We start from the raw sequence: 134025 nt of genomic DNA on the forward strand, positions 1-134025 counted from the left end.
AATCCTGCCATATAATTTTCATAGGTGGATCACGAGTGCGTTGAAATTGCCTTCTCCTCACGTTTTTAAGACGGATCATGAGTTTAAGATCATCGTATATAATCAAGGTTTCAAATTTAGCTTCACATATCAGTGGATACTTTCTGGTGAGTGATTCTTCTAATAATCGTTTTTCTGATTATAGATTTTTGGACGACCGCAGCTGAGTTCATTGCCGAGTGCAGCGATTCCCGTAGCGCTGGGTTGCCTGCTAAAATATCCCAAAATATGATCACAAACATGTTGAAGCTTTATTTTTTTTTTTTTGTTAAAATATGAAATAAATGTAATTTGTATCTTACTTAGTTTTTAGTTGCCTTTCTTCATTAAATGGAACTTTTTAAATCCAAAACTTTTACCATAACCTCAATTTGCTGTAGCGCTCTCAAAATAATGGGGTTTTATTACCCATGTTCATATCGGAGGTCAAGAGTGAAAAATACCCATTATTTGAAGTTCGATGCGAATACTCTTTAATGAGTACATCGACTTTACTCTTTTAATGAGTTAATCCACTTTTCGTCGAAATGGGTATTATTTTACCTATTAATGGGTACTTTCATGTTAGCGTGTAACGTAATCGCAAGAAAATATGCAACAGGAGTTTCTTCCTCAAGTGAAAGCTATATCGAAGCCATGCGACATCTATTGCTAAAGAATGAAATCATTTGCTGAAAAACTGCTTTACCGTTGATGGCATTGACAGTTTAAATTGGAAGTTGACATAGCGTTTTGAAACCATGTTGGGCATAGACTAATCCATGGTCTTCTTTTATTGTCGATTTTCTTTTTCTTTTCCGCTATAAATGCGGGCCGTGTTTACATAAAATGACATCCGGATAAACCACCAGTGAAGGAATGTCCATCGGATGACCATAGATCAATGCACGAGTTCACTAATTTGACGTTTGAGCGGTGCCGAATTCACTGGTTTCCATGGCCACATAAATAACACGGCACCGCTAAAACGTCAAATAGTGAACTCGTGCATTAGTCCATTGAGTGGATGAATGTGTAGCGAAATCGTTAATTTTCTGTAAACACGGCCCGCAGTAAAAGTTTTCTTTCCGCTGGAAATTGCAGCGTGACGTTATCGTAGATTAGTTCATCAGTGCATTCATTATTCACGCAAAGAAAACGAAAACAATAAATAAAGATGTAAAGAGATAAAGTCCATTAGAATTTTACATTGTTCCTCCTATCGTTTTAACAATCCATGATTGATGCAATATAATTTATCATTGAAACAAACAGGAATATTTTTGAATCAAAAATATCTCATAGTGTTGACAAATATGACCTTTCGACTTTTGACAATATTCTTGTAGTCTCAAAAAGAGGTTTTTTCAATTTAAATTATATTCATGTTGGAAAAAATTTTGTTGTTATTTTGTACTTTTTTATTGTTGTTTATACTGGAAAACAAATCCAATAACAATTCGTAGTTAATTTAAGATATAACATAAGTTTTGAACATACTTAACCTAACTTAACCTAAACATATAAGGCAATAATCGTGGCAATAGAAGATTGTAACGAATTTTGCCTGAAATTATTGATTATTTTATTTGACATTTGTTCCAATGTTTCAACATTGGATATTCTATGTAACTCATTGGTACTATACCAGGGAGGAAGCTTCAGAATCATTTTCAAAACTTTATTTTGAATTCTCTGCAGAGCTTTCTTCCTGGTATTACAACAGCTAGTCCATATTGTTACAGCATACAACATGGCTGGCCTGAAAATTCGTTTGAATATCAAAAGCTTGTTCTTAAAACAAAGTTTTGATTTTCTATTGATAAGGGGATAGATACATTTTACATATTTGTTACATTTGGCTTGAATGCCCTCAATGTGATTTTTGAATGTTAAATTCTTATCTAGCATGAGCCCTAGATACTTAACTTCATCTGACCAATTTATTGGAATCCCTCGTGACAACATGTTTACTTGAAGGTTTCAAATAAAGAGATTTTGGTTTATGTGGGAATATTATTCGTTGAGTTTTGGAAGCATTAGGAGAAATCTTCCATTTTTGCAAGTAGGAAAAAAAATATCCAAACTTTTTTGCAATCGACTACAGATGACACGCAGACTTCGTCCTTTGACGGAGAGGCCTGTGTCATCCGCAAATAAGGATTTTTGACATTCCTGAGGTAACTCAGGTAAGTCAGATGTGAAAATATTGTATAATATTGGTCCCAAAATGCTGCCTTGAGGAACACCAGCTCTTACAGAAAGTCTTTCAGATCTGGAGTTCTGATAATTAACCTGAAGTGTACGATTTGACAGATAACTTTGAATTATTCTAACAATGTATGTCGGAAAATTAAAGTTTTTTAATTGTACGGTCAAACCTTCATGCCAAACACTGTCGAATGCTTTTTCTATGTCTAGAAGAGCAAGACCAGTAGAGTAGCCTTCAGATTTTGACGGAACGGATCAAATTTGTTACACGTTAAAGTTGATGAGTGGTCGAATGTCCATGGCGGAATCCGAATTGTTCATTGGCAAAAAATGAATTTTCGTTGATGTGGGCCATCATTCTGTTCAAAATAACCTTTTCAAAAAGTTTACTGATGGACGAAAGCAAACTGATTGGACGATAGCTAGAAGCTTCTGCAGGATTTTTGTCTGGTTTTAAAATTGGAACAACCTTAGCATTTTTTTCCATTTGTCAGGAAAATATGCTAATTGGAAACAATTGTTAAATATATCAACTAAAAATGATAAACTACTTTCTGGAAGTTTCTTGATGAGGATGTAGAAAATTCCATCATCGCCAGGAGTTTTCATATATTTGAATTTTTTAATAATAATTCTCACTTCTTCCAAATCAGTCTCACAGGCATTTTCGAAAACGTTCTCTTGATTGAGAATATTTTCGAAGTCCTGAGTAACTTGATTTTCAATTGGACTGGTAAGTCCTAAATTAAAAATGTGCGCGCTTTCAAACTTCATAGCAAGTTTTTAAGCTTTTTCGCAATAAGTTAGTAATAATTTGTTTTCCTCTTTTAATGCCGGTATTGGCTTCTGAGGCTTTTTAAAAATTTTAGATAATTTCCAAAAGGGCTTAGAGCCAGGGTCCAATTAAGAAATCTTATTTTCAAAATTTTTGTTTCTTAATTGTGCAAAACGTTTCTTGATTTCTTTCTGCAAATCCTGCCATATAATTTTCATAGGTGGATCACGAGTGCGTTGAAATTGCCTTCTCCTCACGTTTTTAAGACGGATCATGAGTTTAAGATCATCGTATATAATCAAGGTTTCAAATTTAGCTTCACATTTTGGAATTGCAATGCTCCTGGCTTCAACAATGGAATTTGTTAAAGTTTCAAGAGCATTGTCAATATCATGTTTTATTTTTCTTCTTTTATTTAGTGGCTTACACAATTGTTTACTCATTTACTTGCGTATTTACAGAAATCGTGTTTTTTTTAGCAATAGCACACTAAAAAAAATTCCGTCATTATGCGCCTAATCCAGCTTATTAAAGTAAAAAAAAAAAAACAAGTCAGATTCCACAAAAATGTCAACATCATGTTGGCCACGGTTCACATAGTGGTTGACAAGCTTAAGGGGCCCGTGGTAGAATCATCCGCCGACAAGAGACAAGTCTCAAGTCAAGTGGTAAGTAGTCGAAATTTAGTGACAAAGTCAACTATTTTAAGTAACCAAAATGGTTCAGAAAAATTGAAAATGTTTACGCTGGTAAATTTGGTTGGATCCCGTACAAGCGAATTTTCATTCATCAGCACAATTGAGTTTACCTCTTGTATGAAAACAAACTAAATAACAATAATTTTGTCACACATTTTTCGATTACTTCCATTGAGATGTTTCTATTCACGAAAAATGCTTAATAAGAGACATTAGACTGATGCAAATTTTGAAGATTTTGCTCCCCTATGCTTAAACGATGTCAATTATGATGGAAATGATCCTCCCAAAATTTGAAGTGATTCGGAAGAAATTTGGTTGTGCACACGCTATTTGAAGTTTATATGGAAATTACTGTGGAAAAGGCAAATCGAAGAGATAGAGGGCTATGGAAGAGGCAAACGAAGAGGTAAGAGGGCTGAACACAAAAGATTGACATTTTCCATAGTAATCTCCATATAAACTTCAAATGGCTTGTGCACAGTCAAATTTCTTCAGGATCACTTCTAACTTTGGGAGGATGCTATTTACCATAATTGAAATCGTTTAAGCATAGGGGAGCAAAAATTTCAAAATTTGCATCACTCTAAAGGGACATGCCCATGTAGAATGAAGTTATTGTATTGAAGTATTGATTTTAAGAAAAAAAAATCAAAATCCTGTTGAGCAGAGGGATAAGCATGGGAAACTGGAAAAGCCAGTCTACAATTTTATTGACTAAGTCAGTAATATCCAACAATCAAAACATATTTTGTTTTACTGTTTTTTTTTCGGTAATCGTAAATATTACCGAGAAGTCCGTAGTTCAAAAACCCAGTTGCAATAGAGTCGTTGATCTAAACTGGCTATGATATGATTTTTTACTATTAAATTTTACTGTTTTCAGGACTTACAATTTGTGGTAGAAGTTGACGATTTATAATATTTAATAATTTACACAATTCTATAAATACGATTTTACTATCTTATTTCACTGCTGTTCACAAAACCATTTTTCTTTCAGGGTTGTTTTATTCGGAACATCTTCATCTGGTAGATAATAACAAACTACTTTAAGCTGACTATTAAAGTATAACAGGGGTAGTTCTACCAGGTCCGTCTCACTTGGGTTCAGATTGGGTACCACTTCTAGTACTACATTTGGTCCCTTGGTACTGCAAAAGGTACTCAACTGTGACAGATCGCAGTACACTTTTCACGGAATCCTAGATTTTGTTCTATACCTTATGTGCCATAAAGTTTTGTGCAATTACAAGGGACATGGAGGTCTTTGTTTCATCTATGGTTTTTCAGCTTAATTTGATCTGAAACTTCCCCACCAAGCCAGTATTCGGAAAAAATCCAAAATCAATGGAATTGAATCGAAAATAGAAACTAATTCATATAACTCATCTACGTTGGTTAGATTTTTTGCAGCTGCGGATGTTTAGCTGCAAAGTTTTAATTTGAGTAAGATTTACCATTTCAATCAGAGTTGGGAAAAGTTCTGAAATTCACACTACAGTAGGCAAAAGCGCAGCAAATCACAGTCAGTGGAGACAGTGAAACTCACGTCTATTGCTGCTATAGGCAAAATGCCTTGAAAATAGCAAAACACCAGTTGCTAAGGGCAACCCAAAACTACTGTAGAAAAATGTTCTATTTCCCACTGCATTTCCCGTATATACAGTCTTCAATGACACTACTGATTTAGAAATAGTAGTTTACGGAACAAGTTGCAGAATGATGATTTTTACAGCACGAGTGGTAAATTTATCCTAAGAGGCTTGCCGAGTAGGATAATTACGACGAGTGCTGTAAAAATCGAGTTCTGAAACGAGTTACGTACAACATTTTTTGCAATTTCGTTGAAGACTACTTGAAGGCATCAGAAATCATTTCGGAATACATTCACCATTACTTTACAATATCTGAAAAATTGTTGTATAATAATTCATTACGCAACTCAAAACAGTTGCGTAATGAGAAAGCGTTGCGTAATGAATCATTACAGCACTGATTTCAGTTGCGTAATGACTATTTCCGCACTGCATACTTCAGTGCTGGAAAGTAGGCCATTTCATGACAGATTGACGTGATGAAAAACAGCCTATTACGATGAGAAATTGCAAAAATATATGTACCCAACTTAGGCTACTTGATGAGATTCACAATATTGAGCTACTGTATTAGAAGAGCCACGTGATTTTCGCAAAAACTCAAGCCTACTTCTATTACTAATCCCAACTCTGATTTCAATTATACTATGACTCTAGTTTGAGCATGAGAGGCTCCATAAGCACCGCAGTTTTTAATTGAAAGTCACACATTCATTCTTAGGCATCATAAACTTTAGCGCACATGCCAGTTGGATCTCTTATGATCTCTTTTATTTTATAATACATATGTTCTATATTATAATGTTCAATTGCTTTATATTTATATTATATTATATACTGATTTTATATTGTTTCAACTTTGAGCATCAAGAAGTCTACATATCGAAAATACTAACTTAATCATTGCTATTCATCTTTCAACACGTTGTTCATCTCTACCCCTCATTATATTTACTTCATTGCATAATATGTTGGAAATTGATAGAGTGCATCATATAAGTTGCAGTTGGTCTCATTATTCTATTTGTTGGATTATACCTTGGAAAGAAGATTCTTTTTTCCCGCGGGTTTTGCGTAAGTGTCTCTGATTAAGGGTCCGCCATCCTCCTTTTGGCCCTTCATACAATGGTATTATGAAAACAAATAATAATAAAAACAAGCCTTGCTATCCAGCGGAACCGCATGCAGATCACGACTCACAGTGGGATGGAATAAAAAAAAGTGGGACATGTGTGTTTGTGCTAAAACTATAAGCGTGTTAACGTTTAGATTGTGATTGTTCAGTTGAGGATGGATTACCAACTGGTGAGCTCGTTTCATACTTGTAATTACATATTTAATAATACTGTGTTTTATTATTGATATGCCTGATAACATTCGATACACTTGAAAAAATCCAGTAATTTTCACGTAAACGACAACTTTTCCTCTATAGCCAAGTCTAATTGAAACTTAAACAGTAAACATTATAAATTTGATCTTCAGAAAATGGGTCAAGAGTTAAATATCATAACAAAATATAAAAAAAATAACAGATAGAAATAACAATAATTTGAGGACACACTAAGCTCATTTTACCGGGAATCGATTAATTTTACCGTAATCTCAACAGCTGAACAGTTCGGTGGAATAAAATACTGTAAGTTCGTCGGAATTTTACAGATTCCGGTGGTTTTTTACCAATACTGTAAAAATTTACCGTACTCCGTTAATTTATTCCACCGAACTGTTCAGCTGCTGAGATTTCACAGGAATTCGTAAAATAATGTAAGTGTGAATGAAAAACATATTTTTATTTACAGGAAATTAAATTTTCAACTAAACAAACTGCTATGGACCCCGCAATTATTTGTAAATATATTAAAAGGGTATAGGTTGAGAAACAGCATGATGCTAAAATTAGCTGCTGCCACTTGCAACTTTTCAAGATATCAGAAAATCGTTCGTAAATCTTCATAATGAAGAACTAGCGCTTCAGTGTCTTCGGAAAAAATGTGTATTTTTACATCACCTTAAACATTGTAGAACAGTGTAACTTCGTAAGTGAGAGGTAGAGCTTTTCCGTCTTCAACACACTTTCATGAAATGATGTCGCCTACAATACATCCTCAGACAGTTTTCAGTTTTGACAATAAAAAAAAAGTTATTTTATTTTCTCAGTGCATATCACCTTAAGTGACATTTTTTTCAGTGTTCAACCCAAGTAACAATTCAACAGCAATTTGGCTTTCGAGTGGATTTATTGATGTTTTATGACAGTTACGTGAATGCTGGAATAGTTTAAGGCAACATTTAACGTTGCCAAAAGGTGAAATTTTGTAATTCGACTCTTGGCTGTTTTCAGAACCTTTTAAAGGCAAAACGTAAAGTCACAATTTTGTGGCTACAAATCCAGCTTTATTGCAGCATACAATACCTTATTGAAATGCGTTATCTTGGCTGAATGACTCTTATTTGTTACGGCTATGATAAAAGTCTCATATAATACACATTGTCGTCATAAAAGCTGCTTTTAAACTTATTGACTTCCACTTGTCTTTTGATAACTTACCTTATTTACACATCCTAAATCTTTTTTTGGGCTCCTAAGTTGCGATAACATCATTAGTATTGCAAATTTATTATTCAGCACACCATCTAAATTACTACACAACGTTTATTCCTAATGAGAAAATACGAAAGTAATAACCGTTTTCATTGATTTTGGGTATATTTTTCGTAACAGCACGGCCAACCTGTCAAACTTGGTTGAATGCTGCTTGGTTACCATAAAAAGCGAAAAAAAGCTGAATCATCTTCAATCAGCCTTTATTAAAGCAAGTTTACAACCACAAATGCCGAATCATAAAAGTGTGCCCTTATTTGTGTATTTATAATGACAAAACAGCATTTGTCTAACAATTATGGTACCGCCATATTAATTTCACTACGGTTGCAACAATTTCACTATTTCCAACTCAAATTCACTTCATTAACCCGCACATAAAATGTTATAGTGTGATGGTTAAACTGACTAAATATGATCAAAAGCACATTTACTGCCCAAACAAACCAAGAACGGCTGAATATGTTTATTCATCACCTGGCGGTTTTTATAAGTAAATACTGAATTACTAGAAATATACCACTTTCAGAAAGGGCACGCACAATTTTGCTTCTTTCTCATCACATTTCACAATAAATCTCACTCGGCATCAAAGATTGGAGCACTATATCCAAATAAATCACGTCAAATAATAAGCACTACGAAATAAATTATCACAGACGTGTTTTAAATCTTATTTTGTTTTGTTTACTTTGGAATAAATCCGTCAAGATCGAAGTTATGATAAAATCATTTTCAAGATGAAGCGACATTCATCTAGATCAGGCGGCCTCAAAATAGTTACCAAAAATGCTATTTTGCTTTATTTGTGTGACATAAATATACACTTCATAGCCTCTTTTAGAGTGGGCCAACTAGTCACATTCTAGTCTACAAGGGGTTTTGGGGGATGTGATGACGGCAAAAATACCTTGACCATGGTTTTATGGGCGTTTATTTATAGCACACTGGAAGTAATTCATAAAACTAAAATTGTTACTTGGGAAATGAAGTACTTAATAAATGATGAAACTTTCTAGAACATGTCAAAACGCTAAACCCAATAGTTTTAGCAGAAACACACATGTCCCATTTTTTTTTATTTCGTCCCACTGTGCGGCTCAAGCTAGGACGGTGGCTATCTAGTTACATACATACAAAACCTTTTATGGAATATAGGTAATTTCTGGATTGGTTACTTGTCAAACTTGTGACAGATTCCTTGATTTTTTTTTTTCAATACGGGAGAAATACCTAAATACCATCCTAGGAAAAGGACCAACAACAATGGAGTGCGCATTAACTTTCTAAGAAACGCCACTTCCAACGATTTTGCCTATCTCCCTAAATGGAACGGTTTGTACGGTTGTCCCCGTTTCTTCCCTCACAATATTTCAAAATTATCTGTCTACCATGTTATTCATTCGTGAATAATCTGATCGCCGGAAATTTTTGAATTACCTCAAGTCTGCACAGTGGGCATGGTCATTTTAATATTTATATCAAATCATTCATATGCTGCAAATATTAATGTTGACAAGAAAATACTGGAAGAAATTTCAGTATTTGCTTTTCAATATTGGCTGTGCAAGCACTTAGAATAGAATATAATAGAGATACCTGAAGAAGTTCTAATGTTATATCCGAGATAAATGCTGGTTGAATATGACATAAAACTAATGGAAAAACTGCCGTAAATACTTCTTCAATACTAAAGTCGTGACTGGCACCCATCGTGACCTTGATTCTTTAACTTTAATATCTGTAGTCTCTGGGATCAATGTTAATCGAATCTTTAGATTTTTTCCAATCAAAGCCGTCAAATGGACCTGCTTCTCAGCCGAGAGTTAGAAACAACACGTGTCTCACTTTGCCCATTGCGTAAGAAAAAGGAGGGCAAATTATCTTTATATTTATCTCCCTAAAAGTCCTGGCCATATTATCCCATCGAGATTCACCTGCGAAAACAACTTCAGTATTAAAAAATCCATCCCTTTGTAGAAATGGTAGCTCTTAATCACAATTTAATTTCACTAAAATCAAATATTATTAGAGAAAAAACACTTATTTTCGCCCCATCTTTCATTTTTGACTTTCTTTTCAGATCCGAAAGTTGACACAAGTTTCTTGTACTTCGAAAATTAATATATGTAATGTATGAGCAATCGTAGAATGATTTCAGCTCCGCTATTCACAGTTGCGTTCGAGCAGCTCTCCAAATAAATGCAATATAACGGAGCTCCATTGAACTTAACGTAATCTTTCTAGCTTTGCTTGAATTCTGTAAGTTACAACTTATTTTGCAAACGAGTAAACTACGTGACCGTTATCAGATAAACACACTAAGATCAGCAGGAAATCTCGAACACTAGGGCAAGTGTACCATTAGTGGCGCACCTAAGGGAAAACTGCTAAAACACGGTGTTAAGATCATGAAATATATTATTTTAACGTATCATTCGATAGATCTCAAATCCTTCTATCATTCAAATGTATAAAAATCACGATTCATTTGAAATTTCCCTGCAAAAGGTCTTGCACCAATAATAGGAACACTGTTCCTTTAGTGGAGGTATATTTTAAGGATGGTTCCTTTAGTGCCGCAAACCATTGATTTCTTATGGGACCCTCCGCTATGGGTACTGATGCACCACTATAGGTGCAAAGGAGCAAAAAAATTAAGCAAAATAATTGTTTTAAATAGTTTGACGGTTAAATATCATGAATATTATTCGATTACTTGTATCATTTTCGTATCGTACATAATACAAAAATATCACATAATCATTTATTAGCGCGAAACCTGCCAAAACACACTACCTCCACTATTGGAGCTACCTCCACTAAGGGAGCGTTTGCCCTAACTATGATTGCAAATATATTTCATCACCCTTCGCCGACTCACCGCTAACCACCTTCAACTGAAGCAATTCAATATGTAAGCGCACATACCCACCTAGGGTAAAAGCACCGGATTTGGCCAGTCTAAAAGATATTTTGAAATGTGGAACTCCAAAAATGAAACTGCATGCATGCAAACTTGAAGCTCTTAATCCATATTGTGTACGAAAAATATTATTGGAAATAAGTATAGCCCTTATTTTCTGCATTGCAAATCGCAATGGTCATTGTACGTCACCAGAACCAGTTCTAGTCATATTCTCAACTTCACTTTCTTAATTGACCAATAACATCAATTTTTATGAGAGGGGCTAAATTTGATCAAGTATATTTTTAATCTTTTTTTTAATCAATTTAGACGAATTCAACCGTGTTTTACTAAACACAAAATGTTTCATGCTGATTTGTTGAGTAAAATCGCGTATCGACCACTTTGGCTTCAACTGGCGCATGAACAAAACCGGCGCTACTACTCTAGTAGTATCGATTGAAGGAACATCGTCCACCCAACGTCGCGGCCCAACTGCATCAGCATTATGAAATTCACACGTCGCGCCTTATTCACGTTATTGTTCACGTCATAGTTTCATATGGATACCGCAAGAAAGCGTCGGTGGTAAAATTATTCATCGTAGGAGACTGTAGATTCACAACCACGTGCAGCATCTAGGGTCACCTTGTGCTTTGCTGCTCGCATATTGACTGGAGACATGGAAATGCAACAGGTCGTTGAATTTGCACTTGATTCAGAATGGAATAAAAATCGCAGAAAAATCCCACATGCAACGGTACCATCCAGTTAGTTTTCTTTTAGTTTGTATTATGGTTCTGCTATTGCCTTACAGTTAATCGAAATCTGCGCGGATTCCGGTTTGTGAAGTTTGTACCTAGTGGTTCACAAATCAGCATCTAATGTTTTACTTCAGGGCTGCACGAATGCAACCTGCGGAGCAATGCAGTGGCTCCTCAACGTAAAATCGCCAATTCTGTTTTAGTCTGGAAACACATTTTTCGTCTATTCGATGCCAATCTACACACCTTTATAAAAATGGACTTCGAGGGCGAGAATCTCGTTTACGAAACATAAATTCCACTTACGTAACGATTCTATTTACATAAAATTTTCTTTATGTGCTTCCAACACAACGTAAATGGAGGTCTCAGTATAATTTTTTAAAACGAAGTTTGTCTGGTCAATTTCTTTAAATGCAGCACTGACACTCGTAGGGAAACACTGGTATGGGCAAATTGAATAGAAGCACCACAACGTGACATCATTGCAAGAACTTCTTTTTGCATATGTCTCCAGCTTCTCAGTGCAGATTGTGTAGACACAAATTCGAATAAAAACCGGTTCATCGATAGAAGACGTCGACTTGACGATTGGCGCCCCAATTCACCACCGGTTTGCCTTTTTAAATCTGTCAAACTTGGCAGCAACCATTACATAAATATTAACATAATAATTTTGTGTCATGACCACATGTCAAGAAACGTTTCCAAAGTAATTCTTATTCGTAAGGTGTCATAAATCTAGGCCTGATACGAACATGAACCAAAACAATCTTGACTGCATCGACCCAGCTAAGTAAGAATCCATCAACCGGCGGTTTATCAGCAAAGATAACAACTCGCATACTACTAAGCCAAAAAAAACGCGGTTATAAATCTCATGTCAACTGAACACACAAACTCCAACAACAATCCAACGCCCAAACACATTTCTGCTTCAAACAAACAAAAAACCTGTTTGGTACATATTTGCTACTCTGTATGCGCTCCATATAAATATCTCTCTTCAGTTCACTGATATTACAGTGGCAAGGATGTAGCCCAAAACATTCCAACACATACAAAATGCTTCAAGCCGGTAAGCAGAGTCTGGCCGCGACGGCTTGCTCCAGCTAATAATCCCACAATAAAATGTTTTATAGGCGGACAGGTATTGTCATGTGGAGCAAACCCACTTACCGATTCCAATCACGACCATCAGCGCATCGATCGAGCGCATTTGGATGACCGGGGCTTTAGCCGGCTAACGCAAACATTTGAGAGAAAACGTGACTCTCTCACAGTCTGGTAACGCACGAGCAAACACAACATACACCGGTGCGCATGTTGAGCATAATTATGCTGACATGCTTTATGTGAAGATCAAAACATAGTGACTGTTATGATGGATGTGAGCGTGGTTGGTGTTAATGAGCAAAGCGATTATATTCTTCTTGATTTTTAGTATTGCTAGACGCACGCACTTTGGTTTTGAAATAACGATATGAAGGGAAATGGGTGCATTGATATTTTATGAATGTAAATCATTTAGGGTGTATCTTTGAATAAAAAAATCTTTCACTGCCCATATGTAAAAGTAACTTCAAGCCAGGATCTGTGCCTACATTGTACCTTGATGGCTACATCATAGCGTCATGTCATGCCGGGCGTATTGTAGAGCTCCATATTACTCGGTCTTGGGCGAAAATTCCATAGTATGCAAACTCTTCACGAACTTCAAACACTACCTCAGCATCAACATCACTAGGCCTACTTCTATCTCTACCTTCAACCATGTACCGTTTTGATTCATATTACGGACAGCTTCGAATTCCGTACACTCTCGTTTATATGGGAAACATTTCACACGAAATGTTTCAATTTTCGCCGTCCAAAAGTTCTCATTTTTGAGGCTTGTTTTATTAGGTTTATTCCATAAATATCATTGCAAATTTATAATACCCAACTACCTTAGACGTCTCTTAAGTGGTTGAACGATTTCAATTGATGATTTGACTGTTCCATTAATGATTATCATGAGCTGTCCGTAATTCGAATCAAAGCTTTCCGACGCTCGATAACGCTAAGAAATCATACAGAATGATTTATTTTGTATGGTCCAAGCTGGGTTATACTTCACTGAGGCCTTAAGTGTCCGTAATATGAATCAAAACGGTACTTCGTTTTGGTAGAAATAATGGTCATGCCTATCCTTGCAGTCTGCCTCTTCAGAGGCACGGAAGCCTCCTACACTGACCTGCGTTCGTTTCCAATATGGCCGATATTGTCCGCAAAGCCAAGTGGCATGTGCGACCCTGTGATGATAGTGCCGTTTCTTTGCACGCCAGATCTCGTAATAGCACCCTCGAGTGCAATGTTGAGCAGTAAACTCGAAAGTGCGTCTCTCTCCCAGCTTCAATCCGTCTAAGGTCACAAACGAAGTTGACACCTCGTCTGCCATCCGAACACTTGATTCCGAACCATCCAGCGTAGCACGAACCAGCCTAACTAGTTTCGCCGGAAAACCATGTTCAGACATTATCCACCACAGTTCATTTCTTTTCACTGAGTCATACGCCGCCTTGAAATCAATCAACTGATGGTGAGACAGCTGGTTATACACTCGGAATTTATCTAGGATCATTTGCAAGGTAAACATCTGATCCGTTGTCGAGTACCCCTCACGAAAACCAGCTTGGTATTCGCCGAGAAAAGACTCTTCAAGCGGTTTCAGACTGTGTAACAGGATTCACGACAGAACATTGTACGCCTAATTCAGCAGCGTAATTCCTCTGTAATTGGCACGCTCCAGTCTGTGTCCTTTCTTGTAGATTGGGCGTATGAGGCCATCCAACCAGCCGATGGGCTGATTCCATACCTTCATAAGTACTCGGTGGATTGGGATCTCGTCCTTCCCAGCAGTCTTACAGTTCTTCAGCTCGCTGATAGCCTTTTTAACCTCTCCTATGGCCCACAGCTTGATCGTTATCATCTATGTTCATCCTGTTCCTCGCTACATTTCCATTTTTACTGTTCAACAATTGCTCTAAGTGCTCCTTCCACCTGGCAGCCACCGCCTTTTTATCAGTTAGCAAATTCCTTTCTCGATCATCATATCGTTCCGGGTCATGCTATCTTGCGCTTCAGGTACCGTGATGAATCAAAACCCGGACGGGACCAATATCCGGACACTCAAATAATATTTATTGATTTATCGATGAAATTTAACAATAATCTTGTAATATTTCCTCGTATCTTAAGATTTAAACTTATTTTATCATTTCACGATAATTTTCCATCTAGTAAGCTTTGCCATAAAAATATTAAAAATAAAAACAAATTCGCAACGTCAGTTTTGCCTTTTTCCTGCGTCGTTCAAGTTCATACTGTAAAGTTTCCAATTGACTTATCAGAATTGATTCACTCGCGAATGTGTGAATAGATATTATTTTTACTGCTTGTTTGGTTCAGAAAAGTGAATGTGATGATAAATTATAGAAAAACAGTGATTTGGTGTGAAAATTAACTAAATCAAGAGCAAAAAGACGCTGTCCGGGTTTGTGAGCCATTGTTTCTCTAGCCGGACACAAAACGATATCGCAATATATTTGCAGTGAAAAGTACTATTTTTGAAGAACATATGAAAAAAAAGGAAAGGTGGGAAAGTAGTGTAAACAATGATAACACAATTATTTTGCGCTGAAAAACTGCTTAAAACGCGATTGTTTCTGTGGCGCTGCAGCTCATGTTTAGCATCGAACTACAAAAATGAATGCAGGTAAAAAATGTTCTTATTAAACATAATGTTGTTAATTATATTTTATTGTACAGTAAATGTATGTTTTACGTTACCGTAAAAATCATTAACTTGTTGATTTCAATGAATTTTGTATAGATATAGTCAATGTATTTAACGTTGTCCGGATTTTGATTCATGAGTGTCCGGCATATTGATTCACGTGTCCGGATTTAAGGACAAGCATTGTTTCATTATTTTAACAATTTACATGTTATTTTTGCTATTTTCCATGAAATTTTCTTCGTTTTTGTGGAGATGTATTCGTAAGCTAATTGTATGAATATCACACCTTAATCATGTGAGAAATTAAGGTCGTGCAAATTGAGCTAGAACATTTCGTGCCTCTTCAGCGTCCGGATATTGATGCACCACGGTACCACACTTTCTTTGTTCTGCCTTTTCTTTCTGTAGTGGATTCGCTTTCTGCGGTGGTAGCGCTCTCTGTTTTGTCGGGTACCGGTCATATGCATACGGCTTCTGGTGACATTCTTCATGTATGTCATTCACTGGCACTCTTCATTGAACCAGTCGTTTCGTCTTCGTCGTTGACCAGAGCCAATCACTTTCTGCGCCGTTGTTGTCACAGATTCGTGGATAGGGTCCCACAGCCTGTCGACATCTCCAGAAACGTTGAGCAGTTGGGAAGAGCTCGTCAAGCTGCAGCTACCTCATCAGTCGATATTGAAGCGTTGGATATTGAAGCGCAGCGTTCTGTTAGTTCTGGAACTCGTGACGCTGGATATCCGTGCCCGAAATTTAGCTACAACGATATTAGGGCCTCGAACATCTATGACATCTGAGAAATGTCACCCATAAACCAGTAGGCAGGCATTGCATTTCATCCCATCTTTCGATCTTCTGAGCATGATATGGATCGAATTGTGAGAGATCATCTTAGAACTCTGTGATCGATCTTTTGTCAATATCTTATGCTCAGATGAGTCATCTTGAACTCAGCAATCCACGCGTTCGATTTACTTGACGGAAATTCACCTATTTGACAAGGAACCGAACTCATCAATCACAACTATGGTTAGTAACCAATACTTTTCAAAAAAGGTCTCGTTTTATTTTTATTAACCTTTTTAGGGTTTGCTGCATTTCTCTATAGACCCTGCTGGGAAGTAGGAAATGGAAAAAAAAGATAATAATAGAAAGAGATGCAATTTTTGGAATTGATGAAAAATAGTTTTACTTGATAATATAGGATTTATCCGATTAATCATGTACATACAGCTATCTTAATGTGAGCTTGTGCCCTTCCTCAAGAAATACCGTAAAGTGGTTTTGGGGAAAAAAGGGTCTGAGTCCAAGGACATTATGTGTATTCGGTACACCACTTGAGCAATTCAGCGAGAATTTCTCACATACAGTGCATGGGATGGTTTCATTGGGTCGTCAGAGGTGTGTCATTCCTACACTCCCTGAATTACCTTCTAAAACCTTCTTCCCCCCTTATAAAAAAATCCTTATGTTAGACTCTCATAAGCTCACGTACATTGAATAACCGTGGCAAATCGGACCTCGATAAATTATTTCGAACATTATATTGCGTTTATTCCAACTTTCACTGATACGAAAATTATGTTTAATAGCCATTTACCTCAAATGACGTAAATGACGCGTCACTGTATGCCAAAACATTATGAATTTTATTATTGAAAATATTCGGTACACATATACTGGTATTTTACTCAAACTATGAACCATGGAAATTGCAGTTTTCATTGCTTGTAAATTCAATGGCAGACCATTCCAATTTTAGTTTGTCACTCTCGCTTTCCGATCACGAAGGTATATCTGAAGTTCACAGTTATTTATAAAGAAGTCTTCAAAATTGTTCTTCAACCTCTCGTTATCAATTCTGTAAAGGAAGGTAATTTAAAAAAATAAAACATATTCGAAATAATTAATTAAAAAGGTAAACAGGGCTAATCCACCAAACAGCTGTCAAGATTATCTCTTTATGCTCAAGATCGAGAGATGATACCATTTCAGAGCGCTCTTGGATTACAGATAATATCTTTCCATTATTCGAAGATGATCTTGCTGATCAGATGAGATTGCAATGCCTGCCAGTACGTGACTTCCCAATCGGTGGTCCACGGGCCCCTAGGAGGCCGTGACGATTTCTCAAGGGGTCCGCGAAACCATCATAGATAATTGTTGGTTTTATTGACAAATATAACTTTTGACTCGGAAAGACATTCTTTGACAAAAAAAAATCCTGATCGAACTCTTGGAAATATGTTTGAATTGGAATAAAATATGAAAACTTTCATTTCGAGAACATTCATTTTTTTAGTTCAAATCGATTTTTTTCTTGCCAACCGAACTAGGTCAAAAAACTAAATATGACGTTTTGTAGGGCAACTCATGGGCTTTCATTTGAGGTGTATTCCAGATATGCCGTTTCACAAATTTTCGAAAAAAAATTTTTTTTGGGTTGGTGTTTGAACTTGAGCTATTTTGCGAGTACCGCAACCCCCTTACCTAGAGAGGTTGTATTGATGTTCTCCGATCGAGCTGAAATTTACAGGAGTTGTTTTCCAATACAAAAGAAAATATTTGGCAAATTTCAGATTTTTATATTAGGGGGAAGTGGTACAAAATAACCACTAATGATTTATCTACTTCTTAATACAAAATCAATTAAACTGATTATAGCTATAGTTAAAATGCACGGATTTGTATTAAATTTGGCATGTTTACTTTACGTTAAATGAACTTCAAAATAAACATGGTATTTGGATATAAAAATGTTTCAAATCGAAAAAATATTTTTTTTGTAAAATTATTTTTTTTTAAATCAATTTATTTTTTGTCAACCGCACTAGGTCAAAAAACTAAATATAAAGCTTTGTTCACTGGGGAATTTTTCGGCTTCGCAGTCACCAAAGCAATCAAACGATTATTATTTTTCTTGCTTCCAACGTTTCGGTGTTTATTACACCTTCTTCAGGGAATTAGAACTTATAATCGTTCTCGTTCTGAAGGCGAGAACGATTATAAGTTCTAATTCCCTGAAGAAGGTGTAATAAACACCGAAACGTTGGAAGCAAGAAAAATAATAATCGTTTGATTGCTTCAGTGACTGCGAAGCCGAAAAATTCCCCAGTGATCTTGAACCTCAGTCGATAGCATTCCGTGATATAAAGCTTTGTAGGGCAACTCAAGGGCTTTCATTTGAGGTGTACCGTGGGGAATCAAAATTTCGGACGGTATAAGCAGCGTATGGAGGCCTGTTGTCTGTAGTTGTAATACCGGTTTTATCATACCGTGTTGCCGCTGCCATATCTGAAAGAAATGACACTTCCTTGCGAAAGTGATGATGTGGTTAACAATTAGGCATTCAACCAATGTTTTCGTTGGCAGCCTCGGTGGTTTAGTAATAAGCGTTGTTTCTTCTCACGCTGTTGGTATATAAAAACCAAAATACACAAAAAACATATTTTTCACCAGTAAATCGATAAAAATAAGCAATGATAAATTGAAAACTAGTTATAAAATTCGAACAACGCCAATGGAAAAAAAAGACAATCTCCCGAATGGCCCGATACCGTTGTAGCCTGTGAGAATTGCTGCCCTTGAACGCTCTTGACGTCGTGAATATTAACATTAACAGCCAAAAGTTTCTTGCTCATTGTTGTTGCCTGGTGATAAAGGTTTGAATCATCTGACTCGAACAATGATGGTTGTAAGCGTAAGAAGCGTAACACATCGATTTCCAACACCTACTCAATGAGCCCGTAATGAAAGTACCCATTGCATCTTAAATAATTGAAACATTCAAACAATTTTAATGGAGCGGAAGTCATCATCTAGTCACCATCTTGAATTCCAAAATGTTCAATTGAAAGCATGGCTACTATGTTTTACTGCATATATCCAGTGATGCCTGCTCCTCAGCCCAATAATTATAGCCAAAGTTTTACAACTAATGTAAAAATCAATAACTAATTACTGAGACATCCGATTTGAAAACGGTCTTCGGCAAACTTAAAGCTGATAAATGTATCTCACAGTATCAACGTAGCTCTAATCCCCAAGAGCTCATGGGCAAACATTATGACCGATTGAATCAATTGCTTGCTTTTCCCATAGTAATTCCCATATAAACTTTGAAGGGCTTGTTTAGTCTCAATTTTCATCCAAATTAGCTCAAATTTTGGTAGGACACTCAGAATTTGATCTTGAATCGAATGAGCGGTGTGGAGCAAAAACGATTTTTTGAACCACCCTAATGGATATCACTGATGTTTTGAGTTTAGCTTTTAATTGAGCAAATAAAATAACAATTTATCAGTATGATATTTTTAACAGTGTTGCAGATGTATTGAAACTATGTGTTGATCACAGAAAAACATTAATAGCTTAGATAATTACTACGTGATCACTCATTTTGCAGTGCAGTGATATTGATAGTTTTAGAACATCAACTACCAGCTGATATGACTGATATTGTGCAACTCAAGACAATGATTTTCATGGACCGAAAGTCGCCTTATTGTTTTCTAGGCCACCATCTTAGATTACAAAATGTTCAATTGAAAGTAATGTTCAACCTGGGAAAACTTGTAGAACAATCATTCTTCTTGTCACCATCATGTTTTCTAGGCCGTCATATTGGATTCCAAAATACTCAATAGAGAGCAACTTTCAGCCAGAACAAACTTGTAGAACAAATCGTCTCTCGAAATTATCTAGATCTGGAGATACAATGATTTCATGAACTGGTATTCGCCATCTTGTTTTCTAGGCCACCATCTTGGATGCCAAAATGTTCAATTGAAAGCAATTTTCAACCTGAACAAACTTGTAGAAAAAAACCATTTTTCTAAATACTCAGGGAGATACAATGATATTCATGAATCGGATGTCGCCATCTTGTTTTTTAGACCGTCATTTTGGATTTCTGAATGTTCAATTGAAACCACTTTTCATCTTGGACAGATTTTACGAAGAAATCATTCTTCTAAATAATCAGGATCTTAAAATACAATGATTTTCATGGACCGAAAGCAGCCATCTTGTTTTCTAGGCCGCCATATTGTATTCCAAAATGTTCAATTGAAAGCAATCTTCAACCTGGACAAACTTGTCGAAAAAATCATGCTTCTAAATTATCAGGAACTTGAGATACAATGGTTTACATGAACCGGATGTCGCCATCTTGTTTTCTAGGCCACCATCTTGGATTACAAAATGTTCAATTGAAAACAATTTTCAACCTGAACAAACTTGTCAAAGAAATCATCCTTCTAAATGATCACGATCTTGAGATACAAGCATATGTGCGGGGAGACTTTGACCGCCCTTTTCGATGCATTTCATGACTCGTATGAACATCAAAATGCTAATTTAGGACCTACGGCTATTTATAGAATCTTTGGCAAGAGGTCGAATGACAAAAGGTCGAATGACAAAAGGTCGAATGGACAAAAGGTCGAATGACAAAAGGTCGAATGGCTAAAAAAAGTCGAATGGACACTAATTTCGGAATAACAAAAGGCTGTGGATAAAAAAGCAAATTGTCACTAAACCAAGCACAAGCGCTACAGCTAAAATACACGTGACGAAAACGCACATATTTCCAGAAAGACCGTGCTGAAAGAGGTTCAATTTCAGCTGGTCAACGATTTTTTCGAGGTGAAATTTCGTTAGACTTTTCAGGTTGTAGTGCATCCAGAGTTATTGTGTACGTACGTGCTAAATCCTTATGTACAAGAGCCACATACGTTGCAGGCTCACCTGTGCATTGTACATTTTAAGTTCTAAGTTGTTGTTCCTAGTTTTTCTTGAAATATTTCTCAGTGTGTCTCATGCGCTTCGTCGCATGCGATGTTCAAAAACAGCACAATAATTGAAGTGAAGACAAAATTTTAAAACAAGAATCGAAATTGTAACGTTCAAAATAACACCCGCATTCCTTGAATTATCTTCTCACAGTTCGGGTTGCATATCATCTCCTAAAGAAAAATTTGATGCACAAATTCAAAAATGATTAAATGATTATAAAAACTCTCAGTATATGCATAAGTAGCTGAGAAGCAGACCCTACCCTAGCTGGGACGTAATTCCAGCAAAGAGGGATTATTAGTTCCTGATGCTAATTGAAATCAGTTGAAACAAACAGTCAGATAAAACTCTAATGCATAGCCCAAAAACAGCAAAACTTTAAAAGAAAGAAAATCCTTTGTAAAAAAATGCAATTGAAAAATCCATAAACACTCTAAAGGATGAAGAACAGCCGATATTTAAAAGAAAGCAACATTTCAATTGAAAAAAAAAATACAGACAAGATGTAAATGTGAAATCTATGAAGAACATCGTATGTTTAAAAGAAGGAATAATCGTCGATATAAGTGTCTACAACAGTATAAAATCACTTCAATGTATAACCCCAAAAGAACAGACAATGTTTAGAAGAAGGACAAATCTCTATTGAAAATGTATCAAATGAAGAGCTAATAATAATTGCTCTATGCTTTGGAATATCATAATAATAACAACCAACGTTCAGAAAATGAATCTTTTGTTTAGAAAATGATAGTCTAAATACAAATTTATGCTTGAAATGGTAGTTCTAAAGAACAGCTATCATTTAAAAGAACGAACAACTTCAGATGAGAAGGGAGAAAATTGTGGTCAACATGTTAGCAACTAAGTGTACGATAATTTTTTCAGCGGTACAATCTGGACCTTTCCTCCATTCGACCTTTTTTTCCATTCGACCTTTTGTTACTTCAACCTTTCGTCCATTCGACCTTTTGTCCTTCGACCTTTTGTCCTACAACCCTATTTATAACGTATTCTTGAAGCTTATCGCATTGTTTTCATTATTCTGGCTTTAGTTTGCTGTAAAAATAGTTGCCCAATTATCTTTAGAGTTTGTGCATAGTTTGTATGCTCACTAGCGCCGCCTAGCGGATGAATTCCTAAAACATAGGCTTACCACGGGGTAGTCTATGAACTAGGTAACAACTTTGGTGAAAACACCGTTCTTCTATTTCTTTATTTCTTTTTCCTATCTAGCGGAAATCACAAAAATATTTAAAATTGAAGTGACATTGAACATATCAACAACTACTTGGCATCTCTATCCAGCGGATGGTGAAGCGGAATACGGCTTTGCCACCCACTATCCTACATAAACTGCACCGTAATGCCAGATTAAATAGTTGTCAATCATGCGTATAACGTTTTCGTACCTTTTTCTATTTAATTTTTGAAGGATTCGTTTTGCCATACTAAATAAATCATTTTCCCATACTAAACTTCGAACCTCTTGTCGAGTAGCTAAACTATTTTTTTAGTTTTTTTTTTTAATTTTGCAGGGTTTTGTTTTTGCCCATTTGCTACCATTTGTGGCTATGTGGTTCTTCGATTTCGAGAATTTGTGAAAATCGACACGGCCTACTGTTACACCACAGACAAACAGATGTCACACTTTAACCATTGGTCATCGACCACCTTTTAAACGGTCGATTCGAATTTATTGTAGGTAATCCGCCACCCGTAGTGCTCGCATTTTTTTTTAAATTTCTTTGTTAGTATCATTCCAAACATTACATTCATTTCTTATATCTAAGGTGCTCCGTGTTATTAAACAACACTATCATCCTAATTTGGTAAAACAAATTTAAGATTTTATTAACAATTTGTTAACAACATATTACATTTCATTTGCCGTAGCAATTCAGATTTTTTTACAGGCGAGTTGATTTCAACTGTTGAAATTATTAATTATTTTATTTAACATTTATTCTACTATTTCAACATTGGATGTAACTCATTGGTACTATACCAGGGAGGAAGCTTCAGAATCATTTTCAAAATTTTATTTTGAATTCTCTGCAGAGCTTTCTTCCTGGTATTACAACAGCTAGTCCATATTGCTACAGCATACAACATGGCTGACCTGAAAATTTGTTTGAATATCAAATATCAAAATCTTGTTCTTAAGACAAAGTTTTGATTTTCTATTAATAAGGGGATAGATACATTTTACATATTTATTACATTTGGCTTGAATGCCCTTAATGTGATTTTTGAAAGTTAAATTCTTATCTAGCATGAGTCCTAGATACTTAACTTCATCTGACCAATTTATTGGAACCCCTCTCATCGTGACATCATGTCTACTTTAAAGTTTCAAATAAAGAGCTTTTGGTTTATGTGGGAATATTATTAGATGAGTTTTGGAAGCATTAGGAGAAATCTTCTATTTTTGCAAGTATGAAGAAAAAATATTCAAACTTTTTTGCAATCGACTACAGATGACACGCAGACTTCGTCCTTTGGCGGAGAGGTATGTGTCATCCGTAAACACGTAGTGCTCGCATCGTTTATATTTGCGTTTGACGTTTACGCACTACCCCCATCTGTTGACCCATCAGCCAAACACACAAATTATAGCATTGGGCGTACATGTTCTCTCGACTATGATTTTGATCGTGATTTGTTCTATGTGTTACGTCTGTTTGTCTTTGGTTACACTCTCTGAATATGGTTCCATCGGCTTATTCGGATCAAAATCCAAACACTCTACGATTGTATGTGCTTTTTTATTTTTCTAATATTCTAGTGCTTATTCCCATTTTTAATAAATATTCATATATGCTGGTTTTCTATTTTGAATTTTTGCGATAATTTCGGTGAAAATTAAATTCTATAATGCTGTTTCAAATCTTTAATTGCTAATATACAGTCAATAAATCTGATACAAATTTGACTATGACCTTTTTCTTCCCTCGTCCCTCCAAAATATACGATCAAAATTTGGCGATTTGAGGGAGCAGATGGCAAAAATTTATCAAAATCTGAAAATTCATAGAAAATTTCGTTACAAATTCAATGCTTCTCAATATTCTTCCAGTTGCTTATTTTTTATTATTCCTCCTCTACCTTCCGAATATTAATGGGAAAAGAATTAAAAAAATATATGTATTGGCCTTATTCCATGGTACGAACTATTTTATTGGCTAGGGCATGATAATATATTTTCATTTACTAACCACCCTAGTTGTTCACAACCACATCTACCTTCATTCAGAAACGATACCGCTTGTTATTGTCCTAGTGCTCTTCTCCGCCACACGTTTTATGCTCTGTATGCTCCTACATCACACAGACGTTTTTCCCGCCGTTAGACATACACATTCGGATACGCAACACACACCCATCCACCATCAACCCACTCAGCAGCATAAAACTCCCGCAATCTCTACGCATGCCGCCAGATCCGATACCTACTCAATGCTCTTCTGTGTGTGACTCGCTCATCCGGAGGGCACCCCCGTCGTCGAAGTACCGCAAAGAGACGCGCTTTTTTATCCACGGCCACCATTCTCTTACGAACCGCGCCGGCAGTCGGACGTAAAACTGTGCGACGAAACGTTAACCGCGTGGCGTGGCTATTCTGTTCCCTCTCCTTATAACAAATTCTGTACCTTTGCCCATACAGAGGAGCGTGGTGCTAAGAACGGAACGGAAAGAAGTTTTTCTCCTTGTGATTTTCGACCGCGGTCGTCGACTTCGTTGTTTGAAAAATCGCGTTCAGAATCGGTGATTTTCGAGTGAAAGTGATATGAAAAGTGTGAAAAATTGATTGGAAACTGTGTCCAGACAGATTGAACGTGTTTGAATAAGGATTACTAGTAGGAGCAGTTTGCAGCCAGCAAGGAAGGAAGGAAACGCTACCAAAATGGGAGATCAAGCAGTGCCCCCGAAGGGAAATGTCCTGGGATGTAAGTGTTCGTGTGGTGGTGACGAAAGACACCCCGTATTCTGGTGAAATACGCTAAAGGTCAACGCGTCCTGAGAAAAGTGTCTGGGATTGGTGAAGCTAATTTCCATATGGTTACACTTAGGGATGCTGGAGGGATTCATCTCTTGAGTTTAAATGGCAGAAGCCAAAAGGTGTTTGCTCTCATTATTTTCGGATACTTTTTGCTAGATTTTGTTGGATGTGAAGGACGTGCTGTGAATTGGTATAACATTCAACGCACTAGTAAAGGTCATTCGACGTCTTTGCTGGGAAGAGGATTGGCGGCAGCACAGACTTGAGCCGAGGGAAGTAGATGAAGAGGATTGGGTTGGAAACTCAAGTGCCGTGCCGCGCAAGAAGAAGAAAATTATTCTACTTTTCTTTTCGATTTCGCTTTCGATTCGGAAGGAGCTCAGACGGTGAATTATGATCGGGATATTTTAGGCAAAACGTGATTGTCTTACTGTTTGAAATTTTAAGCTTTTTAATCTAATGAATTGATGGTTTTTGAAATAAGCATATTTTTTTGTATTTTGTGGATGTGACCCTGTGAGCTTTATTTAGCCTTATAGCAACACCCACGCTTATAAAACATATGCTAATGGTCCAGGATCTTTCCAGCCTGGAAATTGTCTTGACTTCCCTAGGATAAAGTCTGATTGTGCCATATTTAGATTGATGTCAGTCAATCTCTGTAAAAGTACTCTTAGAATATAAAACTGAGGCTTTGAATCCAAAATGTGAGGGTTTGGATTTCTTTCTCATGTGAAATCTTCCCAGCTACAACTCCGCCGAAGGCCGCATTTAGATGGGACTTTGTTATTGTTGGTAACAAAGTCTAAATTATTCTGAGATGATCATTCAATTACTTTCGGAGCAACACTGCTTTTTGCTGTAGATCATAGTAGCCTGGATTACTTTGATCTATTCTTCCCGCTAGGAGCACCACTGTTGCCTGCCGAACAGTTAGTGAAGCATGCTACAAGCAAACCCACTTTATGATGATGAGTAACAAATTGTCCTGAACTCCAATCAAAATTTGGTCTTCGGCAAAGTTGTTTCTGGAAGGATTGCACATGAGATGAGTTTATTCACTTTTCCAGAAAATATCAAGGTTCACGTTTCCCAGACAACCAAAATGTACGCATAACGAAATCACCTGGAGGCTTTGTATGTGCAACATTTCACTTATAAAATGTCGCGAAAAGGCCTTCTACGTACAAAAGTGGAGGCGATATGCGTGCATATATTATGTGATGAATAATAATATACAATGCGACTGTATAAATATTCTACCGAACTGACCCGTGATCTTATGCGACTTAACTTATGATAACAAATGATGATTTGACAGCTGCTACGGATTGATTCGACTTACTTTGTACGAGTGTACGAGACGAAAAAAAATGTACAAATGAACTCAGAAAAGAAGTGTTTTATGCGAGGAAACTCATCAATCTGACGAGTTTATCCACGGTGTTTTGCGGGTTTGATGTAATTAGTATGAATAAACGAGTTATAATGTGAACTTTCATGCGATTTCTGGTTGTCTGGGTTTCCATAGTAATTTCCATATAAACTTCAAATGGCGTGTGCACAATCGAATTTCTTCCAAATCACTTAAAACTTTTAATTTTAATCCTCTATAGGAGCCAAAATTTCAAAAATTGCATCACTCTAATATACATCCTAGATGTTTGGTGTCTTGATTCTTGAAATATTTTGTACTATATCTTAACTTCTTCGGCATCGATATAGATAAGTTGTAACTGATCTAGATCAGTTTTATCTTTTAATAGCAGCATCCTAGCATAACATTTTCTGCAATGTTGTTCATTGAAACATTTTTAACACTTCTTCCGAGGACACTTATGCTATATCACTGATGTAGATGGTGCTCCATAGTACTTTATAAAAAAACACTCAAAGATTGATCTGACCATTTTTTTCGCTCACAAAATTGTGAGAAAAATATGTTATCATCAAGTTTTGAAAGTTTATCAATTATAAAATATATAAGAACATTAACTCATTCACACATTCAACTATTATTTAACTATATTAAATTACTATTAGTGAAAGCAATCCAAAAACAATGTTATGTAACATCCTTAATAACTCATAAAGTTGCAGGAAGTTTAAAGCCTGAATGGAAAATATATAAAAATTTTGACATATTTTCTTAAAAACTGTCGAAAAAACCAAACCTCTAGGATTCATATCTAGAGCACTAGAGGTTTTAGCCGTTGAAATTAGCGATCTGCCCCACTTTGGGAAGCTGGATTATATAATTATACGATGCAAATTCTACAAGAGTTTTTAAAGAAATGGCAAAAAAAAAATATCTACCCCCGATTTTAGCACCCTTTTTGACCCGATTTTCTCTACCCCGGATTTTAGCATCCTTTTTAGCCCGATTTTGTCAGCCTACAATTCTTATTTATTTGATTCAGAGTAAACACGTCTATCCTGGAAATATTGGGTGCATAAAGTCAATTATGACATTGGCCACGTCTATACAATCATGTAACGACCAAAATTTTGAAATTTGATATTTTTAATAATTATCAATCAAACTGATCAATGTTACCTTTGAAAATGGAAGTAAAAAAAAAATGTTTATATTAACAAAATCATAAAACTAAGTCCTCAAGTTAAAATAAAACTTGTTTCCCGATTTTGTCAACCCCGACATTACTGTATTTATAAAGAATGTTATCAATTATTGGCAAATTCAAATTCTCGGATTAAATTTTTGTCCTTTTATTTTGCAGTGCGGAATTCTTGAAGAATTCTGAGGAAACCAGAAGTTAAGGATAGAATACTGCTAGATTTCAAGGATAATTTCTGAAGAAGATTATGATGGAACTTCTTGAGATATTATTTTTTTAATTCATAAGAGAGATTTAAATGCAGAGGTTTTTACAAACATTTTTTTTTCTTCACTCTACGAAAAAACAACACCATAAAGAATTCTGATTCCAGGTGAATTTTAGAAGTTTCAAAATTGCGGAATTCTTATACATATGGTTCCTGGTTTTTGAAAGCCCATCAGAAATCCCTGAACAAAAGTCATGCAAATTTTCTCCAAAATATGAATTCAGTAAAATTTTACATTAATAATTTTAACATTTAAGAATTAAGCATTACTATTTTACATCTTTGACAATATTCTTAAAAACTACCGCCAATATGTTTGCGTTAAACTTCTACAGATATGCATTGATTATCAATAGCCCTTCAAAAAGTTTGATTGGAAGTTCCGTAGAAAAAAAAATCATCAATCTGTTCGCCATAGTATAATGAAACATTTTCTAAGATGGTAGATACAAACATCTCTAGTAAAAATTCCATTAACGTAAACGTCGAGTTAATTAAAAAAAAAAGTTTCAGAAAACCTACGGTGAATTCTTGAATTTTCAGAAAGGAATTAGGTATTTTTTCGAATTTAATTTAAGCTGAAATTATCCAACAAATTTCTTTATAATTTCTTTCAAAACTTTTTTGTCTGTATTACTCTGGAAATCAGATAAAAATTGGACATGGATTTGAATATGGAATGATTGGTGGAGTAATTTGCCAAATATTTTTTTTAAACTAAAATGGAGAGTAGCTAGATGTCTATATTGAAAATAAAAAACGGAGTAATTTCTAGAACCTAAAATAATGCCTGATGGAGTTTCTGTGGAAATTTTTGGAGGAAACAAATAATGAAATTTATAACGACATCCTTAAACGAATTTTTTGAGTATTTTCGCGAAAGAGGTTTTGAAAGAATAGTTGAGCGAACTTCGTTGGAAACTAGAAATAATTGAATTGTTTGAAATTTCCGAGAGAGCTTCGTAGGAATGCGTGGAGCAACATTAAATTGATTTTCAGAGCAATCTTAAGAAACACAAAGAGAACTTCCTGTGAAAAAATGCAGATAGAACTGCGGAGAACTTGTCTGAGAAATCGCATAGAACATTTTTTCAATTGAATCCTTTTTAGCCGCTTATAAAAATCTTGTGAAATATTAGGAGGATTAAGGAATTAAGTATCAAGTAAAACCTCAAAAACAATGTTGAAAAAAAATTGGTGGGCTCTCAAATAAATTTGTGTAAAGCATCCTTGCTTGGTGATCTTGAAGTAAGCTTTGATGAGGCTGTTAGAATTGTACTAGTTCTTGGAGAAATTCTCAGTACTTCCAGAAAATTCTAAACAAATTATTAACCTTCCGGTCGTCACGCGGTTTGCCACCGTCAGAGCCACCACGCTGGCCTTGTGAAGAAAAGCGAAGTTTTTTCAACAGTGTTGTACAAAATACAACAGCGCGACGACTGAAGTGCTAAGGAACATTCGGAAGATATTCTAAACTAATCATTGAAATGTATATGTATATTCTTGGAGAAATTTTTAAAAATTTGGGTTTTCGTTTATTTATAAGTATTCCACTAAACAGCTCTAAGATTTATTATCATATAAATCTTGTTAGGTAGCCTGGGAAATTTTCTGAATGAATCTGTAAAGCGATATTGGCAGCAAATTTTGAAAAAATGTGCAAAATGTTTGAAGTAATTTCTGGTGTATTTACACTAAAAGTTCCTAGAAAATTTTCTTGGGTGACTCTTTGTAAAATCTACAGGAGAATTTCTAAAAAAAAACTGAGAGGAACATTTGGAACAACTTCTGGTGGAATTGCAAAGACATTCTTTTACGTTTTGTAGTATTGTGTAGACTGGATAAACGATGCCTAATATTTGGCTGGGATCTGATAGTAGTCCAAACATTTGCTATCAGATAACAGTTAAATATTTGACTCCGTATACTGATAGCGTCAGTACTACAAAAAAGAGATGCCTAGACGATTCCATAAAGGATTACCAATTATCTGATGAATACTCGCAAACTGTTTTTGAGGGAGCTTATTCCATGATATATATTAAGAGATAATTCAAGAAGCAATACCTGGAGGATCGTTGTAGAATTATGCTCTGAGGTTTTCTCAGTAGTTTACCTGGTCGAGTCCTTTAAAAAATCTTGCATTGTCCCTGCTGAAATATTAAAAAAACGCTTTCGAAATCCTCCGAAGAATCCAAGAGTTGTTCATGGAAGATCGCCTGGATGATTATCGCTAGGTTTATTAAAATGGAGTTTCACCCTAAGCAAGTTCACCACTGATAAATCCTGGAAAATCGACCAGAAATCCATGGAAAAATGCTGATAAAATTTTTCAGGAAAATCTGTAAAGGTTCTTCAATGAAGTAATGAAATGGTTTTTAGAGAAGTTGCTTGTGTTGATTTTGGAATAATTCCGGTAAGAATGGAATCATGAGTTCTTGGGAGAATCCATGACAGAACTCTTGAAGATGTTTTCAGTGCTATCTTTAAATTAGTATTTGGAAAGCTCATTTTTGGTGGAGTATAATCACAAAAAATATCAAGTGTAATTTCTAAGCAATATCTTTATAAATTACTGGACGACACCCAAGAATAAAAAAAAAATCATAATTTGCCAAATTATTTTTTGATCAATCCTGGTGGCACTTCAAGTATTTTTAATGATTAAATAGGGAATAGGACTCTTCTTAATCACAAAAAAATAAGTATTACTTAGTGAAACCCGTCTAGGAACATGTCAATCCGTCCTTACAAATTGGGAGGAGCAACTGATAAAATTCTTAGAATTGATCAGGATAAATATCATCAGGTGATTTTTGGTCCCTTTCCAGACTTTGAATACACGCTCACTTTCATCATGAAAGGAAAAATGTACTTTTTCTCTTAAAGATGTTTAAGAAGTAGTGACCAATAAGAGCTTTTAGCAAAACTCATTAAGATGTTGAAGATCGCCTGCCAAAATTTTAATAAATTCGGAAATACTGACAACGATTCAAGGCACCCTTTGCTTCATCAGTTGAAGTGTGTTGTATCATAATCTTAGAATTAGAATTATAACCCTACAATCAACTGTTTGCTTTAGAACTCCATGTTTAATATGTTTATAAAATAGAATTAGCTCTATATGCCTTTTCACGTGATTGGTTTATGGAAATGACAGACCCATGTATGGACCGGTCCTCCACTGATATAAACAAGTGCATGAACGGACCTGTCACATGAAAATTCCTATTGGGTTTTCGGTTCAAAGCTGTTCCATAGCGGTACGGTCGATAACAGATCAAAATGTAACGAAACTATTGCGCATTTCTTTCACCACTGGACTATCGCAGAAGTTTTTACAACGCTGAACGTTTGAAACGCTGATAAAAGTGCGCGATTGCATCAAATCGAGTCTGTGTCTTCAGCGTGCTTATTCTTCGCAATCCAAAGAATAAGTGCTCCGAACACACCAACATGATTCGATGCATTCACGCACTTTTATTGGCATTGTCGCACTTATGGAACCGCACTTCGCAGTCCAGTAGTGAAAGAAATTCACAATAAAATATACGAGGCAAAAGTCTCATTCGATTATCGGAGTGGAGTTCCAGTTCAATCGCGTTTTATAGTTCAAAATCTAGCTACTAAGTTGTTAAAAAGAGTAGGGCCTAGGCTAGAGGCTAATCCCCATCGCATTCTTTCCAATGCAACTGTGCCAAGAATCTTTCAGTGCCAGAATATTTCAGAAGCAATTCAACTAATGAAATCTTTTAAGTTGGAAAACTATTAATGAAAAAAAGGTATATAATCAATCAGTTTCAAGAATTGATAAAGCGCATAAACAAAATTTATTTAGAGACCATAGTTTTCTGTAAAATATTCAATTCTTCATCTTCTTGGCATTAACGTCCCCACTGGGACAGAGCCTGCTTATCAGCTTAGTGTTCTTATGAGCACTCCCACAGTTATTAACTGAGAGCTTTCTTTGCCAAACTTGCCATTTTCGCATTCGTATATCGTGTGGCAGGTATGATGATACTCTATGCCCAGGGAAGTCAAAAAAATTTCCATTACGAAAATATCCTGGACCGGCCGGGAATCGAACCCAGACACCTTCAGCGTGGCTTTGCTTGGTAATATTCCATTGAATATTTTAATTTTGGGAATTTAAGTTCATCGACGAAATACGCATAAATTTTCCTAAGTGGCCCGTAATATGCTTCTGCTTGAGCACCATTGCTCCACTTGATATTTTTTCAAAGCCCATAGAATTGACATCTGCACAGTGACTTCGAGAGTGATCCCATAACAAGTGTTTTCCCCTCGATTTACATTACGTCCTACACAAACAAAATGCTTTCACTTTCATTCACCTCGCAGCAGCAACTCGCCAGCAATTAGGCATTTGTCACACCGTGTCATCACAGAATGGCCCTCTCCGGCTTAAAACCCCCCTTACTCAATACCCATTTACATGTCCTTCTCAGCCGGCCGGTCTTTTGGTCACACAGTGGCATCGATAGCGCACAAAACAAACGATTCTAAATTTAATCACATGCCTCATACTCACAGGCACACCCGCCATCCGTTCAACGTGCGTGCATAAATTAACTAGACCCCTTTTGGATTTCTCACATCTTCTCAATGGGGCTGTGTGGTGAGTGATGGGATAATTTTAGAAAACCACTCGACCGGCACCACCAACCGCCATTCCGATGTGAGGTCGATCTACACAGCTCAAGAATGTGGCGGCTAGACTTGCGAAAGTGATTCGCAATTCTGGCTGCGAGCAGTACAAAATAGTAGAAAGCAATTGATAAGTTTCTAGATCGATCCGATTTACGCTGAAATAGTTTGGTTCTTTACCCCTTTTGAACATCACTTTTTGAGAAAACGGATCATTCGGTGGAATGGCATTCGGGGAAATCGCTTTTGGGAAAAAGGGTCATTCGGGGAACTATCGTTCAAGCAAATGGTATTCGAGGAAAAGTAGCATAATCTTAGAAGTTTAAAAAAAATAATTTGAAGAAAATGACCTTGTAAGTGCGCAAGCGAGAAGTGCATTCAATAATTCAATTTCGCGCTTACATCAACGCTTGACGAATCATGCAAAATATTTAGTCTACAAAAACCATTTGCAGCTTGAATCACAAATCGCGTGGACGCTACTTCTTCTGAATTCTACGAATTGTTGTGCACGTGCTCGTTGCTCTCCAATATGACATAATCCACCAAAATTATGCTACTTATCTAACACTATGTTTTGAAACTTAAGCGCTGGTAGCAGGTGTCTTTTTAGACACTTAATCGCTGTTCTAATGCAAGTCTCTAAAAGGTCTCATTTTTAACGGAAGGTCTCTAAAGACTCTATTCCAACCAAAATGATCTCTACTTAAAGTCACTTTTTCCATACTCTGCTTGCAATGAAGAGGTTTCAGAGAAACCTTCAGAGACTATTTTGCGACTATTTCAGTAGGTTCTTTTGTAGTGATTTCTTTAGAGATCGGCGTTGAGATATCCCTCCAGAAATTCCTCTAGTGGTTCATCCACCAATTCTCCAAGAAATCCTTCTTGTTGTGTATAGAATATCTTTCAAAGATTCCTACAGGAATTCTTCCAAGAAAATCTACAAAGCTTCATTCCAGAGCTCTTGAATAAGTTCGACTAGCGATTTTCCACGAGGATCTGCAAAAATCCATTTTTTCAGTTAACCTTTTAGACAATTTCATATGAATTCTTACAAGAATCAATCAACATTTACTTCTAAAAGCTCCTACAGAGGATGTTCGTGGAAATCTTTTAAATTCGTTTCAAGAAATGCTTCAATAAATTCTACCTGGTATTTTCCTTGAAGTTTCTCTAGGAATTTCTCCAGTAATTATTGAAGGATTACTACTGCAGTTTGTTTAATTAATTATTTGAGTAATTTTTCTAGTAAATTTTTCATGGGTACTTCAGAAGTCCATTTTCAGTTTTCATACCCGCTAATAGAGATTCAGCTGACTCGCGAATAGGTAGAATGAGACTTACTTAAAAACATTTAAGCATGGGCGCAGCCAAGATTTCCATCAGAGGGGGGCAAGCGACCCCATAAAAGTTCATTCATAAATGTAACACATACAAACCCTTTTTGCATAAAACGTTAGAATATGAATATCTACAGGCATCTAGCAAGCATTCTTCTATTGAATATGACATTAAATTTGATGCATTAAAGGCAAAATGTATGAATTTATGAGCTTCATGCTAACGTTTGTTGCAGATAATCCTCCGTAAACCACTCTAATTTTCTCCTGGTTTCTAAGTATTTTTATAAGAGCTTAACAAGTGATACATTCAATTTCAAAACGGATGCCTTCAAATATTTCCTCTTGAATTCTTTGAGGAATCACACCATAAATTCGTCTAAAGGTTGATTCAGGAATCATTTTTTTATTTTTCTAGGAATTGAATCAAATTTCATCTAACTTTTTCTTTAGATATTACTCCTGGTAATTTTTCCGGGACACGGCCATATTTTTTTCATTAATTCCTAAAAAGATTTTATCAAGAGTTCATTCAGAAATATCTATGAGAAAAACTCAAAACTTCAGTAATTCATGGAATCTATTTATATTCTTAAAAAAATCCTCCAGAATTCCATCCAGATATTTCTAGATAAATTTTCCCAAGAATGCTCGGAAAATTCATCGAAACTCTGAATTTGTTCCTAACATTTTCTTGAGATATTTCTTTGGATATTACTCCTGGTAATTTTTCCGAGGCTCGGCCTTATTTTTTCCATTAATTCCAAAAAAGAACTCTTGATAAATTCTTTCAAAAACATCTATGAGAAAAACTCGAAAACCTTTCTAGTATCCCCTTCAGAAATTCTTGGAATCTATTCAGGTATATTCTTAAAACAAAATCCCCCAGAATTCCATCCAGATATTTCTAGATAAATTTTCTCAAAAATGCTCCAAAAACTCTTCCAGTTGTTTCTTGAAGAATTCCTTCTGGATTTTCTTAGGAAACCCAACGGATTTTTTTTTAAGAAATTTCCTCCAGGAAATATTTTAGGAAATCCAACCAACTTTTTAATATATCTTTCAAAAACAATATGTTAAAAAAAAATCTTTTGAATTATGCAGATGATATCTTGGTGTTCTTAGAGGAATTCAAAGAGATAGTAAAAGCTGAAGTAAACATTATTCCTAACTAGTGGTCCCGTCAAAATTCGTCTTGCCATTAAATAGGCTGTTGAAAAACGTAATATTTCTCCTACAACATGACAGATTAGTTTCTCTCATTTCTTTAATTATTCCAAAGACTTTACTAAGCATTTTTTTATCACACGAACATCTAGGAGCCCTTTACAAACAGAACGGAGAAAGAATAATTCGAATCCGATGATCCGTTTCCACAGCAATTCGTGACTTACAAACACCATTCCATTTTTATTTATTCCTGATGTATCCTTACAAGAATTCTTGTTTGACAATTTCGATGATTCTTTAGAAACATAACTAAGCTTTTTCTGTGGGAAATCACAGGATTAATAATAAATGTTGAAAAAATATCTAATGAAATCCCTCAGGTTCTTTTGTTTAATACCTGGAGTAATTCCTAGAATAATGCTGGAAAATATACAGGGAAAATTCGTATACAAATTCCAATAAACGAAGGTGTGCTGCAACCTTGATTGATAAAGCTCGAAAAGTATGTCTGAAGTTGTTTATTTCAAATTACTTTGGAGAATCGCTGGAGCAATATCTGACTAAAGGCTGGTTTGCTGTTGACAAGAAAAGTAATCGCTAGATAGAGTGTGGGTGATTACTTTCCAGAAATGATCAAGATAATCACATTTCTTTGATTGCAGTACGCAGTTGAGAAGAAATATCACTTCAAATCTTATAAGCAGATAAAATCAGCTCACCTGTAAAAAATCTGAACTGCTACGGCAAATGAAATGTGATATGTTGTTAACATTCCAATTAAATCTTAAATTTGTTTTACCAAATTAGGATGATAGTGTTGTCTAATAACACAGAACACCTAGATATAAGAAATGAATGTTATGTTTGGAATGATACTAATAAAGAAATTAAAAAAAAAAATCTTTTCAAATGGAGCCGTCTGTAGGAAATGTCTTTACTTTTCCTGAGCGAAACAGCATATTTAGCTTAATTTAATGATTGGAGATGTAACTAATGAAATAACTTATCGAATTCTTGAAGAACTAAAAGTGTGGTGTAAATCCTTAAAAAAATCATGTACATGAATAAGATATATGTATGCGAGAAACTCTGGACGAGTTGATTTTAGGATTTCTAGAGAAATTATCAGAAACAGGGATTGTTAGAGACATCCTTGAAAAAGTTTATGAATCTCAAGTGAGTTAACAGGAGCAATTTCGAAAGGAATATTTTGAGAAACAACTTAACATGTATGAAGAAAAAATTGACGAATTTTACCAGCAATTAAAACTCCTGTGATTCCTTACAATATATTTTTCCTGAAGCGGAATCTCAAAAACTTCTAGAAGAATTCACGAAGAGCCAAGAATAATCTTGAAGAAATCTCTTTGAACTTTTCGGTAATGAAAGAACTTTTGAAACGATTCATAAAGCAATTCCTTGTGTTTTGGAGAAATTTCTGGCAAAGAAACATTGCTAAAAATACCTTGTTTCATCGCTGGCGACTCGTTGAAGAAATTCGATTGATGTGCCCTGGAGTGATTATTGAAGAAATCGAAAGAAAAACATCAAGAGGAATCCCATGCGGAAATCCTGAGGAATATATGAAGGCGTTTTCCCTTTAAATTCTTTAATTATTCTTTACGGAATTCCTTGGTGAATGCGTTTTAAGATGCCTTGGCATAAACCTTTTGATTCCATCTATTTTGGTAGGCTCCTGTCAAGATATATTGTAGACAAAAAAAAATATTGAGAAATTCAAACACAAGATTAGTTTCCGTGGTGAATTCTTTTCTATCGGCTAGGGAGGAGCGAGGCAACGCCAAATTTTTTGGCAGAAGTCTGGTTGTAAGTTGGACTCCAAGAATTTGCCAATTGATTTATCATGTCGCAATATTATATAAATTTGAATACAGTAAACTGTTTTCGAAAATACAAACAATATATCAATCTTTGTAGCAAATTAGTTTCCGTCGGCCCTTCTCTGCCCTCCTCTGGCTTCGCCCATGCGTTTAGGTGAAATTTCTAGTAGAGTTTTTGACATACATGCATTGAGATGTTTCATAAAAATTCATGAAAAGGAAAAAATAGTTTATTTGATATTTTTCCATGAAATTTTTGAGGGTTTTTAAAGAGTAGGCAGTAAACCAACTAAAAGGATTTATGATTTAATTAATCATAATTTGTTTTGGCAAACAATCTGGATATAGTTTAACAAAGCTATGAATCTAACAAAATAAAAATCGTTCAAAACATTATCAGCCTAGAAATCCTCTTGGAGTGGCTCTAAATTTTTCTCTTTTCAAAAAAATAGAAAAATCAGTTAAATTTCATAGAAATCATCATCAAAATCACAAATTTTCTTAATGGTACAACAACTACTTGAGTGAAGTGGCTTACAAAACTACTTAGGCTTACTACCTAAGCCCTTCGAGTTTTATTTTGTCATGAAGAGTTTCTGGAACATTTTCTCAAGAGGAGTGAATGTGGAGAATGAGCCTTTATACGTTTTTACATTTTTTTTTTGAATAATAATGAAAGTATAAAAGTCAACACGAAATTCCGAGAATAGGAAACATTTCCTTGCTTCCGTTTTAGTGTAGAGACAAATGCCGAGACAAAAACAAAAGGACAACATTTCGGCCTGTTTTTTTTAACAAACAAATAAATAGTGTTTTGGTCTGTGGGTGGTTCTCTACGATTTTGACGTTTTGCCCTCCCGACAATTTTTTTTCGATATTTTGGTCCTTTCGACCTTTTGATTTGTGAACTTTTGTCATACATTCTTCCACTTTGGAACGTATAATAGCTGTTGGTGAACAATGTTAAGGCATGATTAGCTAAGAGTCATTATTTATCAAACAAACAACTTGTAGTTTTGGCAAAATAACAAACTATAATGCGTCTCCATCGAACCACCTATATGAAGAGAAGCTTGTGGAGGATTCGTTCCGAATAATTTACTGTGTTTGAGCTGAAATAATGTGTGATGGAATTAGCACGAGAACTTCTAGTACAGGTAAAGAGACTTTTTTGGGCATATTCATCCACCTTGTAGAGTGTAAGATTCAATACTTTGCTTCGGTGAAACGCAGAGACCAAAACAGAAAAAAAGTACACCATTTGTCACCGTTGAGGTATTGAAATGACCCGTCTGGCCTGGTTGGAGGATCCGGTGGGTGGCAATTTGCATTGGTTTATTTTGGTTTTTTGACATACTTACGTTTTGTTAGCCGTGGCTTAATGCGATGTTCTGTTTGTATTATGTGCGAACTGGCGGATTCTTTATCCACGTCATTTTGGTGTTCATTCCTTTAGGAGATTTTTTTCTTATGTCGTGAATTGAACCTCAAGGCTCATGTTGCATAAAGACGTTTCGAGTAAAGCGGTTTCTTACAAAAACAGGTAGCCTTCTTAAGAAAACGTTCAATTCTCATTGTGCCAGATGTTCATTATGCAAAATGTTATACGCCTCCTCTGTTTTATGCTTCTTGTGCGGCTTTATTACCAGTGAATTCAAAAATTAAATACAGAACTAGAGTAAAAATAAAATTACAAGTAATTTACTATAGAATATACATTGATACGCAGGGTCCCAACCACGCTGATCATACACAGCCCAAGCTAGGTAGCTCTAGTGGTGATCACTTTTGCGAATGATTTAAAGAAACGCTATCACAGATGTCCGGTAAAATTTGAGTCCAATTTCAATTTCTGTGGTTCCTAATTTGGTGCTCAAACTTCGATCTCGCCACGTGTTCGATTCTGTTGAATAGTGATATTGCATCTGGTATTATGCGTGTTGACATCTGGTATTATGCGTGTTTTTGAAGTTATTTTAAGAATGAAACTAGACCTAACACAGTAAATCCTAGTTAACGGTAATAAACCCTCCCGGTTGAATATAATCAAACATTATAATAATCTCCCAACCCTATTGGACCAGATGGCACTAACTTACAAACGCCCAATCTTAATTCAAAATTTTCATCGGATTTCATTGAAAACGAAGCAAAGATCATATATAATCAAACAATTTCGCTTTCGAATCAACACACTCAAAGCACGACTCCTAAAAATATAATGAACTCGATACGCCCTCAAACTGATTTTATTTTGCACGAAGCGTCTCAATTTTGCCCATCCAACATCATCTTCCACGACCTACAATGAAACGTTCGACTGCAGCACATCACAGTCAACCCGATCAGAAGAGAATAGCAAGCCTGTAAAAATCACATTTAAGACTGAGCAATAATACCGTTTTTATTCAAATTCCAGACAGTTTTAAATTCCGGACAGTCAATGGGTATGGGAATCATTTTTTCAAGACACCGACACGTTAATGCGTCAAGTGCATGATTTGCCCTTTGAAGTAACACCACACTAGACAACGGACTAGTATGCAACGTCCAGTGGCACAGTCCAAATAGGATTCTGACGAAAAGTTTTCCGGACTGGAGCGGGAATCGAACATACACTCCTTGATCTGTTCTTTGGCCTAAAATGAATTTTCGTTTATGTGGTACCTCATTCTGCTCAAACAACCTTTTCAAAAAGTTTACTGATGAAGTAAAGCAAGCTGATTGGACGATAGCTAGAAGCTTTTGCAGAATTTTGTCCAGTTTTAAAATTGGTATTTTGTTATGCACTTAGTTTTGAAACAATTTATCATATTATTTTGTACGTGTCATTCATACAAATGTATGGTATTGATTTTTGGTATTTTGCTTTTCATTCCCACCTGATAAGGAGCATACAATAGTATGCTAGTATTTAATTTTAATACCACGATTCGATATTATTTTGCCATGTTTTTCTGCTCGGTTGATCGCTGCCCTTCCTTCACGTGACCGACAGTGGCAGCGTTCCCGGCCGGCATCGTCACCGCAGTCGGAAAATCCATCGCACCGGTTTCACATTTTCCACACGCGACTCTCAGCTGCTCAGCCAACGCACCCCCTCTATGGCGGCAAGGTCAAACAGAGGACACAAACTGTAGTATTAATTCTGCTAGAATATTGTTCTCATTCGCCCCCAAGCGCTCACCCACAAATTGTGTCAAATTGGCGAAATGCAAACACATTCGTGAAAACGGCTTAAATCGAGCCAATAATAATCATTTTTAACTGGTTGCATCTTTTCGCGTTGCAAGCTCAATATATGCTAATTTGGACGATCTGTTTTGATGGGATCACTTAAAAGTCAATTTATCAGAGCTGCCGGATCCAACGCGAGCGACAATCGTCGGTAAATCACTCGGCGTCTCCATTGTTCTCGGAACTTCAATTGACAGGTCAAACACTCTCGAAGTCGGCATTGTTTCAAACATTTGCACAGTTGATTCAGAAGCAGCTACCGGTTTCCACTTGTAAGTGAGTACATCCGCTGCAAATCTGAGACGCCTGTTAATCTAGCCATTCGAAAATGGGTCGCAAATTAACTGTACATACCGTGCCGATACTAATAATGGTCAGATTAACCTTTCTAGCAGTATGACGGTGTAGAGATCTGCTCAATAAATAAACAGCAACCCACTATGGGCCAGAAATCAAAATATTGCGACAATTGTCCAAAAGCCTTATTATTATTATGTATTATACGGCATGAATCTCTCATGTGAGAACATGTGTGATCGTATATCGATGATTTCATTCGATTTACTGCAAAATTTCATTACACGCCTGAAGCTAAGGAAAATCGAAATAATTTTTGCATGCTTGTAGGAATGTTTGGCATTGAAGTCATCAGTGACAAAAAATGTTGACTTATTGCGAGTCCATTTTCGCAAGTTAGTTTGAAGCAAATAAACTTACTGCCCAGTGCATTGAAAAAGCAAATATGGAGCTATGAAAGTACATTTACCAAGTTCAACAGAAATAACAGAAAGTTTCAAAAAAATTGGCTTCAAATGACGAAAAAAGTTGATGTTTTTTTTACGCCTAAGAATGATGATAGCAACTCCACCAGAAATTTTATTCCAACTTGGACTGCTTCAGTCATAGTAGTGGTTTTGAACATTATGTCAATCATTTGATTCAATTGTTCAGCTAGAAAATCAAAATCAGAGGGAGCCATGTTATTAGATCTAGGTACATCTTCTGTTGATTTTCTGTTGATGAGGAGACATAATTGAAATTACCTGTTTGAAGGAAAGAAAATTTGAAGAAGATGAACTAAAGATTTGATTCCCTTAATCACACCAAACACGATATTTTTCATTTTGATATCTGGCCCATAGTACAACCCAATACCAGAATGGACAAAATGCTTGATAAATATATTGAGAAAGTTGCTATCAATTGCAACACACGCAACCAGCCTCAACCCGTTCACCAATCGCCAACAGTAGGTAATCAAGAAACGATAATTCGTCAATTAGGTTCAATTTTTGGCAATCGACTTGCGTGTTGGAAGAAAAAATGAGACTTGTACACCACCGAAACAATGTCGTTTGATGAATCTCCCCGGGATGGAACATCACGCTGTGCACAGGAGATACCAAATTTGACATTCACTTATCCTTCCGAAGGCCATCGATGACAGTCAGGGAGCAGCTAATGCAGAAGCCAGTTGGACGTCGACTCTGGATGGAAAAGCGCCAGTCAATGATCACCGACCTAATGAAAGTGAAAACTACTACCAATGCCGCTTTTTTGGGGGAAACGTGTATAGTATGGAAACATAGAGGGTGGAAAATTCAGAGAATAGCTCACTCCACGTGAGAGAGTACGAGCGAGAATGAGAAAACTGATAATCAAATGCACGTTGGATTTGAGGAATCAACAGGTGTCGAGTAGGCCTGTCGTTGATAACTAATACCAAATAACGAACTAACAAAGCTGCTAGGGTGTGTCTATAAAAAAATGAAAAATTTTTAATGCGCGCTTACCTTTTAGTAGACTGTGCTATATGAGACTTCAACTGTCCCAATTCGAAAAAAAAAATCAGATGACATACCATTTTGCCTCAAATTCCAAATATGACTCACATTCCGAACAGTGGCCATTTCAAATGTAAGAATTGATATTTTCACAACTTTTAAATGTAAAGAAATCGAAACATGGAATAACACAGCGTAACAAAAATGACATTTTTGCGTGTCTCAAGGATCATATTATGTGTTTCAAGTAGATTTGGGGTCGCTGAATCTGATGCCGTTCTCATAAATCTTCCTGCATGTCACAATTTTGTGCTACAGGTCGCCAAAGTTATATAAAACACTAATTTCATTGATGTGCACATGAATTTTAGAATGAGATTTAACATTTTTTTGGTGATCTAATCAACCAAGCATGCATCATTTTGTTGAAATTGCGCGTTTAAATTCAGATAAATCATTTTTACGACAAGCTTGCAGACTCTTTACAAAATTCTTTGTATCTCTTATATGACAAAATACAATACTTTTCAAAACCATCAAGAGGGGGAGGGGGTCGAGCCAGGCGTGACAAGCCTTACAAAATTTTCGGAGGACTCATACAAAAAGTTTGACAAATTTGAAACAAAACGATAATTGCTACACGAGAACAATTTGAGCACGTTTTATTTTGAATTTAGATTTTGGATACTCTGGAAAAACTCCATTACAAATTTCTCCTGCGTTTCATTCAGTTATATTTCCAGAATTTTTTATAAGCATTCCTCCAAGGAATTTTTCAAGACTTAAAAACAGATTTTTTAAAGATATTATCTCATTAGTTCCTTCAAAAAATATATTCGGTGTTCTTCTAGAGATTATGGAGGGATATTGCCATATTATTTTCAGGAACTAATATTTGTTTTTTGGAAATCATCCAACACTTTTCTTGAGATATCCTCAGGATATTTCTTCATACATTACTTCAAGATTATTACCGGTTGCAAAGGTTGATTAGCCCTTTTCAAAAGTTACTCTAGAAATACAGTCGAAGCGCGCTATAACGACATCGCAAGGTACCGTCGCAATAGAGAAAAGTCGTTATAGAGAATAGATAAAACATTTAAATATTTTTCATGGGACCGAAAAATGTCGTTATAAAGAACTTTTGTCGCTACAAAAGTTGTCGTTATAACGAGCTTTGACTGTAGTTGTGTCTTTGGATGTTTGACTTTTTCTAGTAATTTGACTCGCGGTTTCTAAGTAATAAAGATAATTCCTCTGAGATTCTGTCATGACTTTCATCATGAGTTCTTTATCTTATACCTTTCTTGAAGCATTTGATTAGAACATTCTTCATAAAATGTATCCCTCGAATTCGACCCAACGTGAGTCCAGAGATACCGCTGAGAACTCCTTTGATATTTTATTTAGGATTTTCTCCTTGGGTTATTTCGGAATTACCTCTGGTAACTACTCCTTTAACAAAGATAATATCTATTAGATACTTCTTCTAGACTAATATAACTGCTTGAAAGATTCTTGCAAGAATTTCTCAAAGGATAGTTTTAAAATTTCCTCCAACATAGAAACAGATTTTTTCAGGTTTTTTTCTAGAGATTCCTTTCAACAATTTTTAGAAATTCCGTCAGAAGATCATTTTAAGGACATTTCAACAATGTCTTGTAGAAGCTCTTAAGGATTCCTCAAAAGAACTTCAGGCATTTCTTAGGGGGTTGGACGTATCTCATAAAGCCGTTCCGCATAAGGACGTTTCGCATATGGACATTTGGCACATTACAGTTTTATACCTTCTTTGAAATACTACCTGTTCTTGTATGAAACTGTTTTATGCGAAACGTCCATTGTATCAAACGTTTTTATGCGAAACGTCCTCATACGGAACGTCTCCAACCCCCCCCCACAAGAGCCGAAAAAATGCAAGGCCTACCATGAATATTTCTGTAGTTCATCACAAATCTCACAACTATGGAGAAGTAATTTTGTTTGGTTCATATTAACACTCTGAGTTTCACTAGTTTCTTTTATTTCATAGACCCCCAAAGAGTTTAATAGCAACAAAACTATTTTCATATTTATGGTATAATCAGCAAATAATTTACATTGGTCGTTTTTCCACACCAATTGGTCCACTTTGTAGGCTTGGATCTCGGCTTCTAGTACTTGGATTGACCTCAGCTTCGCATCCTAACTTGCAAATACATTGCTTAGCCGAAAATTCTCAGCTTTTCAAAATCAATCTTCTGAGTAATATAAATTTTAGTGTAATCCACTCTTTTGCAAAATTGAAAAATAAATGAAACATGGTTTAGAACAGCTTTATCCAGTAAATTGAATTGTTTTCAAATTAAATCTATGTGAAAATAAAGCTATTTTTCACATAGATTTAATTTGAATGCTAAACTTACGATACCTAGGTAAAAAGTTTGAATTTTCTACTCAGTAAAATTCAGCAAAATTGTGGTGAAAATTCCAAATGCCCAATGTTTATATAATCCAGTGCTATAAGGTTAATAAATAACGAATTTGTTTTGCTTTTTCTGAAAACCAAACTGAAGCATTTGTGTGAGAAGTTTGTTAATCATTAAAATAAATCCGTGATTTTATGGCTTTCGCAGTCTAGGGAAATCAAAACGGAAAGTTTTGTTTGGCCCGACATTTCAGCACTTTGTATTTGGCCTTTAACAAGGGTAAAACTGTCTACCCTTGATAAAGGCCAAATACAAAGTGCCGAAACGCCGGGCCAAACAAAACTTTCCGTTTTAATTTTCCTAGCCTACGAAAGACATAAAATCACAGTTAAAATATTTCCAGTCGAGTATTCTAGATTAAAACATATTTAGACCTTTTTAACAACCGAAGCATAATAAATCTTTCAGTTGAATCAGTAATTTGTCAAATTTTACGACCTTCTGGGCATGATTCTTCAGTTTTTAAAGATTACGGGGAAAGCTTTATTTCCTGGATTGCCAGTTCTGTATCGTTGGACAATTATGTTTCAACTTGTAATAATTGTTATAGCGCTTAACGAACAGATAATGTATGATTGAACGGTATAACGCAATTGTGTTAAATCTTGTTTTATATATCATTACTATGTATGGGAAAAACAAAATACACTTAAATTCTTTAACCTAATATTTTTATTCTAACAAACCTTCCCAAAAAAAGCAGTACTTTCAATTTACCAAAACCCCTAGAATATCCTTCATATTGATATTTTTAAAATTAAATTTTATCAAGCAAATTTGACTAAAATAAACCAAACTGTTTGTCTTTACAATATAATAGCAAAAGTTTTCAGAAGAAACTGAAGATTCTTAAAAATTGTTTCATCGTGCAAAAACTCCATCGAATATTTGACTTGAATTTCTGTAACAATCCTGCCAAAAAAAACAACTGGTTTTTGCGAAAATCGTCATAATCTGCTCTTAGTATTTGTATGAATGATGCCACAAATATCAGTAAGAATTTGATCAAATCATTTTTCAGAAACTAATTGTAGGAGTTCTTCTTATTCTTCCAATTGTTTTAAAAATCGTCAAGAAATTCAGCAATACTTTGATATATTATATCAAGAGGGATCGTACTTTCAGAAATCACTAGCACCACCACACTGGTGCTGTGCATAACACCTATGGTACTGGTCATCCAAAGTTGTTTCAAGAAATTACTATGGAAGCTCCTGAAACTTGTCAAGAATTACTTCCAGGAACGCTCATGGCAATTTTTTCCAGCACATTTACAGGATTGGCCGTTCAATAAACTATCAATTGATTCATTCAGAAATGCCGTAGAGGATTGCTTCATTTGTTTTTCTAACAATTAAAGAGTATCTTGTAATAATTCTTACATTTAGTTTCCTATCGATATTCTCAATCGTTCTTCACACGAGCTTGTATGTATATAGAACAGATAATAATTAGTTTAAATTATTGTTCAAGTTTTCCGCTGATTTTGTTTTTTTTTTTTTTTTGTTGAATCGTGTTTAGGGCAATCCTTTGAGTGTCCTACCTAGGTGTTTTTGTGTGTAGTACATGTCCTACCTGTCCTACCCACTTCTCGCGCCACTATATTCCAGTGACATCTTTTTAGGAATTTCCATCACCAGAAAAAAATTGCTGGAGCAGTTTCTAGGGAGATGTTTAAAAATATTCTAGACAAATTTATTAATTTTAAGGTGTACTCCAAGAAATTTGTTATTATACAATTTTATATAAATATGCAAGGCCGACACAAACTTAAGGTGAAGATGAATCGAACCCAAAGTTCAAATTTTCAAGAGCACGAATCTGGAGAACTAAACATCCGTTTGAGCTGAAAACCCAATCGATTGGTCACCACTAGCTAGTGCCCAATCGATTAAGTTTTCAGCTTAAACGGAAGTTTGGTTCTCCAGATCCGTGCTCTTGAAAATTTGAACTTTGGCTTCGATTCATCTTCACCTTAACTTTGACTTGTTGTCTTTTGTGCACGTTGATGTTTGTTGATGAGGCAAGCTTCGGGTTGCAAGAGTTGTTTCGCCCATTTCTAATGTTACTCTAAAGATAATCGTGTCTATAGATTTTAGACTTTTTCTGGTCATTTTACTCGCGAATTCGAAGCAATAAAAATCGACTAAAAATCAATAATATTGCCTGAAAAATAATAGCGTACTTTTAACAAGTAAGCACATAAACACTATTTATCGACACATCGACACTATTTAAGTTGCTCGTTAAATAAATAAAAATACACGAGTTTTACTTCCTTTATGAATCATTCTGTGAAATGTATCGGACCGGTCCCCTTTCAAATTTGTGATAGAAGGCTTACAAGATTCATAATTTGAAAAATGTTTGTAAAAAGTAAAAGTGCAATGTGCTGATAATCAGCATAGCAATATCCCTAATCGTGTAAAAGTATCTTCCTCTTTTTGACAGTACGTCCTCACTAGGACAGAGCCTGCCTGAACTAGCTTAGTGTTCAATGCGCACTTCCACAGTTATTAACTGAGAGCTTTCTTTGCCCAAGTTTCCATTTTCGCATTCATATATCGTGTGGCACTCTATGGCCATTAAAATTAAGAAAATTACCATTATGAAAAGATCCTTGACCGACCGGAAATCGAATCCAGATACCTTCAGCATGGCTTTGCTTTGTAGCCGCGGACTTTAACCATTCGGCTAAAGAAGGCCCCCAAAAAAGTATATCAAGCGTGATTTTTTCCCCTGTACCAAACACGCAACGATTGAAGGGTTAGTAATAATGGTACGTGTCTTATCTGAGTAGCATGAACTTTGAACAAGGTAAACAAAAGATTTGGTCACTGACACTAAAATGGAACAAAATATCGACCAAACACTATTTCAACAAGTGAATGAACTGTGATCGGGTGCTAATTGAAAATTTCATTTCCAAACCGGAACGTACATATACGCCTTTGGACAGCGGACTTACTAAATTCTTGATGTGCATCGAAGACGTTCATATCTCGTCCGTTTGAAATGTACATGACATGCATGCCATAAATGATAAAGTGGGACCGGCAGTAGTTTACCATAAAAGGCAAATCCATTACGAACATTATCTCGTGTGGATTATTTATGATTGATCGTACCAGCAAAATAGTAGTTGCGTTCAGAACACTTATATGAAAACACAGAAGGGTATAATCTAAATGAATTATTGTGGTAAATAGTGGCGATACGGTTCAACATTCACACACAATAATAGTAATAACAGTTCAAAAACTCTGTTCGGACAGTGTGAAAATATTCATCAAACGTAACTGCCATTGTAGCACAGCGCACCATAATTTGACGCATGGTTCTGCATTTTAATTGGCTGGATTCTACTATTGAAAAAGAAGGGGCCTCCGTTGACGTTGCGCAGAAGAGAGGAAGTTTTCCTCTTTCGCGATCAATTCAATTGAAGCTTCAACTAATTTCCCTATTCTTACATACGGTTGCACTCAAACTCCCCCTCCTAAATGATGATTGATCCATCTTCCCGATAGTCACGGCGGTTGATGCCACTACCGGCTTCGGCAGTTTTCTACGCCGTGTAGCGTTGTCATCATGTTGGCTGCATTTCCTCTTTTCAGTCACATAACTTTCCCGTAATGGAGCAACATATGACAGGTTCGCTGCGGTATGAGCATTAGCGCACCTATAAGCTCATCGGGCATCGCGCTTTGCGATTTGAATAATATCCCGTTTAGCTGTCAATTTGCAACACCATTTGCGGAACAACATCGGGTACCTGTTTCGGGGGAGAGACAGAGGCAGGAATCACATCCATCATGTGCCGGACGTGGACTTTCTCGGATGGCTGCGTGGGTCCCAAGTTAAGCATTTTTTCTATTTGGATGGCTTCTCACAGGTACGCACGGTTGTACTATTTGTGCATATGCAGGTGCGATTACGCGGTGAACGTTGACATGGGCCACGCGGCTCAATCATTTCTCGCTGGATCCGACATCGGCGTCGTTCGGTTATGGATCGCTGCACAGATCCCATTGTCTTCCTCGGCCGAGTGTCTTCCACTTCCATTCCGTAGGATTGTCGGTTGTGTCAATATTATGGCACCGTCCAAAGAGAACGATCACTGCGCGATCGTCGGTAGCAATTACATTAGGCGACATAATTAAAACTTCTTTCACGAACTTTGATAATTCGTAATCGATTAAATAAAGGGTGTACGGAACCAAATTGCGACACACACAAATATTTGGAAAAATTCGCTAATAACTGAAGTCAGACTTTTGTTTACATTGGATAACCTCAAGAATGTGGCAGTGTGTAAGTAGATGCTACCATTTGTTGTGGAACAAAAACGCTTAATTTCCATAAAAATTTGTGAGTATAAAAAAAAAGTTGTTACAAGAAATCTAGAGAACAATTATGAAGCCAGCGGACCAAAATCTGTTTAAACTATTACAAATGTTCAAAGTGCGTGAACCAGTGTTGCCTAGTGTTGTCCATCACCCAACGTTACAGATGTTTGTGAACAAATTAATCTACGGGGAGAAACGGTGTCTGAGCCACAATGCATTGATGGAATCTATAGCAGCCCCACATTACCCTAAAACATTAATTTGAATTCAAATCGGAACAAAAGACAAACTAATTACCTACGTGATGCACTTGAACCTTTTTCTACAACGTTTCCCCCTCTCTCTTCCTCTCATTCCAGCTCTGGTCCCGGCCCGTTACATTCTAGCCGTGCTCGGTTCCATCGGTATGGCTATCATTTACGGGCTGAAAGTGAACCTGAGCGTGGCCATGGTGGCCATGCTGAACCACTCGGCACTGGCACACAGTTCGGCTCCGGTTCACGAGATGACCGAAATGCACAGCACCGAAGAGGTCTGCGGCCAGTCTGGAAACTCGACGGAAGCGGTCGAGGTAAGTTCAGTTCTTCTCCGCGTGAACAGTTTCCCAGTGTACCAGGCCGTACGTGCGCTCCTATTTTGGGCCCTGCGAGAAAAACATCACTTTCAGAGTTTTCTTGATAGAATTTTTAGTTGGTAGATAGTTAGAAAGAGCACGCTTAAGTTGAGTAAGAGCAATCAACCATAAGAGTAGTGTAGTTTAGAGTGGACCCATAAGTGGAGCGCTGACGGTATTATACTGAGGAAGATGGTCATATTGGTTGATTGAAGTAAATGTTAGCAAGTCTATCAATTATTGCTTTTAGAATTATTATATTAATACACTAACATTCGGTTAAATGAATCCGTACACAAGCAAAATCGTTGGCCAAAATAAGAAAATCGTAGGTGACATTGAGAAAATTTATTAGTATATTTTAAAGAGTAGATAGCTATCGAACTAACAGATTGAAAAGTAAGGAACATCACGTATTCTCGGCATTCTAAGCCAATGCCCCACTTCTTTTATAATTTTCTCGGACATCCGCAAACAAATTACTTGTTTATCTGTTTACATTTATGCGCCGCTCAATCCTCTATCGATTCACACCGGCAGATCATCTTATGCCAATGTGACTATTGTCGGCAGCCTCATTCAGAAGCTTTCCCATGCGGCCCAGGTAAAAATGGTACAAAAGTCAAAACTGAAAAAGCAGTTTTCTGTTTTGAAATAGACAAATCAAAGAGAATAAAAAAAACACAGCTCTTTTATTTGCCAAATAAAAAGGTTGTGTGTTTTTATTTTCATCAATTTTTTGTTTTAAAAGGAGAAAACTGCTTTTTCAGTTCTTAATTTTGTGCCATTTTCTCTTGCACCATAAGAACTGCAGGCAAATCTATTCGGCAGCTCAAATACAGTCGTATTTTGAGGCGTGTTCATTTAAATTGATGATATCTCTAGCGGAATTGATTGCCCAGTCTCGGAAATTTCGTCAGCGTTAAGCTGATAAAACAAAGAACCATCTAAATGGTTTCATTGGTATGTGTTGACAGTGTGTACTGTCTATTTGGCATTTGAATTTTGGTTGCCGATAATAGTCGAATGGTACCGAAGCTTATAGCTGACTTAATTTTCATAATGAGGGTTCCCTTTTTCTAATCATTTGCTGCTATTATAAGTCATATTGTTTTCATAGTTACTGGCATTGCACTTGCTAATACTCAGTTAGAATGTTTTTCCTTTCTTTAACCATCAGCTTTTCTACACAGAAAGAAAAATGCATGTAAATTTCAGCGTAAAATGATGCAAATTAAGGGAATGCCAGATTTGTCGCAAATTTTTATTAGGCGTCGTGTAAATTATATCAACATAAAGTAAATTTATGCAAACTGTCACGTAATCGATTAGAGTCCAGAGGATTACGCGTTAGAGGATTACGCGATGTGTAGTAGAAATGTACACGATATTCATGTAATTTTATACGATGTGTAATGTAAGTTTACGAGAAATCTGGCATTCCCCTTATGTGTATCAATTTAAGCTGAAATTTACATGAATTTTTCTTCCTGCAAACTCCGAAAAAATCATGTGATTTTACGTCTTTTGGATGCACATAAAAGAAGCGAGTCGTATGACGTGAATTTATGTCACAAATTTAAATACCATAGCGTCTAATTCGGGAAATGCCGGTGACATCGTTTCCGTGTCCTTTAACGTGTAAAATTGACGGGGTTGGTGGTCTGATGGCTACCGCTTCTGCTTCATAAGCAGAAGGTCATGGGTTCAATCCTAGGCCCGTCCCTTTCCTCGTACCTCGTACTTTGTAGTTGTATATCTATCACTTGCTTCTATCTTCCATTCCTAAATCTATCACACTCAAACTATTCGTTCATAGCAAACATTAGAACCAGAGACGGACAAGAAACCGTTTCCCTAACGCTTCCATTCTTCCACGCGCATGCCTTTCCTTACGCCTGATATATAGGCAGTCTGCTAACCACAAAAGCAAACCTCTCTACCATGCCTTTCCACCAATCCATACACTCCCGCATGAACTGGCTTAGATGCAGTGATATATACGGTCTACGTGGGAGCTAGTATAATGCATCATCAATTCCTCCCCCTTCCCCACATTGGTCTGCATTCTGACGTGGCAGGCACCATTGTCGCTAAAAATAGAAGATCACCAGCACTTGTACACTGAGGATGCCTGTTAGTCCCAAGCAGTCATTTGGTTGGTTCCTTGTGTAAGTGCAGCTGATCTGGCGATACTGTAGTTGCATCCACGAGCGGCCAATCAAGCTCAAGCTCAAGCTTTAACGTGTAAAATTACATTTTTTGTTCAAAACATCTTCAAGGACACATTTTTGTGTCGTTTTATCATTTACATCATGTGTCATTCAGGCATACTATTAATGACGTCCACAATAATTTCCATTATTTTTAAGAGTGTGTAACAAGTAAACCAGGATTGTTTGCATTATAAATTCTGATCTTTTCATCCTAGAAGAGAAATCAGCTTCACAACTTGTTCCTGACATGCTATCTATAGTTTTCCCATTTTTAAACCAAATGAAATTCGGCCAAATGACCGTTTCGTTCAACGCAATTCTAAGTGGAATTTGGCTGAAAGTGTAGGATCACGACAAATTTGTTTGTATCGTTTCAGTCACTCGTAAAAATTTAACAATTTTGTCCTGATTTCTATTATACTTAACAGAGAGTAATAGAAATAACCTTTTCGAGTTACTCAATTAGGCATAGAAATCTGCAAGCTGGTAAACTTCTACACGAGTTGACTTTTAAAGAATGAAAACGGAGATCGAATCAGCGACTTTAATTTTAAAATATAACGGTATGCTTTTTCTTGAGACAAAAACTTGTTCAGCTGTTTTATTAGAACTACCATTCAGTTGGTTTTTAATTACTCGAAGAAAACAATATGTTTCTATTGTGACGACCCACTATTTTGTTGTAATAAAATCTTTGGTGGAAAACAATCATCAGATGCATTTAATCCGTATTCCAGGGAAACAATGATCAGTTTCTTGAATATTCAAAAAAAAATCAATTTAAAATTGCAAATTTTTGCGTTTTATATTTTAAAAACAAATACTGACACCCATCACTCGATTCTGTAAACTTTTTTTTTTAACGAGTTAGTTTAAGCAAGCTTAAATGTTTCTTAAATATTAAAACAACACAAAGTAAATTGCATTTTTCAAATAAATAGTGGTAAATTGAAAAATATTCTCTGACATCTATGCATGAAATTTTTCCCAAAATTTATGACACGATCGACGTGCAGCAAAATTTTTATTTGTTTATAAGTATTCCTCGTGATAATTCTTCCAGTGATTATTCGTACACACACACACACCAATAAGTGATGTTTTTTCAATTCTCCCAAAAATCCCTCTTGGAATTTCTCGTGATACACAAAAATATGTTGTAAATTTAAATTTATTTTCATGCACATACCGTGATGAATCAATATCCGGACGCTTAAGCAAGGGCCAATATTCAAACCCAGTTTTGAATAAGTTTCCTTCGAGTTGAGTTTAAGTTTAATTGTCTTACAGACAGTTTCATATTAGATCTGCGTACTAGTGGAAAATTTTACGTTCAAATTAACAATTATAACATGAAAATCGCTGATCTAATGAGATATGTCTTGTCCTTAAATCCGGACACCAGAAGCAAATCTTGTACTTAATTCCGGACACTTTCGAATCAAAATCCGGACAGCTGCACGTTCCACGAAAAATTCGTACAATAATTTAAAAAGAATCCATATCCGTACAATAATTTAAAAAGAATCCAAAATATCCGTAAGAACTTCAGGCATGAACGAGCATAATGGAGCACATTATTGAATGAAACATACATATATATTAGCTTTGCTTACCTTACCTGACGCTAAAGATATCCGATTTGCCACTGTGGATTCTAATAGTTGTACTGATGATTTGAATCGATCGTTTTCAGGCATTCAAATGGCATTCTGGCAACTAATAACGCTTTTGGAAATAATGTTATACTAATATTGATTGTCATTATTAAATTAAGTGCTTGAACTATTAACATACATGATAAAACGGTGTCCGGAAGCCACTTGCCTGTAATTCCGGACAGTATTTATTCACCACTTTAAATGCTTATTTGCTCCATATTTTAAGGCCGCGAAGTAACCAAATCCTCGAATAGTCGTCGCTTTCACTTTCATGTTGCAAAAACTGATCACACAATATAAATTGAGCCCGTTTTCGTTCACTAAATGTTGTGATGCATTCGTCGCCGTTTGGTGAAATTGAACTTAAACTCGCAAAGGAATGACGTCTAACCGGGGAAACATTTTTGTTTTCGTTTTTATTAATTATTTAGCAATGGTAACTAGATTAAATATAATAGTGAAATGATCAGCAATGTTAAGAGTGTAAGTTATATGTAAATTCAAACATATAACCATTCAATTTTACTTTTAATAGATAGAAATTATCAGAGTGTCCAGATATTGGTACCGTCCGGATTTTGATTCACCACGGTATTTGGAGCATCAAAATAAACTGAAATGTCTACGATAAATCGCTTATTTTTCAATCAAATGCAATTTAAATTTACAGGATCATGTAATATTCAAGCATCTTTGGTTGAAAATTCAACGAAATGCCGTAAAAATAGATGAATATGGTTTATTTTTACTCTATGCCTCAGTTTACACTACATTGGAATTTAAATATTTTTATCTGTGTACCATTTCTTGACTATCTCAAGGAATTCAAATTTTTGTTTATATTTCTTTCTGAACTTTTCCAGAAATACTTACAGGAATTTATTTTTCAAAGATTCCACAGCGCAACAAAAATGACATTTTTGCGTGTCTCAAGGATCAAATTATGTGTCTCTAGTAGATTTGTGATTGCTGAATCTGATGCCGTTCTCAGAAATTTCCCATCACGTCACAATTTTTAGCTACAGGTCGCCAAAGTTGTATAAAACGTTGGTTTTATTGATGTTTACCTAATATTTGAAGTATATTTTATCAAACTTTTCTGTGATCTTATCCACCAAGCATGCAAAAAAGGACCTAAATTTTCGTTTTAGATATATTTTTGTTGAAATTTCACGATTAAATTTAGATTAAACCGATTTTTTCAACATGCTTGCAGCCTCCATACAAAATTCTTCGTTTCTCTTATATGGCAAATTACAATACTTTTCTAAACCATCAAAAAATAACTTTTCCGCATCAAAAGTATTATAAACTTTGATGATTAGTATTGTTATACACATACAGTTTGAATTCTGTGGCAAATTAAGCAAATAAATTTCCTTACAAGCTGGCAAACTTGCATGCAAGTTGGCTGAAATAGTGAATTTTTGCATTTTCAACAACCTATATCTCAAAAACTAGACGTGCTATGATATTTCTGTAAACGGCAATGGATTCAGCTAACCTTAATTAAGTGAATAGAGGTATTTTGATGCTGGAGACAAAATCGTGTTCCGCAGTGTTCTTCAAATAATTTGATCCGGAAGACTTGTTGAAGGATCCTTACGTAATTTTTCATGCTTCCTTTCTCAGATTTTCCGTGATTAACTCTAGGAATCGCTAGAACAATTCATGCCGAAACTTTTCCATGGGTTTTCTAGCGGTTCCACCTGAAATTGTTTCCTGTTGTTCAAAACTTGGGATATGTAATGCAATTCTTTGTGGATTAATTAAATTTAATCAATTTAATTTCAGTGATTTGTTTCCGTTATTTTCCTAGATATTTTCTAGATTTTATCCAGCGAATACTCTGATAGTTTTCAAGGATCAATCAATCAAAAAACCCGATACAGGCATCTCTGAAAATTTTATAGCGAATTTCTACAAAAAAAAATCTACAGGTATTCTTAGAATTTTTTGTTCTTGATTTTCTTTGGGAATTACACTAGCATTTAATCCAAGCATTAATCCAAAGTTTCCTTCAAATATTATCCTAAATCTATCTTCCGGAAATTATCCACACACTTCTCCCACAGATTTCCATAAACATTGTTCTAAAATTTTCGGTTCAAGATGCTCTAAAGGTATTCTCCAGGAATTTTTCCAGATATTTTCCCAAATATTACTGAGAAAAAATCTTTGAATAAGTCCTTAAAGAGTCAAGAAGTACAGTAATTTTTCTCGGATCAAAAAAAAAATCGGCGCGATATACTGAAGCGTGATATAATGAAGCAGTATTATCTAACTCCAGATCTGAAAGACTTCCTGTAAGAGCTGGTGTTCCCCAAGGCAGCATTTTGAAACCCATTTGATACAAAATTTTCACATCTGACTTACCTGAGTTACCTCAGGGATGTCAAAAATCCTTGTTTGCGGATGACACAGGCCTCTCTGCTAAAGGACGAAGTCTGCGTGTCATCTGAAGTAGATTGCAAAAAAAGTTTGGATATTTTTTCTTCTTACTTGCAAAAATGGAAGATTTCTCCTAATGCTTCCAAAACTCAACTAATAATATTCCCACATAAACCAAAAGCTCTTTATTTGAAACCTTCAAGTAGACATGTTGTCACGATGAGAGGGGTTCCAATAAATTGGTCACATGAAGTTAAGTATCTAGGGCTCATGCTAGATAAGAATTTAACTTTCAAAAATCACATTGAGGGCATTCAAGCCAAATCTAGCAAATATGTAAAATGTCTCTATCCACTTATTAATAGAAAATCAAAACTTTGTCTTAAGAATAAGCTTTTGATATTTAAACAAATTTTCATGCCAGCCATGTTGTATGCTGTACCAATATGGACTAGCTGTTGTAATACCAGGAAGAAAGCTCTGCAGAGAATTCAAAATAAAATTTTGAAAATGATTCTGAAGCTTCCTCCCTGGTATAGTACCAATGAGTTACATAGAATACCAATGTTGAAACACTGGAACAAATGTCAAATAAAATAATCAATAATTTCTGGTAAAATTCATTACAATCTTCTATTGCCACGATTAATGCGTTATATGTTTAGGTTAAGTAAATTGAAAACGTGTTTTTTTTTTCTCTTATAAGCAGGTGAAATTTATTCACCTGTAAAAAATCTGAACTGTTACGGCAAATGAAATGTAATATGTTGTTAACAAAATGTTAATAAAATCTTAAATTTGTTTTACCAAATTAGGATGATAGTGTTGTCTAATAACACAGAAAACCTAGATATAAGAAATTAATGTAATGTTTGGAATGATACTAATAAAGAAATTAAAAAAAAATCTTAACGCTTAAAGGGTGGGGGAACGTTACAGCTCATAGAAAATTTGAAAAATATTCGTACAAAATACGTAAGGATGGGGTGGGAGGGTGTCGAAAAAGGTCATTTTTTGCGTTAAGAAATTTGTGAATGATCTCTAGGGTGATGAGTTAATCTACATCTCTCGGAGATGAACCAGCCATAGGGCTGAAAATCTCCTTAATAAAGATAATAATAATAATAATAATTTACATTGTATCATGCTTTTATCAGTGAGAACCTGCAGTTTTCCTAGTTTTGCAGTGCTGGTACAAACCGATGCCAAAACAATTATTTCACAAAACGGCTTTCGCATCATGAAATAAGATTTCGATAAATCTTGATCGTTAATTAGAAATAATGCAATGAGATTATCACTTTCCATTGCTTCTATCCATCATGTCTATTTTTATTTCGGTCTCAATCAGTTTTGATTCGGATCACAACTAACGGTTCTCTGTGGTATATTGAATGGTCAAAACACACCACTTCAACGTTATGTTAAAATGTTTAACTAGATTATATAGGTCTAAGATTACTGAAACGATTCTGATGAGAAATCGGCATCGATGCTGAAATGATTCTGATGAGAATCGTGAGAGAATTCTGATGAGAATCATGGGAATATTTCTGATTTCTATGAGGATTCTGACAAGCATCTCGAGAGATGACCTCTGAAAGAATTCTGACGAGAAACCTGTGAGTATTCTGAAGAGAATTCTGAGATAATTCTGATGAGAATTCTGAGAGAATTTTAATGAGAATCCCGTGAAGAATCTTATGTGAATCCTGCAAATAATCCAATGAAAATCCTGAAAGGATACTTATTGGAATTCTGTGAAGGTTGTAAGTGATCCCTTAGTAGATTCATTAGAAACTTTCTAGGATTCTCATCCTTCTCTCTAGGATTCTCAGAAGAATCAAAATTTCAAAAATAAATCATTGGTACTTTGTTACTAAACCTGAGTGTCAGCCAAATGATCGAATAAATCCAATATACTTAAATTTAGCTTCTGATAGTTTGGGCTTTACGAAACAGTTAGATTACATATTCCTCGTGATGTTTTTTTTTTTTTCAATTCTTCCTTTATGTGTCAGTTTATATATTGTTAAACATATGAATTTGAACTCCGAAACGAAATATTACCAAATAGTAAGATCGGGGTTAATGAACAAAACTCAACTTTACCTCTAACAGTTTTCATTTGCTGAAACAGTGTTACTGGATGTTTCGCATAATGGCTGTTTTCTTATAACAAAAAATATTTTTTTTGGGCGAAAAACGTGGCTTCCTATGTTCATCTGTTGAAGGATAAATAAGTATTAATTTGATACAGTATGGACATCAACATTTGATTTGGATTGGTTGCACACTAAAACTTCCGGTGTCTTGTATCTGAACATGTCAAGTAACCAAGTGAGTATTGTGGTTGTTGGGTATCGAGCGACTCAGGCGGCAATGGACGGACAGGGCATTACTTCCTTCTCACTGGTGAACCAATAGAAATCGGCAATCTTGGGCAACTAGCGAAGCGGCTTCAATCACCTGGCATCAATCACGAAAAGCAGGGGAGTATGACTGGAACTCCAGGGGACAATCAACACTTTTCGGGGCCAAATCTTCGTGATCTGGTGTAGTATCACTCGCAGGGATTGACGTGATCAAATAGTGACTGATTACAAACAAATATTGTGCAAAAAACCAATAAAATCTTGGAATTTTCGGGAGAGAAAAATGAGCTTGTAATTCACGTGCGTTTGGACTCTGTATTAGATGTGAAGAATAACAAATGAATCGGGTGGCAAAAGCGAATACATATGCATAGCACTATAGTGCAGAGCCGGTTCAGGTGAAACCGAATTTCATTTAGAACGGGTTAAGAGATAGAGAGATAAGTTGAACATTAATTTTAATTCCTTTCAGTGGTTCAAACATACTATATCCCTATACTTTCACATGAATACGTTATAAATAAATTGAAATGCAATAAGAATCACTGGTGGATTACACTACACTACGGTGTACACTACATTTCCAGCAGTATATCCGGGTAGGCCACCGGTATCTAAATCTCTGTGGATGCATTAAGAGATATGAACAAAAGAATGCAAAAAAGTCGTCTACGCCTTTTAAGGGATATGATGCCTAATCTCTAGAGTTTCTATTGGAGGAAGCATTGGTAGAATTCTTCGGCCAATCATTCATGAACTACTGTACATATATAAGAATGATTTCATGAAAGAATCCCTGGTGTAATTACCGAAGGAATCGTTAGGATAATACCAAGAATAATCTCTAGAGTATTTCTGGAGCAATTTCAGTATGAATTCATACCTGTGAGAATCATCTCCTTTTGGACGTTATATTCCAAGGACAAAGCCTGCTTCTCAGCTTAGTGCTCTACAATTATTAGCTTTAAACTCGGTTGGACAATTAAACTATTTTTATTATGTATCTATTTTTTATATAGGTCAATATATCGTTTGGCAGTCAAGTAGTCTTGGGAAATGGAAAAAGTTTCCAATCCTAAAAGATCCTCGACCGACAAAAACAGAATCCGTCTAATTGACTGTAATAACTCTAGACCTCTTTAAATACTCCTATTTTGTACATTTATTTCATCCCGAATGCTACTTGTTGTGTCAGCAACGACATGTTTGATCAATTATGCTATGCTATGCATATATCTCATCTCATGAAAGTACTTTTATCCTTAGTAATAAAATTTATTGGCTTTTGAATAATTAGAACTCATGAACTTTATATCAGCTCAGACAATGACCTAATCAAACTTTCCTACCATCAAAGTCTCAGTTTGTCTAAGCTGACATTTCTGAATAAATAAAATTAACTTTCAGCATTCAACGATGCGGCGGTCAAGTTCAATTATCTTACCTCACGCCTCCATCGTTAGGTCCATCAAAATGCAAAGAAAAGCCAAGTAGTTAATCGAAGATAATAGCCTTCGTTAGCGAGAGGTGGCATTCCAGTCCCGGTCTGTTTGAGAATCTTTTTAGGTTAGTGATTCTCAGTAAGGTCGGTGTACCCAGCAGACAGTTCCATATAGTCGTACTAGGGACTTTTTACGCCCGTTTTGCTATAAACCATTGCAAAACCAGATGCAGTTTTTTGTCATGAAGGAAAGGAGTTATTTATCTAAGGTTCACAGCTCGATTTTGCTCAAAAATGATTGAAATTAATTGATTTGATAAAATTTAAGCCCCCTTGCACCTATATTACGCCAATCGTACCTATAGTATCACTGCTAAGAGATGCTATCTCTTATTGAACAAAACTTTGAGAACTTTTTACATCAATCGATAGCTTTGACTCATTTATTAAGGTGAACATGAACCGAAGCCAAACTTCAAAGTTAAAAAAGCACAAATCTAGAGAAACTAACACCCGAAACCTGACCTGAAAACTTAATAGATTGGTCACCACCAGATAGTGACCAATCGATTAAGATTTCAGCTTAAACGGATGTTTGGTTCTCTAGATTTGTGCTCTTGAAAATTTGAAGTTTGGCTTCGATTCATCTTCACCTTAAATGAAAAATATAAGAGCTGTGTAAAAAAAGCGAATTTGATTTGTGTTTTTACTACGCCTTGAAGCTAATGCTACTATAGGAACATAAATTAGAAATAGTGCTACTATAAGCACATGTGTTTCCATAGTATTATATTAAATACAAAAATAAGATTTTTCGTATTTTCCCTTTTTTTTTCACAAAACTATGACAAAAAGTTTTTAAATGACGCAAAAGTAATTCCGCTGGCTTTATTTTCCAAATTTGAACGAATATTTATTCTTTGCTGTGCGGCTATTGGTGCTGGATGCAAGAACAGCTACTTTGGTCATGCTAAAGCTACAGAACTTCAGTTTCTTTCACCTGATAATCCTATATTTAATCGCAATAATCGATTGTACAATCCATAATCTCCTCGGAAATATGACCGATATCCGGTACAAACCGGCCGGTTACTTCGGTTCGACGCACATCACTTGACTAGAAGCAGCACCTATATCTCCATTTGTACTCAAACCAAGTGAACGAACATGTAGCTACGCGGGCAAATATTGATTTATAGCCCAATCAGAGGCCCTCCATATCAACTTCCAAGCGATGAAACGATAATGCCTGTTTAGGTGGTTGACAGCTATAGATAGAATCATCCCAAGCCCATTTGGCTTGTAGGAAAATAACTGCTCAGCTCGCCATCGCTGATCGTTTCGCCCAGAAAGCAATATCAGTCAAAATCATTTCGACCGATCACATTTCAATTGACACCAATATTCGAACGTCAGCACCCGAAACCGTTGGCGTTGGCGACAGATCCGAATTGGTTCGAACTGACCGTCCCGGACCAGAGACACGGAAAGCCACGAATTCTTTCACCAGCCAATTCTGGAGATCGATTTGAAAAGGTCGAATGTGACATTTTTGACTGTCTGAGATAACTCTCTATGAAGTTTCACAAACGAAATTCAATTCCTATTTCAAGCAAACAGTTAAAAACACACAATATACGTATTAAGACACAAAACGAAATCCCTCCTAGTGAACCTTTAAACGAAAGCATAAGAATACACTCATTTTTTTTATTTACGAGCATAAACAAGTTTTCCGTCTATCTGAGATTGTTTGTGTTTCATTCGACCTAATCGATACGACCTAACGCCAGTCACCGCTGCACATCGAACGGGCACGTTCAGACGTTTGACGTCTGAAAATGTCCATACGTCAAAGTACGATCGGACTGGTTGATGGTCAGTGAAGCACATACGACCCACCGTTGTAAACAAAAATAGAGATTTTCAGAGAATTTCTGGAGTTTTCTGCATATTTATATGTTTTGTATAACGTTGACGAAGTGATTAATGCGATCAGCGATGTTACTCAGTCCAAATTCACATCTCTGCGGAATGTCTACTTTACAGAAGATGAAACGGATGCGGCTGTCGGAGATTTACTTGTTTATATCGTTGGAGAAGTCTTCATAAGGCATCGTCGGTACTTCTGCGGTGATGCTCGGATAGCAACAGGCCGAAGATTAAATCAAAGTTGAACGAAGAGAGCAAAATGTCGCTGTCGGTTTCCCTAAACTTTTCCTTAAGATCTTTCACAATCGCGAACACTAAAACATGAATTCCTAGGAAATGACACAGCACCAGCTGCTGTTTGCCTTCATCTCAATAAATGGTTTGCTCAGTAGCTCAACCAGAGTCTGATTCTGGGGGGATTTTGTAAACTTGAAGATATAAGACAAAAGGTCGAATACGCGTTTTTTTCGATTAAGCTACATTCGACCCAATGCGCAATAGGACGAATGGACAAATTTTTACTGTTCCTAGTTTTTGTTAATTACGTCAAAGTGTTAATTATTTTTTGTATTTTTTAAGAAATATAATATCAAATTGGTACTTCACCCTCATATTAAGATGAGTAGAATCTACCTAATGGTGAAATAAACACAAATTATTAACTTTTGTTACTTAGGACCTTTTCAAATCGAGCACCAGAATTGATAAAGTAAATTCCTGGCCCAATTAACCCAGCTATCGGGGCGTCGAACCGCTCCCGATTGGTTTCACTTTTCTTCACTTCAAGTAGAATGCTTGTGATGATGATTGCGCCTTCTGATGGTGGCGATGACAGGGCAAAAACTCTTCAGAACATGCGGCCAGAACTGGGTTCGGTTGAAGTGGCTATTCGTATCGTATCGGTCAGATTGAATGACCCATTTTCATTAAAACGCCATACGCACAATTGCTTTCTGTGGTCTTTGGCTGAACAACTGTCGTCAGAAATCAGACGAGGAAAGAAACGCAAGTAAACGATACAGAAATATTATCGTTAATTGTTAAGTGTGGTACAAGTTTCTACATTGTCATGTGCAATTCATGAAATTGATACTAAATTCAGACGATCTATATAATTTTGATCGACAAATGACGTATTCGGTTAACAAGATCATTCAAAGTTCTTGGTTCGTGGCCGCACTTTTATTCTCGGTTGCCATCCACACTTTCTAAATCGTTGTGCTTTGTGTGTCTGTTCACATAGAGATGGTACACAAATCATGTCACGCTAAATTTCAAGTTTTTTTACCCCCTCCCCACCCCTTTGTCTCTTTTTTGTATGAATCCTCCTGAATTTGTGTAAGGTTTGTCACACTTGGTTGACCTCCTCCTCCCCTCGGAGCGTGACGTAAATTGTGCATGACCCCCTAGCTCGCTGTGCTGCGCCTCCTGATACATGTAGGTACCAGAAACGAACACTATTGCCGCAGTGTTGTTATTCGGCATTCTCACAACATGCCCCGCTCAAAGTGTCCTTCCAGCTTTCGTTCCCTTCCTTGTGACTACTGGGTTTTCCATAGAGATTCGCGAGCTTGTGCTTCATCCATCACCGCCCCAAACCGCCAAATATAATCACGTCAAAGAACACTATGTGTCAACCCCTAGGGCTTACAGCTCCTCTTCAAGCATAGTTTTTGTTTCGTGTACGTAGAGGACTACTGGTCTTATACATGTAGTGTACGTTGATTCAGGAATTAATTTGTTTTGACCTCAGCTGCCTCTAGAGCCCGTAGTATTTAAAACATCCACGCTGTGTCATTGCCTACCCTAACAATGACATACAAGTGTTCAACGATGTGCTGCTTCCACCGTTCAGTTGTTTGCGGGGTACGTTGTTGTAATACAGTAATAGATTAGAAGTATTCTTAGTAGACAGTCCCCCATAGTCGCACTAGTAGCTTTTTACAGCCGTTTTGCTATAAATCGTTGCAAAATATTTTGTTACTCCTGACATTGAGGTAATTATCTAAACTACCATTGATTCGCAGCTCGATTTTATTCAAAAAATAATCAAAATGAATAGTTTCGATTGAAATGTAAGCTGCTTTGTACATTGTACCTATAGTAGCACTACTAAGAGAAGCTATTTTTCATTAAACAAAAACACTAACAATCAAGAACTTATTTACGTGAATGGGAAGCTTTTGATTAAAGGAAAAATGTTTTTTAAAACTATAATTTTGATGTGTTTTTGGCCTACGCCGTAAAGCCAGTGCTACTAAATGAACAAGAGGCCCAGATAGCCGTAGCAGGAACTGCGCAGCTTTTCAGCAAGACCAAGCTGGGGGTCGTAGATTCCAATCCCACAGGTCGAGGATCTTTTCAGGTTGGAAATTTGTTCAACTTCCCAGGGCATAGAGTATCTTTGTACTGGCATTAGATGACGTAAAAACAACTCTACGGGCTCAATTTTTCGGTTTTATATGAATATTAGTTCTAGCTGTGGGGCTATTGGTACACCGACCCTTTTGTTATTTATTGTACTTAGGCAACGTCCATTTATTACGTAACGCTAAAATTGTAAATTTTTCAACCCCTTACCCCAGTAACGCTTATTGTATGAAAAATTTCATTTTTTTTTTCTATGAGCCTTAACACTTGAGCCTACTTGTCCCCGTCCCCCTAGAGCGTTACGTAATTTGTGGATGCCGCCTTGTCTATTGAAGCATTGATAGCGAATTCTAATGAAATGATCGTTTGAAAAATACACGGTGGTTGGGTGACAAAACGTCGAAAGACAAAACGTCGAATGCCAAGACGTCGAAAGGACAAAACGTCGAAGGGACAAAACGTCGAAAAGTAAAAATATGAAGGAAACGAAATTTCTTGGAAGAATGATTATTTTCCGAAAGAATAAATAATTCAATATGTGCCAAACTGTATTTAAAGCATATTTATTTGACCCCGTTGTGAAAAAATTAAGTCTGGCAAACAATGTTGAAAATTCGACGCTTTCGACGTTTTGTCCTTTCGACGTTTTGGAATTCGACGTTTTGGCTTTCGACGTTTTGTCCCCAAACCGTACACGGCACTGATGATAATTTTTGACGCGTTGACAGATTCAAACTTTCTCTCAGCACTCAGTGAACGAATAAATCATTAATTGGATGATTTGTTTTTCTTTATTATAGAGGCATTCGGCCTTAGGCGGGTTCACCTCTTTAAATAATTCATTGTCACTACAAAATATTTTGCCGTGATTGGTCCAACTGCAAATCTTGCCGCGATGAGTCCAACTAGAAATCAGTTTTATGCTAAAGATCTTACCAGAAATCATTGATAGATTTCCATTGGTGTAGGAACAGGGAGGCCAGACCCCAAGAAACATTTTATTACAAGTTCATTCTCAAAGTTCAGCCAAAGTTCTTAACAAATATATCCAAAATACATCACAAAATGCGTCAGAAATCCTTCTATGATTGTTTTAAAACCTTAAAAGCCCGAGACGAACCTTGCATTTTTAAATGGTCATAATTCGGATACCAGTAGATCAATTAATTTGAAATAAATTTTGAAGTCAATGTGGTAAGTTGGTCTTACAATCCTTGGGTAAAACATCCACCCTGACCCATCTCCCTTTTCTGGGTTACAGAAAAAGCGTGGACACGAGGGGTCCGAAATTGGCCTCACACGGACATCTCCTCAACATCCAAATGAGCTAGAAGCCTGGTTTCTTCGGCAAAGTTATTCAGCAGATCAAGGAATATCTGGCGATGAGAAATTTGATTGAGAATTCATCCGCTAGATGGCACTAATGATAACTTTTCTTCAATCATAAAAATATAGTTCTTCCAAAAAAGTTTGTTTGGAATTTCTGCAAACAGGAAAAAAAAGCTTTTCTACATCAATCTGTTCGCCATGGTATCATGAAATTTTGGAGTTCATGCAAAACATTTTCCAAGATGTTAGATACAAATATCTACGGTAAAAATTCCATCTTTTATAATGCCAATCATTGCCCTTTACAAACGACGAAGCAAGGGATTATATTCTGGATATATTCTTTGAAAAGTTCTAGAATGAACTTCAAAATCATATATTAGAAAATTTTCATTAAAAAAAATCAGAAAACTCACTAGCGCTATTCAAAGAAAATACATGGATGGATCTCTGGTGAATTTCTCGGAGGAATCCTAGAATGACATCCTAGAGAAAGCAATAATATAATTCTCTGAAGAAATCCCTGAACAAATTGCTTGGAATAATCCAAGCAGGATACAATAAATGAATTCCCTAAGCTTTTCTCAAAAGTATCTTTAGACGATCTTTTGGATAAATCTTTGTATGGCATGATAGCAGGCTTTGAAAAATTTAGCGATCATTGACACACGAGCCATAATTTCATCCCATTTATCCGCCTGCATTCATACAATACGCATGACATTTATCGTTCGTGGAAGATAACGAGCCATGAACGAAAACAGACACACACCACCCACTGTTTTGCGCCGATCACTGTGTGTCAACACTTGTAATATTCGCTGACCCACTCTCATTTTGATTAAGAAACAGCAGCGAATATTTTCCATCTTCTGAGCTATGTTTGCAACCAATGATTCGATTATAATTAGATTGTTAAAGGCTGCATTACCAGAACATTTGAAAGTTATTACCAATTTTATGCAAAACATAAATCACCCGAATGGCTAGATACTGTTGCAGCGTGTGAGAATTTCTGCTCTTGAACGCTCTCGTGCCACGTACCAAATGAGAGAGTAAATGTTTACATTCATAGGGCTCTCCGATTGCGATGTGACGAACTGTTATGGTTCGCGAACTGTTATTTACACTCTCCGAATATGGTTCGATCGGCATATTCGGATCTGGATTTTGATAGCATTTTAGCATGTTAAGATGCTTATGAAAAATTTATTGGAAAAGGAAATCATGGAACTCATGGGGTAGTTTATAGAAGAGTCTGAGAAGAATATTTTGAATTTCAGATTTTTATCAATTTCTGCCACATATACCTTGCAAAATCCTTGGAGAATATAAATTCTTGAAGAAGCATCACGCAGACCACCACTTCGGAAGTCTTCCTTTTAGGGTGACCATCTTCTGAAGACTCAAAATCAGGACATTTTGAAATTTTTACAACTTAGGATGCTATGGCATTGGGGATTTTTCTCGGCCAATTTATCTGAAACTTTGCAAAAAGAAGCTTTTCGATACGATGCATGTTTAAGCCAAATATGAGGTCAGTAGCCTAAGAAAACTACTGCCAAAGTGAATCAAAAGTGCCAAGAATAGGATCCAGTTCTACCTGTGCAAGTTCTGTTTTAGCTCAAATTACAAATATGACTTATATTCCCAACAACCAATAGAATTTTAAAGATTTTTTTTCTTAATTTTTAATGTTGAGGACTTGTAATGTAAAATTATGAGACACTTTTGATTAGCAGTGTTTAGTGGCTGGTCAAGATATCGCTAGGCAATAACTAAGAATGTCAAAAACAGCCAAGTATATTTCTTAGAATCCAATAAAAACTTTAATGAAATCCAGCTATAACCTTTTGGGAGATTTATAAGACATGATAATGCAAGAAAATAACGGTAACATTCCTCGAATCGTGGTTATACAGAGAATATGCTAAGAATCTTTTCAAGAATTTCATAAAGAAGCTTCCGTTAAGTTTCCATAATGGTTTTTACGAGACGCTAAGGATCTCGCAAGGTATTCATGAAGAGTCCTACAGAAAACCAATCAAAGTTTTTGAGAGAAATCCGTCAAAGGTTTTCTTTGGAAGCCGACAGTTTTTTCTACACGATTCTCTGAAACATTCGTAAATGGCCTCTCTAGAAACATTGATTAGACATGGTGTGCAGCACAAGATGTTAGATGGAGGAAATCTCTCTTTGCGATGCATCAAGATATTGAAACGAAGATAGGAAATCCCGTGGTTGCTACTATCTGTGCTGAAAAAGCAGAACAAATCCTAAAATATGAAAATCAAATCAGGACGCCTCAAAAGAAACTCAAAATCAGGACGGATGGTAGCACTACTTCCTTTGTAATTCACTCCAGTATAACTGAATGATCGATGAGCAACGACTGGGTCAAGACGACACAAACACAATGTTATCGTCTCGCTCCGCTCGCCCCACACACAGGTGTATGTGCTAAAATTCTTTGCAGTCTCAAGTTCCTGGAGGAATAGGCCTTTTACGAAACGTTCAAAATCAGCTGATTCTGGAAGCACTTTGACAGTTGTTCTATAGAACTTAGAGACATTTGAACTCACGAACACTTGCATATGCTCATCATACACAGTTTGTTTTTGTTTTCCTCAACGAAACTTGCACACCCTTCCCGAGCAGAAGAAAATAACTACTGAATACCAAATTGAGGTATTCCATACCAGATAATTTCCAATACTTACCACCTGAATGATGTATGAATGAGCCCTGCATAAGAGGTAAAATAACTCAAATAATACCTTCTGCATATGCTACAAATACCAAGCTGATAACTAGATCAGGTATTGTAATACCTTTGGGGCCTTCCTTAGCCGAGTGGTTAGAGTCCGCGGCTACAAAGCAAAGCCATGCTGAAGGTGTCTGGGTTCAAATCCCGGTCGGTCCAGGATCTTTTCGTGATGGAAATATCCTTGACTTCCCTGGGCATAGAGTATCATCGTACCTGCCACACGATATACGAATGCGAAAATGGCAACTTTGGCAAAGAAAGCTCTCAGTTAATAACTGTGGAAGTGCTCATAAAAACACTAAGCTGAGAAGCCGGCTCTGTCCCAGTGAGGACGTAAATGCCAAGAAGAAGAATACCTAAATAATACTTGATGGATTTTCATACAAAAGTGAGATGGTTCAATACCTACAGCAGTCCTCAATAGCTATCGAATACCAAAATGAAGTATTTTTAATTGTTTTAATTTTTTTTTTTTCAAATACCATTATAATACCAAAATGAGGTATTGACAACTGAACAATACCTAACTATTGTATGATACCAAAATATGGTATGCATAAGTTATTGCGAGTTATTCTTCCCTCCTCGGGTTTCCAGACTCATCAAAATGCACATGGAAATACAGTGAAACCTTCATGAGTCGATGTTCCATGACTCGATATCGACTCATAGAACCACACTAAAAACAAAATATTATGGTTACTATGATGATCCCCTCAAACGGCTTTCCAAGGCATATGTTTCCACGACTCGATATTTCCATGAGTCTACGGTCCCTTCAGATATTGACTCTTGGAGGTTTGACTGTATTACCCAACTTTTTTTTTTCACAGATTCTTGGTGTTTTTTGGTGAGTCCAAGTTATTATTATTTATTTATTTATTTTTAACTAATAATTTTGAAAGATGGAAAAGCCCCTTTGAGTGATTTTTAGTGAAAATCTTCTCAAATAGACACAAAACCTCTTTATCTTTTCTAAAACATCATAAAATAAGAAATTTAAATCTAAAGGTTCATCTGAAATGGATCCATTACAGAATTCAAGAGTCCATGTCTTTGTTAAGAAAGACCTCTTCTGCATATTTTTCCTCAAGTTTTTATTTATTTCTCTCGGAGATTCATTCAGAAATTTTAAAAATACTCAATTTTATGTGAGTAATCTGAAAAAATCCACTAGAAACTACTTAGATTACCAAATAATTCCTACAGGAATATTTTTTAACTATTCAATTAAGAACTACACTAGGAACATCTCCAAGTAATGGTTTCTCGAAGAAATTGGCCTAGTGTTATTTGCCTAACATATTTTTTGAGTGCTTTCCTTAAACTTCCCCGTAATTACCTTTTCAGTTTCTTTAGAAACGTTTGCAGTATATTTCCGATAACTGTATTTTTCAGACATTTTGGATATATGATAAATATATGATACTTCATTCAGAAATTTCTCCAGCCAATTCTTTGGGATTCCTTCTGAGATTTTTTCAAGAATTGAATTTGCAAATTCTGTCTTACGAAATTCTCGCCCAAGGAATTCAGAGATTTTTTAAGGACTTCATCCAATGCCCATTCAAGTTTTATCAAGGGGAACTTACGTATTCTCGGCAGTCTAAGCCGATGCCGCGCTTCTTTTGTAATATTCTCGGACATCATCAGATAAATTCCGTGTTTGTCTGTTTGCATTTATGCGTTGCTCAATCCTCTATCCATTCACACCGACAGATTTGCCAAAATGCTTTTGGAAACGTTTTTACAACACTGCGAACATCTCTTGTCAGTGTGACTATTGTCGGCAGCCTCATTCTGTTCGGCAACTTTCCCGTATGAACTGCTGGTGAATCACTTCGGCAGCTCCAAATCAGTCGCATTTGAGGCGTGTTCATTTGAATTGATGACATCTCTGGCGGTATTGTTTGTTTAGTCTTGGAAATCTCGTCAGTGGGAAGCGGACAGAACAAAGAATCATCTGAATGTTTTCATTGACGTGTTTTGATAGAATAATACTGTGAATTTGGCGTTTGAAATTTGGTTGCCGATAATAGTCGAATGGTGCCGAAGCCGTAAGTCTCCCTATGTATTTCTTAAGGAACACCAAAAAACCACTTGCAGACTTCAAAGGAATTTTCTTTTTGAATTCCATAAACCTCTGCAAGTTTCATGGTTGTTGGTGTTGAATATTGTATGCACGAAATACTGAAGAAGCTTTACTCAGACACATGATCCGAGATGTATATCGCAGAGTAAGAATTTTAGATTAATTTCATTGAAAGAACCCGAAACCCCCCGAGATGAACTAGCCCAGGGCTAGAAATCTCTTTATGGAAAACAGAAAAAAATGAAAGAATTTTTTTGGAAAATAAAAAAAATACCAAGAGTAATTCTTAAAGAAATATTTTGATGATATCTTAGAGAAAAATTCGATCAATTTTGAAATAATTCCTTGGAAAAATATTGAATTGATTCTAGAAAATCCATTGACAGTATTCTTAAATCAATTCATGTAGGAATTACGAGTTTAATACCTAAAAGAATTCAAGAGGAAAGGAATCACTGGACGTTTCCCTGTGGGATTTTCCGTCAAGAGCAATATTTACTAAATTCCTGGAGAAATTCTGGAGTTTTTTTCTGGAAGAAATGCTAGTGGAATCAATCTTAGGGAATTCATGGAAGAACTGTATAAAATTCTTTTTCAATATTCCATTTCAATAACTGGCAAGACTGAAATTCCTGTCAATAGGATCTCTACCATCAAACTTTTTCAATCCTCCTTTTTCAATGTCCTTTTTAAACATTTCGTGCAAAATGGGTGCAGATATTGTGTAAATTCATGAATAAATTTTCGAAGTTCCTTTCTCCTCCCGTGATGGAAATCCTAGCTACGCCCATGTCCTCCACCGATGTAAACAAATTCAAACACGAACCTATCGCATGAGTCGTCCATAAATGACAAGGGGGAAGGGGTTCTTCACGAATTTGTGACGATGTGTGACGAGAGGGAGGGAGGGGTCCCAGCTTATGGACGTAGAATTTTGAGTAATTTCAGTGAAAAAAGTAGCGATGAAAAAAATGACAGCTTTTTTAGCAAACTTCTTTGTCTAAATTATTAAACTTTAGTTGTAAATTGATGATTCAGCTTCGTAACATTAATATATTAAGATTAAAAATTTATTATCAAATTATTAAATATTCTAAGAAATTCTAAATTAGCAATCGTGGCCTGTGTTGGTAGCAAAGCTCAAAAGCTTTTTTTTTTTAATTTCTTTATTAGTATCATTCCAAACATTACATTCATTATTTCTTATATCTAGGTGTTCTGTGTTATTAGACAACACTATCATCCTGATTTGGTAAAACAAATCTAAGATTTTATTAACATTTTGTTAACAACATATTACATTTCATTTGCCGTAGCAGTTCAAATTTTTTACAGGTGAGTTGATTTCACCTGCTTATAAGAGAAAAAAAAAAAGTTTTTAATATACTTAACCTAACTTAACCTAAACATATAACGCATTAATCGTGGCAATAGAAGATTGTAACGATTTTTGCCTGAAATTATTGATTATTTTATTTGACATTTGTTCCAATGTTTCAACATTGGATATCCTATGTAACTCATTGGTACTATACCAGGGAGGAAGCCTCAGAATCATTTTCAAAATTTTATTTTGAATTCTCTGCAGAGCTTTCTTCCTGGTGTTACAACAGCTAGTCCATATTGGTACAGCATACAACATGGCTGGCCTGAAAATTTGTTTGAATATCAAAAGCTTGTTCTTAAGACAAAGTTTTGATTTTCTATTAATAAGGGGATAGAGACATTTTACATATTTGTTACATTTGGCTTGAATGCCCTCAATGTGATTTTTGAAAGTTAAATTCTTATCTAGCATGAGTCCTAGATACTTAACTTCATCTGACCAATTTATTGGAACCCCTCTCATCGTGACAACATGTCTACTTGAAGGTTTCAAATAAAGAGCTTTTGGTTTATGTGGGAATATTATTAGTTGAGTTTTGGAAGCATTAGGAGAAATCTTCCATTTTTGCAAGTATGAAGAAAAAATATCCAAACTTTTTTGCAATCGACTACAGATGACACGCAGGCTTCGTCCTTTGGCGGAGAGGCCTGTGTCATCCGCAAACAAAGATTTTTGACATCCCTGAGGTAACTCAGGTAAGTCAGATGTGAAAATATTGTATAATATTGGTCCCAAAATGCTGCCTTGGGGAACACCAGCTCTTACAGGAAGTCTTTCAGATCTGGAGTTCTGATAATTAACCTGAAGTGTACGATTTGACAGATAACTTTGAATTATTCTAACAATGTATGTTGGAAAATTAAAATTTTTCAATTTTACAATCAAACCTTCATGCCAAACACTGTCGAATGCTTTTTCTATGTCTAGAAGAGCAAGACCAGTAGAGTAGCCTTCAGATTTGTTGGAACGAATCAAATTTGTTACACGTAAAAGTTGATGAGTGGTCGAATGTCCATGGCGGAATCCGAACTGTTCATTGGCAAAAATTGAATTCTCGTTGATGTGGGCCATCATTCTGTTCAAAATAACCTTTTCAAAAAGTTTACTGATGGAGGAAAGCAAACTGATTGGACGATAGCTAGAAGCTTCTGCAGGATTTTTGTCTGGTTTTAAAATTGGAACAACCTTAGCATTTTTCCATTTGTCAGGAAAATATGTTAATTGAAAACATTTGTTAAATATATCAACTAAAAATGATAAGCTACTTTCTGGAAGTTTCTTGATGAGGATGTAGAAAATTCCATCATCGCCAGGAGCTTTCATATTTTTGAATTTTTTAATAATAGTTCTCACTTCTTCCAAATCAGTCTCCCAGGCATTTTCGAAAACGTTCTCTTGATTGAGAATATTTTCGAACTCCTGAGTAACTTCATTTTCAATTGGACTAGTAAGTCCTAAATTAAAATTGTGCGCACTTTCAAACTGCATAGCAAGTTTTTGAGCTTTTTCGCAATTAGTTAGTAATAATTTGTTTTCCTCTTTCAATGCCGGTATAGGCTTCTGAGGTTTTTTCAAGATTTTAGATAATTTCCAAAAGGGCTTAGAGCCGGGGTCCAATTGAGAAATTTTATTTTCAAAATTTTTGTTTCTTAATTGAGCAAAACGTTTCTTGATTTCTTTCTGCAAATCCTGCCATATAATTTTCATAGCAGGATCACGAGTGCGTTGAAATTGCCTTCTCCTCACGTTTTTAAGACGGATCAAGAGTTTAAGATCATCGTCTATAATCACGGATTCAAATTTTACTTCACATTTTGGAATTGCAATGTTTCTGGCTTCAACAATGGAATTTGTTAAAGTTTCAAGAGCATTGTCAATATCAATTTTAGTTTCTAAAGAAATGTTAACATCAAGATTAGAGTCAACATACGTTTCATATATATTCCAGTCAGCTCGTAAATAATTGAAAGTGGAGCTGATAGGATTGAGAATCGCTTCATGCGATATTTGAAATGTAACAGGGACATGATCAGAATCAAAATCAGCATGAGTAACTAATTGGCTACAAAGATGACTAGAGTCGGTTAAGACCAAGTCAATCGTAGATGGATTTCTAGAAGAGGAAAAACATGTAGGGCTATCAGGGTATTGAATTGAGAAATATCCTGAAGAGCACTCATCAAATAAAATTCTGCCGTTGGAATTACTTTGAGAATTATTCCATGACCGATGTTTGGCATTAAAGTCACCAATGACAAAAAATTTTGACTTATTGCGAGTTAATTTTCGCAAGTCAGTTTGAAGCCAATTAACTTGCTGTCCAGAGCATTGAAAAGGCAAATAGGCAGCTATGAAAGTATATTTACCAAACTGTGTTTCAACAGAAACACCTAAAGTTTCAAAAACTTTAGTTTCAAATGACGAAAACAGTTGATGTTTTATACGCCTATGAATGATGATTGCAACTCCCCCACATGCCCCATCAAGTCGATTATTACGATAAACAAAAAAGTTAGGATCTTTTTTAAATTTGGATCCAGGTTTTAAATAAGTTTCGGTAATAACTGCTATATGCACGTTATTAGCTGTAAGAAAATTAAACAGCTCGTCCTCTTTACCATTCAGAGAACGAGCATTCCAATTTAAAATATTTAAATTATTATTTGGATCCATTAGAAAAACGTAATCCAATAACAATTTTATTTGTAAATTTTACACCTACTTGGACTGCTTCAGTCATAGTGGTGGCTTTGAACATTGCATCAATCATTAGATTCAATTGTTCAGTTAGAAAATTAAAATCAGAGGCAGACATATCATCTGATGATTTCCCATTGGAATTTTCGGTAGACGAAGAAGCGGGGTAGGAGTTACCTGTGGCGGTAGGGTTTTTTCCATTTGATTTGAAACAAGTAGAATGGGTACTCATGGAACGAACAGGGGAAGAGTTCAAATTACCTGCTACGATATCGGCAAAGGATTTACCGTGGGTAGATACATTCGAAATTGAAAGATTCGAACGGCTACCCGACGGATTAAAATTTGTTTGTGAATGAGCATGATTATGATCTTCCTGGTGGGTATGATTCCTAATCAAGCGATCGTTAACTAAAAAATGAGCATTGTTCGATACTCTACCAGGCAAATTCCGGAAACGACCGTTATCGTAACGGATATTATCCTTCATCTGCTTGGCACGAGCCTCAACGACTCTTTTGCGTGAAATGCATTCCCAAAAGTTAGCTTTGTGAGGGCCCTTGCAATTGGCGCATTGAAATTTTCTGGTATCTTCTTTCACAGGACAGTCGTCCTTAGCGTGAGAAGAACCTCCGCAAATCATGCATTTAGCATCCATGCGACAATTTTTTGTACCATGACCCCACTTTTGGCACCGACGGCACTGAGTGGGGTTCTGGTAATTTCCTCCAGGTTTCTGGAAATGTTCCCACGTCACACGGACATCGAACATAAGTTTAGCTTTTTCTAAAGCTTTAATATTATTTAGTTCTTTTTTGTTAAAGTGAACTAAATAATATTCTTGAGAAAGCCCTTTCCGAACAATGCCAGATTGGGTTCTCTTTTTCATAATGATTACTTGGACTGGGGAAAATCCAAGTAAATCATTTATTCCATTTTTGATCTCTTCAGGTGACTTATAGTCACTTGAGAGACCTTTCAAGACAACTTTGAACAAACGTTCAGTTTTGTCGTCATAAGTAAAAAATTTGTGCTTCTTCTCTTCAAGATATCTGAGAAGAAGTTCGCGATCTTTAAGAGTTTCCGGCAAAACGCGACAGTCTCCTTTCTTTGCGATTTGGAAGGAAACCTTGATTCCCCTAATGGAGTTCAAGATCTCCTGCCTAAATCCCCCAAATTCGGAACAACTGACCACGATAGGCGGCACTCTTTGCTTCCTCACTTGAATCAAAGAGCCTGGGCTAGAGGCTGCTTCGATTTGGTGTTCGGAAAATTTGTCTAGAGCATCGAACTGATTGCTCATTTCAATACAATTATTCATTTCACCCTTGGAAGAAACTTCGCATTCCGGGGAAGCGTCCTTTCTTCCATTCTTGCCACGTGTAGTGACAGTTTTAAATCCCACTTTTTTGGAAGGAAGTAGTGAATTCAGAGATTCACCCTTCCTTTTGTTAGTTGTTGATACCATGTTTAGTTAATAAACGAGAAAGACGTGACCTTCGAGAGGTTTTTTCCCTAGACGGTGTCCAAGAAGGATTACCACCGCTAGCTTTCGCCAACGGGTCCAACGAAAAATCGAAGGCACGGGTCCAAACAAGGATCGTAAAGGGATCAATAGTAGAAAAAATAGTACTGAAAAGTACTGTTTAAGTAGCACTGAAAAGTACCGTTTTTAATTTTAGCACTGAAAAGTACTGTTTGTGTAGCACTGAAAAGTACTGTTTTATTGCTTTAGGTAGTTTTTAAGAAAACTTCCAAGAGCAGAGAGAATTCGTGTACGCACAGCATGAAGGTACGATGCGCACTGGTAGCAAAGCTCAATGCTTTGAGCTAACCCTTCTCCAGTAGTGAAGCTAGGTAGAATACAGGACGCTTCGATGCTTTACTGGTTCCCCTATGGCTTGCTCAATTTTCACCACCTAATTAATTTCAATCTTGTCGCTCCCTTGCGACCTATTCATTTCATCATTTGTAAAATCTTCTATAGACTCCCTTTGCCTTTGAGTTGCATGACCGATATAGCCATAACAAATAAAATGTAAAACAATCACGGTCAATGCCTTCTCTATAAAATGGCTCATTCATAAATTTTATAAGGCCGGAGGGGATGGTTCTGTGTCCCAAGTATGTTACAGCTTATACACAATTTGTGGAACATTCATACAAAAAGCGTTACAAAAGGGTGTGTAGGCGTACAAAAATACCATTTTTGGCTTTATGAAATGTTTGAATGATCCCTATTATGTTGAACCGATCAAGACTCGAATCCACCACTCTAACCTTATTCATACCTCAACTACCACTTACTTACTTGATGGGCTACAATCCGCTACGTTGAATCTACGCCAAATGGATAATTCTTCTCCACTGGGCTCGGTCCTGAGCCAATCGCTTCCAGTCGCCCTGAACGTTAAGTGCCCTTAAGTCCTCTTCAACTGCAAAAAGCCAACGTGTGCGCGGCCTACCACGAAGCCGACGGCCTCGTCCGGGTTCTCTACTGAATATTATTTTTGCTTGTCGTTCTTCCGGCATTCGTACCACGTGACAAGCCCAACGCAGCCTGCCGTGTTTTATGAGCTTGATAATATCCACTTCTTTATATACTTGTACAACTCATGATTCATGCGACGCCGCCAGATGCTATTTTCTTGTTTACCGCCGAGTATTGTTCGCAGCACTTTACGCTCAAAAACTCCAAACGCTTTCCGGTCGACCTCTTTTAACGTCCAGGATTCATGGCCGTATAGAGCAACCGGAAGGATAAGAGTCTTATATAGCGCGAATTTTGTTTTCGTCTGCGGGCTACGGGACTTAAGCTGGTTACGGAGCCCGTAAAAAGCCCTATTCGCAGCTGCAAGACGCCTTTTCACCTCGCGGGTAACATCATTATCGCAAGTCACTAAAGTACCAAGATACACAAATTCTTCCACTACTTCAAATTTTTCACCACCTAGCACCACTTCACTACCAACGTCACGATTGGAACCACGCTGTCTACCAGCGATCATGTACTTAGTTTTGCTGGTGTTAACGGTAAGTCCAATCCTCGCTGTCTCCCTTTGAAAAGGCACGAATGCCTCTTCTACGGCTCGACGATCAATTCCGATTATATCGATATCGTCCGCAAAACCCAGGAGCATATGCGACCGGGTGACGATGGTACCGCTTCTTTGCACGCCCGCTCTCCTTATAGCTTCTTCGAGAGCAATGTTGAACAAAAGATTCGAAAGCGCATCTCCTTGCTTCAATCCATCTAAGGTTACGAGGGAGGTTGACGTCTCATCCGCAACCCACACACTTGATTTCGATCCATCCAACATTGCACGAATCAGTCTAATCAGTTTCGCCGGAAAACCGTGTTCTACCATTATCTGCCATAACTCATTTCTCTTTACTGAATCGTACGCCGCCTTGAAATCAATGAACAGATGATGAGCCTGCAAGTTGTATTCCCGGAACTTATCAAGGATTTGTCGCAAGGTAAACATTTGATCCGTCGAACTACCACACTAATCGATTTTTCCACCTTTCTCATTCACAGGATGGCCCCTTCGCCTGGAGTGAACCCCTGCAAGGAACCATTCTCAGCTGTTACTTCTGGGGATACTTCGTATCGCAGATTCCCGGAGCCCGCATTGCAGAGAGCTTGTCCGCCAAATGGGTGATGTTCTTCTCGGTGTTCATCAACGTGATCTGCACGCTGTTGACTCCGGTCGCTGCCGAACTGCACTACGGAGCCATGATTGCCATGCGTATCGGTGAAGGTATCGGAGGAGGTGTGACCTTCCCAGCTATGCACGTCATGTTGGCCTCGTGGGCTCCACCGAATGAAAGGTCGGTCATGTCGGCTATTGTGTACGCTGGCACTGCCCTGGGTACGGTTATCTCCATGTTGATGGCAGGTGTACTGGCCGGAAGCTTGGGCTGGGAGTCGGTGTTCTACGTTATGGGAGGTTTGAGCTGTATCTGGTTAGTCCTGTGGGTGTGTTTGGTCCAGGACAGTCCCAACAAGCAAGCATTGATCAGTGCCGAAGAGCGATCGTTCATCACTTCGTCGTTGGGTACTGAGGGAGGATCTGGCCATGGAGGTCCCAAGCCAGCTATTCCATGGAAGAAGGTCTTCACGTCGGCACCATTCTACGCTATCTTGATTGCCCACGTTTGCAACAACTGGGGCTGGTATATGCTGCTGATCGAACTTCCGTTCTACATGAAGCAAGTTCTCCAGTTCAACATCAAGGAAAACGCCGTGGTCACTGCCATTCCATTCTTGACCATGTGGTTCTTCAGTATGGCTCTTAGCAAGACCTTGGATGCTCTGCGGGCTCGCAAGAAGATCAACACCACGATTGCCAGGAAGACCGCTACCCTGATCGCGTCGTTCATTCCCATGTGCTGTCTGTTGGCTCTGTGCTACATTGGATGTAATCGTGGAGCAGCCGTTGCCCTGATGACCATTGGAATCACCTCTATCGGCGGTATGTTCTGCGGCTTCCTGTCCAACCACATCGATATTGCACCGAACTACGCTGGCACCTTGATGGCCATTACCAACACTGCTGCAACGTTGCCTGGTATTACCGTTCCGATCTTTGTTGGCCAAATCACCCATGGAAACGTAAGTTATTGGAACCTTCGACCACCTTAGACTTAAATGTGATTTGTGGCTTCTAGAAAATAGTCTAGAAAAATCAAAACGCAAAGTTTTGTTCTTTCCAACGTTTCGGCACTCTGTATCAGACGTTTATTAGGGCAAACTAAAATAGATAATTAGTTTTGCTCCCACACTGTCTACAATTCTTGAATATTATTGCTATTATGCTTTATGAGAGCTTCTTGCTCTCTTAAAACATGTGCGATGAGACTTACAATAATATACCTTTGTTTCGGGTGAACATATTTAGGACACTTTTAGACTATTGACAACGACATGCACTACACTGGTCTACGATACACTGTTGAACTGCTATTTTGAAGTTGACGTAATAATACAGTTCTAACTGCTCGAAATTTTATGGGTTACTATGATGTGAATTATTGAATATATCAGTTTTTGTTTTAAAATATAAAAAAATTCTCGAGACAGAATGCATAAATATTTAGTTAAAGTTTATCAAAAGGGAAACTTTCTTTAGTTTTTTTTTCACAGTGCCGAAACGTCGGGCAAATCAAAACTTTTCGTTTTGATTTCTCTAAACTGCGAAAGCCACAAAATCATAGTTTAAATCCATCCAGACGAGTATCCTAGATCTATGCCTTAGTCCTCCTAATCATTTTCATATTTTTAACAGCAAACCATTGGTGCTTGGCGCGTTATCTTTTTCGTTACGATCGGCCTGTACATCATCGAGATGATCGGATACACTTTCTTGGGTTCAGGAGAAGAACAATCGTGGAACAAGGGTGACAAGACCAACAATGGTGCTGTTGAAAACGGTGAAGCCGAAGCTACGCCACTGAACACGAAGGAAACGAAAACCAACTACACAAACCAAGAAGAGTAGAATGTGGTGCTCATTGCACGGAATTGAAACCAGTGAATTTGATGGGATGCGGAGAGGGTCGTAAACCCACATGACATAGGGACGGCATCGCCTATCAGAGTGATTTCACAAAGCGACAAAAAACGATATCAAAGCTCTTGTTTCTTACTTGAGATTTTTTCTGAACTTTTACTACGAAACAAACTTTAATTTAAAGTTACTTATTTTTGCGACTACAATGGTACTTTTACACAAAAATACTTATTATACAAGAAAGTCAAATATTACTTAAGTTGCTAAAATTAAAACTAAGATTTTTATAACAGAATATGTTTTGTTTTGAAATTTTAACCTATCAACAAAGAGGAAACCCATACCGCCGATCGATCCAAATGCTGCCATATGCGAACTTTTGAATTAATTTGCCTCAAACAGAAACATTATCTAAAAATGCAAACAACCGAATGGACTTGAAACTGCGGCTTTACGGCCAAACCTCTCTGATACTTTAGGAACCAAGCAATTCAAAGTTACTTGAAGAGACTTTCTGTGAACTAAATTGCAAGCATTTAGCTAAAACAATTAATCAAACAAACAAAGAAAACTATTATATGGAAGGATGTTAGGTTATACTAGGCACACCTATGAAATGCTTTAACTGAGGAAAGGATATTTAAATGTTAGTGCAACAAAGCAAACTTATAATAAACCGATGAAAAACAATTTGGGGGCAAATATTACAGCCAAAACTAGGTCAGACAGCGTACAACAAAATAGTTTCAATCTTGAAATCCCCGTGAACGTAGATTGTTTGCTTAAACGTTTTCATTGCTTTTCAAAAAGTTTATTTTTCCTTAGAAAACAAAACTCATAGTGGTTTCTTGTAAAACATGATCGCTCAAATTGTGCACCCGTTCATAAAACGCAAATGCGAAAAAATAGTTCTTGAAAACAGGACTTGAACTCAAGAAAACGATTGAGCAAATATTTCGCATCAGAAAAGGGAAATCAAGCAGGAAAAACAGCGATATGGAAAATGTAAAGTTGCTTTAGTGTAAGTTAATTTGCTGCATTGCAGTGTGTAGATTAAGCTCTCCAGAAAACCTAAAGAAAATCCATAAAAAGAAGAGTAAAGAGATGCATGAACAATGTTGTTATATCGTATAAAGATACATTTATCAACCCAGATTCGTCAATAAAGTGAAACCTGAACCTGTGGCGTTGTTGTCTGTACATCGTATCCGAACTACCATTGAACTTCGTTTGCTCAAACTTGATGCTATCTGTTTCAGTTTCGCATGCTAATTTCCCCAACTCGATATTTTCATGGAAGATTCCAAATATCATAGAAGTGTTGTAATAAATATATAAATAAATGTAAAATAAAAGTATACAACTTATTTCCTTACCAAATTCCACCAAATTGCTGCTGTCTAGACGTAAGACTTTTATTTAGACAAATTTTGGGAAGTAGTATCTTATCTAACCGATTACTTAGTCTAGAAAGAGAATTTGAGTAATATATATCCAGTAAAAAGGCTAACATACTTAACTACTGACATGTTTTATGCTTAAACGGTTGATGCAAGTGTAAAACAGTCCAATCTTTCCAGATGGCTTGCGAATTGAGTTGATCTTCTAATTTGAACGGGGATTTTTTGGAAAATGGCTCAGGGGGACCAAACTATATTGGCTATCCAATATAAGTAAGTGATTTTGATGATGCCGTTGACAGTACAACATCATACATTATGGAAGCATTTGAAGAAGCAAGTCCTGTGCAGATTACAAGAGGGACCCCTTGGTGGAGTTCCGGTCTGACTAGACTCAGGAAACAATGTAGAAGGAACTGGAACAGACGCCGTTTAGCTGGATCAGTCGTTGAAGTCGGCTTGCCAGGCTTTCAAGAGGGCTCTTCGATCTGCTGAACGATCCGGCCGAAAAAAAAAACCTTTGTACAAATGTTTCCAGTTCGAGTGAAGTCAGTCAGCTGAACAATCCTTGCAAAATCTAACACTGAGGCAGAAATACTTAGGTTTTCCATAAATCATGACTTATGAACCAGCCAAATTATAATTTCATTGAACCATTTCGAAAATGGGATCATAAGTTTCATAAGTGGGGTCATTGAATTATTTAAGAACCATTAATTGGTATAATTTTCATAGCAATCGTTGGAAGAACTGCTCCGCTTTCGATGTTGAGTACAAGTAAATCGAAAGCAGATAAAAGGCAAATCTTTATAGCAGGTTAAATCAACTCACCTGTAACAAATCTGAACTGCTATGGCAAATGAAATGTAATATGTTGTTGGAATGATACTAATAAAAAAATCCTTCACCTTCCCCTCACTGTCTGCAATGACGTGGCAGGCGTCATTGTTGCCTAAAAATAAAAGATCACCAGCACTTATACACTGAGGAGTGTAAGTGCAGCTGATCTGGCGATACTGAAGTGGCAATCACAGGCGGACAATCAAGCGCATGCAGCATGTTGATTCACATGAAGAGGCATGTTTGCCAATAAAAACTCACGGATGTGATGATCGATTATGCGTTCCAGACGTTTCAGAAGAAATGAGGTCAAGCTGATTGGTTCGCTAATCCTTACTTCACAGTAATATAAAGCCAGGATCTGGGATAAATTCCATCTGCTCATGGATATTTGAAAGGAGCAAAACATTGCTTTGGAGCATTCATTGAATCGATTCAGTACTTACGACACTGCGAGCCGAAGCCAGAGACTCATAACTATATGGAAAGACATTTGGTTCATCCGTGAATGATGTCCACACATCCGAGGTAGAGTGTATTGAATAAAAATCCTAAAACTTCTTCAATCAAAATGTGTGGAGAGGGGGGGGGGGGGCAAAAAATAATAAAATGGAAATTCAAGTAAATTTATCATTTTTTATACTCATATAATCCAAAACTATGTTTTTGCCACATATTACCATTCAATAAAAATGTTTTCAACAATAATCATGCCATTTTTTTTTGTTTTTCATAACATTTTCCATAATTCGATCATCAATCTCCAGGTTTTTTACCATCTTTTTTTTACTTTTGGTAAGAGAAAATATTAAAATTTCAAATTGCGTTTAAGCTATTTACAATTTTAGGAACACTTCAGAAATGTTGTAGTTGGATGCAACAGTAAACTAAATTTAGATTATTATAATTTGTAAATGTCACAAGATTTGAAAAAAAAAAAAGCAAATTGGTTCTGTGATATGTAATGTCCTTCTATGCCCCCTTGTACCATGTTATTTGCAAACCTGAGCGACTGTAAGATAATTATGCATAGGACTGCAGTATAATAGGTTGTAAGTAGGGATAATAGAAATTTCGTTAGAATTCTTTAAATTTCACGGGTGACAAAGGTGATGAAACTAAAATTTCTCGGCTTTGTCGTGACCCCAAACTTTTGGTTAAATTTGGAACTAAAGTACTATTCTCAGTGAAAATACATTTCAAATGTGTTAACTCAGCGGAGTGTTAATAATTGTAAATTGTATTTTCCAGATCAAGATAATAAGTTTATTAGCAGAGTGGCAATTTAAAATTTAAAACAAAACAAGCAATCAGAAGAAGTCCAAGATAAACTAAAAACTCGAATATTATTGGAGAAACCTTGAATCCTGTATCGAAGTGATATCTTTACCAAATGTACATTCATCTTGTGCGCAAAACTATTATACCTGAAACGTGAGTTACTTTGGTCACACACACCGGTACAATGGCGACGAGTTTAAAAATTGGTGAGTAAAAGTGAAAGAAAAGCTGAATCGTCCGGAAAGTGTTGAATAATTATTCAATTGTGAACATAGCAGCCAGCAACTATGTGGTTTTTCAAAATTTCCACCGGAGTGGTGGAAATTTATTGAATTTATTGGGAAGGAAGAAAAATTAGATTTGAGACCACAAAAAAAAGGGGCCCCAAAGACGCCGCGGGCATAGCACCATTCATGAACTACCGAAATGGTTTTTTGGGGTTATGTTTGGTCTGAAGCTGTTAATGGCGGGAGTGAGTTACAAATGTGTTGGTGGCATGATCGAGTGATTCAACATAGGTTTTCCGTTCAGGTTTTTTTTTTTTTTTCTTTTCGTTAGTGTCAAGTGTATTCGTTTGTTTGGTCGTGGATGAAATAAAAGCCGTTCTTTAAAGCGGCTTGGTGATATTTGTAAACATAACCAGCACCCCAGCACCCATGACACGTCATTGTCATGTTATGTTCCCGAAAAATTAGGCTAGCTAAATATATTATGACGTCTTTTGTTTCAATTTTTGTTTTTTTTATGAGTTCTTACTTATAGTACGAATTAAGCTATCAGTAAACACTTTGTCAAGTGTGCAAATATTTGGCTATTTGACGTTTCAGACGTTTGCCTAACGTTTGCCGTTTGCCTATTGTTTGCCAAAGGTCAGTACACGGTGGACAAACATTTGACAAACTCTTATTTGTCCATGTTTGCCACTCGAGAACTGAACGGAGTTGCAAAGTTGACCAAATAAAACTTGTTTTGGCATACTTTTACAATATATATTTCCTTATATCTTCAAGTATTGGCTATTACAAAGTTAGACAAATATTTGCACATAAATTTTTGTGCAAATATATTTGGTCAGTACACATATGACAAATAAATTTGTCAAAATTTGGCAAATATTTGCACATTTGGCAAAGTGTGTACTGATAGCTTTAGTGAGTGCATAAATACAATATCCAATAAACCTACATTGCACAAAGAGTAATAAAAATGTCTCATGAAAAATAAGCTGTAAGGAATAGGGTAACGGACAAATTTTGGACCCTTTAAGAAAATGATTTTCAGTTTAGTTCCAATTAATTTATTGGACAGAAATGAAGTCAATGAACATGTCGAAATGTACAGAAAAATTTTCTCAAAAAAAAAATTCTCACACGATCATGTATAGTTCAAAGCACATTGGAAATAATATGAAGCATTGCTTTTCATTACTTTGGACACTGCAAATTCCATTGGTTGCCGTAACAGGTTGGGGTCTGTTTACGGGGTATTTGAATTGTGTTTTATCTTTCGGTAAATATGTATGAAATGCGGGTAGCGCATGTTGTGGCATTGTGTATTTAGTTGAAAATGTGAATCTCGAAAATGCAGCAGCTAGAAAGTGTGGGTAGCACACATAGCATGTGGGTAGCATATGCAGAAGTAAAAGCCAGCTATTGTGTGGGCAGCACACCTGCATATGGGTAGCATATGCAGAACTGTAATGCAATTAGCATTAATTTTGGTGAACTTTTACCTAATGAATAATCATCGGAATGATCTAAGATAGTTTGTATTTGAATATTTCGTTTAGATGCATCAGTGGTTCCACCGTTCAAACCGGGACGCGACGCTCGTAGCGATAGGCTCAAATGGAAGCGAGTTCTCGAGCGGTATTTGAAACTAAGTAAGATAACTGAGGAAGAAGAGAAGTGTGATCTTTTGTTGGTACTCGGAGGCATTGAACTGCAAGACCAGTATGAGAAAATTGTCCATTATGAAGTTATGGTCACGGAGTTGAATGATGCAGGCATCAATGAACAACGAGCTGATAAGTATGCGTCGATTATACTTTCGCTTGACAGATACTATGCGCCTAAGACAAACAAACGATACGAACGGCATCTGTTACGCGGTATCAAACAAGAAGAAACTGAATCGTTTGACAATTTTGTTAATCGAATTCGAGAACAAGCTAATAGGTGTGAGTTTAACGACGTTAATGATGCCACAATTGATCAAATAATCGAAGGCTGTCTGTCCCAGGATTTCCGCAAGAAATTGTTGTCTGAGGAGAAAACTTTTGAGGAAATATTACAGCTCGGAAAAGCGATGGAAGACTTACAAGCTCAGTGTAAAACATATGTAAAAGAAGTTCAGTCGGTTCAACACGAGCTTGTACAGCGAGTACAACCTAGTAAATCAGCTGTGAGATGTTTCAAATGTAATCGCTTAGGCCATATCGCGCGTGACAAAAACAAATGTCCAGCATCTGGCGTAAAATGTCACGTTTGCGGGGAACTCGACCATTTCAAAATATGCTGTCCGAAAAAACGTAAATGGGAAGGAACTGAAAATCTGGTACCAGCAAAGAAATACAAACCAGCATACAAGAAAGGTTTATACTGCGTCAATGCTGGAGAGAAAAGCGAAACCTTAGCTTTTGAAGTGGGAGGCGTGAAGGTACAGATGCTGGTTGATTCCGGCTCGCCACCAAATATCATCACGCAGAAAACTTACGGAAAACTTAAACAAGCAGGTGCAGAGATTATCAACGAGCGTGAAGCCTTGGAGGAAAGCAAGCAATACCAAGGATATGGATCGTCAGAACCTATTTATTTCAGCAAGGCTTTCAAAACTGAAATAAAAATACCAGGAGATGAAAACGGCGTTTGGAGTTACGTTCTTGTTTCACCTAACGGGCAAACCAATCTGCTATCCAAATCGACCGCTTTTGCTCTTGGTGTGTTGAAAATTGGTTACGACGTTCGTAATGAAGTAAACACAATTTCTGAACCGAAAACATCATCGCCTTTCCCGAAAGTGCCCGGTATTCAGTTGAAAATACATGTCGATTCCTCTATCACGCCGGTATATCAGCCAATCCGTCGTCTACCTATTGCTATGGAAGCAGAAGTAGAACATTAGATACAAGAACTTTTGAACCAACAGATAATAGAGAAAGTGGAACATCCAACTAGCTGGGTTTCTCCGTTAGTTCCTGTTCAGAAAAACGACGCAAAGCTTCGCCTCTGTGTCGATCTTCGAGCAGCAAATAAGGCAGTATTAACTGAAAACTACCCGATGCCCAACATAGAGGAAGCTTTATCGTCCATCCACAAAGCGGAAATGCTGTCAACACTTGATCTGGAGTCCGCATTTTACCATCTTGAGCTTGATGCAGAAAGCCGCGATATAACAACTTTCGTTTCACGAAGCGGGCTATATAGGTTCACACGACTCGTTTTTGGAATAAAAAGTGCTTCCGAATTATTCCAAAAGACAATCAGCAATCTTATCGGTGGAATCAAAGGTGTTATAATATATCTAGATGATATATTAATATTCGCCGATTCAGTAGAAGAACATGATCGTATTTTGGCGTTAGTCATTGAACGTTTGAAGACCTACAATCTGAAAGTCAACGAGAAGAAGTCAGTTTTGAGAGCATCAAGCGTTGAATTTCTCGGTTTCCAAATCTCAAAATATGGTGTGAGCCTGACTGAAACCAAAATTAAAGCATTCTTGGATATGCGCGCTCCACAAACAACTAGTGAGCTGCGATCACTTCTGGGTACTGTACAGTTCTTTGGAAAGTTTATTGGAAACCTTTCTAAGCGTACCCATTATATGAGACAACTGCTGCATAAAGGAACTCCGTTTTCCTGGAAAACAGACCACCAGAAGGAATTTGATGATTTGAAAAAATCAATGGCTGATCAAAGGACGCTTAAGTATTACGATCCACGTGATAAAACGTATTTGATAACCGACGCTGGCCCTAATGGCCTTGGTGCCGTTTTGGCCCAAGAAGAGAATAATGAAATCCGACCGGTCATGTGTATCTCTCGAAGTTTGACCCCTTGCGAAATCAAATACTGTCAAACCGAGAAAGAGTGTCTCGGAATTATATGGGCAATGGAAAAATTGTACATATATCTCTACGGAACGCGTTTCACCCTCATCACGGATTGTAAACCGCTAGTCTACTTGCTTGACCGTGTGCGATCGAGGCCATCCGCTCGAATCGAGAGATGGATATTTCGCCTCCAGAATTTCGACTTCGATACGCGTTACGAACCAGGAGACAGAAACGTTGCAGATGCTTTTTCAAGGCTCTGTCCATTCCAGATCAATCAAGTCCTTGATACAGATACTGTAAGCTGGATAACACCCTACATGCAGCCATGTAGGATTAGCAAAAATGAATTGGAACGAGCTAGCGCACAAGATATCGACTTAAGCAAAATTCGTGAAGCTTTAGCAACCGAGGACTGGACTAACGTACCGGCTCAGTTTAAAACCCTCGGTATCAAAGAACAACTGGCCCAATACGGAGATTTGGTACTACGGGGAGATCGAATTGTAATTCCTGCGGCTCTTCAGAAAAGAGTCACAGAGATAGCACATCTTGGTCATCAAGGTTCAACTGCAATGAAAGCACACTTAAGGTCGCGGTTGTGGTTTCCTGGGCTAGATGATTTAGTAGAAAGAACCTTAAAAGCGTGTAAGGAATGTGCTATGATGGCGAAACCTGATCCACCATGTCCCATGGCAAGAAGATTACCTACTCTTCCATGGCAGGATGTGGCAATGGACTTTATCGAAGGACTGCCCAATGATTATTCATTACTGGTGGTAGTTTGCTACACAACCCGATATACCATGTTCGAACCAATGAAACATCCAACATCTTCGATGGTGGTTATGGCACTGTTGAAAATGTTCAGCAAGTTCGGTATCCCTCAATCGATAACAACTGATAATGGCCCTCTGTTTCGCGCCATTGAGCTCAGGAAGTTCTGCGAGTCCTACAACATCCATCTAAATTTAACAACTCCATACTGGCCAGAACGCAACGGCGCTGTCGAAAGACAGAACCGTAACTTGAAGAAGAGGATTAAAATCAGTGTAGCTCAAGATACCGATTGGAAGCGAGATCTTTACGAATATCTGTTATTCTATCACTCAACCCCTCAGGAAACAACTGGTCTGTCTCCGGCTAAAATGATGTTTAATTGAGAGCTGATTAGCTACCTCCCTACGATACAGGAACCTACCAGAATATTCTTTGGAGGAACACAGGAACGGGATGCTTTAATCAATGAACATAAGAAGCAATATGCTAATGATAATAGACATGCTAGAGAAAACAACATCATAGCCGGTGACACCGTATTGATGCGCAATTTGAAACTGGGATCGACGCAACCTAATTTTCGACCAGAGGAGTTTGAAGTAATCAACGTGAACGGAAGCGAGCTTGAGGTCAGATCTAAAGAAACCGGGAAGGAATACACGAGTAACCGAACTCATTTGAAGAAATTGCCATTACAAAGATCCAGCGACGCCGATGTGCAGCCATCTTCGACAGAGGTTCTCAACGATGACTCACAGCCAGGTTGTAATGAGACTAACTATGAACGCGCACAGACTAGCTGTAAAGAAATACAGACAGAAGATATTGTTCGTCCGCGAAGGAATAGAAATGCTCCGGGTAAATACAAAGATTTTCATTTGTATCAATGAACCTCAAACATTGTCTCGATATTTACTAAATCATGAACCTGTCAATAAATGATTTCGAGTATTTTGATATTGTAGATTTTATTTCCAAACTTAAGGAGGGATGTATCGGAGTGATATCTTTACCAAATGTACATTCATCTTGTGCGCAAAACTATTATACCTGAAACGTGAGTTACTTTGGTCATGGGACAGTTCTGTACACCGAGAGATAATGAATATGTGTGTGTGTGTGTGTGTGTATAAGAGAGCGATTGAACTACGGCAGTTTTCAGTTGGACATAGACGCGAGCACACCGGTACAAATCCAAATTTAATAAACCATTTTCACAGGCAATAAACTGAAAATTACAGCGTTTTAGGACTTATAATCCACTAACACCTGTTGTCTCATGTAATATTGTAAGGACGAATTACAAAACTAGCTTAAAACACAAAACAACAGTGCAAACCAACACTTAAAATAAGACATTTTATTTATTTCCCCCCTCTAACTTTTTGAAAAATTTGAAGGGGGGGGGGGGGAGTTGACAAAAGTAAAATTTTAAATTTGTTCCGGCCTAAGACATATTTTATAAAATCTCAAACCATATTACCAAGTACAGACAGAAGGCGAGGATGTAAAAGAGAAGCGTACGCGTTGAAGGTCTATCCACAGACAAACAGACGTAACACTTAGAACAAATCTCGCATAACTTGTGATCTCGCCCTAAAAGCCATTGGTAACCATGTGTGTAGCTTATTGTTTCTAATCAAATGAATGGACCAAGATAAAAACTATCACCATTGGGAGATATATGAGGGTCTTCTCTTCATTGTAGCATTGTTGAATGATGTGTAAATCCACTCGTCTGTTCGGTAACAACAAGCTACATACTTGGTTACTAACCCAAGCTACCAAAAGTGCGGATAGAATGTCATGTTTTGGCTTAATCAGCTATTTGAAAGACTATGAACAACCTTCTATGCAGCTCACTTTTTAAGTAACTAACCGAACTTTAGTTCACAAAAGGTTCGCTTGTGTCACTGAAAAGAACGTTGTTCAACCAAAAAATAAACTGCGATAAACTGACAAAAAAAATACAAATAGCCAACTTTCGTTGCAGCCCATTGCTAGTTTTATTGGTAGAGGATAATTGGCATATTTGTTTTTTTTTTTTTTTGAGTTGTATATATTTGTTGTGATACTCGAACTCGAGTTCCTGGCATTGAAACCATAGTGCTTACCACTGCGGTATGTACGTGTAGTGGAATAGCACATTATTTTACTCGATATGGTGATTTCATTGATCGAGGCTAAATCTATTTCCATAGGAACTTATTGTGAACTTGAATTTCTCCTAATAGTTCACTTTAAACTAAACCGAACTTAAAAGTTTGAAAAAGTTCACGACGAGCTGTTTGTGAACTTCATAGTTTGACATTTCTCAGTCTGTTTTGATTCCCAGTGAAGTTATAAATCTTTCTACTAATTAGATTACAAATAAAACTAGTCGCAGTGAAAAAGCATATATAAATATTGGATAGAGGGCCTAATGTATATTTTGAGTCTGACAACATATTGGTTTAAACATAATAAAAAGTGAAGTGAATGTCGGTGAAAGAGTAGGTAGTTTTTTTTGTTTATGTGTTGATGGTGATGGAGTGATGTGGTGATGGAGCTCTACGAAAACCTAGGCCGAACAAAAAAGGCATCCACATCCATATATCTGAATTGAATAATCCTTAAAAGGTGTGTTGCTTTAGTAAATGTAAAGAATTTTTATCATTTAATTTTGTGTGGAAAAAGACATTCAACTTCAAATTTCTCGAAAATAATAACCTCTTTTTGAAAAAAAAATGTGTTTGGCCAAATAGCCAATTTTGATTTAATTTTGTTTTCCTGAATTAATTAATTTGTAGTAGTTTTTTTTTGATAACATTTGACAGTGATTCAAATTAAAAAAAATGTCATGAAAATCTGGATTAACTATTCATTGGTTATTTCATCAACGTGCTCAATCATGTTTTCAATTAAATTGACAACAAGTCATTAATTATGTTATGTTTTTTCCAATTTTAATATTGTATATGCTATACATCATAGCCTATTATTGGTGTTTCTGCTTGTTTGGTCCAGGTAGTATCGGCCCTACGTTGTAATTTCTAGCGGACTGGATGATGACAAAAAACAACTTGTTTTTTTTTTAAGGCACTCCGTGCTCGTGGCCACTACTGTGCCGGACTCAGTTGATCTTGTAGCTTCTTTACCGATACAGATCTATTTTCAACTCATCTATATTTACATCTAGTTTCACTCTCTCCTACTCTTTTACTCTCACACCGAGCAGGTAGGACAGAGCTCTGCTGTTAGTGAGGCTAGCTGCCTGCGAAGAGGGTCAGTTTGTCTCAGTCACCATCTGATACTGACGGAGGATGGATGTTCTCCCCAAAGCACGGTGCTCCGTTCTCCTCAAAAGGTGTTTCGTGCAACAAGACCGGCAGATGGCGGTAATGTGAAACGTCAAACGCGAAGAAAAACGATGCGCGGACTACCAGAGGAGTTAGATTTGTAACATAGCGAATTTGAAATGATCGTTAAATGAGTGGTCGATAGAAATTTCCTCAGTGTTACGTCTGTTTGTCTGTGACCTAACTATAATCTATTGGACCATTGAACACCCCTTTAATTGCAAACATAGCACAGAAAATAAAAAATATTCGCCTCTGTTTCTTGATCAGAATGAGTGTGGGTCAGCGAATGTTACAAGTGTTGACACACAATGATCGGCGCCAAACAGTGGGTGGTGTGTGTCTTTCTTGTTTTCGTTCATGGGTCGTTATCTTCCACGAACGATAAATGTCATGCGTGTTGTATGAATGCAGGCGGATCAATGGGATGAAATTATGGCTCGTGTTTCAATGATCGTTAAATTGTCCAAAGCCTGGTGCCATTGGAGCCGGCCTTCTGACACCTGATACCTACAATCTATTTCAATCGACCTTTAAAAATGTGGTCGATGGACAATTATGGACAATGGCGATGTGACGTCTGTCTGTGTTGGATTATTTGCACCACCCTATTTTCAGTGCATGGCTGCGGATGCAGTCGCAATGGAATTCCTTTTATGCTACTGGCAGCCCTGTTTTCTAATTAGAAAAGGTAAATTCACCACATTCACTTTCTTGTTTTGATCGCTGTTTTCGTTTGCACTTTTCCCTTCTTCGCACGTGCGTTCCATCCATAACGTAACACGATTACCGGCACTGCACATCTTTAGCGCAAATTTGATTGAAATCAAAATTAAAATGTTACGTACCAGAAAAGTGCTACTTATTCTCACAAGATCTAAACACAGTAAAACGCATTGGGTAAGTCTAACGTGATTCTCTTGTTCAATAGTGATTCAATCCACCTCATCGTTTCCTTAGTCGCAAGCCCAGAAGAAGCAGTTCACCAAAGATCGCGCCTTGGAAAACTTCGACGACTTCTACGGCCAGGTGTTCGGCAAGCAATGGAAAAGCATCCGGGTGGCCCTGCTGACGGAGCACAAGTACATGGCCCTGGTGAACCAGTTCGGGGACAGCGAACAGACGGCGGATTTTCTCCGGGCGGACGGCGCTATAAATCTGAGGGATATTTACGAGGCCAAGAAGCAATTTCTGACGCGGGACGATTCCAAGATGTTTTCGGATGATAAGATTTTCAAATTGGATCAGAAGATTGAGGCGTTTGCCGAGACGCAACAGAGGCAGGAGCTGGAGAAACTGTACAAGGAGGATGTGCCGGATTTGGAGGGTGTGAGGGAAGTGAATGAAACTGCGGAAGAGTTCGTTGATTACAAGAAATCTCTGAACCGGACACTGAGGGACGATGCCGAAATGGACTTTCAACGGTTGATAGACCATAATGTGGGAGTGGCTGGACTGCAGGAATTTATTCCGGCGTCCAAGCTGAAGGGGATGGAGGATTTCATTTCGGAATCGGACCACTACAAGTACTACAACAATAGCGCAGATTTCCCGGTATCGATCGAGATGGAACACAGTTTTGAGATTCCGGAAAATTTGGAAATATTCTCCTATGAACGAGGAAACGTTTCCGACTTCCGGCCGCCTCGAAGTTGCTCTACCGGAGTTCTATCGCATTTCCTGATGGATGGGGCTTCGGTGCTCCCTGCTTTGGCATTGGACGTCCAGCCGGGAGATCGTGTTCTGGATGCTTGCGCTTCCCCTGGAGGGAAATCGCTTTTGATGCTGCAAACTCTTCGACCAGGAACTTTGGTATGCAATGATGTTCAGGAGAGTCGCGTTAACAAAATCAAGAAACTGATGAACAGTTACTTTTATAACTTCGGAGAAGCGTGTAAAAAGCAGCGCTGTTTCGTCACACACCAAGACGCTCGCGACATAAAGGAGTACGAAATGTACGACCGGATTCTGGTGGATGTCCCCTGCACGACGGATCGGCACTCGGTGATGGAGAACGATAATAACATCTTCAAATCGAGTCGGGTGAAGGAGCGATTGCGATTGCCCGAACTTCAGGCAGGTATTCTGACGAACTGCATGAAACTGTTAAGGCCTGGTGGAACGCTGGTCTATTCCACTTGCAGTTTGAGTCCAGTGCAGAATGACGGTGTGGTTCACATGGCGCTCAGCAACGTGTTCAGCGATACGGGAATGACCCTGACTGTTAAGTATGTGAACGAACCATTTCTTCCAAAAACTTAGTTATTCTAATCACATTCTTTCGTGTTTCAGGGACTTGAGCTTGGTTATGCAGCCGTTTTCCGACATGTACAAATTCGCCTACCCAAACACGCTGAAATACGGTCAACTAGTTCTGCCATTCCTGCCGGCGAATTTCGGACCAATGTACTTCTGCAAACTAGTTCGGAATAATTAGTCATATTATAAAAGTTAGAAATGTGAATTATTGTTTAATTTGTAACAAGAAGATTCTTAAGTTAATAGAAGATATTGCTTCATGTTTTCATTTTCTTCTTTTTCGGCTTGGCCGCAATTGGAGCTGGTGCTTTAAAAACGGTGCTGTAAGAAATAAGGGACGTTGTAAGGCAAAATTTCTTAGCTCGTTCCTATAACGGTGATACTTACTGACAAGTGGTGCAAATTGGACTGAATTTGCAGAAAATGGAAAGACACACAGAACAGACGTAGCCAATGTCGATCAGTTCCCGATGACAGAAGCAAGCCGCCCGGTAATCGACCTTGACCGGTGGCGGAAGCACTAGCTTACACCTAGTTAGAGGTTCCGGCAGGAACACCCACTGAAATTAGACATCATCTTAGTACAACCTGGTGTTATTCGGTTTTAATCCATCCACTGACCAGCAAATACTGCAGGAAGCCATCCAGCTGCGGAAGTTTAAGGTACTGTCCCCCGGTGATATCACATCCCTGCTGGAGCAAACTCAGCGGCTTATCCAGGGCACAAACGTCCAGCGAGACGTTTTGCTTCTGTGCGGTAAAAAACACGTTCATGTAGGTCATATACTGCGAGGCGCACTCGTTGCTTCCCGTGACGACCAGTATCCGGGAATTGATCTTCACTCCCGCCGGTTTGTTGCGATGTACCTGGAATAGGCATTAAACATCAATAATCCATTCCCCCTAGCTTCTGTTCTTGATAATTACCCTGGCAATGTAGCACAACGCCATGGCCATACTTCCGGCCAGCAGCGACTCGGTGGGGACCGTCAACCGGGGAGCTTCGCTTATCACTTTGGCCAACTTCTGTTTGATGGTTTTCTCGACCAGCGTGAAAGCTTCGTACTGTCCGTCGACCTGCCGGATATCCAGCGGCTTTCCTGGCGTTGGGTAAAGGAACTCCGTAGCATGATGATGGCAAGCCAAGACCGCCAACTTATTCTGGGCCTTCTGCATTAGATGAGCGTTGGCAAAGGCCACAATCGAGTCCAGACATTGGGTCAAATGGTGGGGATTTTCGCGAATGATCCGCTGGGAGGGATTCGTGTCCATCACAATGACCAGCAAGCTGGCATCTTTGTTTTCTGGAAAACCGAACGAAGCAGAGTTTTAAACGTCGATAAATCCTATTCACCCCTATTCTTGTTTACGTTCGAATGCGCTTACGATCGAAAACCGTTTCGCATTCTCGTTTACGCCAGCAAAATCAAATGGGCCATGGATTCGAACGAATAGGATTCGATCGAATGTTAGATCCGCCGTAAACAAGAATGAGGGTGATTGTTTTTAGAGTATTTACCTTCCATTTTCCAGCACTGATCGATATAAATTACAAAACGCGAGATGGACCAACCAATGGTCTTAGCCTGTCGAGTACGACAATCCAAAGAAAAAAAAAATAAATTACAAAACATCAGATTCTGATGTTTTGCTTTTTGCGTCTTTTGCTTGACAGACCGGTGCGTGACTGACTGTCAATTTTATTCACCACGAATATATTTTCACCAAACGGCTGCGTTTTGCATTCTGAAAAATTTATAGAAGTCATTTGGCGTAGGACTACAAAAGTAAACACCCCATTAAACATTTGACAGTCCAATAGCTGACTAAATAGGGTCCTAAAGCCCAGTCCCAATTTTAGTGCCAAACGCTTAAGTTTAAGCCAAAAACACATGTTTACTCAATTTTCTAATGTTTTCCGTTGGTTTAAGCCCAAAAAACATGTTTTTAGATTTTGTCACATCCTTTGGCTTAAACTCAAATTTTGGGTGTATTTTGTTTTCCGTGTCCCTTACGAAATGTCAGATAGGAACAACCCCAGTGGTCGAACTAAAACCCCTGTGGTGTTTTTGTCGACTAAGCGAACGTCAAACATGATCAAAAGTGTCAAAGTTCATTTATGAACCAAATTTTTAAATTAAAGTTCAAACATGATATAGTCATTATTTGAGCGGGAAAAATTGCTAAAGTAGTTACCCGGATAAAAACGTATCATTCAGCGAATGGAATAAACCATTAATGTACAATATAACGTATTGGATACAATACAGCGTATTGTAATTGAATGTCGAAGCAATATTATTCTTGTTTGGATAAACAATTCAAAAACAATATAATATATTGTAACAGAACATTGTATTGTTTTTAATTGGTTTTATACCTTACAATTTTGGTCAAATTCCTATTTTTGCGTAATACAACTGTTGCTTTTTTCTATGTAGCTTTGCTGAAAAAAATAAACAAAACAAGTTCAGAAAGCAAGAAATGTTGGGTGAAAAATATTCAAAAAGTAAAAATAAGTAGTTTTTTAGAAGTCACTTGACATTAGCTATAACGACGAATGCAACCATGATACAGTTCGTTGAATTGTTTTTGTATTGTACAACAATACACGAATTACTAATCAAGACAATACATGAACAATATATCGTTTTGTATTTTCAAAATGTTTGTATGAGAAAATATCTATATTTGTATTGTTACGATACTTAACCACCCATACATTATATTGCAAAAATCTCATATACCATACAGTGAACTGTTCAAAACAATATATTGTACTGTAATTGTATTGTCATTTTACAATATACTGTATTGTATTTCCAATATATTGAATGGTACTGTTACAATGCGTTATATTGTTTTTGTATTGTATTTTTTATCCGGGTACAGTAACATGCTTTTTCGTGTTATTAAATAAAAACAAGATTTCATTAAAAATTTTAGGACCTAATTGGTTGAAAAATCGGTCGATTGTTGCACCGATACTTATGGAAGTTTAACACAGCGATCAACTGACTAATCGCTAGATTAAATCGGGTGACCGAGGAAATCTGATGTTTAGTAGGTCAACTTACTTGGATTTTACTTAAAATACTTAAAATATATTCGCTTGATCCCTGTGTTAATCTTCCATAAGCGTCGGTGCAACAATCGACAATATATTTATATTACTCTCTGCGCTACACGCGCATTTCAAATGCATTCCAATACTTATCATTTTTTGAGCTATTCGAGTGTAATAGGAGTCATATAAACTTTAAACATTGAAGATATTGGTTTCATACAGAAGTCATTTGCTGCCAGCATATACCTGGTATTTGCTTCGCATTTAACTTCTCCAGACAGATTGAATATTGCGTGCTGGTATGTAATAATATAGTTAAAATGGCAGTTCAGAAGGGTGGAGAAGCAGCGACTGTACATAAAATTCAATTTTATGTATCAGAAATCTCATCAAAGGTAAACAATCGACTGAAATGCTAAACCACATAAAATTAAGAGAAAATTATTATTTGAAATTCTATTCTCCAAATCTCAAAAAGGCAGAGTAACAAAATAGAAATAAAACATAAGATCTAATGAAAGGTAAGTTTTTTTTAACAACAATATAGACGGAATTCCAATTAAACATTTCCTTCCCTTTCAACAGATTCATAATGTATTTTTCGCAGCATAAGTCAAACTGGATTCCGTAAACAATATCAATCATACCTGCGGAAGTATCTTCCATGCCAACCGGTTGCAAAAACAATCATTTTAGGGCTGGTTCATATATTTCATAACGCTTAAATTAGCCATTTTGGACACCCACCCACCCCCTTGTGACGCTTTTTGTATTGATACTCTACAATTTTTGTATGAGCCGTAACAACGTTAGGACACCCACCCACCCCCTAAAGCGTTATAAAATTTGTGAATGGGCCCTTATGTTTAATTATCAACATATTATAATTTGACAAGAATATTAAAATGAAACAATAAAATCTGAATATGTGAAAATAAAATATTATTATTAAGATATGAAACACCCACTAACATTTTAACATTGACAAAACAAATTTGAAATGCATATAATATTTATCCGGCGAGCTTCAATGGATATATATTAGCCTGGGACACGGTTATTGTCGCTGCAGCACTACTCTGCAATTCGCTGGAGAGTCCAGCGACGCGACAATTTCTGGCGACGTCAAAAGAACTGTCATTCTTAGTTTTGACATTTCAGAATTGATGGACGTCATTGAATTGAAAAAGAAAAAAATATAACTGAACAACAAAAACATTAACAAAACATCGATTGATTTACAACATCGTGTGGAATTAAAGTCAAGGTAATTAATAATTAATTCTGTACTTTGAATTGAAAGATAATCCAAATACCGTATCCTTCCAGATGACAAACGTTGTACTCCATGCAGTCCAGAAGATCCTAGCGAATACAAATACCGTGTATCATGCGTTGTATGGACACTATTATTTGGGTATATCCAAAAAGGATCTTGCGAAAATCTACGGTAAAAGCCAATCTACCATATATTCTTGGTTTCGTAAGTTTGAGAAAGAGGGTGTATACCAGCGGAAGAAACGTGCTCAAGTTTACAAAAAGTTTCGAGTGGAAATGAGGATATGGTTGGTTCAGTTATACCAAAAGCATCCATTATTATTTTTGGATGAAGCTAAAGAGAGATTCCAGAAGCAATTTAAAATCAATATCAGCGTTTCATCCATTTGCTCCATTTTACATGAAGCCGGATTTTCATGGAAGACTGTTGAAAGGAGAGCGATGCAAATTAGGGAAGAAGAGATTGTGAGATTTATGCGAGAACTTCTGGCAATTCCCTGGGATATCTACAACTTAGTTTTCCTTGATGAAGTCAGTTTCGACAATCGGGACATGTTACGCCGGAAGGGGTATGGTGTTGTGGGGCAAAAAGTGATCTACAGTGGTGAGTTTTGTCGCCGCCCACGTTTATCATTCTTGTGCTTTCTTGGAGTTGAAGGCATTCTAGACAGCTTTTGGACTGATGGAACATTCAATCGCATTAAATTTTTTGAATGTTGTCGAGAGTTTGCACTACGAAATCCAAAAGTTCGTCAGTACCCAGGATGCTATTCGGTTTGGATACTAGATGGCGCAAAAATTCATTGCGATGCAAATATCATTCGGTATTTGCGATCGATCGGCATTATTCCCATATTCCTTCCGGCGTACTGTCCCTTCTTTAATCCAATTGAGATCGTTTTTGGTTTTGTCAAAAAACATTTGCAAAGAAGACACCAAGAAAACACTCCAATAATGGGTGATGTCTGCGATGCAATGAGCTTTTTCAAACAATATTCCTGCCAAAAACTTTTTGCTCATTGTGGTTACTTCCCTGGAGGACATTTTTATCCTGAGAAGGGACTGCAACAAAATCCAAGCGATTTAGGCTTAAGTGTGATTCCTGAGTGACTTTATCACAATATTTGCTGTTCTTTTTTCTTCAAAATAATGAATAAAATCGGATTTGAGATGAAAATATAATCGGTTATTTTATTTCATTCAAATTACATCGTTCTTTTCACTTTTGTTACATGTGATCAACATCTGGACAGTCAGTTACACTGTCAGCCAGGACTTTACTTACCTCTGTCTCCTCAGGGCGAACTGCAGATTGGACAGCAATAATAATTTCATTAGCTGCTTTTCCTTTCGCAATCATTCCTTCCAATTTACGAGCAACATTCGAAAGAATGGAAACCGCCGAAGAAATGCCTTGAAAAACTTCCTCAACATCTTTCATCCATCCCCCATTTACGGCATGAGCCACTGATGCCCCCCGATGAACAGATTGTAGTCGGGCTGCTTTCGAGACGCCAGTCCACCTGAAATACTTCGCAAGATTTCTTGGCGTATTATCGGTCCTCGGGTTTCTTAATAAAACAATTGTTTTGATTAAAGCCGACGTTTCGAGCATTTATTTGCTCATCTTCAGGGCAAAATCGTTAAACTGTTTAGATGTGCTCGGGTGAAAGCTGTTGTAATGTTGTTAGCCGTTCGTTTCATGTTTGTTCAAATCCACTTGACTTAAAAGCAATTAACGATTTTGCCCTGAAGATGAGCAAATAAATGCTCGAAACGTCGGCTTTAATCAAAACAATTGTTTTATTAAGAAACCCGAGGACCGATAATACGCCAAGAAATCTTGAAAAGCAGTCCCGACGGTCGATATCCCACCAAATACTTCGCAAGTTCCAAAGGAGGCGACGGAGCATTTTTCATTTCCTCTTGTTTATGCGCCGCTGACGAATGAATTGTGTTGGCCCATAACAACCAGGAACTGTGATGGCCTTCCAGTTCAGGATGGTTGTTCTTCAACTCTTTTGCTAGAGCTGCATCATCCCGCGTCGAATGAGCTCCCGAACGATCTGGATTGTTGGGTGCAATTAACTGTTTGAGGACCATTTGGTGTTGAGGGTTGGTTTCAACATTTACCGAATATGCATGAATGAACATTTTGATTTGCTTGCCTCTCCATGAAGTGAGCAATCGAGGAGTGACTTCAGAAATAGTGTAGGCCTTCCTTTTCATTTGATCTTGCATCGTGACGAACTTCTCAATATCTTCTTGGTCCGGGACTTGCTTTTCAGCCCACTTTGGTCCATCATCATCAAAATTGATTTGTCTCGATACATGCGCTACAGACAACTTCCAAATGCATTTAATTACGTCCTCAACAGAATCTCCAAAAACATTCTTAGTTCCCACTTCTCTTGGGCGCATCTGACCTCGATAAAGCCGACGGAACATTGTTGCTTTGAAAAAGTACAAATAGTTCTCCGCAGCGCCATCGGATACTATCGAGCAATTAAAACATGAATGGTCGTCATCGTCGGAACCATCGACGGGGAGAAAATGGTTCACTTCACTCAAATCATCTGGAATCGGTAACGGGTCCTGAGAACACAAAGGCTGCGGAGAGGGTGTTTGTTGTTGAGGAAACCATTCATTATCGTGATGATCAGAATCCATGTCTCCCGGCTCTTCCAAATACTCCTCCTCCTCGTACCTGCGTATGGAACGATGGAAATTTTCATCTCGATGATAAATCTCAAGTTCCACATTACTTACTCATCCTTATTGAACTCCATTTAGTATTTTTACGAATCAGTTAATACTCCGGCAGCTGAATTTTACACAAGTTTGGGTTGTTTATTTACAGTTCGAAATGAAAATCGGATAAAAAAAGACGACAAAACACCGTCAATGTGAATAAAACCATGGTGTGTCATACGCATGAAGTTGTCTTGGTGGCAGTACTCATGATGTTCGATTATCATCAAATTTTTGAAAGTAATGAATAAGTTTCAAAATTATATTGTTTGCTTTCGCAGTTTTAAATATTGCTCTTTGAATGTTCTTATGATTTGGTAATAAAAAGGCATTGTAGAAAAAAAAAATATATTTTTTATATAAAACGAGTCCATTTCATTTCAGCTAGTCCAGGCTACATTGTATTAGTATATCATGAACATCGTTAGACAAACGAACGAAGTCTAGCGACACATCGCTTCTGATTTTTTTCTGCAGACACAATACAATACAACACGACACAATTGCTATAGTATCAAATAGTGTTTTTGACAGTCTGGGTTCAATTGAACGCGATCAACAATTTTCCTGACTCAAACAGGAGATGATGTGCTGTTTCCTATATGTTGGAGCTGAAAATCCCATATTAACTTCAATTCAATTGCGCCAGCTCATGGAACGACCAAATGAGCTGAAACTTTTAGGAAGTCTTCCTCTAACCCTAAAGAATAATCCTGGTGGGTGCTCCATGGAATTATACAACTTTATTTTTCTCCCATACTAAAGTGGGCCAGTCTAATCCCCACTGTACAATTCCCGGCAGAATGAAAGAGAGGCAGATAGAAAATAGTCATAAATTACTAAAATTTAGTAATTCTGTGACTACCCGTGTTTCTGAGTGTACGCCTTCCGAGTTACGAGAGCCGCTACCAACTGATAGACTTGCAACCTTTGTGAATTCAAAGAGATATTTGCAAATTATCATTGGTGCATATCATACCCCCTCGCTGTTTATCATTTCCCGCATCCACTGAATGCTTAGATCGAAGTATACCTCCCATATAGCCACTCTATTGGGTCTGCTCACCAATTTCATAACGCTATAAGGAGTGGGTGGCAGTTTGTAATCGAAACGTTACAACTCATACAAAATTTGCACAATATCTATACAAAAAGCGTTACGGGAAGGTTGGTTAGTTGCCAAAACAAACTCATTTTTGGCGTTATGAAAATTGTGAATGAATCCATTCACAATCAGGCGAATAGAAAATCGCAAGAACTACTGGAATTTATTCACAAATTTCATAATGCCAAAAATAGCCAATTTCGACACCCACTAAACGCATTTTGTATGATTATTTTTCAGATTTTGTATGAGCTGTAACATCCCGCATAAACCAAAACAATACAGCCACTGTTTCCGAAACTATCCGCAACTATTTGCGACAATTTATGAACAGTTCCATATAACATCCAAAAAAACAATAAACCAACATTACCATAAACGATTTTTACAGTTTGGGGAATGGTATTTGGGACACTGGTTTTACACTCGTTTCCATATGTATCCGGATTGCAAAGGGTCTGGTCATGTTGTGCCATTGCTTTCCTTACACTTTCCCAATGGAGTACAGGTTCTATAAGAGAAAGGAAACAAACAAATATTATTGTCATATTCCTTGAATAGTATACGCCGCGCGGCGGTTGGTTTGTTTCCCTTAGGGCACTAGCAAAATTTCACGCAACCTTCCTTTGAGAGAATGATGCGCCGCACTTAAGCAAATACCGTAATGTTATTTTCCCATAAGAACCATAACGGGGTGAGAAAAGTGCCGCGCGTCATTCCCGAAGGCCGCGTGAAGTTATGGACAAATACCCCAGTAAGGACAATCACTATTCTATGCCACTAACACTTACCTTACAAAATCTTTAAGTGAAGTTTTCGATTGGTCCTACTGGAAAAGCAAATCCGAAGGTATATTTCATTGCCATTTTCCACGGTGCGGATTTGATCTGGCTTTGCATTGATTAGCCGATGATTTCTTCCACTCGATTGTTGGTAGAAAATCCGACCGTCGATCACCAGGGGAAAATTCTGCGGTTCCTGCAACGACGATGAAGCGTTGTGATGCGGATAAATAACACCGACAGCACACAAAGATCAGCAGGCGTGTCACGGAAAGCAACAAGAGCTTTTTTGGAATTAAAATACTTTTTTTCACTCATTTGCACTCTTTCAAAAAAATTTCACTTTTTTGCTTTTTTTACTTCAAGAACAACATACACAGGACACGCTAAAAACAGTTCACAGTAGGGTGCCGGTGCCATTAGTGGACTACCTAAGCTATAAAAAATCATAACAAAATAACGAAAAGCCTTAACAAAGATCTTTTGGCGTCAACAGAAAGATTTCCCTCTACTATATGGGAAAAATATAAAAAGAGTGATAAAACTAATATTTTAACATAAAATCGCTTGAGCCACTACACGTGTTTCAGTAGTTGCGCTAGTGCTCCAGTAGTAGACATTCGGGAATGATACAAGGAATTTTAAACAAAATGGTAAATTTTTACATAGGTTCAACATTTTTCCTTCGGAACAGCAATTATTATCTATCGAATGAAGCAGAAAGATCATCTCTAGGGCTTTTCTTCATTTTTATACATCCATTTTAAAAACTGCTTCCATCCGTTGATCCACTACTGGAACACGACGGCTACTACTGGTGCAAGAGAGCATTTTTTTTTGCATAAACTTAATTATTTATATGACTTTTTGATAAAATAAGAAGCTGAAATTTGGCATATCGACTAAACTAGAGACGATCTATCCATCAAAAATACCACATGTCGTTTTTATCGAAAAATGTTCGTTTTATTCCATAGTCCAATCTACTGGTACATTACAACGATTGGTACCGGCACCCTACATGTAAAAATTTCACAATTTTTTTTTTTTAAATATTGATTAATCGATGTCCCGAAAAAAATCGGAATTCTTGATAAATCTAATAAATTTGGACAATAATGATTTTCGGATAAGTTGTGATGGAGGGCAAGATTAATTCTAATGATTAATGAAAATGTAAACATAGGTCTGTTAGTTGTTTTAAGCGTTTGCAGCTAAATGATTTTAAAATATATACGCTTACCAATGCGTGCAACTGTTCACCAAACTGTTAAGTAATTGTAACATATAGTTAAATTTACATGTGTGTGTGTACGGACTAGTTTTGGATATACACCAGTGAACCATTTGGCGAACGTTGATGCTATGTTTCAACAATTTCTCACGGTTTGTTAGCTTTATAAAATTTTACAATGACAATACAGTTTAAGTAATTATCACCATTCAGTATTTAATACTGAAATGATTGTTTATGGTCTTCAACTTTGAATTTCATATTGTTTAACATAAACGCAACTGTTTGTAATACGTTAACCTTAACGGAAATAAGTGTTTTACTGTTTTGAATGTACGGCAAATCGTATTTTTCTATGCGGGATCTCAAGGACAACCACCCACCCAGCCCCTAAAGCGTTATGAAATTTGTGAATGAGCCCTTTCATAACGCTTTAGGGGCTTGGTTGGTTGGTTGTCCTTGAGATCCCGCATAGAAAAATACAATTTGCCGTACGTGCACTGAGAACAGCGTTGCGGTTGAAAATACTATATCAGAGGGTTAAATTAAATACACAACACCACTTGATTTGTGCAGACTAAATTCGCATTTATTTAGAATATTTTGTGCATTCAATTTTACCATGGCACCATTTCGACAGTAAAAATTACTATATCATGGTTAAAAACTTGCAGCAGACCAGAATCGAATCGAGGACCTGGCGATTGCCAAGCGCGAACGCTAGCCGCTCGGCTATCGACGCGGTTAGATTGTGAGGGAACAAAACGCAAATAAAAAGCGTTCATGATAGCTCAATCGTGGTTGGAATAGTAAATTTAAAAACACGTTCATGGTTCTCACAGGGGGGGTATACGCAACGAGGTTCGCCTACCGTACATGTTTTGTGGGTGTATTCGTTTGGCTCACAACGCTGCTAGGCATCCCGCTGTTTGAGTGTTGAAATGCATCAGCATTTGCTGTCTGGCATGGCCCGCGTTCGACCTGTGGTGTTTGGGTCGCCCCGTGTGAGAGATGATGCTGTTTGGGACGGCCCGCTTGTTTCAGTGTGGTAATCTATCTATTGAAAAAACAACCATATTATGCCCCCAATCCCCTATCGAACGCAGCCATTTGCTGAGAGGTTTCAAATTGATATGGCAACACTGTTATTTACCAAAACAAAAACTTGTCATGAAAGCATCATTCGATTCGCTCAAAAGCAGCAGCAGGACGATCAAAAACTAGTTTTCTGATAATTTTTGTAAAAATTTCAATTAATAATTATTTAATATTGCAATCAAAGTGTTTTATAAACAATCAAGTGTAATAATTTTTCAAAAATGAACATATCGACTGATTTCGGGCCGGATTCCGGTGGACGTGTCAAGGTAAGCGCTTTCGGATAAAACACTCAACAACAGACTTGCAGATGCAGCATTGTTTATCAAACAGGGTCTGACGATCGTAAAGCCTCTGGTGTACGGAAATGTGGCGCGTTCCTTTGGCAAAAAGCGGGAAGAAGACGGCCATACCCACCAGTGGACGGTATACGTGAAGCCCTACCACAACGAGGACATGTCCACCTACGTGAAGAAGATCCACTTCAAGCTGCACGAAAGCTACGCCAATCCAAACCGGGTCGTCACGAAACCGCCCTTCGAGGTGACCGAAACCGGCTGGGGAGAGTTTGAAATCGTGATCAAAATCCACTTCCACGATCCGACGGAACGACCGGTCACAATGTATCACATTCTGAAGCTGTTCCAGTCGCCGATAGTGGATGGGGAGGTGGCCAATCAGCTCGAGGGCAAGAAGGTGCTGGTTTCGGAACAGTACGAGGAAATCGTTTTCCAGGAACCGACCCAGCTGATGCAGCAACTGTTGACGAATGTGCAGCCGGTGACTGGAGGTTCTTGGAAGCACGATACCGACTGTGAGTATATTCTCTAGCGTTTGGTAGCTGGAGTTATTCATCTTAATGTATATCCCTTTACAGTTGAAGAGAAGAAAGTTCAATCCTTGGAAAATATAATCGATACCAAAGGGAAGGTAAAGTCGGAGATTGCACTGTTGAAAGACAAACTGAAACTCGCTCGGGAAACCATAACCAAGTTCAAAGCGGAAATTGCTAAAGTACAAGGTCAACAGCCGGCCAGCTGAACCAGATATGTGAGTACCTTCCTAATTTAAACTATTATATTGATTAAATAATAAGATACTTATAGCATATGTTTAGTTGCTTACTAAAATATACCGATACTTCCTTGGTTAAATTTGCCACTTATAAAACCGAGCTGAGGAAAGGAATAGTCCTGTCATTTAAAAATAAATCCAGGAATTTCTTCGTGGATTCCTCTAGAGAATCCCCTAAAATGTATCCAAAGGGACTTTCATGAATTCCTTCAGGATATTGTACAAGGATTTCTAAAAGGAATACTCCCAATAATCCTCCTGCGATTGTCTGAGGATTTCTTTATAAATACTTCTACTTATATTGATTCCTCCAGGAATACGTGTAGCAATTTCCCCAGGAAATCCTTCAAAGATTGATACTAATATTGCAACTGGATTGCTTCCGAAATTTCTAAGGAAAGTTCCTCAGAGAATGCCTCCAGAGATTTGACTGGGAATCCCTCTAGGGATGCCACCGATAATCTTTTTATGAGACTCCATAGGAAATTCATTTATGAATCCCATTAGGACTCCTTCCAGGGATTATTCCAAAGATACATCCTATAAGCTCTCGTGGACAATTCTTCTAATAGTTTTCTCAAGGGTTATTCCAAATATTCCTCCATTTATGGATTTTTCAATTCTTCTGGGTTCTTACATTGAATCCTGCTGAAGCATTATTTTTAGAGTTTCCACATAGGTTGGTAGATGGCTGGGCATGGCGTACCATTGGTACCTCGCGTACCTGAAGGAATAAAACAGACCCCTCTGCGGTTCTTAGCTTCCTGCCCAGCAACTCCTATCCCTATCTCCTCGCGGTACTGGCCGGGGTACGAGTAACCTTAGGGAAGATCGGGTATCCAAACCCCGATGGGAACTCTGGTCGTATGCTGACAGCAAAAGGAGGGTTTGCTTCTGCTTTTGCTTCTGCAAACCTTGAGCGTCTGTACTCCATGTTAGGAGCGGCTCACAACAGCGTATGTTCCCCATGTCAGGGGCGGCTGATCATCGTCCGAGTGCCAGAGAAGGACTCCAAGCTAAACTGTGCACTATGGCCCTCCGAACATTTAGGGGGAATGGTCCTCCGGAAATTAAGGGGGTTGGTGTCAGGCCCTGCAAGCCGTGAAAAAATCAAGCAATGAATAATCTACGAGAGAATACGAATCGGGACAATCGGCGAAGACCATTGCGACGTAAATGGACTAGCGATTGGAAGCACGGTACGTGGAACTGTAAATCTCTCAACTTCATCGGGAGCACACGCTTACTCGCCGACGTGCTGAAGGACCGTGGATTCGGCATAGTAGCGTTGCAGGAAGTGTGTTGGAAGGGATCAATGGTGCGAACGTTTAGAGGTAACCATACCATCTACCAGAGCTGCGGCAATACACATGAGCTGGGAACAGCTTTTATAGTGATGGGTGATATGCAGAGGCGCGTGATCGGGTGGTGGCCGATCAGTGAGAGAATGTGCAAGTTGATGCTCAAAGGCCGGTTCTTCAACTTCAGCATAATAAACGTGCACAGCCCTCACTCCGGAAGCACTGATGATGATAAAGACGCTTTTTACGCGCAGCTGGAACACGAGTACGACAGCTGCCCAATCCATGACGTCAAAATCATCATAGGAGATCTAAACGCTCAGGTTGGCCAGGAGGAGGAGTTCAAACCGACTATTGGAAAGTTCAGCGCCCACCGGCTGACGAACGGAAACGGCTTACGACTAATTGATTTCGCCGCCTCCAAGAATATGGCCATCCGTAGCACCTACTTCCAGCACAGCCTTCCATACCGATACACCTGGAGATCACCACAGCAGACAGAATCACAAATCGACCACGTTCTGATTGATGGACGGCACCATGTATACGGAACCAATCGTATGATTTTGCTGACAATCCACGCTCTTAAAATATCCCTAATTAATGGTGACTCCAAGTGTTTTTTTATTCTAGGGAGTTTATCCATCTGATCGAGAATTCTTCTTAAAAAATAATCAGATTTATTGTATCATTTTTAAATTTATATAAAAATTACAAATATCCAGTTTTATCACAATTGCTTATAACTATTCTTTATATCAATGTAAAAGTAGAAAATTTCGTTTTGTATTTCCATTCAATTAATAAAAAAAAAAAACAATTATCTTCTATCATATAGATAAGCTCGAAAGCTGATAATTTCTTTTTCAGTTAGAGCAAATTGCAGTCCTGCTCCATCCATTGGCAGCGTTGAGATTTGGCACTGTGATGAATTCTTGCGATTGATCATCCTCAAATGAAACCTGTTGAGAAAAAAAAAACATTTACTAGATTTCAATGTCTCGATTACCTATTTAATGAGACCTACCCAAGTATTCTGCAGTAGCTCCCGGTGGTCTTTGGAGCAAATCTCAGCAGCCAGATCGGAGTTGAAATCAATCAGCAAACTTTTACTGTCGGCTTCATCTCTACTTGAACCGGTTCTATTGCTGCTACTGCTACTTCCACTTTCAGCCGATCGATTAGATGCATTCAATTTGGCCAATTCCTTACGCTTCCTATCCGCCTGAAACTGCTTGTTCTGCCAAATCTGATATGCCCTTTCGAAGCTTCGGGCCACGGTCAGCGTTACGGTTTGCGCCATTTTGCGCTTCTGACACAGGAAAGCGTAGCAGATCAGTGGCCCGTCGAACTCGACTTCCTCGACATCCTTACGGAAACACATCTCCTTCACCTCAGTTTCCGGATTGTGAGCGGTACCAACGAAAGCGAACACGTGATCGTGCGCTGCGTCTGCTGAGCAGTAGGAAATATTGTAGATTGACACCTGCAGCAGGGTTTCTCCCGAGGTAAGGTCAATCATTTCGATTCCCTTGGGCGAGATGGACAAAGTCACGCGCTGGAGCTTTTTGTTGCCTGCGGAAGAATATTAAAAAGCGTAAAATGAAGTATAATAATACTGAGCGACAATATCAAAGCCTTTTACACGCACTTTGAACATTTACAATGAATTCAAAGGATTTTGACACGTTGTTTTTTTATTTGTTTTCAGAGTTTACGTAACACGTGCGTTTTTTAGACAAATAGGATTTTTAATCACAAATTTTCATATTTTCATTGACCCTGGGCTTGGAATTATATTTTCGAGGGAGCGATGATTTTAAATATTTGACACTGTTTTTTGTAGTGTTGATTAGAGGTTGCATGAGCTTTAAAACAATGGCAAAGTTTTTATTACAATAATCAGAATTTTTGAATATTCTGATATAGTGATCCTTTTCAAGTTATTACATAATACCGGTTACCATTCATTGAAATCATTTATACCCAAATATTAAATATTTTATAATTTTCTTCTCATTATCAGGGCTTGAAATTTTCTTTAAATTTGTCACTGAATATCAAATTAATAAATAAAATATTCTTGAAAACAATCCTTTATTCATAAGAGCTTCTAATGTGTCATTAGTTATCTAATCGACTAAAAGTTGAATAAGTAAGATGAAATACATGCTTGAGCTTGTGTGGCTTTGATTCATCCTTATCTTAAACTTATTAGCTTTGGCAAACCCTTCATTTCTTATGAATAGAAAAGTTGCAAGATTTTTATTTAATTTAATAACTTTTAATTTGGGTGCAAAGATGCACAAAAGCGGCATATTGTTTAAAGACATGGGCTTAGTAGCTTTTGAGAGCCAGTTCGCGAGAACCGCAACCAAGGGAAGTTGTATTGATGTTCTCCGATCAGGCTGAAATTTTCTATATAAAAGGAGATGTCATGCAAAATTTTAGATTTTTGTATTGGGGGAAGTGGGACAAAATGACTCCCAATGATTTCATGTCACTAAACATGCGAAATCACAAAAACTGATATAACTACAGTAAAACTGCACGGATTGTGTTGAAATTTGGCATGAATACTCTACGTTATATGAACTTTAAAATAAGCATGGTATATGAATTTTAAAAGTACTTCAAATCGAGAAAAAACAAGTTTTTTTTATAAAAAAAATAGTGATTTTCAAATCGATTTTTTTCTTACCAACCAAACTAGGTCAAAAAACTAAATATGATGTTTTTTAGGGCAACTCATGGGCTTTCATTTGAGGTGCAATCCAGATATGCCGTTTCAAAAATTTTCGGGTAGTGTTTGAATTTGAGCCATTTTGCGAGTACCGCAACCTGTTCAAAAAAAGTAGTTGAAAGTGGTTCAAAATAATCAGTAATGATTTAATATATAAAAATACAAAATCAATTGAACTGATATAATAGCTATAATAAAAATGCACGAATATGTATGAAATTTGGCATGTTTACTTAACGCTATATGAACTTCAAAATGAACATTGCATTTGAATGAAAAAAATCTTTATATCGAGAAAAACCTGTTATTTTGTAAAATTAGTATTTTTTTCAAATCGACTTGTTTTTGGTCAACAGAACTAGGTCAAAAAACTAAATATCGATTGCAAAGGGTGAAAGTACGTGAATCAGTGTAGTCTACTGTAACGTGTACCTTTTGCAGCAGTGATGATCTTCTTGACGGCCTCGGAGGTGGAATTCTCCGAGCGGGGTGTCGGTATCGTCGTGTTGCCCAAATATTTTACACTGTAGGTAATCGCCTCGCCAAATCCATCCTCCAGCTCTTCGTGGTTGTCCGAAAAATCGCGGATGTTGTTGGCGAGTGCCATCTCCTCGCACAGTTCTGAAATCAGAAAAATAGAAGTATCGAATGATGAATGGAACCGAAATAATCTTTCTTTTGCAGGGCTGGTAGCGAGTCTTTTTTAAGATACTAGTTCACTATTTTAATGCAAGCCTGTAAAAAGTATCTCTTTTCAATAGAAGTCTAAAGTCTATGTTTCAACCCATATGGTCTTTAAAGTCAATTTAAATGATTCTTGTAGTGAATCATGGTGCAAAATTTTAGAGGATTCAGAAAAAAAGTAGAGGCTTACGTGATTCTACCACAGTTTCTTCTCAAATTGCTCGCGGAAGTTTCAGAATTTCTTCTTGTGATTTCTTCTGCAATACTTCCAGGCATCCTTCCTCGAATTCCTCTAAAGATTCCCTACCAACTCACACCACAGCAATTCGTTCAGTGATTTTTCAAGGAATAATTGAAAGAATTTGTCCAGAATTTATTTCAGAAAATCCAACGCACCTACCAGTAATTTCCAATCTTTCCTAATCTAAATTTCTAAACATAATCTTTAGAAACTTCTGTAGAATTTTATCCATTATTCCTGCAGTTCATATCTCGAGTTTTTTCAAGTAAAGGTTTCACACCAGCAAATACTGCAGCAGTTATTCTAATAATTCCTCCGATAATTTCTACATACATTTCTTTATGGAGGTTTTTTGTTGGAGAAAATCGTTCAGAAAACCCAGGGATTTTATTGATTATTATTCAATTATCTTGGCAATTTATATACATAATCCATCAAGCCTTCTTCAAAAATTCATTCAGAGATCTTTGAAAGATTCATCAGAAAGATTTATTTCATGAAATAGCTTCCGTATTTATTTCTTCTGCAAATAATTTTTAAAATATCCTTGACAATTTTCTGCTACAACCCCGAGGAAAATAACTTTCATAGTTTTACAGATTTTTAAAAACAGTTTTTCTTTTCAGTTTATCACTGCACTACACTGAGGCAAAAATCTCGCATGATTTTCATAAGATCACACTAATGAACGCGTTTTTTATTATTTTTTTGTTGGTTCATAAGACACTTGCGTATTTCATTCGACGAGATTGAGATTCATAAGACAAGTGTAATTTTTTCATAATAATCAATTGTCAATGTCATAAGAACGCTTATGAACCCCATTGCTCATCATTGTGAAGAACCACGTGAGGCAAATTTTCTCGGTACACCCATTTCACAATCATAAATTCAATATGGCTTCCGAAATGGACGTGTTTGCTGATTTGTCACTGGCTGACTCCGTTTCTAATGCATCAAAGGGTAAATATTTTCTATTTATCATCAATTCCGCTGTAACTAACACTTTCTTTCGATCAGATTAAGGAATTGGATCCAAAGAATAAGATTTTTGATTGAAAATTCAAAACAATTTGTATGACGCGTAAGAAATCACAAACCCCCCTCATCCATTAATCCGCCCCTAACGTAAACCTGCACCAATTCAAGCGTTCTTCACAACTTTTCTCAATAATGTTTCGCTGCTATAATATACTTCTTCGCGTTCAAAATAGGTTAGCCAACTAGAGAAAATCGAATTTTCATCCATTTTGTCGTATCGCAAATCGATTCTAATGCTTACAGTAAAGTGCTTTAATCGATTTGCGACATGACAAAATGGATGAAAATTTGATTTTCCCAAGTTGGTTAACCTATTTTTCAACGCGGATTAATATTATTCATTCATTGAAATTTATAATCTAAAGCTCAAATTACACAAGACAGTCTTATGGAACCAAGAATGGATCAGAACGTATTTCATAAGACTATCTATGGATTTTGTTATCAAGTCAATGCTGGTTCATAAGATCATCTTACGAAATTCCTTCGAGGTGTATTATGGAAACAACATCTGCCGAAAACCATACGATGGTCTTATGAATTTCAAAGATTTTTCTTGTGTCGTAATTCCATAAGCAAATCTTATGACAGTCTTACGTTTGCTTTCCTCAGTGTATACGTAAAATCTTGAATGACAAATATGTTTTTTCGTTTTCGATGATTGTGATTGATTGATTAAATTATGGTTTCTTGAACCATCGAGAACATTCTTAGGGAATTTTGGAGAATTTCTGAAACAAAAATCTGAAGGAATATCTGGAGTAAATCCTGAAGTTATTCTTAGAGAAATTCCTTCACGAAGGAAATCTTAAGATATCAGTGGAAAAGTCTCTGAAGAAATTACTGCTTGAATTCTTCGTCCTAACCAGAAATCTTGGACAGTTGGAAATTATTTAGTTAAATCGATGGAAAAATGTATGAAAGAATCCTTGAAGGGATTCGTGAACACCTTTGGAATCTTTCTAGGGATATCCAACGTAAGATTTTAGGTTGTTTTTTGAACGAAATTCTCAGTAAAATTCCTCAGTAAGTTTTTGAAAGAATTACTAAATTACATCCAGAAGAGATCTTTGTAGTGTGGCCTGAAGGAAACTGATGAATTCCTTTAAAAATACCAAGCAAATCATTTCAACCTTTTGTTACTAAACTTATACCCTAATCCCTGTTTGAATTGTTTATGTTTTGCTTCCTTTCCGATCTCTTTTTCCAAGTCTTTAAAGTTCCTATTTCCAAGACACGCAGTCGCTACCAGCCCTTCCTATGGTAGGCATGTGGGCAATTGATATCAGAATCAGAAATTGTTTTAAATTTGCAATCGAACGCTATCATTCGAATTGGAAAACACTTTGCGAGGCAAAACGTGTGGTACCGCGCTCTCGACATGGTTTCCTTCGAGCCGGATAGACGGGTCGGTTCGCCCTCTTAAGATAAGCGTGGCTGCTGCATTGGGCTGCACCATTACCTGGGAGTTCACGCCATTATTGATTGCTGCCCGGTAGTTATGAAATGGATCGCGCCAGGCCAGCGTGGTCGACCGGTTGGTGTCAGTCGGTTGATAGAGAATAATTATTTTTAATAATAGATGATCGTATGGGGCTTGTAAACTGTGACGGTGGTAACAGTAAGGACATGGACAGGTCCAAACGATATCGATGTGTACATTGAAATGAATAAACAGATTGATATTGCATTATTTGCATGATGGAGTAGGTGTGCCGCGGTTGACCTCCGCCAAGATAGGACCATTCTGATTAGTTACAGCTTGCTTCGGGTTATCATACGAGAGTGCAGCTCACCTTTCCAGGTTCAGTTTGATATGACGCTTTTTATTGAGCCATATATTGCATAAAATTAATTTCAATTAATAACACCACGATGGGAATACCAGCTATTTTATGTTTTTTTTTTGCTGTAGCAATTGCAAAGAGAATTCAAGATCTTTTTTGTAGTGCTATACAAATTGTGAGAGTCTAAAATTCAGTTTCAAGAATTTTTCCATAGTGCATACAGTTAAACAACTAGCTCTTAACTTTGCAAATCCTCAACAATAATTTGACTAGAGCCAGTTAGTTATATTTTTTAGTTTTTTCATTCGGGCCTAAACACCTAAATCGCTTATTGGTGATCGCGAAGCTTTTTAGTTGTTTATAATTTATTTATAGTTTTTTAAGCTAGTTTTGCACAAAATTAACAAACAATTTTTATTTGGCAATGTGAGAGATTCGAATAGACATTTTGGGTTTGGGAAATATGGACATTATCTTTATGCAAATCATTAATAATTTCATTACCAAGTCAAAAGTAGAATATTCTAGTAACAAAAATATATCATTTTTGATCATTTTGTGCAAAAACCAACAGAAATACTATAAGTAAAAAGATTGTAAACAACTGAATGAACAACTTAATGAACAATCGGCTCCGTTAAGATCTTCCAATTCTGATCTCAGTACGCTACTGAAAAGACACGGCAGTTCAAACGGGAATCGCCGTATAAAATTTCTGCAAGGAATCGGCTAGAATTTCTTTAGAGAATCTTCCAGAAAATAGTTTAGATATTCCTCAAGCAATTTTTCCAGGAGTTCTTCCTGAAATTCGTCCAGTGATTTCGATCAATTTGATAAATTCGAGCGCTTAGATAAATTCTTCGAGAAATTCTTCTGCAGTCCAACGCTACTTACTTACTTACTTTCAGTAATTTCCACCATAACTACTCCAAAACGTATCCCAGGATCAGAGCCGTAGCATGCTCTTATGGCTCCCCTTATTTATGAATAAATTATGATTTAGCGTTTTTTGCGTTGCAAAAAAAAATTTTTGGAACTAGTTGTCTTGCCATCAAGTAGACTGTTGGAAAACGTCATGAAACAAATCCCGTACAAAATTACAGTTCCCTTTACTCCCAATTTTCCGACTTTCCAGTTCAATATCCTGAGCTTTTTTTGGAACTCTTCAGAAACATAACTATGAAAGAATTTTAAAAATCAGATAACCCTTTCTCAAGTAATTTCGAGACATACCATTTTTATCATGTGACGGGAAGATGGCTTTTGTAAATAAAAATGGAAACGAACTCTTAATAGCAGCCGCTAGATCCAGTTAAATGTTTTGATAGAAATAAAATCCAAGCTGTTTAGTGATTTTTTAGAGTTAAAAGGGCATAAATAAAACAAACGTACAAGTATTAGCCGGAAAAGTCAGAAGAAGAAGAGAATTTCGATATATAGACCAATGGATCAATGCATGACTTCATTTTTAGACGTTTGAGCGGTGCCGAATTCACTCGTTTCCATGGTCGCGTAAATAACACGGCACCGTTCAAACTTCATCGAGTGCACTCATGCATTGATCCATTGTTTTGTTTCTAAGCTACACAGTCAATTTAGATACCAAAGTCGGTACAATGTTACTGGGTTTATGAACTACGGGTTTACCCGGTAATTTTCTACAAACTTCGAAAAATTCTTATAATTGAGTGCCATTTATGCCCGACACATTAAGCGAGCATAAAAACTAGGTTCTATTTCATATTTACACAAAGATACAAAGCAAGATTTTTGTATTTTCACGGCAGTACAAATCGTGCGTGTCATTTCACTGTACATACACTCAAAAAAAATCCAAACGTCATTGCTACGTGAAAAATCACGTAGATCATTCCAAATTCATTTACCTGACTCCACTTTACCTGACTAAAATAAAGATCACTAAGCCATTAATAACCATCAAATAGTGAATCGATAATTGTTACTGATGTTACCTATCGCACTTACGTGAAATGCATGTAGGTACCTAAGTTCATTTTGACGTCTGCATGTTGTACGTACATTCGGTGTTGAGCGCAAATCCTAAGATGGCGCCCGCTTGATTTTTGAGGAGCTTCAGAAGCTGTTGAACTTTAAACCCTGTGTTAGATTGATTTCAAGGTAAATACCCAGTAAACACACAATCGTATATGATAGGATAAAAGAGTACAAATGTGGAGGCGATATACGTACATTTTGCATGCAGCCTAATGGCGCATGTACGTATATCGCCTCCACTTTTGTACTCTTATGCGCTATCGTATACGAGTTTGTGTTTACTGGGTATGCTTTGAATACCGAAGAATCCCTGCATTACTTCATATTTTATAACTGATTTATAACCACTATCAATTATAGCACGCGAAGGCGAAGGCTACAACAAGACAGAACAAACTCACAACATTTGGGAAACAGGATTCACAATGCTCAATTGAATATAAAAATATCACAATCTTTTCGGTCTGTTTACATTTTCCATTTGGGAATTAGTTTTCTTCCAAAGCCTATTAGAGATAAGGTTGGTCTTTATTCCAGTTAAATTTAATGCAAAACCATCTAGGTCCTATTGAAACGCTTTTTAAAGGCTACCGGAAAATCCACGGAGCTCTTACGTGTAGCGCCGGTGGAATGGACGAAGTACAAAAGTTCATGCGTTCATTCTGGGCTACCTATGATTAACGTAAGAGCTACGTGGAAAGTGCGATGGAAAAAAAACCACGTATGTTTTCACGTAACAATGACGTTTAACTTCAATCTAATCTTTCTCCACAATTATGCACAATTTCATTTCACTTTTCGACAGAAATGAATACACAATTAAATTCAATTTAACTTTGTTTCTTATCTCATATTAGTTCACAATAACTATAAGACGGGGTTGGTGGTCTGATGGCTACCGCTTCTGCTTCATATGCAGAAGGTCATGGGTTCAATCCCAGGCCCGTCCCTTTCCTCGTACTTTGTAGTTGTATATCTCTCACTTGCTTCTATCTTCCATTCTAAATATACCACACTCAAACTATTCGTTCATAGCAAACGCTAGAACCAGAGACGGACAAGAAACCGTTTCCCTAACGCTTCCTACTTCCATGCGCACGCCTTTCTTACGCCTGATACATAGGCAGTCTGCTAACCACAAAAGCAAACCTCTCTGCCATGCCTTTCCCCAATCCATACACTCCCGCATGAACTGACGTGGATGCAGTGGAATATACGGTCTACGTGGGAGTCAGTTCAATGCATCATAAATTCCTCCCCCTTCCCCTCATTGGTCTGCATTCTAACGTGGCAGGTGCCATTGTTGCCTAAAAATAGAAGATTACCAGCACTTATACACTGAGGATGCCTGTTAGTCCCAAGCAGTCATTCGGTTGGTTCCTTGTGTAAGTGCAGCTGATCTGGCGATACTGGAGTGCATCCACGGGCGGCCAATCAAGCTCAAGCTCAAGCTCAAGCTCATATTAGTTCACAATAACTATACCCACCAAACCCAAAATCATACGCAAAAATTTCCTTTCATCATCACACACGTGCCCCCTAAAGGATGGTGCCCTTGGCGGGGGCCATCCAGACCAACCGCACTTATTTACGACACTGCCCAGGATTTCCTTCATAAATTCTCAAAATACTTATTAAGATTTCCAGTTTTTACTCTCCGACATCTTCTAAATATCTCTACAGGAATTGTTGCTGGAAAACCAACAAGGTTCATTCTAGGGTTAAAGAAATTCTGCAAAAATTTCTTGAGGAGTTCCTACGGCGATTTTTTTCAGTAATATTTCCAGCTATTTTCATAAAGTTTGCTTCAAGACTACATATATTCTCTCAGGATTCAAACTTCTTGAGTTCAACTCCGAATTATTCCACGAAATCTTTTATTTCTCTATAATTTTCCCCGAGAAAATCCTTTAGTGCTTTCCTTAGCATGTTATTCAGAGATAACTCCAGCAGTCTCTTACGAAGATTCTACGAGTGATTTATCTAGTTCACGACTTCTTCAAAACTTCACGCTAAGATGAGTTAAACACTTTTAAAAACTGAAAACGCCTCAAAAATAAGCTCCGATAGCTGATGTTGAGCCAAGTATTTCCCGAGTTTCATGCTTAAAATATCTACTGAGATCTTCTTAGAAAAGCTGTTTAATGAGCGCCCCTCTGTTAATTTAGTTTGTTCCCTGATAATATCACACAAGAAAATGCTACATTATCTATTCCTGTAATTATTCTGATTATTCCTGCGTAAATTTCTCTAACGATTCAGCCCATTAGGCTTTTGCGATTCCTCCAGAAAATCCTGCTGGATATAATGCAGGGTCAAAATTGATTTTTTTTTTTCAAATAGTTTTGTACCATTTTTTTTCTCAAGAGAATCTTCCAAAAATTGCTTAAAGAAGAACTTTTTGGAGAATTCAATATTTAAATACTTTGAGGACTTCTCTAAGCAATTTCTGGAAGAAACTGTTCGAAATTGTCTAAAGGAATATGATAAGTGATTCCTGTCAAATTTCGGTCAATCTCTGTAGTATTTTCTGGACGTATACAGTCGACTCTCCACATCTCGATGTTCTATATCTCGATATCTCTCCCTATGTCGATGATTTCTTCGGTCCCTTCAGCCTGCATACATTTTAGCTCTCCATATCTCGATATCCTCCTTATTTCGATATCTCCATATCTCGATGTGCTCCTGTTGATTGTTTGTTCCAAATTTTCTCTCCGTATGTCGATATGACCATAATCAAAGGTGACTAGATTAGGTTTCAGTGATTCAAAACAATTTCAGAACACGAGATGACGTCTGCTTGTTTATTATTTTCCTAGTAACGGAATGATTTTTAATCTAGTGTTCATTAAAAATTTGTTCTTCGTCTCGATCTCTCCGTATCTCGATAGTCCCTTCGATATCGAGATGTGGAGAGGCGACTGTAATTGGGAAAATTCATGGTTGAATTATTGATGGTATTGTGTACGATTACTGGAGCTTTATTCTGTTGAAATTTATGCAGAAAATCATAAAAATATAGAACAGTAGGGGAACTTACGTATTCTTGGCAGTCTAAGCCGATGTCGCGCTTCTCTTGTAATTTTCTCGGACATCAGCAGCCAAATTACGTGTTTGTTTGTTTACATTCATGCGTTGCTCAATCCCAATGTCATATATAACAGGTCCGGCTCTTAGTATGTGTTTGCTTGTATTAGTCACGAAAAAGATGTAAACAAACGATCAGCTTATGGTGACGACAAGGCTGCGAAAAATTTTGTTCGCGGTTTTCTCAACGTGACGTCATCTTCGGCTGCTTCGTGACCTTTCGGCTCGCCGAAGTTGGCATTGCACAACTACGACTTCAAAACTGATGTTATCACAAATACTGATTTGATGTTCGCCCGTACCTCTAAATACCCCACATCGGCTCAATCATCTATCGATTCACACCAACAGACTTGTCAAAATGCTTTTGGAAACGCTTTAACAACGCTGCGAACATCTCTTGTCAGTGTGACTATTGTCGGCAGCCTCATTCTCTTCGGCAATTTTCAATAAGCGCACAGTGGCGCATGGCCGGACAAAACCTCAAAAATTCATGTTCTCAAAATCACTTGTCAATATTTTTTATAGACTTCTATACTATTGAGCGACCATTTCTCAAAATTTGAGATTGATCTGTTCTGTTTTCAATTTTTGGCAGCATCGTAAGTGTGGGAAAGTCAGCAAAATTGGACTGCTCGAAATTCATCAACTATGATTCACCTAGCAAACTTCAAACAGCTGTATCTCAACAAAATCATAACCGATTTAAGCTCAATAGGTTCCATTTGGAAGCGTAGTCATAAGCCTTAGTTGTGACTATAATTATATAAATTTTAACATATCAAGTTGTTATTTGTAGCAAAAAAAGTTTTAAAACAATCTTTCTCCAAAATGTTGTTAATTTTTCAAAACTTCGTACGTTTTATGTGAAGTGTTTCGGGAAAATTAGTCACTCACTTTGAAGCAGCAAATTATCTATACTCTCAAACTTGCAATAGTTTTTGTTGCCCCTTTTTGCCCCTAGAGTTGAAAATTCCATTTTATTTTTCATTATAATTTATCGATTTCATCATTCAAATCTATATAATTTGTCATAATTCGTTTGAAACTTTAGTAGAATTACTAAAAAGAAGTTAATTTTGTACTTCTAGTTCAGGTTTATGCACAAATTTCTGCATGACAACAAAAAAATTTGTAGTAATAACCTTTTTATACGATTGGATGAAAAAACTTGATTTAGACCAATTTCACTAGAAAATCGAATTTTCAATTTGACTGTTATTTCCAACGGGATGATATCAGGTATCCAGGATAATTAAAAGATTACCATTATCAAGCAATTTGAGTCGTATTTGAGGTTTTGTCCGACCTTTGTATGAAGGACCGCCACTGTGAAGCGCTGCAGGCGAATCTGTTCGGCAGCTCCAATTCAGACGCATTTTGAGGCGTGTTCATTTGAATTGATGACATCTCTGGCAAAATTGTTTGTTCCGTCTCGGAAATCTCGGCAGCGGGAAGCTGACAGAGCAAAGAATCATCTGAATGTTTTCATTGGTGTGTTTTGATAGAAAAATACTGTATATTTGGCGTTTAAAATTTAGTTGCCGATAATAGTCGAATGGTGCCGAAGCCGTAAGTCTCGCTACTTGGCGTAATTTCACAAGGAGTGAAATTGTTTAAATTCCATATAATAAATTTATGGTTGGCTCCTATGTATATCTTTATTAAAACTTAGAAGAATTTTCTAATCCCTGTTTGCTGTCTTGTCCTTTAGTCGTTTCCTATTCAGTCTCTTTTTTCAGGCACAAGGTCTCTTAAGTGTTCATAAGAACAGTTAAGAAGCACAGCGTAGTTTAGCGTACCTTATTGTAAAACGAAGTTGGTAGCTCAAATTATTTTTACGAACAAGTTCAAAATTACCCTTTACCTGTTGTTTAGAATGAAAATTTGGTTTACATTGATTAAAAATATAATTTAAGAAGCAGTATTGTGAAAAACTCAATTTCTCATAACTCACGCTTGAGATTTTTCATGCGTGAGTTGTCAATCACGCAACTCAGTAGTCAAAAATCATGGATGAGTTGGCTCACCTTTTTGACTCATTGTCTCGTATTTCCACAGTTTACTCACACACGGAAATAATTGCTTGTTAGTCTGGTAAAATTATAGTAATCCGTTCTAACGTAAACAACAACATTCGAATTTCACGAGTTTTTGACGGGTTTGCGACTGAATCATTTTTTACGGTTTGAGTTGATTGATTGATTTTGTATCAAAATCTCAAGCGTGAGATTTGCGAAGCAGATCTCTAATGGAGTTTGCTCTCACGGGAGAGCGTATTGATTGAGATTTGAGTGTGAGTTTATCAACACTGTTAAGAAGAGTTTTGAAGTTATAGCACAACAATTTTTTTAACTCCAAAGGTATGAAAACTGTTTATGATTTCTGAAAACGGTAAACATTTCAACCAAATTTCTATCAGAGCTCACGAATATAATTAATAGATTGGATCCAATGACAAAAATTAACGTTATTGTTCGAGTTATTGGATTTTATAGCAAAAATCATTGGAAAACTGGCATTTCTCATAATTTTACCTAAATTTCATATATGTCCGCTAATAAATTGTCCAAATGTACTTTACTACATCTGAACATCATAATAAAGCTCTTCAGCAATCAAATAGAGCTTTTAAATTTAGTTTTAAATGTTGTACGTTTGAATTTTGGTAGGTGTACGTTCATGGAATTGGGTGAATTTTGGACATAAATTTAATACTTTTCCATTAATCCAAAGATGAATGTAAATGGAAACATTTTGTGATTGGCAAATTATAGATGTGAAAGTATTTTAAACTCAATACACCATTTAAAAATATTTTACTAACTTGATGTGAGAACAGTATCCTGTACGAATATGAAATTGGGCCTCTGTAAAAAAAAAAATGTTTGAAAATCCAATCTCCCATATACTCCTTACCATCCTAATCATAAAAATAGTGTTCTGTGAAATTTTCAGCTTTCTAGGTGGTGATTTAAAGGTGGCCCAAAGACGATATAGGTTTATATGGAAATTACTATGGAGAAATTTTGAGAAATGTTCCAAACACGCTAGTACTATAATGTACGTAGAAAGTGATCATCCCATATTGAAAACTCATTCTTTAAACCTTAATGAAGGTTGTTGCTGAAGAAACAAATCCCTTTTGAGCTAATTTTGTTTCTGATTTTTGTACATGTTTGCAGGGCTATAATCCCATATTAAGCTAAATAATAGCAAACAAACTCATGAATATCTCTTCTACTATCCGTCGGATTGAACTTCTCTCTTCAGAAAATTTCTCTATTATGGTTTAAAGAATGAGTTTTTACTATGGGATAATAAGTTTGTACTTACATTACAGTACTAGCGTGTTTGGAACATATCTCAAAATTTCTCCATAGTAATTTCCATATAAACCTACATTGTCTTTGGGCCACCTATAAATCACCATCTAGAAAGCTGAAAGTTTCACAGAATACTATTTTTATGGTAAGGATGGTAAGGAACATATGGGAGATTGGATTCTAAAACATTTTCAAATTTTGAACCGCCCTACTGTAGGTGTGTTGCATAAATGAATAAAGCGTTAAGACTCACATGATGTGGAATAGCGAACTTTTCGCCCATCGATCTAAAACTTTGAGGATAACAGTAACAATACTAAGCTAAAGAAAGCGAAAACTTTGAACAAAGAAATGACCGTGTTACTGAATAGTTAATTATTAACTAATTAATATAATTGTAGTAGTGCTCCAAGAACACTAAGCTCAGAAGCAGGCTCTCTCTCAGTGGAGGCTTGGGGATGTCCATAAGAGAAGAACAATGTAAATACTAGTCAAACTCACTAGCATCTAATAGTTTCTTGAGTTAACTATAATGCATAACGCAATATAATAATATTTTAGGGATGACCCTAAATATAATCTGTATTTGTAAATCCGCTAAACCGGGAAATTATATTTTTCAAACATAAGAATACCGGTTTGTTCCAATTTCAAGCACTATAGGTTTTCTATGATGTGCACAACTTTTTGTCAACTCGTACTTCGCATCATGACTAACTTTTGGTGACTTAGTATAAAGATAGTCAACGATTGAGATCTTTGAAAAAAAAATTAGAAGGGGATATAGGCTCTTGGCGGTATGCTTGTTAGATTTCCATTTTGAATCATGATAAACTTTTAATGAGATTTTTGCTAGAATCCTAACGGAAATCGTGCCAATAATTCTCAAAAACTTATTCATATAGACTCAAATCAAAAAGCAACAAACTTACTTCATCGATCCTACGTGTTTCGCAGACGAAATTCTACACGTTTCGCTCTGAACCAACTCGATTTTTCACTTTTAGAACGTTCAATTTCCGGGTTTACAAAACGACGAAAGTAAGATTTTTCTCTTTCGCAACCTAACCACTACTTTCGCCGCCCCGCTGTATGGAGAGACAAAGTGACTTAACCACGAATCAAAACAAAACACAACTTATGTCGATTTTACACAGGTGGAAAAACGTCGCAAGTAACTGAATAAAACTTATCATTTTATCATAAAATTCTTGTGTGAAATAATAGGAACTCCATAGTTTATAAACGCGAGTTCATTGTATGCGAAATTTAAGCAATGTACACGTCGAAAAAATGTTAAAAACATGATTCATTTTAAAACAGTTTTAGAAGATAGGTTGTGATTCTTCTGAATTAAATTTCTCAAAACCGTATGGAAGTTACTTACGTCGATTTGAAAAAGTAATCGAGAATTGATCAATTTCTTGAAAGTTCTTTTTGACACTGTTTACGAGTAGATTGCTGCTTATGAGATTTTAAGAACATACTAGAAAAGGTTTTGCCTAAAATGCTTAGTACATTTTTAAGGGTTGGCGAAAAGCTGAACCAAAAAACATATGAAACATTTCTTGAGAGATTTACTGAAGTCCTGGACCGATTAATTAAGAATTCCGTTCGCGGATATCTGAGGTTATTGATAACACTGATTCTTGTTGAAGTATATGCTGGACTAGTTTGACTACTTCTTGATCTATAACAAAGTACTTATGAGATTTCTAAATAGATAGAATAATTGTCAACAATTTTTTTAAGATTTATTATGAATTTGTGACAAGCAGTGGTGGAAAAGTTCGCATCACGAAGCAGCTCACGAGTGTATGCATAACAAAGATCACAGACTCGCGAATTGCCTAGGTGTGAGTAAGTCCGCACCCGTCTGCTCTGGAGAACATGTCAAAAAAAGTAGCAACAAGCTCGGGAACGTTTATTCGCGAGTAACCGAGCAAAGTGTGATTTATTATAGTTTTGACAAACAAATTAATTGTATGACCATCAAATCGTCAGTAAACTACAAGTTTGTAGTCAAGAACATTTGGAAACCATAAATCTCGGAGAGGAAGCAGCTTTTTCCCAAAAGCACATTATGACTCTGAACTGCCTAGAACACGTTCACGAATCACTTTAGTTTCGGTTACTCGGGAGCATGACAGATGCGAGTAAACCAGCGCTCTGACGCTCGGGAGCATTTGGTTTTGTTTTTGTTCCAGTTCAGCAGCACTGTTCGCCACTTTCCATCACTGGTGACAAGATCTTTGATGGATAAATAAATCGCGGAATACTTGGCCAGATTTTTGATAAGTTCTTCATGGCATTCTTGGCCAAATCTTTAATAAATTGCTTGGGAGATGCAATTTTGGTTATAAGTCAAAATTTTAGCCAGGTTCATAAGAGAACAATAAAATATTTTTTGAAATATCGTTCTAGTCAACTAGATTTCTCCTTGGATCCAACATGAGTTTCACCAAGGTTTTACCAGGAACCAACCACGGATCAAATCGAACGCGTAATTTCGAAGATGGTAATTCTTGGGGTGTAATAGTTTATATACTTTTTTCAGAAACTCTTGCCAAATTCGTGTTCAATTCACAGTATTCTCTAAATTTTAATAAAAAGTCATAAATAACTTAGATTAAGGCCTTAAACTTTGACTATTTTGTATGAAAAAAAAAAAACGAAACTATCAGGCTGCAAGATCTTTCGGTCTTCCGTTTTTTAATCTTTCGGGCATCCGGGAAAAATCCGGGAATCGGAAAACTGATTTTGAATGGACACCCTGTCACTTTTACCACTCACAGAAAGAAAAATCCATGTAAATTTCAGCGTATAATCATGCACATGAAGGGAATGCCAGAGTTGTCGCAAATTTACACATCGCATCATTTAAAATTACAATAACATCATGTAAGTTTCCGCTATATATAGTGTAATCTAGCATGGGCTCTAACCGATTACGCGACAATTCGCATAAATTTACATGATGTTGATGTAATTTTCCACGATGTGTCATGTAAATTTCCGACCGATTTCAACCGATTTGTGGTTCCGCATCATAATCATTGCAATGAATGCCAAATGTTTTTGGATAATTTTGTGTTTGAAGTTATATTTCTTTCTCTTTAAAGTAGAGCTGACACTTTGTCACCCGGTGTCCATATTGCCCCAACAGTACAAGAAATTTTCATTTAAGTTTTTTTATGTCTTAAAGTAACAGAAAAAAATCTACTAATTTTTGAATATAGCATAAATGATTGAAGATTCAATCAAGAGCTACATTAACGGTCAACTTGCAGTAATTTGCCCCTGAAACCTTATTTGGTGTGGTGTGAATGTTATAATTTTCGAACCCAATAAAATTATGCTCCATTTTTCGGTTTAAAATCAATGTTTTAAACAATTTTTATGAAATTTTAGTGGATAATTCACTCGTCCGACAGGCAACTGAAATGTTGTTTGCATTCTAAGTGTAAAATTATTCGCATATGCAAAAATACAGGGGGTGTCCATTCTGCCCCGGGTGTTCATACTGCCCCCGGTACCCCTAGTGGATGAAAGTAACCACAGTTCATCAGTTATCAGAACATTCAAATTTGCCCTGGTATCATTTGTTTTATTTGCGCTGAAAACGTAATTTATAACTCAAAGTGCATCTGGCATTCCACGATATCAGTGTCTCCCTAATAAAGATGAATCGCAACCTAGGGGTTTTCAAACTTTAACACGGTTTGCGATATTCGTTGTTTGCAGACGAAACGATATTTTTACAATGGCAAAATTTGGTATAAGTACCGTAAAAAGGGTGTCTTCGATAATGCGAGTAACTTTGATAGCACGGAAACCGCAATTGACTATACGAAATAACATAACTTTATTGATCATTTAAGCAAAACGAATGCAAAGGTAAAAATTGTTAGATATTAGAGTTGTTTTTATTGTAATCGAGAACGTCTGAGTCTTTATTTTCGAATGTTAAAAATTGATGATTTTTTAGTATTCTTGAAACGCTTACGAACAATCTGTTCTGAAATTGATAACAATGAAGATATCAGAACTTGTTTTAAAAATATAAAATAAAAATGTCCAGGACAGAATACATATATGTTCAGGTTTTCTTCAACAAAAACTATCAAAATTTTCCCGTTTTACGGCGCCTCAGATGTAACTCTCCAGAGTTGACTATTTAGTATCAAAAAGAAATAAATATATTTCTAGCTCAATAGAAATGGCGTCTTTTTCTGCTTCCTTCTGACGTTATGTCCCAAGTGAGACAGTGCCTGATTCTTAGCTTAGTGTTCTCTTATTAACAATTCCACGCTGTATAGCTAACTATAAATAAAAAACGTCGCATTTGTTAAAGATGATGCCTTCGTTTTAAGAAATACCAACCTTCAGTAAGATAAATATCCAAAGAAAATTAAACGCCTCGTGGCTGTTCTCGAAACCATTTATCGGTAACTCCAAAGGCCCGCGAACCGTAAATTAGAAAACGCTGTTTTAAACTAATAACGTAGCAGCTGAGATAAACGTTGCAATATAAACCACTCATGTACCATCGGAAAGCGGTTCAGTTTGTCGCCTAAGATTAACAAACGATGTCTCGTTACGACCCGGTTGAAAGAATATGGTACGGACCGATTCAACCACCGCTGTTCAATCCGCAGATCAGCATTGGGCAAATTATGTTCAGCATGCTGGAACGCACTCCGGAACGGGTGACCCAGATCGATGGAGATACGGGACGGGAGATGACCTGCGAGGAGTTCCGTCTCCGTGCAATTCGCATCGTGCAGAACTTGCAAGCTAACTATGGCCTGAAGAAGGGAGAAATGGTGGTGGTGGCCTGTCGTAATTGTGAGAACGTTTTCCCATTGGTGCTGGCGTTGCTGGCGATCGGAGCACAATTCGTGTTAATGCCGATTTACTTTGTGCTAAACGAGGTGAAACACTCCGTGAGGAAGTACCAACCGAAGTACGTGTTTTGTGATGATGCTAACTACGGTGATTTATCTAAAGCCTGCAAAGACGACGTCATAGAGGATCCAACAATTTTCGTGTTGGAAAGCGGAAGGGATGGTGTGCTAAAGTTTGAAACGCTATTGGAGGAAACTGGAAAAGAGCACATATTCAGTGCGCCTTATTTAGGCGATGCCCGATCAACCGTCGCCGTTATTTTAAGCACATCGGGAACTACTAGTATGCCAAAAGGAGTTCGTCTTTCACATGCTCAAGTTGTTACATGGAGTAACGCATACTTGAAGGTCAATCGTGGCATTGTATTCAACTTCTCTCCATTGTCCTGGGGAACGGGTTTCGGCAATTTGTACCATAGTATCACAAATGGCACCCCAAGACTTTTCACTCGAAGTGCTTTTGACGAAGACAAGTTCTTCGATCTGTTGGCCAAATACCCTATTAGATCAGTTGCACTACAGCCCAGCTACAGTAAATCAATCCTGTGTCATGCTCGATGCGCCAGCGCAGATTTTTTCAGTATTCAAACATGGATTGTTTTTGGAAGCATATCGTCCGATGCGCTCCGAGATAAAATTGAGACTATGATACCAAATGGGAGAACTCTGAACGTATATGGATTATCAGAATGCGGTATTATACTGCATGATGCCACTGGACGGAAGCCTGGCGCTAGTGGACAAGTGGCACAACAGGTTCAAGTGAGGATAGTCGATGAAAGAGGCCATCCACTTGGTGTTGGAGAGCATGGTGAACTGCAAGTGAAAAAGGGTGAACCGTTTCTTGGATACTTCGATGAACCGGAAGCGATGATCGGCTTGATCACAGACGAAGGATGGCTTCGGACAGGAGACTGCGGTTATTTCGACGAGATGCATTATTTCCACATGAGTGAAAGGAAAAAGGATTTGCTGTGCTACAGGAACCAGTTAATTATTCCGGGTAGTGTGGAATGCGTGATCGAGGGAATCGAAGGCGTTATGTATGCATGTGTCGTTGGAGTACCGGAGGAAGGTTGGGAGGCATCGGATCTATTGACCGCTGTTGTAGTAAAGCATAAACATTGCCAGCTGACGGAGGAGCAGGTAATGATGATGACCAACGAGCGGGTTCCAGACTATAAGCAGTTGAGAGGCGGAGTTATTTTTCGTGATGGATTACCACTGGGTGGAACTGGTAAAGTTTTGCGAGACAAAGTAAGAGATTATGTGTACCAAATCAAGGGAATTAAAACAGGCTTTTGATGTTTTGAAAATAAAAATGAAGTGGATTAGAAAAAAGTTACAAATCTGAAGTTTATTTGAAAGTTCTTCGTTTCCTTTAACTCTCTCTTTCCCATGCTAGCACAGGTGATCCACCGATTTTCGACGAACGCTAGGTAAACAGATTGGAATAGATGTATGTGCTCATTGTTTTATCATACATCGGATTAAGTGACCTGTCAAACTATTAAAACATGATCCACTAACTATTGAAAACCAATCAATTTCTTATAGTGGTTTTGAATAATTTAGCTTATTTGCAACAACTTTTTTTTTATAGAAACGCCATTTAGACAGTTGAATTGTCGAACGAAGCTGTAGGAAAGAAAGGATTATCATAAAGTGACATAAAAACTGATTGGCGTTATAGGCCTATTCACATGACGTCTCAAATCAGCTGATCGGGAAGCACTTTGACAGTTCTTCTATGAAAATGACAGGCCCGTGCTAGCACCGGTCCTCTACCGATGTAAACAAATGCATAGACGGATCTGTCACATGAAAAGGCCTATAGAGGGATTCCACGGAGGCATGCAAGTCGATTCTGATCGACCATTTCAAAAATATCTGAAACTTTGCACAGTTTTTCAGTTCCATCTAAATCGTCATTTTCCGATATCAAATCTTCAAGTTGAGTCACGACGACCTTTTCAAAAGGGTGTATGTGAAAATGGTTCAAAAATATTCAAAAAGCTGGACAGCAAAAACGGTTCGTTCGATTGTTAGACAACTAAAGAAACAAAGTTAGACAACTAAATAAAGATTAAAGGTGATCTAGTATACGTAAAGCAGGTCGGTTTTCTCGGCGCTGGTTTTCTCCACAAAGTTAAAATCTGATTACACCTGGGTATAGACCCGCCTTGGTAGAGAATAGACTTTGTTAATCATATTTGGGAGAAAGCGAGTAACTTCAACAACATCAAAAACATGATAGGTACATACCATGAACATACTCACGAAAAAGCTAAAAATATACTACCACTATGGTTATAAAAGATTTAATTGTAAAATTTTTCTTCAGTCAAGCAAACGACACCAAACTAGTCAGTAAAAACTTAAAAGTGATTTTGTTTATTAAAATCTAACGAGCAACATGAGTAGTCGCTTTCTCAACTGTTGCAGGCCGTTTGCAGAAAAAAAGTGTTCGAAAGAGCTACGAAATCTCACCGAAAGCACCATAGATAAACTGAAAGCGGCTGGTTATGCTCCAATGTCTACATTGAATACAAATTTACGCATTTGTACGTCCTGCCGTTTTAACGTTGACAAACGGGCAATCTGTACATCATCGGTGGATCAGGTTGCAGGAAGTTCGAAAACAACAACAACTGAGGAATTACTAGATGCACCGACAACAACTGAGGAGTTACCAGAAGTACCAAGTGCAGATAGTCTTGCCACGGTACCATCAGCGACATCTGTTTCAACAAATCAATCAGAAGATGAGTGCATCCAGAAGGTCAACATCGAACGCTTCAACGAAGGGATAGCTGGAATAAAAGTGACTCCGATTAAATGGACGAAGATGGGTTACGTCAATTATCCCGAGTTAAAATACCGTGAAATCAACGAAGCTGTACGAAGAAACCTCTTCAAATACAGACTACGATGAGGTAATTATGAATATGAAGGAAAGGTTCTCGAATCTAGCCACGACAAGGAAAGAAAAATTATTGATTTTGTCGATGCTGCCAAGCTCGTGGTCTATTCAAGACGCCATTGATGAGTTCAAAACCAATAGAAATACAGCAAAAGAGGCAAAACAATTCAAAAATAACTGTCTTGCAACCAAAAATGCTAGGTCGAGTACTTCATTAACAGATGAGACAAAAGAAAAAATAATTCAATATTTTGAAGACGATGAAGTAAGTAGAGCTATGCCTGGCCAAAAAGATTATGTATCTGTAAAAAAAGATGGAAAGCGTCAAGCAATCCAAAAACGATTAATGATGACTACTTTGAAAGAAGCGTATACACGCTTCAAGGAAATTAACGAAAATATTAAGGTAGGTTTTTCCTCATTTGCAAGCCTTCGTCCAAGGCAATGCAAGCTTCTATCCAATTCAGGAACACATAATGTTTGTGTGTGCACAATACACGAAAATATTAACCTAATCTTACATAGTTTGAAAAGAATCAATTTATCAAAGGATATTAAAATGTTAACTGGTAGTCTTTTGTGTGAAAATACAACATCAAATTGCTATCTACGATCTTGTTCGGATTGTCCAGATTCTTCATACTTTATTCGCTGAGTTTGAAGAAAATTATATTGATCAGTTATCATTTGAGCAATGGGTGACCACGGATAGGTGTGACCTAGAAACTATTGTAAAACCTGTAGATGAGTTTGTGTCATTTTTTTGCTTGAAATTAGAAAGTTTAATTCCTCACGACTTTATTAAAACAGAGCAATCCCGCTTTTTAAAAAAATACGAAAAATACATTACAAGATGGTGAATTTTTAGTCATTTGTGATTTTTCTGAAAACTATAGCTTTGTATTGCAAGATGAAGTGCAGTCCCATCACTGCACAGTGGTCCAGGAATCAGTTTTACGCGGAAAGATGAATTTTGAGCTTTAGAATGAAACATTAGAAAAAAACGGTCTTCTACAAAGTTGTTTGTATTAGTAAGGTCCTTTGTTTGGTGTTATTGAAAATTAGGGTGGACCACATCTTCATAGAAATTGTGTAACTAACTTTCTTATTTGTAGAAATTATACTATACATGCTTCAGCAAAGTTGTAGACCATTCAATTTTAAGCAACTTTGCCAAAAAAAGTTTTTTTATATCTCTTAAATTGACCGATTTAGAGCTATTTTCCTACGGTGACATAGGGTGGTCCGAACAAAATTGGTTTTCTGGCTCTAGAGTTTTCAATTCAAATTTCTCATCAAAGTAGTCTATGAAACACTTTTAGAGCTTGGAAAAATGCGTAGTTTGGTGAGTGAAGAAACTCGTTATCTCTTTCCGTATGGGAGTTATTGTTGTTTTTCTCTCAAAAACATGCCTATTTTGATTGTGAATATTTTTGATTGGGGCAAACATAAAAAATATCTTTTGACGGCATTCAAAAGACAAAAAAAAATTGTAAATTATATCAAAAAATTACAAATGTGTTATTTTTGTAACTCTAATAAAATGCCCTTAAAAACAAATGATTTTAAGCAGAAAAACTTTAATAACTTTTGAACTAAAAAAGATATCATCAATCTTTTTGCATGAAAATTTGCGTTTTGTTAAGTTCTAAAAGTCGTTTATAGACCACTTTGACGAGAAATCTGAAATAAGAAAGATAGGGCTTTAAAACTATTTTGAAGATTTTCATAGTATGTATTTCTTTATTATTTTGCATTTTGAGCATGAAAATAAAATTTTAGACAAAAATGATCTTCTACAAAATTGTTTATAAAAATTTAGGCTTTCATATTGAGTCATTCAAAACTAGGGTGGTCCACAATTTCACACAAATCATATAATCAACTTTTTTATTTGCAAAAATACTGGTATATACTCTTAGGCAAAGCGGTAGAACTTGAAATTTTGACCAACTTTGCCAAAAAAAGTTTTTCTGTAGCTCAAAATTTGACCAATCTAGAGCATTTTTTCCTAATCATCAAAGGGTGGTCCAACAAAAATCAGTTTTTCAATTCTAGTGTTTTTAATATTAGTTTCTCGTCAAAGTCATCTATGAACGACTTTTAGAACTTAACAAAACGCAAATTTTCATGTAAAAATATTGCTGATATCTATTTTAGTTCAAAAGTTATTAAAGTTTTTGTGATAAAAAATATTTGATTTTCAAGGTGTTTTATTAGAGTTACAAAAATAACACATCTGTAATTTTTTGATATAATTTACAATTTTATTTTGTCTTTTGAATGCCGTCAAAAGATATTTTTTATGTTTGCCCCAATCAGAAATATTCACAATCGAAGTAGGCATGTTTTTGAGAGAAAAACAATAATAACTCCCAAACGGAAAGAGATAGCGAGTTTCTTCACTCACCAAACTACGCATTTTTCAAAGCTCTAAAAGTGTTTCATAGGCTACTTTGATGAGAAATTTGAATTGAAATCTCTAGAGCCAGAAAACCAATTTTGTTCGGACCACCCTATGTCACCGTAGTAAAATAGCTCTAAATCGGTCAATTTAAGAGATATAAAAAAACTTTTTTTGGCAAAGTTGCTTGAAATTGAATGGTCTACAACTTTGCTGAAGCATGTATAGTATAATTTCTACAAATAAGAAAGTTAGTTACACAATTTCTATGAAGATGTGGTCCACCCTAATTTTAAATAACACCAAACAAAGGATCTTACTAATACAAACAACTTTGTAGAAGACCGTTTTTGTCTAATGTTTCATTCTAAAGCTCAAAATGCATCTTTCCGCGTAAAACTGATTCCTGGACCATAGTGCACTGGAACGTACAACAAGCTACAATTCATCCATTCGTTATTTATTTCAATGGAAGTACGCAAATTGAACATTTTAGTTTTATTGTAATTTCCGAAGATTTAAGACACGACTCAGTATCTGTAAATTTGTTCATTGCCAAAATGATTAACTTTTTACGCGTTGATAAGGATAAAGAAATCAGAAAGATATATTTCATGTCTGATGGAGCAGCATCGCAGTACAAAAACCGTAAGAATTTTTCGAGCCTATGTCAATTTAAATCAAAGTACGGAATTGATGCAGAATGGCATTTCTTTGCTACGTCACATGGCAAAGGTCCTTGTGATGCTATTGGAGGAACCATAAAGCGCATGGCCACAAGAGCAAGTTTAGCCAAAGAACGTGAGCATCCAATTAAAACTGCAAAAAAAACTATTTGATTGGGCGAATCGCAGAAAAGAAGAAGATTTAACAAAATTATCATTTTGTTTTACTACTACTGAAGAGTACGGCATCAGAGCTCAGCGAGCAATATAATAACGCGAAAACGATCCAAGGAACCCAAAAATTTCACTGTTTCATTCCATTGTCAGAAAATAAAATTAAAGCAAAACTATACTCGAACTGTACTGATAATGATGCAAAAGTGTTCGATATTGTAAAAAAATTGAATAACAATAAATAAATAAATAAGTATTAATAAAATGTTTTCATGATCTCATAACGCATACCCAAATCCAAAACTTTTAAAGTTTATATATAACATTTAGAAACTCATCAATCATACTCTAAAAAAAAATATCCTGGTAAAAAAAAATTATTTTCGTGTAATCTGTTAATTCATTTTAATTTATACATATATACATATACATATAATATTTATACATATACATAATATTTATACATATAATATACATAATACTAATGAATACATGAAAACGACTTGTTTAATTCACGCAAGGCCCTTAACAATAAAATCAGCAACAAACTGCGGTTCCCGTAATAATTTACACCGAAAAAAAAATTTTTTTTCTACTAAATGTGAAAATTGTGACATGTTTGAAGTGTCATAACTTTTTTGTTTATTGGTTAATTTTTATAGTAGATAGCTAATATAATGGACCGTTTTCCCTCAAAAAATTACGTTGGTATTCCGATAGGGTTTTGAGATATTTGA

The 134025-nt window shown here is 36.9% G+C and overlaps 8 protein-coding genes across 11 annotated transcripts in view; 5 read left to right on the forward strand and 3 right to left on the reverse strand.

Annotated features, from left to right (window-relative positions):
• The first annotated feature begins 24602 nt into the window (after positions 1–24602).
• Positions 24603–80824, forward strand: LOC5566511 (sialin). Its single transcript, XM_021845822.1, has 4 exons — positions 24603–25104; positions 49218–49429; positions 77671–78747; positions 79421–80824. The coding sequence occupies exons 1-4, from the start codon at positions 25062–25064 to the stop codon at positions 79631–79633; spliced, it is 1545 nt and encodes a 514-aa protein (XP_021701514.1). The 5' UTR covers positions 24603–25061; the 3' UTR covers positions 79634–80824.
• An 11244-nt stretch (positions 80825–92068) lies between these two features.
• LOC5576430 (5-methylcytosine rRNA methyltransferase NSUN4) lies at positions 92069–93865 on the forward strand. The gene is made up of 3 exons (XM_001662585.2): positions 92069–92238; positions 92299–93566; positions 93631–93865. The coding sequence occupies exons 1-3, from the start codon at positions 92176–92178 to the stop codon at positions 93773–93775; spliced, it is 1476 nt and encodes a 491-aa protein (XP_001662635.1). The 5' UTR covers positions 92069–92175; the 3' UTR covers positions 93776–93865.
• On the reverse strand, positions 93788–95247 carry LOC5576426 (general transcription factor IIH subunit 3). The gene is made up of 5 exons (XM_001662584.2): positions 95117–95247; positions 94525–94901; positions 94219–94464; positions 93985–94157; positions 93788–93918 (listed from the first exon to the last, which is right to left on the reverse strand). Exons 1-5 carry the CDS (start codon positions 95229–95231, stop codon positions 93855–93857), a joined length of 975 nt encoding a protein of 324 aa, XP_001662634.2. The 5' UTR covers positions 95232–95247; the 3' UTR covers positions 93788–93854.
• Positions 95248–97475: 2228 nt separating this feature from the next.
• Positions 97476–100406, forward strand: LOC110676751. Its single transcript, XM_021845823.1, has 2 exons — positions 97476–97931; positions 97994–100406. The coding sequence occupies exon 2, from the start codon at positions 97994–97996 to the stop codon at positions 99050–99052; it is 1059 nt and encodes a 352-aa protein (XP_021701515.1). The 5' UTR covers positions 97476–97931; the 3' UTR covers positions 99053–100406.
• On the reverse strand, positions 99107–101296 carry LOC110676752. Its single transcript, XM_021845824.1, has 2 exons — positions 100712–101296; positions 99107–100649 (listed from the first exon to the last, which is right to left on the reverse strand). Exons 1-2 carry the CDS (start codon positions 100729–100731, stop codon positions 99749–99751), a joined length of 921 nt encoding a protein of 306 aa, XP_021701516.1. The 5' UTR covers positions 100732–101296; the 3' UTR covers positions 99107–99748.
• A 3683-nt stretch (positions 101297–104979) lies between these two features.
• Positions 104980–106017, forward strand: LOC5576425 (YEATS domain-containing protein 4). The gene is made up of 3 exons (XM_001662583.2): positions 104980–105181; positions 105246–105726; positions 105790–106017. The coding sequence occupies exons 1-3, from the start codon at positions 105134–105136 to the stop codon at positions 105951–105953; spliced, it is 693 nt and encodes a 230-aa protein (XP_001662633.1). The 5' UTR covers positions 104980–105133; the 3' UTR covers positions 105954–106017.
• Positions 106018–107944: 1927 nt separating this feature from the next.
• The window catches only part of LOC5576429 (low density lipoprotein receptor adapter protein 1-A), a 55937-nt gene continuing 29856 nt past the window's right edge, over positions 107945–134025 (reverse strand). For all 4 annotated transcript variants that reach the window (XM_021845828.1, XM_021845827.1, XM_001662581.2 and 1 more), the window contains exons 3-5: positions 110463–110651; positions 108315–108862; positions 107945–108249 (exon numbers count right to left, since the gene is read on the reverse strand). In XM_021845828.1, coding sequence (XP_021701520.1) covers positions 108154–108249; positions 108315–108862; positions 110463–110651 — 833 coding nt within the window. In that variant the 3' untranslated portion in view covers positions 107945–108153. The remainder of the gene's footprint in view (positions 108250–108314; positions 108863–110462; positions 110652–134025) is intronic.
• LOC5576424 (luciferin 4-monooxygenase) lies at positions 125290–128463 on the forward strand. The gene has a single exon (XM_021845825.1). The coding sequence runs from the start codon at positions 126805–126807 to the stop codon at positions 128425–128427; it is 1623 nt and encodes a 540-aa protein (XP_021701517.1). The 5' UTR covers positions 125290–126804; the 3' UTR covers positions 128428–128463.

This window comes from Aedes aegypti, chromosome 2 (assembly GCF_002204515.2).
Source record: "Aedes aegypti strain LVP_AGWG chromosome 2, AaegL5.0 Primary Assembly, whole genome shotgun sequence".
Taxonomy (NCBI): Eukaryota; Metazoa; Arthropoda; class Insecta; order Diptera; family Culicidae; genus Aedes; species Aedes aegypti.

Excerpts from the sequence above, each read along its gene's own strand:
- LOC5566511 (XM_021845822.1), top strand. The coding sequence starts at position 25,062 with ATGGGAGATCAAGCAGTGCCCCCGAAGGGAAATGTCCTGGGAT. Across the intron at positions 49,430-77,670 it reads ACTCGACGGAAGCGGTCGAG|GATGGCCCCTTCGCCTGGAG; the intron begins GTAAGTTCAGTT and ends TCTCATTCACAG. Across the intron at positions 78,748-79,420 it reads GCCAAATCACCCATGGAAAC|CAAACCATTGGTGCTTGGCG; the intron begins GTAAGTTATTGG and ends TATTTTTAACAG.
- LOC5576430 (XM_001662585.2), top strand. The coding sequence starts at position 92,176 with ATGTTACGTACCAGAAAAGTGCTACTTATTCTCACAAGATCTAAACAC. Across the intron at positions 92,239-92,298 it reads AACACAGTAAAACGCATTGG|TCGCAAGCCCAGAAGAAGCA; the intron begins GTAAGTCTAACG and ends TCGTTTCCTTAG. Across the intron at positions 93,567-93,630 it reads GGAATGACCCTGACTGTTAA|GGACTTGAGCTTGGTTATGC; the intron begins GTATGTGAACGA and ends TTCGTGTTTCAG.
- LOC5576426 (XM_001662584.2), bottom strand. The coding sequence starts at position 95,231 with ATGTTTTGTAATTTATTTTTTTTTTCTTTGGATTGTCGTACTCGACAG. Across the intron at positions 94,902-95,116 it reads TCAGTGCTGGAAAATGGAAG|AAAACAAAGATGCCAGCTTG; the intron begins GTAAATACTCTA and ends TCGGTTTTCCAG. Across the intron at positions 94,465-94,524 it reads CGTTGTGCTACATTGCCAGG|GTACATCGCAACAAACCGGC; the intron begins GTAATTATCAAG and ends TGCCTATTCCAG.
- LOC110676751 (XM_021845823.1), top strand. The coding sequence starts at position 97,994 with ATGACAAACGTTGTACTCCATGCAGTCCAGAAGATCCTAGCGAATACA.
- LOC110676752 (XM_021845824.1), bottom strand. The coding sequence starts at position 100,731 with ATGGAGTTCAATAAGGATGA. Across the intron at positions 100,650-100,711 it reads ATGGAGTTCAATAAGGATGA|GTACGAGGAGGAGGAGTATT; the intron begins GTAAGTAATGTG and ends TTCCATACGCAG.
- LOC5576425 (XM_001662583.2), top strand. The coding sequence starts at position 105,134 with ATGAACATATCGACTGATTTCGGGCCGGATTCCGGTGGACGTGTCAAG. Across the intron at positions 105,182-105,245 it reads ATTCCGGTGGACGTGTCAAG|GGTCTGACGATCGTAAAGCC; the intron begins GTAAGCGCTTTC and ends TTTATCAAACAG. Across the intron at positions 105,727-105,789 it reads TTGGAAGCACGATACCGACT|TTGAAGAGAAGAAAGTTCAA; the intron begins GTGAGTATATTC and ends ATCCCTTTACAG.
- LOC5576424 (XM_021845825.1), top strand. The coding sequence starts at position 126,805 with ATGTCTCGTTACGACCCGGTTGAAAGAATATGGTACGGACCGATTCAA.